General features: G+C 43.2%; 1 protein-coding gene across 1 annotated transcript; it reads left to right on the plus strand.

Moving 5' to 3' along the window:
- The first annotated feature begins 19401 nt into the window (after positions 1-19401).
- LOC309554492 (scavenger receptor cysteine-rich type 1 protein M130-like) lies at positions 19402-84881 on the plus strand. The gene is made up of 8 exons (XM_082256241.1): positions 19402-19559; positions 27286-27407; positions 56359-56503; positions 68359-68469; positions 73723-73856; positions 75577-75752; positions 82400-82665; positions 84410-84881. Exons 1-8 carry the CDS (start codon positions 19508-19510, stop codon positions 84658-84660), a joined length of 1257 nt encoding a protein of 418 aa, XP_082112367.1. The 5' UTR covers positions 19402-19507; the 3' UTR covers positions 84661-84881.
- The last annotated feature ends 59298 nt before the right edge of the window (positions 84882-144179 follow it).

The following is a 144179-nucleotide window of genomic DNA, read 5'->3' on the forward strand; positions in this document are numbered from 1 at the left end:
CAAGCGTCATTCTCCCCTGCTGCTCTTAGTCAAATCCTCGGGGGATGTGGCCGAGCCGTGCTGTGTGTATGTATGGAAGCTCACAGCCCAGCTAAGCAGCGTGCCCACACATGTGCTCCCTCAACAAACCGCTTGCTTTTGGGGCCATGCGCAGGAGAAGAAGAGCAGAAAGCTCTGCCGGGGAGGCTCCAGAAGAGGAGGTTAGAGGCCGCTCTTGAAAATACCATTGCACAGAGCAGTTAAGTTTAAACTCTGTGTATATTTTCACCAAAAAAAGGCTTTAATATCATTTCAAACTACATGTAAATCCAATCATGAAGATCTCATATAAGCACTAACACAATTTAACGTCATTTTAAAGTCATCTTCAATATTTTTAAATCTGCAGGTTTGATGCCATAAGGACATTGTGGTGTCACCTCCTTTTATGGGGGAAAAACACTCTACACATGTCTTCAGATTGTTCTCTTGCTTTGTTGCCCTGTTTGGACTCTCCCATTGCAGACTACAAACTCTTTTGCAACTGAAAACTACACAAACGTAGTCTACTTGTACACAGGTGCAGGGTTCCCTCTATCCAGTAGGTGGCACTGTGCTGTCATACAGATGGACTGAAGACTTTAGAGGAAAATGTTCCCTCAGAGACTCCGTAGGTGTCTCAAAGGTATCAGCTGGTTAATTGGACGCTGCAACTTCTGATGACCTTTGGCAGCCATCTGGTTGCGGGACATTATACACTGCTCAAAAAAATTAAAGGAACACTTTTTAATCAGAGTATAGCATAAAGTCAATTACACTCCTGTGATATTGATATTGTCAGTTAAGTACCAGACGGGTTGTTAATCAGTTCCATCTGCTTTGGTGTTAATGAAGCTACCAACAGGTGCACTAGATGGGCAACAATGAGACCTCCAAAACAGGAATGGTTTTACAGGTGGAGACCACTGACTTTTTTTTTTTTTTCCTACTCACCTTTTCTGACTGTTTTTCACTAGTTTTGCATTTGGCTAGGGTGAGTGTCACTACTGGTACCATGAGGCGATACCTGGACCCTATAGAGGTTGCACAGGCAGTCCAACTCCCCCAGGATGGCACATCAATAAATGCCATTGTCTCAAGAGCATGGAGGAGATTTCAGGAGACAGGCAGTTACTCTAGGAGAGGTGGACAGGGCCGTAGAAGGTCCTTAACCCATCAGCAGGACCGGTATCAGCTCCTTTGTGCAAGGAGGAACAGGATGAGCACTGCCAGAGCCCTACAAAATGGCCTCCAGCAGGCCACTGGTGTGAATGTCTCAGACCAAATAACCAGAAACAGACTTCATGAGGGTGGCCTGAGGGCCCGATGTCCTCTAGTGGGCCCTGTGCTCACTGCTTGGCACTGTGGAGCTTGATTGGCATTTGCCATTGAACACCAGAATTTGCAGGTCACTGGCCACTTGCACCCTGTGCTTTTATTAGATGAGAGCAGGTTCACCCTGAGCACATGTGACAGACGTGAAAGGGTCTGGGGAAGCTGTGGAGAATGTTATGCTGCCTGAAACATCATTCAGCTTGACCTGTGGTAGGTCAGTGCATGGGTCAGTAATGGTCTGGGGAGGCATATTCATGGAGGAACACACAGACCTCTACAGGCTAGACAATGGCACCCTGACTGCCATTAGGTATCAGGATGATATCCTTGGACCCACTGTCAGACCCTACGCTGGTGCAGTGGGTCCTGGGTTCCTCCTGGTGCATGACAATACCCGACCTCATGTGGTGAGAGTATGCAGCCAGTTCCTGGAGGATGAAAGAATTGATACCATTGAATGTCCCTCATGGTTGCCTGACCTAAACCCAATAGAACACCTCTGGAACATTATGTTTCGGTCCATCCGACGCCATCAGGTTGCACCTCAGTCTGTTCAGGAGCTCAGTGATGCCCTGTTCCAGAGCTAGGAGGAAATACCACAGGATATCATTCATTGTCTAATTAGGAGCATACCCCGACATTGTCAGGCATGCATACAAGACGTAGGGGCCATACAAACTACTGAGTACCATTTTGAGTTGCTGCAATGAAACTTCAGATAAATGGACTAGCCTACTGCATCATTTTTTCACTTTGATTTTCGGGGTGTCCAAGAATTCAGCCCTCTGTATGTGGATAATTTTAATTTCCATTAAACAATGTGGCATTCTTTCATTCCTAAAACATTACCCAGTCCATATCAGTATAGATATCCAGCATGAGATTTTTCCCTATTGAGATCTAATGTGTTTTCCTTTAATTTTTTTGAGCACTGTACATTCTTGTTCCTCTGTCATCTGTCTGGAGCAAGTGGTAGGACATGGACAGGGGCCCTGCTTGATAGGGGGACTGCATAGTGCATGGGCAGGTTCCTGGCGAGCAGAGTCAGCTCAGGGACAGAGGGGTCAATTCACTAATCTTTACCGCATGCGGTAAGGGTATCATATTACTCATTTGCATAAATTATTGGATGCGGTAAATAAAGTCTAATTCATTTAAAAAAAAAATGTAAAAAAATAATGATTTTGTGGTAAACAACGGTAAAAAATGTGCGGTAATCTGTCCAAGTCCAATTCACAAACGAAACAGGAACTAAAAAAAGGTGCGATATTTAACACCACACTTTTGGTCGAGGTAACCAGTGTGGTACCAGAAAGAGGAGTCTTATTCAAACCCTCAGAAAGGGGCATTCCACCCACCGAGATCCTAATTCAACCCACAGAAGACCCACAGAAAGGGGCCAAATTCCACCCACAGAACACCCATAGGAAGGGGTGCTATTCCACCCACAGAAAGGGGTGCAATACTACCCTCAGAGAGGGGTCCAATTTCCCCCACAGAGGACCCACAGAAAGTTGACTATTACACCAGCAGTGGACACATGAAAATGTGGCATTATACATCAATAGTACACAAATATATATATATTTTTTTATTATTAAATCAAAAAGGCATACGTGCAGTGCAGATTAAATGCAAACATCGGCTGAAATTTAAAATTAAAAACTTTAAATAATATATATATATATTTATATATATATATATTTTTGTAAAGTAAATGTTGTTTGCAAAAGTGCAACAATGGAGTATGTCAACCAGAACAATTACTACAACTAGAAGTGACCTCTTGAAGTGACCACTTTAATACTTTTGGTTAGATACACCATTACAGCAAGTGAAATTTGGATAGGAACAAGAAAAATAAATAAAAATGTTTAAAAAATAATATAAAAAAATATAGTCAAGTTTTCTTTAGTTTCCACAATATAAACAGGCATGAGCACAAAATTGGGCCAAAAACAGAACAATCTACCGCTTTCAACCGCTCTAGTAGGCCATATATATATATACACAAAAAGACACATTTTTATGAATGTATTGCATGATGGGTCTAGTAAAGGAGCGCAACACAGCTTAACAGCTGTTTTTAGGCAACACATGGAAAAGACAACAGCTGGGATTACCAAGCATCAGGAGACATAAATTTGAGAAGGTAGTTTAAATTTCAATTCCTCCAAACACAGATTACTCTAAAAAATGTTAGATTAAAAAAACTTTTTTTGCAAAAGAAAAATGACAAACATGTTAAAGCATAAAATGTTATTATAAGGAAAGGCCCTAAACAACCCTTAACTACTGACACATGCAATAAATTACCGCATGAGAAAATGCAGTAGTTACCGAACAATCGAAAAAAATACCGCATCCGGTATTTACCGCTAAATTCTCAGGGAACTGAACTTTCACAACTGATTTACCGCATGCGTTATTTTACCGCATTTTATTTGCCGTTATTTCGCTCTTAGTGAATTGACCTCGATGCCTGTGCCGAGGGAACTTCTGGTATTCGGACCAGCAAAGTGGGGCTCTCCTAAGCTACATCAGAGTGTCATGCTAGAATAATGCAAACCACCACCCCTCCAGCAGAAGCCATCTACTGGTAATACAGGCTCAAGCCTGGTGATACTGCACAAATACCAACTGCTATAGTGCCTTATTCCAACTATTCTATGTATTGTATAATAGCAGTGCCTGTGAAAACCGTCTTTATTCATTACCGCTAACCTATATCAAATATACAAGATAAATCACAACATCAAAGACTGGTGTGGTTTCTCCCTGATTGGGTATCAAGACTGGTGTAGTTTCTCCCTAATTGGCCCCGCCTACAAACCAATGTCACTATCCAAAAATTCACTATTAGAAATGATGTGCAGTATTTGCTAGAGTACATGCATGTAGTCCAATGGTTGCTGCTAACAGGCTGCAGAAGATTAGCAGCACTGAGATGCAACAAAGGATGAAAAAACAGTGGAAACAAGCAATCTGTCCCATATCCTTTCCTACATCTAATATTAAAGACTAGCAAAGGTGCGCTCTTTTTTTGAGGATATTACAAACAATGATAAATAGGTGCTTTAGTGATCAGCATGTGCAACAAAAAAATGCAGAAGATATGAATGGGGTCACTACACAGGGGAAACTGTTGAGGGTATAATATGGGGAAGTTGGTGCAGGAGAGGTCATGGTGAAGAGGACATGACAGAGGGCATTGTGAGCCGGAGAGGAGTGTGGAAGGTATGACATTGTGCAGGAGAGGTGTGCATGTAAGTAAGTGCATCCAAAAGGTTTGCACTATTCAAGTGAAACATATAAATCAATGTCACTGGAAGTAAGGTCACTGGTTACTGGGCTGGTTGAGGCCGGTGCAAGCTCAGTGGTTACGGCTCAGAAATGCTGCACAACTGAAGTAATATGATTATCCATAGTGCATAGAATGTAAAGAGGAACTGATGTTCATAATCAGTAGCGTAACTAGAACCATCAGGACCCTGGTGCAAGAAACCACGAAGGGCCCCCCTGACCCCCAGTCGGGGCCCTTTCCTCTGAGACCATTGGTGAAATGCTAGAGTCCGGTCATGAATGCAACCTTTTTGACTTTGGTAGTTCAGCCACTGGTGTTAGTAGTTTTTTTATTTTTGTTATTTTTTAATTATTCTTTTACAAATTTTTTAGGAGCCCCGTTGGGGGGATTTGGTGAGACATCAGGGGTCTTAATAGACCTCTGATGTTCCAACTTTGAGACAGAAAAAGTAGATTGAGGACACAGCCCTCAATCTCCTTCTCTGCAGCCTCAGATGTACAGAATGAATGAACAGGAATAGCTCTGTACAGAGCTTCCCGTTCATTCACAAACAGCGAAGCAGTTTACTATGCCTCACTTATGAATGGACAGAGTCAGTGATCGGTACAAATCGAAATCACTGACTCTAAGTTCAGAAAAGGAAGGGGCCACTCTCCATCCTGACAAATTCCCCACAGCAGCCGACAGAGGGAAGGGGGGAACCGGGTAGAGCTGTAGGGGATGAGGGGGGGGGGGTCAGGAAAGAGTACAAGGGGGCTGGAGAGCATGGGGGGGGGGGGGAGCAGCAGAAGGAAGCTGGATAGGATGAGCAGCAGGGGCAGCTACATATAGAGGAACCAATCTCCCTATTTTCCTACTGATGGCGGTGAATGCCCACTTCTCCTCTCCCTCCCGCAAGCATTCAGCAGCTGCAGGAGGAAAATTTAAAGATTGGTTCCTCTATATGCAATTGCCCCCACCGCTCCGCCTATCCAGACATACAGGGTGGTCACAGAGGGCCCCTACAGCATGGGACAGGGTTGCAATTGCGACTTCTGCGACTCCTGTAGGTACTCCCCTGACCGTAATGAACAATGGGAAGTGTTACGAAAGTTGGGCTAAGGAGTTAATTACGTATGCTTGTGGAGAAGCATCACTTTTAAGTTGGAGTGCTGCCTTAAATACTAGTCTTGCATTGTATTGCAGCCTCTACCCGCCTTTTGGAGGTACTAGCGAATGCTCTCTCTGGGTCCCCACATGGGCTGGTGAAGAGGGTATGATAGGGATTGCTAAGTGCAGGAGAGAAGTGTGGAGAGTATAATAGGAAGCAGTATGCACTGGAGAAGAGCGAATAGGGTATGACAGCAGGCAGTATGTAGAGGAGAGAAGTCTAAAGGGCACATCATTGATATGTAAGAAAGTGGAAGACTGTGACAGTGGCAGTATACGGGGGGAGAAAAATTCAAGGGTGTCACAGTATTTGCTGGAGTGGAGTATAGAGGATATGTCATGGGGCAGGCAATAAGGACAATGCATGGTATAATATCAGGCTGTATTGTATGTACAGGAGAGGAGTGCGGAGGGTATGTCATGGGGCAGTATATGCTGTAGAGAAGCAGGAAGGGGGCACAAAGTTCATCCAACCCTGATCACCGCACGTAATTGCCAGCCCTTTCGGACAGCCACGGATGGCAGCAACCGTCGCCGACCTGCCATTGAAATGTACAGGGCTGCTGAAATCAGTGAATGTAGCCTTAGGCATTTTTCATCATATGCCCCATTTGAACTGCCCATATCTGTGCCAGGTTTACTGTAGAGGGACTTAGAATTTACAGCCCATTCACACCAGCGTTTGGGCTAGAACAACCACTTGCTTGCAAAAGAATGACATTGGTGCTTTTACGCTGATCCGATCCCTGCGCATCGCACTGTTTACTTTCATTTTGCCTGTGAATTTGCAATAAGTTCTTTGGGTTTGTAAAGTCTATGTGGATGTTTGTACCAATTTAGCGCCCTGACAGATAATCAAGATCTCACAAGCTACAGAAGTTGCCTTGGTTTTGGCCCTCAGGGACAGGTTTGTACTAAACAAGAGTCAAGCCATCTAGACACAGTCATTGTTCTCTCTGGAGGTCTATTCCATGGTACACAATTATTTTATGATATAGTCCTGAGTAGTGCTGTGTACCCCATAGCAACAGACTAGAAAATACTTCAAAGCTGACAGCATTTCTGATTTCTAGTTTGCTATACACACACACACACATATATATATATATATATATATATATAAAATTTATCACTACTCCCTAGAGAGCTGCTGAGATTGGATTCCCCTGGGTTACCCATAGCAACAGTTTGTAGAAACTTGTCACTTTAACACTTGGCTCAGACAATGAACAGTCCAGGGGATTTATTTTTTTGCTGACTCACTGACTCTCACTGGAGTGGTCCCCTTCCTGGGCAGACCCCCGGCAAGCTCCCTGGTACTCACAGACACTGTTTTTCCTCAGGTTGCTCTGCCGTTCCACTGTCAGTATCCACTGGACTTCCTGGCTCAGCATCACACTTCTGGTCCACAAGGCCAACCGCCCATAACCACCTTCCTCAGCAGCAGGAGGAGAGACAGCCGTCACCCTCCTCCTGGGACCTGGCTTCCCACACAAAGACACCCTGTCACATGTGCCCGTGGCTTTTATAACATATCCCAGGATGCACCACTGTTGTGCCTACCCACTGGGAATGGGTGTGTGTCACTGGCTGGGTTTCTTCCACTTTCCAACAGGCTCCCCTATTGGATACAGTGGGGACACTCCCTCAGACCAGATGAATCACACATGGACACATGCAACAGGCCTGACTACTGATCAGACAAAGCAAACTATACTTTTCCTAGCACCTACCTAGGAGGGTGCTACATACAGTATATATATATACAGTATATACTCTCACTGGCCACTTTATTAGGTACATCTTGCTAGTACCGGGTTGGACCCCCTTTTGCCTTCAGAACTGCTTTCATTCTTAGTGACATAGATTCTACAAGGTGTTGGAAACATTTCTCAGAGATTTTGGTCCATATTGACATGATAGCCGCACACAGTTGCTGCAGATTTGTCGGCAGCACATCCATGTTCCACCACATCCCAAAGGTGCTCTATTGGATTGAGATCTGGTGACTGGGATAAATAGCTCAATCTCAGTTTTGCTGCCAGACGGCACTCCAGATGTGGGGGGCACTCTGGGCTCCCTGAGGGACAAGGAGCCTGAGGTCTTAACTACCAGTCTTAAACTTACTGCCTTTATGGATCTTTGCCAGACATGGACTGACTATAAAGACTCTGTGCTACCTCAGCTGGATTTTTTTTTACCAATCATGGACACTGCCTCTAATGGACAATAAGGACTCTTAGCTGTTATCCAGGTATGATTACCCTTTGGGCAATAAAGCACCTTGTACAGGAATTCATGTGAGAAGCTACCTGCTAAGAACTGTTTCTGTAAGTTTGCCTGTCTTCAGGAAAGTTTCCTGTTAACTGTGTAATGCTGCCAGGTCTCCCTTAAAGTGTTACTTAACCCAGGACCCTGCATTCACTATATCTTGTCTCCCACAGTACACAGAACATGGAAATGCAACTATTTTAGTAAATATAAACTGCTAAATGCCTTTTCTCATCAGCGGTATCTAGCCGTTTTGTGACTTCTATAAGTGTCTGGCTGAGCACTGGTTAAAGCTTGTAGAATAAGTTTTCATGCTCCTCTACCAGTCCTATGAGGCTGCATGACCCCTGACTTTCTGTCTGGACAGTTCTGATTGGCTCTGTGTTAATCACATGCCCCTCCTCTCCCCCCCAAAAAAAATCTTTCAGATGATGGTTTGGGGACAGTAAAAAAAGGGGAGGATCAGAGAAGACAGGATCAAACAGCCTTTTTACACAATGATAAGGATTGACCCCCTTAGGTTTAACAAGCATGCTTTACTGCATATACAGACTGATTTTACTGTTGTGGGTTTAGTAACACTTTAAATGGTACATTGCATATCCAATGAACAGGGCTTGTAACTAGTAGACTGTAGGTTAGAGTAGATACAGTATACTTTAGTCCAGCATGTATTTTGCTGTCTTAGGTAGGCCATATGTGCTAGGGACAACTGTACATGTGTCAGTAGCTTTATGCAGCCAACCAGCCAGGGAATGGGTGATTGGCTTAGGGCAGAGGCGTAACTAGAGCCTTCAGGGCCCCGATGCAAGAAACCATGAAGGGCCCCCCCAGATCCCTGGCCGGGGCCCTTCCCTTCAAGCCCAGGGCTCTTCCCACTAATCCTGCGGCTCTTTACTCTCGTTGCATGGCCTTTTATTATGGTCCCGCAGCAGGATCCTTTCACAAGTTCTGCAGTGGGCTCCCTTCCTGCAATCTTTGGGCCTCCCCACAGTGGTGCAATGCCAGGGCCCGGTCGCAAGTGTGACTTTTGCAATCCTGGAAGTTCACCCACTGGTTTGCTACTGGGCCCCCTGGAGCATGGGGCCCGGTAGCAATCGCAACCCCTGCAACCCCTGTAGTTACGCCCCTGGCTTAGGTTGAAGGCTACTCTGGTAGTGAAGGGGTACGTATTAGGGCAAAAGTTTAGACTTTAGAACCACTTTAAACTTAGAAGCAGGTATAGGGAGGCCTGCCGGATGGAAATATAACACATGATAGGAAAGAGACTAAAAGACATGCAGCTTACTATCTCTCGCTCTCTCGTATGACAAGTTGCACCTCATTAACGCCAATGGAACCGTTCTAATCGGTGCAACTCAAGTCGCTCTGACTTAGAAAAAGGTTCCTGCACGACTTTTGGTGCGACTTCAACATGGCTTGCATTGACATCTGTTAACCACTTAAGGACTGCCCCGTGTACATTTATTTTGACAGGATGGCCCTAAAGTGCAAAACTACGTACCTGTAGGTGATTTCTTCCATCGTCTCTGGGGCGCGCTTCCACTGTGATTGGAGCCAATCAACGGGTCCTGCGCCCACAATTCGCACTGGCCCCCTGCGATCGTTCGGTGTAATGACAGAATGGTGGTCTGCCTATGTAAACAAGGCAGACCCTTGTTCTGTCAGACAGGAAGAGAGAGATCTTGTGTTCCTACAAATCAGGAACACAGATGTCTCTCTTCCTGCAGTCAGTCCACCCCCCCCCCCCTCCGTTAGAAGGCACTCCCTAGGAGCACACTTAACCCTTTGATTGCCCCTGATGTTAACTCCTTCCCTGCCAGTGTAATTTTTACAGTGACAGTGCATTTTTTTTAGCGCTGATCACTGTATTAGTGTCACTGGTCACCAAAAAAGTGTCACATAGGGGTTAATTTATTTAAACCAGAGAGTGCAAAATCTGGTGCAGCTGTGCATAGAAACCAATCAGCTTCCATGTTTTTTTGTTGTTGTTGTTTAAAGCCTAATGGAGTTATCTGGACTTAGAATGCTGATTGGCTACCATGCAAGGCTACACCAGATTTTTTGCACTGTTCATTTATAGTAAATCAGCCCCAGTGTGTTACTGGATTTTAAACATAGTGTCAGATTTGTCCGCTGAAATGTCACAGGCCCGCTAAAAATCGCTGATCGCCACCTTTACTAATAAAAACAATAAAAAATATAAAAAGTCAATAAATTTATCTTATAGTTTCTAGACGCTAAAACTTTTGAGCAAACCAATCACTATACGCTTTATAACATTTTCTTTACCAAAAATATGTAGCAGAATACATATTGGCCAAAACTGGTGAAGTTGAATTTCTGCAGGGATGTCGGATTTAAAGTTGCGCAAAAGTCGCAGCAGTGTGAACCAGGGCTTATTGTAAAACAAGGAACACATATCAGGGTGGGTCTGCAGGCTTACTGCATCAGAAGTGGACAATCTGATTTAGCTTTTATAAATGAAACCTGTTGAGTAAGAACCTTAGACACTCCCCCCAGTGCTTTTCAGTAATGGGGAGGGGACGCAGGTGAGAGTGATCATACATCACCTCCCCCGGTTTGTTTCAGAAAGGTTTGAAAAAAGCTAAACACACACACACACACCTTTTCCAGCCAGTATAACCAGCTAAATTCCTGACTGGTTGGACAAGACACCTTGGGTCATATTTCATAGCTTTTCTCTTATTAAGTGTCTGTGATACACTCCAGAGTATTGCTAATGTGTTACGAGTGTAGACTTCCGTCTTCTGTTGAACACCCACACATCAATCTTTATTTTCTTTGTAATACTAAGTTGTGTTTAAAACCGTGTTGAATAGCGCTCACACTGTCACAGCCCTAGAGAAGAATAGTTTCTCATTTGCAATTAAAAAAATGAAGGACGGGGCTGAAGGAAGATAAAAGCAGAAAGAATGGATCCCAACATTTGATTGGACTTTCAGGGTAATCCCATGCACATAGTACACAAAATGATAAAAGTTATATATTTTATTACAAGAATTGTACATACAAGATGTTTTCCCTAAACACACTGGTACACAGATCTCAATGTAAACAAATTGTCCGTAAATATGCAGGGCAGTACACAGGGAAACGTCATCTCCAGGGCAGTATAGTCTTCTGCATGTTAACAGTCAGAGCCACGTTCTCAGGAGACCAAAGGGTTGTCCAATTTATCTGAACAAAAAATAGCAAAACAATAAAATACAAACAGCATAGGCAATACATTTAAACAATGAGGCACTGGAGAGGACAGCAGGGTTTATTCACAGCGGGAAAGGTGTAGAAGGGTGCAGCAACAACCCCCACCCTGGATAAGAACCAACCCCTCGGGGGTGGAAATGGGAGAGGATAGGTACCAAGGGGTCAGGCACAAAGTTATAGACAACCCTGAAGACATATATATATATATATATATATATATATATATATATATATATATATATATACAGTGCCTTGCGAAAGTATTCAACCCCCTTGAACTTTGCGACCTTTTGCCACATTTCAGGCTTCAAACATAAAGATATAAAACTGTAATTTTTTTGTGAAGAAGTGGAATGAAATTTATTGGATATTTCAAACTTTGTTTTAACAAATAAAAAACTGGGAAATTGGGCATGCAAAATTATTCAGCCCCTTTACTTTCAGTGCAGCAAACTCTCTCCAGAAGTTCAGTGAGGATCTCTGAATGATCCAATGTTGACCTAAATGACTAATGATAAATAGAATCCACCTGTGTGTAATCAAGTCTCCGTATAAATGCACCTGCACTGTGATAGTCTCAGAGGTCCGTTTAAAGCGCACAGAGCATCATGAAGAACAAGGAACACACCAGGCAGGTCCGAGATACTGTTGTGGAGAAGTTTAAAGCCTGATTTGGATACAAAAAGATTTCCCAAGCTTTAAACATCCCAAGGAGCACTGTGCAAATGATAATATTGAAATGGAAGGAGTATCAGACCACTGCAAATCTACGAAGACCGGGCCGTCCCTCTAAACTTTCAGCTCATACAAGGAGAAGACTGATCAGAGATGCAGCCAAGAGGCTCATGATCACTCTGCATGAACTGCAGAGATCTACAGCTGAGGTGGGAGACTCTGTCCATAGGACAACAATCAGTCGTATACTGCACAAATCTGGCCTTTATGGAAGAATGGCAAGAAGAAAGCCATTTCTTAAAGATATCCATAAAAAGTGTAGTTTAAAGTTTGCCACAAGCCACCTGGGAGACACACCAAACATGTGGAAGAAGGTGCTCTGGTCAGATGAAACCAAAATTGAACTTTGTGGCAACAATGCAAAATGTTATGTTTGGCGTAAAAGCAACACAGCTCATCACCCTGAACACACCATCCCCACTGTCAAACATGGTGGTGGCAGCATCATGGTTTGGGCCTGCTTTTCTTCAGCAGGGACAGGGAAGATGGTTAAAATTGATGGGAAGATGAATGGAGCCAAATACAGGACCATTCTGGAAGAAAACTTGATGGAGTCTGCAAAAGACCTGAGACTGGGACGGAGATTCGTCTTCCAACAAGACAATGATCCAAAACATGAAGCAAAATCTACAATGGAATGGTTCACAAATAAACATATCCAGGTGTTAGAATGGCCAAGTCAAAGTCCAGACCTGAATACAATCGAGAATCTGTGGAAAGAACTGAAAACTGCTGTTCACAAACGCTCTCCATCCAACCTCACTGAGCAATGGGCAAAAATGTCAGTCTCTCAATGTGCAAAACTGATAGAGACATACCCCAAGCGACTTACAGCTGTAATCGCAGCAAAAGGTGGTGCTACAAAGTATTAACTTAAGGGGGCTGAATAATTTTGCAAGCCCAATTTTTCAGTTTTTTATTTGTTAAAAAAGTTTGAAATGTCCAATAAATTTTGTTCCACTTCATGATTGTGTCCCACTTGTTGTTGATTCTTCACAAAAAATTACAGTTTTATATCTTTATGTTTGAAGCCTGAAATGTGGCAAAAGGTCGCAAAGTTCAAGGGGGCCGAATACTTTTGCAAGGCACTGTTTATTTATATATATATATATATATATATATATGTACACTAAATTACTAAAAGTATTGGGACGCCAGCCTTTACACGCACATCAACTTTAATGGCTTTCCAGTCTTAGTCTGTATGGGCTCAATATTGAGTTGACCCACCCTTTGCAGCATGTCTTTATGGACCTTGTTTGCGCACTGGTGTGCAGTCATGTTGGAACAGGAAGGGACCATCCCCAAAGTTGGGAGCATGAAATTGTCCAAAATGTTTTGGTATGCTGATGCCTGAAGAGTTCCCTTCACTGGAACTATGGGGCCAAGCCCAACCCCTGAAAGCCCCACACCAGAATCCCCCCTCCACCAAATGATTTGGACCAGTGGACAAAGCAAGGTCCATAAAGACATGGATGAGCAAGTTTGCCAGTTTGGGCGGAGGAACTTGACTGTCCTGCACAGAGTCCTGACATCAACCCGTTAGAACACCTTTGGGATGAATTAGAGTGGAGACTGCGAGCCAGGCCTTCTCATCCAACATCAGTGCCTGACCTCCCAAATGCGCCTCTGGAAGAATAGTCAAACATTCCCATAGACACACTCCTAAACCTTGTGGACAGCCCTCCCAGAAGAGTTGAAGCTGTCATAGCTGCAAAGGGTGGGCCAGCTATTTGTTGTTTCATACCATTGATACAATGGTATAATGCCTTGATATCAGTAGCCACGAGCAGGGCGACAGGAGTGTGTGTCAGAAGATCAAGTGCATCTCGAACATATGAGGACAACCGTAAAACTTGTGGCATAGAAAAGGAGTCTACATATCTACTTTTTTTTTGCATGAGTGATCCATCCCCCTACTATAGGTCTACCTGGTGGTTGGATCAAACTTTTATGATTACTGGAAGGCCATAAACTGTAGGAGTATGTGGAAATCTGGTCTTCAGGAAATCAAAAATGTCTTTATTGATCAAGCTATGGACATAAGCATCTGTGTATAATATCCTAAATTCCTATATAAAACCTTCCACACAATCCGAATGTATGGGTGTAAGAGAAGTTCAGTTGATTGGCGTGCATGTGTGTACACCAGAAGAAATGTACATATGCGCATGCGCCAAACGGCCTATTTAAGCTGAGCAATGACAGGAACACATTGTCTAGTGGTCTTTCAGCTTGTCCCTGTTTACCTGTGCCCTGATCTGCTTCCTGCCTACATGTGTTTGTCCCGGCTTGACCTCGACTCTCCCCTGGATTCCCACCTGCCTACCTGTGACCCCGGCCTGTGCTTTGACCCTCATGCTCTTGTACCTTGCTTCCTGACAGGTAACAACTCCAGCTTGTATCCTAACCTGCTCTTGTCTCAAGTTTCTGTACCCGCATTGCCCGGCTGTTGACGACCCCTTGGCTTATTTTTCGGCTACACTCTTGCCTGCTGATCCAGCATCATGGAGTTCCAGTCCCAGGTGCCCGTCTGGTGAGCCACGGCCATCGGTTTCCTGTCAAGTCTCAGCTGGTGCTACCTGCATTACTGGCCCTCGTGCCACTCAGTGTCCCACACTACTTGTCATCTCTACCAGGGGTGTTGGACAGGAGGTGCAAGAGAAGCCCCTTCTACAGCTGGATCCCTACCAGGTACTTGATAATGGGCCTATACCAGCTAGTGTTCTTCAGTACATCCAGGCACAATTCTAGTACTGGGAGTCAGTCATAATGATGACATTTTTCCCCCTTATCCGAAGGCTTTATGATCATAACGGTAGGATGCTGTAACTCAAATAGAGCATATGTTTGTGAGGCTAATAGGTTGGGGGGGGGGGGGGGGGGCTGGAGATAAAGTTAGCTGTTTAATGTCCTTCACTGTTTGGCATTAAAAGGCTCGCACATTTGGACTGGTAGATAAGTCTGGAAAATGTTGTGATTTTAAATTGAAAGAAGAAACTGGTAATGAATCTGTCTGAGAGGGAATATCTTCGACCCATGATAGTTCTAAGTCCAAAGGGCCTTCCCCGTACGAGCATTAAATCCAATAGGGCACGGAATACCTCCCTACTGAAGTGTTTAACTCGTTCAGATAATTCCTTCTCTACTTTCAGTTGTTGTCTCTCTTGGTCAAACATAAATTTAAAAGTCAGATTGCGGGGCAAATAAATAAAGCTCCTTGATAATCTCTATGGGATGGTAGGAAGGAGTTAGTCTTGCATAAGTACCTACCTTAAGCCCCCGTTCACACTAAGGCGACCTGTGAGGCGACCTGGTCGCCTCACAGGTTGCCGTAGGTCGCCTCCCATAGGGAAGCTGCGGACCCGTTCTAATAGGAGCGACACAAGTCGCTCCGACTTAGAAAAAGGGTCCGGAGCTTCTTTGGGGCGACCAGGAGGCGACCACCATAGACTTCAATGTTATGAAGTCCGTGGCGGCCGCTCCGAGGTCGCGGTGCGCTGCTCGCACCGCGACCTCGGAGGTTGCGGTGCGAAGTAGCGTCGCCCCTATGTGAACGGGGGCTTACTATAGGCATAACAAACCTGAGGATAAAACATCCTTTTTCAACCTTACACATTGTAATAACTTACTAATAAAATTTAAACAATAAATAAGGCAGTCGGACACACTGCTGGATAGAAAAGGCCGCGGCTTGTTTTATTAACTGGTACAAACTTTAAATAATCAACCAATAATATTTTTTTCAACATATTCACATAACAACCAACCCAGTCATAAACAACTCAGGTTGTACAATAATAAAATTAACCATCAATCTGTAATCATCCATCAACACTACTCCTTAAAATCACAGAAACAGAAAACGTCCCCCTCTGATACAGAGGTGACCCAACCAGTATAATATTGTAAGCCGCGACAAACCAAAGGGAGGGAGGGAGGGAGGGAGGGGAAAAAACAGGTGAGAGATTTTGAAGAGATTGAGCTGTGAGGGCTCGGACGGTCCATTAAATAGCCCCATTCCTGAGGTAACCTTCCTCCCATAGGTGGGAGAGTGTGGGCGTGGAGAGGGGCTTATTTGCTGAACTAACTAGTCTAACTAAAAACTGCCTAGTTACTCTACCTAGTCTGCCCAGCTACCACCTAAGGTGGGAAAACCTGAGCAGGGAAAGCCAGGAAAACAAGCCCTAGGGTCAACAGTTCACCTCACTGACCATAGCTGCCTAATGTACCCCCTAACCAACATGGCTGCACTAAAGCTAACCTAGCTTTATCTCACCCTTCCGCCATCCCATAAGAAAGGGGGGCTTATACTAGCCCCCCTTTTCGAATATTATCTTAGGAGGATCACAGGGACAAAAGCTGAGACCTAAATGGAGGACTGATTCTTCCGCTGGAGTAAGTTTGTAAGGGGTTAGATTAGCAATATTTTATTCTGTGTCACTGGCTCAGGAGTTGGGGGGGGGGGGGTAAGTAGGATGTAAGGGTCCATACTGTCCAGTCTCCTGGTTTCTAGTGGAGTGCCTTGTTTAAAAAAAACTTTTCAGTTTGGTTTGCTGGGTATGAGGAGTGCACCTTAGTTTCAGTCTTGCATACTGTGCCATGTACACTACAAATCCCATAGTCCATAGTCCCTAATCCATCTCAGGAGTGAGCAGGAGAAGATGGCCATGTTCCTACAAACAGTGGGGTCATGAAGAAAGAACGTAGTCACTCTCTAAGGAAGGAAGTGGGATCATAGCAGGAAAAAAAGGGAATCTGGAGATCTATTAGAGTGGTATGTTCCTATACCCCAATGTAGATTGGTATTAGTCCCTATAATATTGTAATAGAAGCCCACAGAGAGGAAAAGAGAAGGGGAGAATTAGGACTTTGCGATATCGGCACCATTAACATGGACATTTAAAGTTCATTTAAAAGTACGTCATTTTATTTGTTAATGTTCAGTCATTTAGTCTTGTCTAACTCTTTGTGACCTCATGGACTATAGCGCCAGGCTTTTCTGTCCTCCACTGCCTCCCAAAGCTTGCTTTAAGAGGAAGTAAACCCTCCTCTGCAACTTTTACCTATAGGTAAGCCTATGATAAGGCTTACCTATAGGTACTGTAAATATCTCCTAAACATGAACCGTTTAGGAGATATGTACCTTAAATGCAGCCAGTGACATCACTGGTGCATGCGCTCTGAAGGAACGGCCGCTGGTGCTGTTCCTTCAGAGCCTCTAGCTGTGACCTCTAGCTGCGAATGCGCGGGAGTGACGTAATCGCGGCTCCAGCCAATCTGATGGCCGGATGCCGCAAACCCGGAAGAAGGGCGACAGAACATGTCACCTGTGAGAAGTGCTTTAAGTGGCCAAAAAGAGGTGCTGGTACTCTATTATAGCCTATAAATTTTTTTTCGCCCCCCCCCCACCCCACATCAGGGTCCCCACAGAGCACCCCCCTTGGCCCGGGCTGGGACTCCGGAGCAGGGGGACTCACTGGTGGTGACTGGTCTGGCTCTGGAGTGGGAAAAATTCTTGGGGGGGGGGGGGCAATTGAGGGCACAGATGTCCAAAATAAGCGTACTGGTACGCTAAGGCGCACGGAGAGGTGGCGGTATGCTCAAGAGCCATATTTGGAAGTGGCGGTACTGAGTACCAGTGCATACCGGCCCACTTAAAGCTCTGCCCGTGAGAGAGGTGAGCGGTCGGCACTACGGGGCTTCGTTATAAGGTAAGTATTTTATAATGAGCTAGAATGTGATGCATCCTAGCTCATTATGTGTTTGTCTTTAAGGTGTTTTTTATTTTTCAAAAAAAATAAAAAATTCGGAGGTTTACAAGCTCTTTAACTTCATGTTCATTGCTTCCATGATGTTATCTATCCATCTTGTTTTCTGTTGTCCTCTTTCTTTTTTCCTTTTTTCCCATCATCAGAATATTTTCAAATGAGTCCTCTCTTCGCATTAGGTGGCCAAAGTATTTGAGTTTCAGCTTCAAGATTTGTCCTTCCAGTAAATATTCAAGGTTTATTTCCTGAGATTATCAGGGACAGTAAAGTACATACAACATATTTAAAAAATGTAAAGAGCTTAAATTGTATGTTATGTGAGCTGTCCCCTGTAATCTCAGGTTTTAAAGCGGAGTTCCACCCTAAAATTATACTTACCTCCATCTTCTCGCTCCGGGTCACCTGAAAAACAAATGGATAATAGCAATTTTTTTTTTTACTTACCTTGTTTAGAAGAAAATATACTTACCTTACTTCCTTCTTCCTCCCCTCGGCGGCCGCGGCGAGTCGTCACTTCCTGGCATGCAATGATTCCTGGGAGCTGAACGTCATCGCTCCCAGGAATCAATGCGCCTGCACCGGCCCCAACGTCAGTTCCGGCGCAGGCGCCGTCATACCTTGCAAAACAGCTTCTGGGCATGCTCAGAAGCTGTGCAGGGATGACGCTGCAGCCCCGGAAGTGACGGCGGGGCCGGTGCAGTGCATCGTGGGACCGAAGAAGACGGAAGAGGACACAGAAGAGGACGCGCTGGATTCAAGCCGCCCACACCTGAGATGGCAGCGCTGGACAATACATTTTCAAGGTAAGTATTTCTTCTAAAAGGTAAGTGCAACCTGGGACAGATCAGAGGCTATCCATTGTGGAATGCACTTGCCCTGACTGTCCCGGGGGTATTTTTATGTATTTTTTTTGGTTTTAGGTGGAACTCCGCTTTAAGTTGTATGTTATGTGAGCTGTCCCTTGTAATTGCAGGTTTATATTTTATTGTTGTCCTAATAAAGTGTTACACTTTTAGATTAATTTTGTATGTCAATGTTAATGGTGCCGGTATCGCAAAGTCCCAATTCTCCCCTTCTCCTTTCCCCTCTGTTGGCTTCTTTAGAGGATATGGAGATTTCGACGTGGCTGAGAGTAATAGGAGGGACTTTTTGAGTTAAGAATACAGACTTCAATGGAATTTGTTTTAAACCAGAGTATAGTGTCATTTTACGTGGGGAACGTGAGATCCTAACCCTACTCAACACTGTCACATAAAAGGAGTTTTATCTGCAGTTCCACCTTAAATAATAAAGTGCGAATAACCTCATGAACTGAATCCAGCATGACAAAAAAAAGATAAAATAAAAAAGGAAAGTGAAACCCTGGGAGGAGCAGAAGTCTCTGAACCAGTCCCTGATCAATGTGGAGGTCTAGCATGTATGGACAGAGCTGCTGCATCCCAGATACTTGTCGTAGTATGAAGCATGCTGAGAGTTGTAGTCTCACGGAAGCAGCTGAGAGAGAAGTTGTGTGTCAGAGGAACTGCTGTGTGTCTCCATGGACAGATAGTCCCCTCCTCTGTACACACAGGTACTCCCTGAGCCACTCCTGTATACATGGCCCTCCTCTCCTATACACACGTCTGTTCCTCTCCCAGCTTCTCCTCCTCCCTGGACACACAAATCCTCCCATCCTCCCCATTCTCCTGTCCCTGGCATGGAGCTGGCACTGCCCCTTTCCTGTTATTTGCTCTGCTTTTCCTGTTTTGGTGAGTTTGTTTTGCTATAAGTTTGTATCTCTTCTCTGGATCCTTCTGCAGTCTCTCCCCGTCCTAATCTCTCTACATCTCTGCTTTCCTGGAGCTTCAACTGCTACAAATCACTAACTTCAGTAGTCTCTTCCCAGGAGAATCCTAATATAGATCTTGGTGGCCATACACGCTTTGATTTTTACTATCCGATCGATGTGCGATTTGTTTAAAGCAAACGAATCTGCAAACTATTCATTAGGTGCAATCAAAATAGATCAGATTTTCTAAAAAGAACGATCGGACGCAGCGCAAAATTTTCAATCGCGTTGCATCAATCGCCAGCACATGCTTTTATTCATGAATCGTTTTTGGATCAGATTATGAGATGGCCTGATGAAAACAGAGATGCGATTGATAACTTACGATCGTATCTTCCAACTACTGACTGAAAGCCACATTCCTGTGTGTGTCATAGCGATTGAATGGGTTGTTGACTATAGATTATTTTTTTTTTTTGGGGAGAGATTGATTGGAAAATGAATCTATAATTTTTATCAAAGCATGTATGGCCACCATAGGGGATTGTTTACACAGCAAAATCCGTGTTCAGTGTGCAGTTCTGAATCTGTGTTTACATGCATTTGTAATGTATTAGCAGCATGTTTGCAGTGCGTTTGGGGCACATTAGCATTTTATTGGCATTATTATGAATTTTTTTTACAGAGTTGCATTTACATGCGTTTGCGGTTCTCATGTGTTCATACATTTCCTTGTGAAAAAACGCAAATAAAAGCACCTAAACGAGGCTCTTTAAAATACATTCATTTTTCTTGCATGTACGTCCATACTGCATTTAAAAGTGAGTTTGACTTCATCAGGTACTAGCCCCAGGTTCCTTGGGCATGGTACCAATGTTTTTATGCTGGATCTTCATGGCAGAAAGTTCCTGTGTAAAAAATGCAACTATGGCCCTTATAATGCATACATTTGCACGCATCTAGACACATAAACAGCTGCATGCTTATAAACATGTCAAATTCTTTTAGTGCCGGTTCACACTTGTGCGATTGCTATGCGAATTTACAGTGCCAGTTTACCTTGTGTTTTTCAATAGTACCAGCGCGATTGTAATGAAAATTTGATTGCGTTGATTATGTTAATTAAGCTCAGGAGGGGTGGAGCTGAGGGGAAAATTAAACAAAAAATAAGAATTTGCACATAAGAATTTGCACGTATCTGAACTGATAATGCGAGTCCAGACCGATTTACATTGATGTCTATGGAGACTAAATTCGCAACGCAACGCTGTAAACTCGCACAAGACCATTTTCATCATCGCATTATATTCGCATCTGAATCGCAACGCATAGATGTGAACGACCGTCGCGAATACAATGTATTTTGGGAATACATGCGAATCTAGACTTTTCATAACGCATCGCATTCGCAGTAAAATCGCACAAGTGTGAACCGGCACTTAGCTCCCAAAATTCTTTTTTGTGTGAAAATATTCAAATAATATTGTGCTCTAATATTGAAATAGATAATCCTGTTGCCTTTTCTTGCACATTGCTTCAAGGGATGTATGATTCACATGCGCACACATGTATATACGTATTTACGCGTACACACACAAAATACTGACCAGTAATTCAGATATATTTTTTTTATAATGGCTCTGAACATTAAACTAGTTTATTAACTGTTACGCAGCTGTGACCATGAACCCATAAGCCCATAAAAAACAAATGCCCGAATGCTGAAAAACAGTGCGTGGGATCAATAAAACGTATGTGATGCTCAGCTGCTTGGTATTAGGTCTTGTTCAAAATATTGACGCTAAACAAACGCACCTATAGTGTTAGGCCCCGTTCACACTGGGGCGATCCGACTTGCCGGGGCGACCTCATAGGTCGCGGCGCGCTGCTCGCACCGTGACCTCAGAGCGGCCGGCACGGACTTCATAACATTGAAGTCTATGCAGGTCGCTCCGGGTCGCCCCAAAGAAGCTCCGGACCCTTTTTCTAAGTCGGAGCGACTTGTGTCGCTCCTATTAGAACGGGTCCATAGCTTCTCTATGGCGAGCGACCTACGGCGACCTGTCAGGCGACCAGGTCGCCTGACAGGTCGCCCCAGTGTGAACGGGGACTTAAAACGAGTTGTTTGCCGCGTTTGGCTCACATTTACCGCGCGCAGTGGCGCGCTAAAAAAACGCTGCTCAAATGCTTTTGATTGACAAAACGCACCCCAGATGGCTATATTTTTTTTTTGACTATTGTGAGATGCTTCAACTCCTTCAAACTCCACATGAAGATTGATTTATGAAGCACAGCCCCACAAATGCTTCATGCTTCACACTATATGCTTTGATAACATGAACAGCACTGTGTGCTGATCATATTATTAATTGCAGACTGCTTTATTAGGAGTTTGAGGAGCAATAACAATGGGCCTCAAACTCCTGCTGTTAAGGCCAGTGTAAACAGGCCCTGGGGCTCATGCCCACGGGTGCAAAACATGCCGCTTTTAGATAGTACAGGTTTTTTTTTTTATATTATGGAAACACAACTATACTATAGCCTAGACACTTGGGGGTTTATTTACTTAAGCTAAAGAGGGCAAATTTAGTCACAATTCTACAGAGAAACTAATCAGCTTCCAGGTTTTATTGCTAAAGCTTAACCACTTTCCGGATATTTATATACTTTCATATATACTGCAACAGGGGGCCTGGCTACGCAAAATCACGTATATGTATGTGATTTTGTGGAGGAGATGTCGGAGCGTCGCCGTGATGGGTGTTGGGACCAGCCGATGGTTCGGCAGAATGACAGAACAGCGGTCTGCCTATGTAAACAAGGCAGACCACCACAGAGGAAGAGAGAGATCTTGTATTTCAGCTAAGCTGAAACACAGATCTCTTTTTTCCTTCAAGTGCATCTATTCCCCCTACAGTTAGAAAGCACTCCCTAGGAGCACACTTAACCCCTTGATCATCCCTGGTGTTAACCCCTTCCCTGCCAGTGTCATTTATACAGTAACAGTGCAGGGTTTTTTTTAGCATTGATCACTGTATTGGTACTGTACTGAACCCCAAAAAGTGTCATGGTTTTGTGTCAGATGCATACAATGTTGCAGTCCTGCTAAAAATCGCTGATCACCGCCATTTCTAGGAAAAAAATTAAAAAAAATAAAAAGTCCATAAATCTATCACATAGTTTGTTAAAGTTATAACTTTTGCTCAAACCAATCGAAATACACTTATTAGGATTTTTTTTTACCAAAAATATGGAGCAGAATACATGTTGGCCTAAATTGATGAAAAAAGGCGCCATTACATCACTGACTTACTGCACATGCACCCACACTGCTGTACCAGCTTGCCCAACAGGCTTTGGAACTGCCCATATTTTTCACGGTAGGTGGGCATGGTTCTGGGTGGCATGGTATTGCACAATTGTGGCCTTCTCTATAGGCCAAAGTGATAAAGCCATCCAGCTTCAGGCTTGCAGTTACTCCTTAACCTATGCCTTCATTTCTAACACCTAACGCACCGTCCCCTTTAAAGGCCCCTTTGACATCAAGTGTGTTGCGGTGCGTTACCACAAGCATGTTATTGTGCCTTATATTGCCAATTAACATGTTTTGTGGTAAGGCAGACCAGTCATATTGAATTGATTGCCAGTGCACAAAAATTGGACAAGCACCATTTTTACAATAGTACTGTAGCACTGTCCTTTAGGGTTTGCTGTATGATGACTTGTTGGGCCTCCTCTGATTACCAGCAAACAGTCACTTAGGGTACAGTTCACACATCCCTCCTTACTTCTGATGGCTCATCACTCAATAAACAGTCCAGGGGTGTTGGTTTGTAGTGTTTATTTTGGAACTTGGATGGGAGAAGGGAATAGTGGTATACTCCAACTGTAACTATTCACAATGGATAAGGACAAGCACTGCTTGAAACATACTGCCAGGGCCGGTGCTTCCACTAGGCAAACTAGGCAGCCGCCTAGGGCGCATTGCCACATAGGGGCGCAGCCAGGAGTCTGCACTCTCTCTCCATCATGAATGATTATTGTGAGCTGAGGGGAGAGGTGGCGGTAGGGGAGGAAGTAGGGACAGAGAAAGATGCCAGGTGTCTTGGGCAGTGGCGGAACTATCAGGCCCTGGCTTTCCACCACTGTTGGAGGGGCCCCAAGAGGCAGGAATGGAGCCCACCAGAGTGCTGCCTGCATGATGATCCTCTTCAGCTGGAGCTGAACGGCCTTAACCCCAGGCAGGAAGTTACTCTCTGCACTGAGCTGGTAGGCAGCCGTTCATTTCCATGGGTTGGTATTAAGCAGGGAGCGGAGAAGAGCTGAACCTGAGCCGGAGCTCGGCACTGGAGGCACCGGAAGGGTCATGCGGAGCTCTCTGACTGCTGCTTTTCCCTTCACCAGGAGCCGGTTGGAGCTGTGGTGAGCACTGTGGTCCAGGAGAGGAGCGTCCTGGGAGAAGAAATCAGCAGGATCACTGTGAAGAAGGGCAGAGTGGGGGCCACTCTCTTCATACCGCCCAGTTAGTGTCCCCAGAACAGGGGATCGGGGTCCCTGGGTGTTACATGGAGCATCACTGATATGAAAGGGAATCGGGGTCACCAGGTGTACCATGGGGAATCAGAGTCACCAGGTGTGACATGGAGGATAGGGGTCACCGGGTGTAACAGGAGCTCGGGGCACCAGGTGTGCCATGAGGAATTGGGGTCCCTGGGTGTGCCATGGGGGATTGGGGTCCCCAAGTGTGACACGGAGGAACATCAGGGTTCCCAGGTGTGACATGGAGGAACATCAGGGTCCCCAACTGTGACATGGAAAAACATCAGGGTCTAACATAGAGGAACATTGGGGTCACTGAGTATGACAGCATGACATGGAGGAACACGGGGGTCCCTGGGTGTGACATGGAGGAACATCAGGGTCCCCAACTGTGACATGGAAAAACATCAGGGTCTAACATAGAGGAACATTGGGGTCACTGAGTATGACAGCATGACATGGAGGAACACGGGGGTCCCTGGGTGTGACATGGAGGAACATCAGGGTCAGTGGGTATGACAGCATGACATGGAGGAATATTGGGGTCCAAGGGTGTGACATAGAAAAACATCAAAGTCCCTGGGTGTGACACGGAGGGACATTAGGGTCCCCGGGTGTGACATGGAGGAATATGGGGGGTCACTGGGTATGAAAGCATAACATGGAGGAACCATCGGATCAGGGTCACTGGGTATGACATAGAGGAGTTTTTAACCCCTTCCCTTTTTTTTTTTTTTGGGGGGGGGCGCAAGTAGCTGATCTTGCCTAGGGCGTAAAATAGTCTAGCACCGGCCCTGCATACTGCCACATGTATGGAAAGGCTTAGGTCTCCTTGCTCTTTTCTCTCCAGCAATAGACTTGGTAAACTACATTCTCTTCAGGACACTCACTAGCATCCCCTTTACTGACACCTGTCCACTGACTCTTCTTGATGCAGGGGTGGCCCCTCAGGTTAGGCCCCTTGACACAGATCTGTACTCACTGTATGCAGAATTAGATCCTCCAGTGTCTCCCCTTTCGGTCAGCTCCACAGGACCTCCGGTTCAGTTCCTCTCTAGCTCTTTAGGCCCTCAGATTTACTACCTGAGGCTGCATGGCACCTCTACAAAGGAGGAGGCAGCCGCCCCCTCCCTCCAGGACTCTACTATCCAGCCGAAAGACCCGGAACACATGTACCCCTGGCATTTATACAGTATCCCAGCATGCAACAAGGCACTTTCCTCTGCCAAATCACCAGGGCTGTATCAAACACCTGTGCACTCATCAGGTTTCCTCCCACTGTCCAATATGCCTTCCTATTAGACCAGTGTGAAACACTCTGCAGACAGAAGGAGTTGCACTTGAGCACATTGAGCAGACCTTATTAACAGATCCTGCTCTCTGGTATGCAGAGAATAATATAGATTTTCCTGCAATCCCTCTGTGAAGCAGACAGGATTCAAAACTATACTTTCTCACTCTAGCACCTACCTAGAAGGGTACACATCTGTGCATTGTGGTGAATTGATACACATGGGTTGAGGCTCACCACTAAGGTCCATTGGGGTGCCATTCAAAATGCATTTTACTGCAAGGTGTGTTCCAGCCTATCTCCACTTTAGAGTGGGCATTGACACTATTACTAGTCGCACACTTACCTGTCGCAGCCTTGCCATATCTTTGATGTGCAACCTACTGGCATTACACAGCTTTTTTTTTACTGTGCGATGCTGCTCCTCCTGACCATGCACACTGCAGTCGCCATGAATTCCAGTTGGAGTTTGTACTCTACTGGAACTGAAAGTCCTGTTTTGAGGCCTGAGAGTTCTAGGCTTGTGGTGTACAAAACGTAATACTGCTTTTTGCAGATTACACTGGCTGAAGGCTGGTTATAGCAAAATTACCTAATGCATACACAAACATCTAGAATGCCAAGAAAAATCCATCATCGTCTGCATGCTTCCCTTACATTGCCTGCTGGCCACAAAAATGACTTGCTCTCTGCAGTGTGCTGGTCAGGATAGGAGAAGCCATCACTGATCTTGGGATTGTCCACCAGATATTCAGGTGTGGATCATGTTATTGCTTGTTTAAAGATCACACTATGTTCAATTTTTAGTAGCTACAAGACCAAATCCAGCATCACTAGCAACAATCAAGTAGTATATGTTAAAGCTGAACCACAGACAGATATATACAATAGGAAGGGGATAAAATATGAGCAGTGGGATGGCCACAACAGGTCTTCCACTGCCAATTCAGAAGGCTGCCGCTGCAGTGGTTATCAAGGACCTGTCTGTGCTGTTTAGCAGGGTGCCTGAATCACAATAAAACAATGAATCCTTTGACAGATAAAGAGATGGAAGGAACACACCGTTTTTTACACATTCACCGAGGGTTACATTGAGTTATTAGCAAATGTTACTCATTTGTTTGCAATTGTTCTAAAGACAAGCAGGTGTCATAGTGGCCTAGCAGACTGGATCATTTGGAAAAGGTTTCCTTGTTTATGATCACTGACTGTATAATGTAATATGGGCATACATATTCAGATCAAGTTTCCAATCCAGCTTGGACTTGGTTGGAGCTAATCAAGGACATGTTCACATTGCGGCTTTTTCGGATTCTATGGTTCTGACCCTTGCCACATGTCTTGCACACACCAGGTCAAAGAGTGTGTTTTAGGGTAAATGGCTCAGTTGACACTTTGCAGTTGGGCGTTTGGGTATTGGGTGTGGTGCCCTGAAAATGGCCTTTTTGGGCAAGGCTCCCAAATTAAGAGTGGTGGAATCCTGAGCTAAACTCCATCAATAAGAACATGGCATTGGTTGTTCTTTTACATGCAACGCAGTCTGAATGATGCCTAATGCATTTGAATAAAAACCATACTGCTACAGAATGTTACATATTTGATAACTTGGTTCTTAATTGTTGACTGCTAAAATCAGAGACAGCCCATACCTGACCACCCAATTATCATCAGATTATATCTAAAAGGGTACATGCACAAAATCCAGAAAGCTAAAACATTTTATATTATCGAATATCTCAATAGGAACACCCATAGTTGTGTTCGCTATCTAATTTTTCAGCCCATATTATTTATTATAATGGCATACTGTTAGTGACTCGTTTCTTGTTTGAGTGACTGATCTGTTTTACTGTTGTCTCCAATATTTATTTAAAAGGCTTAAGTGGTGCCACAGACCTACGCAGCTCACTGGTGACTTTGCAGAATGAATCCATGGTGGAGAGTGGAGAAACATGTCAAGGAATCATCTTCGTGTTCAGCAATGATACTGGCAAACTGGTATGACTTCCAATGTTATTTTGTTTTGCTCTGTTTTGCCATCTGTGTTCCATTGGGGATTTCCTTTCACTTCCTGGCCCATGGCCAAAACAGGAAATGATAGGAAATCACTCCAAAGTGGGTCACCAGAGCTAGTGTCCCTATTGGAAGATTTCCCTCTATTACTGTTCCTGGGACAACCCAACATTTTAGATTTTCTTTGACTTGTGATGATAGCGGTTAGCATGAAAAAGTGAGATAGTGAATCTGCCTAACAAGGGCACAGACAGCAATAAAGCCCTGACAGCTGTTTAATCCCTTTCCAATCTATACAAAACTATAAAAAACAGTTTTGTCTTTAATTATACTTTAAATATTAGGTAATTAGAAGAATCATATAACTGACCTAAGACTGCAGTAGACACATCTGGACAATGGACCTCTGTCAGCAGAAAAGTGTAAAAAAGCTGAATTCTGATTGGTTGATAAGGTCAAAGCCTATAATGTCTTATTCTTTAGGTTTTATAGATAAGTGCAGTGATGTTTATTTGACTGCTCAAATAGTTATATTATTATACTTTTTATTTGTATGAACGTTTTTGTTTGCGGCTTGTCTTTGTCTGCTGATTGTAAGTCAATGCTTTGCAACCAATGCCTTGTAAGTAAACTAACCCTCATGATGGCCCATAAGTTAACTGACACTGTTCCTTCTGTAATTTACAAACAAATTTTCGACAAAATAAATTGTAATTGATTACGAAACAATATTTCACACAAAAGATTGTTCATCCAAAGAATTGGCCACAAGTCCAGTGAGTTCAAACTCTGTAACATACTGTACATTTTCATCCAATTTCCACATAGAGGAGAGCGGGATTCTGACAGATCCGTCACTGCACAGTGAGCGGAGACGGACCTGTCATCTGCCTGCTTAGCGGGGATCAACGGAGCGATCCCCACTGAGCTAGGGGAGTCAGCCGAGCAGATCTAGCCCATGAGAAAGGGGCCTTACTAGTGCGAGCAGCAGTTTGGGGCATTTATTGTTAATTGGGTGTATTTACTATTGATAATTTGTTGAGAAAGGGCTGCGCTGATTTATTTTGTTATTTTGAGTTCATCGAGTATGCCCCCTTTTTTTGGTCTGTTTTTTGTTTTTTTTATTGAGCAAGGTTTCAAAGGTGGCCTGATGTGGGTCTGCCATCAGTACCGGTACTCTCTCCAGCCCATATGAGCTGTGACCCTGGTTGTGACAACTGAAGCAGCGACAACTCCGGCATCTTTGTTTGTGGTTTTTATTGGAATTAAGGTGACGGGAGAAGGGAATGAGTGGGATACTCCTTGAGGCTTGAACTAATTACATGTGGGACTTTACTCCTGAAAAATGCCCGATGGCGCTTCCTTGACGCCAGCCGGCGCCAGCCGGCGCCAGCCAACGCTCACTAACGCTGTAAATATCCTGTAGAACACAGAAGTTCTGAATCCTCTACTATTGGTCTAGAAGATCCAGGACTGAGAACTGTAGAACTCCTGACACTGTTGTGCTGTGGAAGTCACTGAATACTGTTCCCCGCTTTCTCTAGCTTTGGGTAGTATAAAGTAAAACTCTGTATAGCTGTACTTGCAACTGACACACTCTGTACAATTCAGGGCCCAACCGCAGGCGCCCCCTTTAACTTGAACTCTTCAGGGTCCACTGACTATGTACCCCCTCTGTAGCTTTAGGGTCCTCAACCTAGGTACCCCCTCTGTAGCTTCAGGGTCCTCAACCTAGGTACCCCCTTTACAACTAGTTGGCACTGGATCCCAGAACCTCTTCGGAGTGGTCCCCTCTAACTTCGGGCAGACCCCCAGGGGCAATCCTCAGTACTCACAACTGTGTAGGCTTTCCTGGGACTGGACCCCTCTCTCTCTCCGCAGGCTCTTGGCACACCGGATCCCCCTCAGCTCAACTCAGCACGCTCTGGACACTCAGGCGACACCCCGAGACATCCACCTTCCTCAGACAGGAGGAGAGACAGCCGCACTCTCCTTCCTGGGACTCTGCTCCAGCCAAAGACATCGTGTCATGTGCCACCCCCAAACTTATACCCACTCCCAGAATCCTTTGCAGCACAATCTGCCTCCTGGGGTAGTTACAAGCCTAAATGTGTCACCTGATTGGGTTTCCTCCACCGCCCTATGAGAAGCCTCTCACAGAAGCCAGTGGGGAGACTCCCCCTTCAGCAGGCACACCTGGAAACCATGACACCCTGACTATTAAATCACAGCCCCGCTGTTAGGCAGACAAGGCCCACTATATCTTTACCTAGCACCTACCTGTAGGGTGCTACATTTATTTAACTTTTTTTTGTTTGAGTATAGATCTATGTTTGTCCCAAGCATGTTTGAAGCCATTTACTGTTGACTTCAACTACCCTTTCAGTAAAAAAATACTTTCTAAGATTTGTTTTGAACTTTCCTCCAGTTAGTTTGAGGTCATGTCCCGGTGTCACCTGAACCTTATTACCCCTTTGATGTATTTAAAGGTTTCAATCATGTCTCCCCTTTCTCTTCTTTCATCCGGACTGTACATATTAAGTTCCTGAAGTCGCTAGTGATATGTTTTATCACTCAGACCTTTCACCATTTTTGTTACCCATCTGTGGACTCGTTCTATTTTCTCAATATCTTTTTGTAATTGAGGTCTCTAGAACTGGACACATTATTTTAAATGATGTCTTACTAAATATATATATAGGGGAATCTGGACCTCCTTCCTCCTGCTGGTGATCCCACTAGTGATGCATCCAAGGATTCTATTTGCTTTTCCCGCTGCCTGGTCACACTGTTTGCTCATTTTGCAATCATCTGAAAGAAGTACCCCAAAATAATTTTCCTATGTAGTGCTGGATAACACTGTACCCCCAATGTTGTACTCTCTTAGGGGATTCTTTTTCCCTAGGTGCATTATTTTACATTTAAAACATTGAACTGCAGTCTCCACTGCTTTGACCAATCTTCCAGCAATGAAAAATCATGTTCCATTTTACAGACCCCTCCAGGGATATCAACCCGATTACACACCTTTGTATCATCAGCAAAAAGACATACCTTGCCCAACAATCCTTTAGTTCTATCACTTACATATAGATTACATAGAACAGGACCCCGTACAGAGCCTTTGTGGTACATCACTAGTTACTGGTCTCTGTTTTGAGTGAACCCCATTTACAACCACACTCTAGTATCTATCCTTTAGCAACCGCATATCCACTCAACCACCTGAGGGTTAAGTCCTAGCTTTTACAACTTTGTATTAGATCAATATGTGGAACTGTATCAAATGCCTTGCTGATATCAAGATATGCTATGTCCACAGCACCTCCCTGGTCCAAAACATTGGTAATATAGTCAAAAAAATAAATCAGATTAGTCTGACATGATCTGCCCATACAGAGTACAGGGTGTAGGGGTGTGCTATTTACAGAGTGCAGTTCCAGGGGCGTCCTATGCACAGAGTGCAGAGTTTAAGGGTGCACTATGTACAGAGTGCAGGATTTAGGGATGCTCTATGTACAGAGTGCAGGGTTTAGGATGCGCTATGTACAGAGTGCAGGGTTTAGGATGTGCTATATACAGAGTGCAGGGTCCAGAAATGCGTTACGTACAGAGTGCAGGGTTCAGGAGTGAGTTACATACAGTGTGCAGAGTTTAGGATTACGTTACATACAGAGTGCAGAGTTCAGAAATATGCTACTTACAAAATTCAGCGTTAAGGGGTGTGCTGTGTACAAAGTGCAGGGTTTAGGGGGGCTCTATGTATAGTGTGCAACCCCAACACCCCCAAAGCTTCTTCGCATCTCTACCCCTCCTCCATTCTCTCCTACCTGGCTCGGCTCTAGTATCTCCCTGTGTAGGCACCTCTAATACCTCTATGTATAGATGGCTTTACTACCTGTGTATTCGGCTCTAGTACAAGTCCCTGCGTAGACAGCTCGGCCTCACCCTGCAGGGAGATCTTTCTCTCTTTCAGATTTAAGAGATCTGCCCCCGCTGTACCCTGCTGTGAGTGCACTCAGGGATCTGTTAGATCCAGGAGACACTGAGAGCAAAGCTGTCCCTTGTAAACACAGAAGGCTTCTGTGTTTACAACTGGCAAGGGGCAGCGGGAGCAGAGGATGAGAGCCGGAAATGGCAGAATGGAGTCCCGCTACATTCCAGCTGCAAAACTGGGTGCGAGGGCCACATGACAAGACCTGGCAGGCCGGATTTCCATACATGCGTTACACTATTTCACCAAAAAGAATGGACTTTTCCATCCAAAACTAGAATGAAGATCCTATGTGTGGCCATTTATTAAAAGCCTATCCAGCTTATTTATACTGTTCTGATCTATAATTAGGAAATCCCTCTAATGTAAGATCTAATCATGGATGGATTTAAGGCAGATGCTTGTCTTGTTTACTGTCCTAAGTGGTGAGAAGGGGAACATTCCACAGACAATATTAAAGATTTTGTGGCCTGCTAATAAATAAAGAATGTAAACTAAAAAGTATTTTCTTTAGTACCAAGTAGATATAAAATCCTAGGACTAACTTACTAAAGCCCAAACTGCTTTTCATCAAGAATCCTGTTTGTCAGCTGCTTTAATTATTACATGCATTTCCTTTTATGTACTTTAGCGGTGAAAACCTCAATCACAGTCAAAACTTATTTTTTGTTCTGGACAAAGTGGAGAAGAGTTAGACTTTCTATTTTTGTTGCTGTCCTGGAATAGACAGCAACAGAATTGAAAGGGACAGGGATAGACACAGGGAGCTGCAGCTCGGCTCGGGTGCCCCCATAGCAAGCTTCTTGCTGTGGGGGCACTCGATGGGAGGGAGGGGCCAGGAGCAGGAACGAGGGTCCCGAGAAGAGGAGGATCCAGGCTGCCCTGTGCAAAACCAACTGCACAAAGCAGGTAAGTATAACAAGTTTTTTCTTTTTTTTAAACAAGACTTTACAATCACTTTAAAGTTGAAGTTTAGTAATTGCATTTTTTGCATAGTTACATTGGTCCAGCCTTGACCAATGTAAATATGTATGTCCTATACCGGGGTACCATTAAAGTGATCTCCACTAGCTTCTGGGTTCCTTGCAGAGCAGCTGCTCTACTGCATTGTGAACACAGGAGGTTGCTTGCATGCTATGGACACCATTCAGGGAATATTTTGCATTTTCTCAATGAATGCAAAGCGATCTCTGATTGGATGGGGTGGAGAGGCAGGGTGGCAATGTCACAATCTCCACCTCGTCCAATTAGAGAACACTTTGCATTTATTGAGAAAATATAACATGTTCTATAAATGTTGCCTGTGCTGAGCAGGTGACCTCCTCTGTTCAGTAAGCAGCAGGGCAGCTACTCGGCATGGGACCTGGAAGCTAGTAGAGATCACTGCAGTAGCTGTGTCTACTACAGTGATTTCCAGCTTCCACAGGGATCCCATAGGAATGGCACATACAGTACATCCAGTACTTACATTGGTAAAGATGGACCAATGTAACTAAGTAAGAACTCCAACTTTAAGCAAGTAGGCATCTTAATGAATTATTTTTGTTCTGAACAGCAACCAATAACACTCTCACTTTCATTTAGCTATATGGTGACTTACAGTACACATATAAACAAGAACCTGATTGGGATGTAAGATCAGCAATCCTTACTTTAGGCTGTTTTTTGCGTATGGTACTGTGTGATTATGTTTACATAGGAGCAACCCACTGCTATTGCTAAGGCCAAGTCTTAAAGTGGAACCTTAGTCAGAAAATTAAGTACAGTAAAACCTTGGATTGCGAGCATAATTCTTTCCGGAAACATGCTTGTAATCCAAAGCACTCTTATATCAAAGCAAATTTTCCCATAAGAAATAATGGAAACTCAGATCATTCGTTCCACAACCATTTATTCATAAGTCTTTCAGTTTATAGTCTATATACAAAGATTATAGCAATGTGATAGGTTGTGTCATAAAATGTCCATCCACAAATGGCCTCCACAAGGGGATTAGAAGCAAAATCCAGCAGGAGTATAAAAGAGAAGAGAGGTGCCTCTAAGTGTAGCAGTATGGGGACATTTAATGAAGGTTCAATATTTAGAAACTCACATGGTTGATGATTAAAGAGGCACATCTTAGTATGCAGGCATCCGGGGTAAAGCTGTGCACATAGACTATCTTCTGAACCACTGGCTCTCACCGATGTCAGTCTGCAATTGTGATTGGGAAGACTACCCTGCAGTAGATTGATCTGAAAGCGAGACTTTGGAGCGCAGCGTGGAAGGGTGTGATGAAGATTACAGTGCGGAGGATGGTCTATGTGGAAAGCTTTACCCCGGATGCCGGCATACTTAGATGTGCATGTTTTAATCATCAACCATGTGAGCTGCTAAATATTGAACCTTCATTAAATGTAACAATATTGCTACACTTAGAGGCGCCTCTCTTCTCTTTTATACCCAGTTGGGACATGATGGTATGTATATCAAGACATCGCTTGTATATCAAGTCAAATTTTTTTAAACAAATTTGCTTGTCTTGCAAAGCGCTCTCAAACCAAGTTACTCTCAAACCAAGGTTTTACTGTACTTAAAGCGGTGTTCCAGCCTCCCCCTCCATAAATTTAAAGTCAGCAGCTACACATACTGTAGCTTCTGACTTTTAATATTAGGACACTTTCCTGTCCTGGAGTCCAGCAATGTCAGCACTGCAGCTGATGTTTCATCGGTTGTAGGGTGCTGCAGCCACCATTGCCGGTAAGGGAACCCAGAAGTGAAGCCTTGCGGCTTCACGGGCAGGTCCCTACTGTGCATGCGCGAAGTGCGCTGTGCATTAGGATTGGCTCAGTGGCGGGGGAAGGAGGAGGGGGCCAAACTTCCGAAGGGCAGCGTCGCGGCCCCGTCTCCCGGAAGTGGGGAAGGGTACCTGTCAAAAACAGGTACCCTTTCCCCCCTCTCCCCTGAAAGGTGCCAAATGTGGCACTGGAGGGGGGGGGGAAGCAAATGAGTAGAAGTTCCACTTTTGGGGGGAGCTCCGCTTTAAGGATGGCCCTTTTTGCAGGTATAGCTATGTAAAACATTAAAAATAGGGGCCTATACTGCTTAAAATCCAGTAATACACTGTCTCACCTAGCTCTACACATGCCCAGTTGCTGTGTATCTTTAGGCACTGCAGAATTTGTAGAGGCTGATTTGCTGACAGCCTCAAAGCAGAATTTAAGCCGCCTATCCTTTACAGTCAATGAAGCTGCTTCTGTTTGATCTGCAACTGCCACGGTGCTGCACATGTAGCCAGTTATGGCACCAGCCATTTGATGGTTTGACATTTTGGTTGAGGACACAAGTAAATATGAGTTTATGAGTTAGCAATCCTGGCATACCAGAAATATAACTGTTTTTTGAAACTGTTAAATCAATGGGTTTAGTTCCACTTTATGATTTACAGCTGGGGCTCTGGGCTTCAGCAAATTGGCAGCCTCCAGGCAAGAACAAACAGGAGCAATGCTAAAGGCAATTTACAGCACACACTAATTCTGGTAGGAGAATTAATAATGTGGAATGTAAGTTATTTTGTGTAAAAACATTGTTTTTTTTTTTTTTATCAAGTTGCTATAGGTAAAGTTCTGCTTTAAAAAAAACTCCTGTGGATTTTATTGCAATAATGAAAACCTATGAAATAATAAAAATATAAGTTGAATCTTAATAATGCCACTCTGACAGTTGCTTGCAGTTGCAGGACATGTGCCTGCTTGCTAGTTTCCCATGCCTTATGTAATTAAAAAGGACAGGACTTAAGAATAGTGTTTTCACTACTCATATATGCGCACACACGTTGTTTGGATGTAAATAGAATTTTCCATCCTCTCTTTCACATTTGACAATTTCCTTTTTCACTTCAATTTCCTCCAGATCTTATCAGTTTAATCGTGTTAACTGCCTGCTATTTTTGGTGCCTATTATGGCTATTCTTAGCTACTTCTGGAACGTGATACAAAGAAAGGCCCCCCTCAAACTGGGTCTGTCCTTTCCACTGTTCGAACGCATAACGCGTATTACATCTGGGCTAGGCCTCCTTTACATGCATGCTCCATGTTATGACAGCATATGACTTTCAATTTCAACCTTACATTCAGCTTGTCTTGAGATCCAAGTATTCCTGTGATACTGTAAAAGTTCTCCAGGGGTACCATTGTTTATGAAACAAATCATTGCTTTCATTTTTAATGGCAAGTGTTTCTTCCATTTCGTGAATATGTCCTACTTTAACAAGCCAGTCATTAAGTGTGGGTACATTTTTCGAGTTCCATGATAATGGAATTAAGGATTTAGCTGCATTTAGGAGGTGTCGTGTCAACAAATTTTTATATTTTTTGTATGGGTATGAATTTATGTGTAAGAGGCAGCAAGCTGCATCTAGTGTCAACTTTGTCTCGGTGATACGTTTCACCCATTTCTTAATTTCCCTCCAGAATTTCTGTAGTGCTATACAGTCCCACCATAAATGAAGAAAGGTGCCAGGTTCTAGGCCACATCTCCAACAAATTTCTGAAGTATGTTTGGACCATTGATGTAATTTAATTGGAGTGTGGTACCACTGCGTCCTAATCTTGTAGGATGTCTCTTGTAGCTTAGTGCTCAGTGAGCATTTATGGGAAAAATAACATGCTTTCTCCCATTGGGCCGAGGTAAAGGAGCATCCCAAATCTTTTTCCCACAGCGCTTTATATGGGTCCCTGAAATCAGGAGGCATAGCAATTAGTCTTTTATAGGATTGAGATGTTGCTCCCTCAACTCGTTCCCCTTGGATGCAAAGCTCTTCAAAATCAGTCAGTGGTCTGGATGCTGCATCATTGAGCTTCTTACGCGTGATATAATCACGTAGTTGCAAATATGTCCAGAAATTTAAGGGCATACTTGCAGAACATTCTTGTTTTAATTCGTGGAAAGATTTAAGTGTTGTATCACGGAGACAATGTTTAATCCTGATAGGTCCTGACCTATTTTCTTGTTGCGTGGTCAGGGATTGGTTTTTAATACCAGGTTGGAAGTCAGGGTTGTTTAATAAAGGCATGATTGGGCTTGGACTTGGTGATATATTATGTTTAGTCGCAATTTTCTGAAAATTTTTTAAAGTGTTAGCTATTAGGGGATGTGACTTAATTTCCAACGGCATATTGCTGAAGCTTGTCCAGAGGAGATGATGTGGTGGAGTAGTGCTCCATCCCAATTCCATACCCACCCAGTCCTTGCTCCCAGCATGGCAATGCCAGTCCAGAACTCTTGTCAGATGTGTGGCTTGATAGTATCTGTGGAAATCCGGGAGGCCAATCCCTCCGGATAATTTTGATAGGTGTAGGAATTTGAGTCTAATCCGTGGCTTTTTGTTAGCCCAGACAAATGTTCTTTGAAGGTTAGCTAGTTTGCGGAAATAAAAGGCTGGAATCTGGACCGGGAGGGCGTGGAAAACGTAGAGGAGCCTAGGCAGTACCGTCATTTTAATTATTGAGGCTCTACCGAACCATGAGAAGGTCTTAATGTTCCATCTCTTAAGGTCATTAGCAATTTGTTTTATGAGGGGGTTAAGATTTTCTTCAACCAGGTTTTCTAGATTGGGGGTTAGTTTGATGCCCAGATATTTTAGAGCATGCGACTCCCATCTATAGGGGCAATTGTCTCTTGTGAGTTTTAGTGAATCAGGAGAAAGGGTCAAGTTTAGTGCCTCGGATTTACTATGATTGATTTTGAAATTGGACAGAAATCTGTAAAGTTTGAATTGATTGTTCAGGTTAGGAATGGATATATGTGGTTGGGAGATGAAAAATAAGAGGTCATCAGCATAGGCTGATAATTTAAACTTTCTTGTTCCCCTATGGAAACCATGAATGTCTGGTGTCATATTAATGGTTCTAATAAGCGGTTCTAATGTAATTATAAACAGAAGGGGTGAAAGTGGGCAGCCCTGTCTAGTGCCATTTTGTAGTGAAAACGGGGTAGATAGCACATTATTAACCTTTACCCTGGCTGTAGGTTTGGAGTATAGCATTTGGATCCACTGCAGCATATTGGTTCCCAATCCAATATGTCTACAGGTATGCAATAAAAAGTCCCACGCCACCCTATCAAATGCTTTTTCTGCATCTGTTGAGAGCAAAAGTCCTTCAACCGGGGAGCCCTTAATGCTGTGGATCAAATTTAGTGCTTTGGTTATACTGTCTTTTGCCTCCCTACCTTGCATGAATCCCACTTGCTCAGGGCCTATGATGTGATGAAGAAGTGGACCCAATCTTTTTGCCTGTATTTTAGTTAGGATTTTTAAATCAATGTTTAGCAAAGATATGGGTCTATAGCTTGCACATTGTGCAGGGTCCTTATCTGGTTTTGGAATTACTGATATATGGGCTCTGAGAAAGTCATTAGATGGTGTCTGGTTTCGGAGAATGGAATTTAATGCGTTGGTGAGGTACGGGGCAAGTGTGTCGGCATAAAGTTTGAAATATTGGGAACTAAACCCATCTGGACCAGGACTTTTACCGGTTTTTAAGTCTTTGATGGCAGCTAGGGTTTCATTTAGGGAGAAGTCTGTTATTGCAGATTCCGGCAATGAAGGTAAGCCGCTTTTATCAAGGTAATCTATTATTAATTGTTCCCGGGTATCTTCCAATCCCTCTGGTTTATTTTGCGGTGGTATGTGGTAAAGCTTGGAGTAGAAGTGACCAAAGCTGTCGGCCATTTTGTGTGGATCCCGTAATAGTTCGCCCTGCTGTCCTTTAATGTAATGTATGTTGTTGTCAAATTGTGCTTCATTTAAAGCTTTCGCTAGTAATTTGCCTCCTTTGTCCCCGTGTTCATAATAAATAGATCTCTTAAGAAATAAGGATCTCTTTATTTTGGCTTGCAGTATGTCATTGAGATATTTTCTCTGTTGAAGGAGTTCCTGTTCAACCTCTTTAGATATACTAAATTTGTGTTTAGTTTCCAGAGATGAAATTTTATTTACCAGATCGGTAATCAATTTTTCTCTTTCTCTCTTCTGACACGCACCATGTCTAATTAATTCACCTCTAATGACGCTTTTGTGTGCCTCCCATAGAAGCAAAGGAGAAACGTCCTCTGAGGAGTTGTCTTTAAAATAGTTATTCAGAGATTCCTGAATTTTGGTCGAAATGTCCTTTTTGACCAGTAAGGAGGAGTTTAGTCTCCATGTAAACTCTCCCTTGTGATATGAATCCATGTGCAAAGCTATAGACACTGGTGCATGATCAGAAAAAGAAATTATTCCTATTTCAGCTTTATTTAATTTTGGTATATCTCTTTGGGAGATAAAGATATGATCTATGCGTGTGTAACGCTTGTGCGGTGTCGAGTAGAAGGTGTAGTCCTTCATAGAGGGATTAAGCAATCTCCATGCGTCAACTAATGTTAGGGATTTAAGTTGCTCCTTGATTCTCTTTAGAACCCTGTATGGGATGCATGTTGTCCCAGAGGAAGTGTCTTGTAGTGGGTCTAAGGGGACATTGAAATCTCCTCCCAGTATTACACAACCCTGCGCAAACTTCTTCAATTCCTCTGTTATTAAAGTACAGAATGATATGTGCGATTTGTTAGGAAAGTAAACGTTCGCTAACGTTATGGGATTTCCGTTTAGTGTGCCCTTCAGAAAGAGATATCTTCCATCAGGGTCTACCAGTTGCTCAGACAAGCTAAATTTACAGCTTTTATGGAACAGTGTTGTAACCCCTTTAGTCTTAGCGTGGGGATTTGTGGCGTGGTATGCCACAGGAAAAAATTTGTTCTTCAATATAGGGACATGCGAACTTTTAAAATGCGTTTCCTGCGCAGGTATTGACCAAACCTGTTAAAGATAGTTTACATACAAACAAAGTCTGATCCACATAAAACAGGAAAAAAATCTGCGCTAGGTCAAGCAAAAAGAAGGAAAAGGTAAGCAGCCACTTAACAAACTATGATACCAGCTGCAAATTATCAATAAAAATAAGAACCGGCGCTAAATCCTAATTGTGCAATCATGAATAATTATATGGTAAATAATGTGGCATGAAAACAACTAAGCATGCAGTGACTAAATTATGAGCAAAGTATATGTTTGAAAAAAATCAATCATATGAAAGTGATATAATGAAATAAGTGCAAAATCCAGTGTTAGGTGAACATAGAAAAGTCCTTTTAATGAAAAAGTATTTTTTAATATTAAACAAGAGTGTCCATAAAGTGCAACAAAGTGTATAAGTAACGTTAGTGCATGAAATCCACTACCAAGCACTAACACTTAGCATACGCTTCTTACCAGAAATCATAGACCATAAATTATAATGGTCATAAAAGCACAAAATAAAACAGCATCCGAGATAGGTGGTGGCTGCTCAGCAGCAGCTCCAAATGGATCGGGAATAAATAAAATGAACAAGCATAGTGAAGCCTGCTAACATTTAAAGCGGAGTTCCGGGCACAAAATCGATGTTTTTTTTTTGTGCCCGTCCGCTAGTTCTGGATAACCTGAAAAGGAATTGGATAGTTAGGTTTTTTTTTTTTTAAAACTCACCTTGTAATTGTAGATCGTAAATACTCACCTCAGGGTACTTCCTCCCTCGGAGCCGCGGCTCACCCCGTCACTTCCTGCCTCGCGATGATTCCTGGGAGCTGAACGTCATAGCTCCCAGGAATCAATGCGACGGCACCGGCCCCGCACGTCATTTCCGGGCGATGCCGCATTCCCCTGCTAAACAGCTTCTGGGCATGCCCAGAAGCTGTTTAGGAATGCGGCGCCGCACCGGAAGTGACGAGAGGGGCCGGTGCGGCGCATTCTGGGAGAAGAAGACGCAGAAGAAGACGCAGAAGAGGACCGCGCCGGCTTCAGCTGCCCACAAGAGAGATGGAAACGCTGTGGAAGAAATTTTATAAGTAAGTATTTCTTCTAAAAGGTAAGTGCGAACCGGGACAGATCAGAGGCTAGCCATTGTGGAATGTGCTAGCCCTGACTGTCCCGGGGGTATGCTTATTGAAAAATGACATCTGTGCCCGGAACTCCGCTTTAAGTCCTTTCATTTAAAATATATAAAAAGTACCTTTGATGAGTTGTAAACAAGCACAAACAAATAAAAAAACAGCAGACTGTCAGCTCTTGAGAAAAGAACGCAGTGAGTGACGGCCAAGCAAGCGTGATGTCTTCAGTAACAGCCAATACCGGCGCGTTTCGTCATCAGTGATGTCTTCCCAGGTTTGGCCCCTGCCGGGATTGGCTGTTACTGAAGACATCATGCTTGCTTAGCTATCACTCACGGCATTCATTTCTCAATAGCTGACAGTCTGCTGGTTTTTTATTCTTTTGTGTCTGTTTACAACTCAGCGAAGGTACTTTTTATGTATTTTAAATAAAAGGACTAAAATGTTAGCAGACTTCACTATGCTTGTTCATTTTTTTTATTCCCGATCCATTTGGAGCTACTGCTGAGCAGCCACCACCTATCTCGGATGCTGTTTTATTTTGTGCTTTTATGACCGTTATAATTTATGGTCTATGCTATCTGGTAAGAAGTATATGCTAAGCGTTGGGTTGATGCTTGGTGGTGGATTTCATCAATCAATGTTACTTATACACTTTTTTGCACTTTATGGACACTCTTGTTTAATATTGAAAGGACTTTTTTTGTTGAAAGGACTTTTTTATGTTCACCTAACACTGGATTTTGCACTTATTTCATTATATCACTTTCATATGATTGATTTTTTTCAAAGATATATTTTGCTCATAATTTATTCACTGTACGTTTCGTTGGTTTTCAAGCAACATTATTTACCATATGATTATTCATGATTGCAGTATTAGGATTAAGCACTGCTTCTTATGTTTATTAAAGTCCGATCTACATCTAGTTGGCTTATTCTTTACCCATGACACCTGGTATTTCAGGAATATCCTTTTTGGCTTTGTAATGATTACACTTAGAGGAAGGGCGTTGTATCATTACAGTATGTGTTACTAAAAACAACTAATATGAATCTCTTAACCTATTGTGTACCTTGAGGCAGATATAAATGACTATAATATTGAAGGGGACCTTTGTCCTCCCTATCAACTTTATTATTTCACTTCTAACCCCCCTATTCTCAAACAGTCCGACATTCCAGGATTCTCACTTAGAATGGCCATATATTATACAATTTTCTTGTACAGTTTCCCTTTAGATTTACCTAAACCATATAATATGAGGTCAAACCTAAACACTTTCAATTTGTATACAATCAGGCAGGCCTTTGCACTACATAGTTGTAGGTAAATCTAAAGGAAACGGAACAAGAAAATTGTATAATATATGGCCCCTTTTACACAGGCGGACCATTCAGATCCACCTGTCCATTTTTTTGGCGGATCTGAACGGATGCCTCATGTATCTCTATGGGGCATCGGATGTCAGCGGAGACATGTCCGCTGAAATCCGATCCGTCAAATCTGGACAGATGGAAACCCTATTTTCCGTCCGTCCAGCGGATCGGATGAGAACGGACATCAGATTCCCCCATAGAGAACACACAGCGTGGACACAGAGCTGCCATCCGCCTGCTCAGCGGGGCATCAGCGGATCGATCCCCTGCTGAGAAAAACGGAGTCCGCCGATGGACTCCACAGTGTGAAAGGGGCCTTAGGTGAGAATGTTGTTAAAGTTGCCCACAGCCTCCTGAGATAATCAGTTCACGCATCCCAGGAGGACAAAGGGTACGTTACAGACCACTAGACATTATCAGGGGCCAACTGCAAGAACCCAGAAGAGAAAACTGGCTCCCCATTACATAAGTTAAAGCGGAGTTCCACTCATTTTTGTGTTTATTAAAAGTCAGCAGCTACAAAAAGTGTAGCTTTTTGTTCCACTGAGGCCTTCGTAGGTGTCATCAGGGACTCAGCTGCAACACTGGATGAGCTCCACAGCTATCTTTAGTGAGGGCAATGCTAATAAATAGCACTGTCCCACTGCAGTTGGTGTGCATTTGTGAAGTGGACAGGATCTCCGCTGGTTAGGGACAGTGTATTTAGTGCTAGGGAGAGGTTCCTGTCGAGGAGAGACAGAACAGGGATACTGCAACTGGCTTCATTATCTGAGGACTCTATAGAGCTGGGACAAAGATCTTTCTATTGGTCCCCTAAGTGCAGTGCAGGGCTGCTCTGCCTATTAGCCACCACTTCACTCTTTCTCCGGTAACATAAGCATTGTTAAAGTTGTTATATTCTCCGTGTTGTGAGAGACACAGGACTCTGGTCTGGAACAACGGTTGTTTATTCAGGACTCACTGTACAGCATTACAGGACAGCTCTGCATATCAATACATCTCTACATGTGTCTAAAGATGGCCACTCTGCCCCTTGACCCTTGTCATCACTCCTGGGTGGAGCCAGCCTTAAAGTGACAGTACATGTGAAACCCTTCAGGTATAACACCTTCCATCCATACCTAAAAAAAAAAACAAAAAACAAAAAAAAAAAAACAACAAAACGAGAACAGGCATAAAACAGTAACTCATAATTGTCCAATACAGTCCTCCAACTCAGGAGATTTACATGGTTTCTTCCACGTCCGGATGTGAGAACAACTTCCAGGGAAGCTCCGGGGGGAAAATGGCAGCGGATCACTTTCGGCGGGCCCGTCGAAAGTCTCGTAACCGGTCTTGCATTTGAAACCGGTCAGGAGGGCGACAGTGTCGTTGAGGACGGGCACCCAGCGACTCGGGGCTGGAGGAAGCAGGGCTGGCCGGAATGGACACCGGCGGGGCCAAGAGGGGATTCCCTAGCTCAGAGGGTGAGCAGACCTCTGGACCAGGGCTGGAGGGCTCTGTTGGAGCTGAGTTCAAAAGTTCAGAGTCTCCCCAAGCATCAGTCTCAATGCCTCCTGATCCGGTAGGAGCAGATCCTTGAGACACTGGAGGTGCAGCCGATGTCAGGGATTCGGGCAGCTGAGAACGAGAACGCAATTGGTCCACATGCCTTCTGCAAATGGAACCATCTTCCAGGCAGACCCTATACATTTTGGGTCCCAAAGTCTCTGCGACGATAGCAGGAAGCCAACGAGTGTTGGAAGCGCCATAAGATCGGGCCCATACCTTTTGCTGGGCTGTAAACCGGGGAATCTCGTCGTGTTCAACCCTCTTGTCTTGGGACTGCCGTACATGTTCCTGGACCGTTTGAGGGCGGAGCATATCCAAAACAGTCCATGGCTGCCGACCCAAAAGAAGTTCAGCTGGAGTTTTCCCAGTGGTTGCATGTGGTGTGGTTCTGTAAGCAGAAAGGAAGGAGTCCAGCTGCTGGGGTGACAGGGACTGTTGTTTACTTGTAGCCACAGTAGCTTTGAAATAGCGTTTGAAGGTCTGTACAAACCTTTCTGCTTGACCATTTGTAGCCGGGTGGTAAGGTGCGGTCAACTTGTGTTTGATGTTGTGGGCAGTCAGGAAACCCTGAAACTCCTGGCTTGTGAATTGTGCACCGTTGTCTGTGACAATTTCTCTGGGGTATCCAAACGTAGCAGCGAGATGTAACAGTATGGAAATCGTCGCCTTAGTCGTTGGCTGAGTAACAGGAACGACCTCAGGCCACTTTGAATGGGCATCAATAATGATCAAAAAGGTGTGTCCTCTGATCGGGCCTGCAAAGTCCAAGTGTAGGCGAAACCAGGGAACCGTGGGCCAAGTCCAGGGCTGGACGCACCCTCGAGGAGGGTCTCTCGCAGTTTGTGCACATCCAGCACACGCATTCACATATGTTGTGATATCGGAGTCGAGGTTTGGCCACCACACATAGCCTCGGGCCTTTTGTTTCATACGTGTGCCCCCGGGATGACCAGTATGTAGCAATTCCAGAATGTGTCTCCGGAGGGTCTGTGGAACGATCACTCGGTCTCCCCATAAAACACAGTTGCCAGACACAGTTAATTCCAGACGCCTACGGAAGTAAGGCTCATAATCCTGTGTGACAGTTGCAGGCCAACCGTACCGTACCCAGGAGAGTATTGTCTTAAGGAAGGTATCCTTGGCTGTATGGGCTGCTACTTCCCCGGAAGACAGAAAGGACAGGCTAGTGTAACGACAACTCTTGACAGGTGGAGAAGAGTCTGTTAATGTCCTTGTCAGACGGGACATGGCGTCTGCATTAGCGTTGGCATCATGGCTGCGATACTGGATTTTGTAGCTATATGCTCCCAAGAATAGGGCATAGCGTTGAAGACGGGCTGCAGTCGTCTGGGAGATGCCTTTGTCAGGGCTAAAGATCTGAAGGAGTGGTTTATGATCAGTCAGTATGGTGAATTCCCTACCATACAGGTAAAGATGAAACTTCTTAATTGCCCATATGAGCGCCAGAGCCTCTTTGTCAATGTGAGAGTAATTGCTTTCTGCTTTTGTCAAGGACCTGGAGGCGAATGCCACAGGTTTCTCTGACCCATCTGGTAAAACGTGAGATAGTACAGCCCCTAGACCATAGGGTGAGGCATCACAAGCCAAGGTGAGAGGCCTTTGGAGGTCATAGTGCACGAGCATGCGTGACGCCAACAGCTTTCGCTTAGAAACTTCAAAAGCACGTTGGCATGCAGCCGACCAGTTCCATCTGGAGTGTTTCTCCAAAAGCTTGTTTAATGGAAACAAAGTGTGTGCTAGATCCGGCAGGAATTTGTGGTAATAGTTCAGCAAGCCCAGGTATGATCGCAGCTGCTGGACGTTGGTCGGGGCTGGAGCTTTTACTAAAGCATCAACTTTGGCTTCCGTGGTGTGTATACCCTCTGCATCCACAAGGTGGCCACAAAACTCCAATTTAGGTACCATGAATTGGCATTTCGCTAAGTTCACTTTTAGACCCTGCTCTTGGAGTCTGGCCAACACAAGCTCCACGTTACGCTTGTGTTCCTGGTCCGTCAGGCCCGTGATGAGCATGTCATCTAACAGGCACTGTGTGAAAGGAATGTCCGCCAAAATCTCATCCATTTTGCGTTGCCAAATGGCTGGGGCGGAGGCTACCCCAAACACCATCCGATTGTATTCATACAGTCCCTTGTGAGTGTTGATTGTTAGAAACTTGCGGGACGAAGGGTGGACCTCAAACTGTAAATAAGCTTGCCTGAGATCAAGCTTGGTGAACTTTTGACCTCCTGCAAGAGAGGCAAAAATGTCATCTACTCTGGGTAGGGGATACTGGTCTATCTCCAGTTGAGAATTTAGTGCCATGCGGAAATCGCCACAAATGCGTAAGTCCCCATTCGCTTTCTTTACTGGTACAACTGGTGATGCCCACTCGCTGTGCTCTACCTTTGAGATGACACCTTGTTCCTCCAGCCGGCTTAGTTCAGCTTCCACACCTGCTCGGAGTGCGAAAGGTACCGTCCGAGCTTTGAAGAACCTAGGCTGGGCATTGGGTTTCAGCCTGAGTCTCACACAGTCATGCTTTATTTTTCCCAAATGGTTATCAAAGACTTGCGGGAATCGCTGTTTCAGGGACTTCACCCATCCCTCTTCATCCCCTGATGGGATGGTCACGGTGTTGCAGGGGTTAATGGCGATGTCTGGCATGCCAAAGTGAGCAATCCAGTCTCTCCCAAAAAGAGGGGGTCCCCCATGTTCTAGGATATATAATGGCATTCTCTTTGTCTGACCCTTGTAGGATACCTGTACTTTCACGTACCCCAGTGGGTGGAGTATCTGCTTTGAATATGTCTGCAGTTTGATTGGTGTTGGACGGACAGTTGTTCGGATCAGAAGTTTTCTCCATTGTTTCTGGGTGATAACTGAAACTGCTGCTCCTGTGTCTACATCCATCTTGAGTTTCTTTCCTTCCACGGTTACCTCTACAGTCATTGCTGAGGGTGCTGAATGCATATGATGTATGTCCAATCTGTGGAGCACTTCCTCATCCTCTGATTCAGATGACGATGTATATCTTCCCACCATATATGCCTTTGTCCTGGGGTTCAGAGGTTGTTTATTTCGCACCTTCTTACTACGGCAGACTCGTTTCAGATGGCCTGCCTTTCCACAATTATGACAGAGCTGATCCTTAAACCGGCAGACTTTGTGATCATGGTCTGTATTCCCACAACGGTAGCAAGCTGACGTCCTGGTTGGTGAGGTTCTATATTTACAGTTAGCTGCAGTTTGCTTGACTGCTGTTCTGAAAACTTCCTCTTTAACCTCTTCCCTTCTGCTCTGGGGGTTCAAAGCTTCTGTATCTTTCACAGCCATTTCCATCACTGAAGCTATCTCAATTGCCTTTGTAAGGGTAAGGTCTTTCTCTGTTAACAGTCTCTTTTGGCTAGACTCACTATTCAGTCCCATGACAAACTTATCCCTCAGTGCAGTTGGTAAATACTCCCCAAAAGAACAGGTTGATGCTAGTCTGCGAAGGGCGAGCACATAAGCCTTAATATCTTCACCTGGCTGCTGCTGCCGCTGATAGAACCTGAATCTTTCTGCAATCTCTAGTGGTTTAGGCTGGAAGTGATTTCCTAACAGTGTCAGGAGCTCTGCCAAAGTCTTAGTTGCTGGTTTTTCAGGGAAAAGGAGATCCCTAAGAGTGTCATATGTCCTAGCACCAACCACTGTCAGAAACACTGCTACTTGCCTGTCGCCTGGGATGGCATTTGCACAGAAATATTGTTCTAATCTTTCAATCCAAGAAATCCACGTTGTCTGTTCGCCATCAAATTCACTTAATGTCCCGATCAATGACATTTTCCTGCTGGGCTCTGTGGGTGTTTGTATTCCTGACAATCCAGAGTTTTTTTTTCTTCCTTTCCTTTCTCACACGGATAGTAACCTTGTAAATCCCATCCTCGTCGCCACTGTTATATTCTCCGTGTTGTGAGAGACACAGGACTCTGGTCTGGAACAACGGTTGTTTATTCAGGACTCACTGTACAGCATTACAGGACAGCTCTGCATATCAATACATCTCTACATGTGTCTAAAGATGGCCACTCTGCCCCTTGACCCTTGTCATCACTCCTGGGTGGAGCCAGCCTTAAAGTGACAGTACATGTGAAACCCTTCAGGTATAACAAAAGTGACACCTCAAGTGCTGGGACTGTGGTAAAGTACCGCTAACATTGCTGAGAACTGTTGCACCCGAGTCGCCATGTTATCAAGAGTCTGATGCCATATTGCCTTGGGACTGTTAAAGTGGTTGTAAACCTCTGACATAAAATATGAACAAAGAAAATCCCTCTATAGTGTGTACTTGTTCCAATCCAAGGCACTAGGTGTCATTTCTGTCTGCTGCTTCATTTCTCTAGTATCTGCATGAGTCAATTCCGATTTTTCTGACACCAAGAGGTTTACACAGCCTGTGATTGATAGCCTCAGCTCCCTTCCTGTGTGTTGTGTGAAGGGGGGGGGGTGTCCCTTCCCTCCAATCAGCTCTCAGCTCCTCTCACTGAGTGTAACTTTAGCACTTTCTTCCTGAAACTTTCCCAACAATAGTCCCTCCAGTTCACCCCCCCCCCACACACTCTTCTTCTCTGGAGGCACTTCACCTTCACATAGATGTGTGCCCCCCCCTATACACAAACATTGCAAAAGGCCAGAATCCCCCCACCCTGCACACCCCCAGTACTGAATGTTTACTAGTCAATGGGGATCACTCTCCCCTTCCCTGCCAGCCCATTTGCTTTTATTATACTGTGACTATTCCTCACCAGCCACAGTATTCCCCATGTCCATCCCTCTCCAGCCACTTGATCTTCATATATTTACCTCTCCTCCCCCTTCCCTCATGCCAGCACAAATCCTCCTCCTTTTGTATCCCTATACAGTCCAGGATCCCCCACTTCACTCCAGTTCTTCTCTACCTATCCCTCAACTCCTACCCATTCCCCTTTTTACCCCCTCTTCGTTCTGCCGGGCCGGATTGGGGGGTTAGATCAGCAGGTGCCCTTGTCGCCTGCAGTTGGTCGTCCCAGTCTAATGTTTCTCCATCACTAGTATATTGGACCTGTAATCCGAGGAGGATGGGAGTGTAGGAACCATCCTGGTTTAGAACAGGGAGAACTGGATATAGGCAGAGGAGGGTATAGGCCTTTGTTAGGCCTTCCTGGTGTACCAAGATGGCCGTCAACAGAAAGTGTACTGGGTTGGGCAGGAAGTGGAGACATGGGTTTACTAAGAGGAGAACCAGAGAAATACAGAATGGTCCAAGACCTCCGAGCAGTTAATGAAGCCACAGTATTGGAAACCCCTATTGTGCCAGATCCGCATACCTTATTATGAGGTATACTTCCAACGGCTGAGTACTTCACAGTGGTGGATCTGGCAAACGCCTTTTCCAGTGTCCCCCTTGACCCTTGTTGTCAATCCCTTTTTGCCTTCACCCTACACCTGGACTGTTGTGCCTCAAGGAGCCCAAAATTCCCCATCTCAATTTGTCAAGGCAATGACATCCATTTTAGACACATGGATCCAACTCCACCCAGAGGTTCTGCTCCTCCAATATGTAGACAATCTCTTGCTTTGTGCAGACACCCAAGAAGAGGCGTCAACTCGCTCTGAGAGCCTCCTTTGCTACTTGGCCGAACAAGGCTGCAAAGCCTCAAAACACAAGATCCAGTGGTGCAAAGGCACAGTTTTCTTTCTTGGTCACTGCATCTCGGAAGGCACACGACATCTTACCCAAGAACGAGTCACCACAATCAAGGCCATTCCAGTGCCGATGGGTCAGAGATCCCTCCATGCCTTCCTGGGACTGATCTCCTACTACCGTTCCTGGATTCCCAATGCATCCCTACTGATGTGACCCCTGTATGATGCCCTGAAGACCAATCCTTTCCTACTATTCCCAGAAGCCCTCACCAACTTTGAACTTTTGAAAGAAATTCTGTCCATGGTCCCCGCCCTCGGCCTCCCGAACTATGAGAAGCCTTTCAAGCTTGTCTCGAAGAGAGAGGGACATGCCACAGGAGTACTGGCTCGGGCCCATGGCAACAGGCTCAGACCCATTGGGTACTATTCTTGCCGCTTGGACCCCGTGGCTAGGGGTGGCCCTTCCTGTTTAAGCTGTCTTTGCTGTCCATACACTGCTGGACAAAGCTTCAGACCTCTTTTAACACACTCCCTGCTTCTTCTGGCACCGCATGACATTGTTGCCATTCTGAATCAGGTGCAACCCAAACACCTGTCACAAGCAAGACATCTCAGACTTCAATGTGCTCTACTCATCCCGGACAATGTGACCGTCCAAAGGTGTCTCACTCTCAACCTGGCCACACTTCTGCCGTTTTTTGAGGGGGGGGGGGACAAGAAGGAGAAGGTGAAGAAGACCCCTATAATACTCCAGATATGCAGATGAAGGAGGCAAGTACCACACAGGTTATGATGTGACCTCTGAATTTGAAATCCTACAAGCAGGAGCATTACAACCAACTGTATCTGCTCAGGAAGCAGAGCTTCAAACCCTCACTGCAGCATGCAAGATTGCAGAAGGAAAAAGAGTCAACATTTACACAGACTCAAGGTACGCCCTTGGAGTAGCTCATGACTTCGGTATCATCTGGAGGGCTAGAGGGTTCCTGACAGCAGCTGGAACACTGGTGAAACCTGGCCCAGCCATCAAGGATTTAATGGATGCACTATTCCTGCCTGAACAAGTTCTGTCTTGAAGGTTAAAGCACATGGCAGACTGAATTCTCAAGAAGCCAGAGGGAACCACTTGGCGGATATAGCGGCTAAGCAAGCAGCAACAAACCAGCGAAAAATGCCGAAGAGGAGAGTGAATCCCCAGTGCAGATGTCTTTGGCAGTGTATGTGCCATCTGACAGGCTATACCTAGCCTCTATGCAAGGGGCAGCTCACACAGATGAAAGGCTGGAATTATCGATAGAAGGAGTTGGAGATCTGCATCAGATGAAAGGGAACACCCGTTTACAAAAAATATATGTATCCAGCAGTCGTCCAATGGGCGCATGGACCTGGACCTCTCTCTCTAAGAACTTAATGAATTCACTGATCAGCAAATATTACTGGGCCCCAGGAATAACCACCTTAACCAGAAATTACTGCGCCTCATGTGCAGTATGTGCAAAATGCAACCCGGCGAGGACAGAAGAGGCACCGCAGAAACATTTGGGGAAACCCCTATATCCGTTCCAGAGGACACAAATTGATCATATACAGATGCCAAAAAGCGGCCAAAATGAATACGCCCTAGTGGTGGTGGATATGTTCTCTGGTTGGCCAAAAGCCTACGCAGTTACAAATATGACCACCAAGACCACGGCCAAGAAACTACTCAGTGAGATATTATGTAGATTTGGGGTCCCAGAGGTAATAGAGAGCGATCAGGGCCCAGCTTTCACAGCAACCCTTACAAAAGAGATTTAGGCAGCACTGGGAGTTCAGTTGGCTCTACAGACCCCATACCACCCTCAAAGTAGTGGGAAGGAAGAAAGGATGAATGGGACTCTAAAGAACAGGATGGTAAAGATGGCCCAATAGACTAACATGAGTTGGCCAGACAGTTTGCCCGTTGCCCTGTTCAGTGTCAGACCCCCCCCCCTGTCTCCTTATGAAATTTTGTTTGGTTTAGCCCCCAGACTTGGCTGTTACTTCCCACAGCAGTTTTCCCCTACCCCATGGTTCCCAGCCCCTTCCCCATTTTTTCAGGGGTTAAGAAAAAACCCTGAGGTGGAACATCTTATTACTGCTGCTGTTTGTGTGGGCGGGATGTGTACTGTGCCAATCCCTGCTGACCCCCTCTCCTATTCATCCAATGTGAGTGGCACAGTACACATCCCACCCACACAAGCAGCAGCAGTAATAAGATGCTCCACCTCAGGGTTCCTCCCTAAACCCTGCAAAGTGCTGAAAGAGAGCCAGAAACTCTGGAGTGGGAGGTAGAGGGGGAGTTGTCATTCCAGTTGTAGATTTAGCCCAGTGACAGGCTGCTAGAATAGTTAGGATCTGTGACAGCAGCTTCCCTGCGCAGCTCTGCTTGAGGAGACCTCTGTATTATACATTACCGCCCCTATACTGTACCCTCCTGCACCCTGAACTGTACCCTCCTGCCCCCTATACTGTACCTTCCTGCCCCCTGTACTGTGTCTGCTTACCCTCACCCTGTGCTGTGCCCTCCTGCTCCCCTCTGTACTGTACTCTCCTAATCACTGTTCTGTGCCCTCCTGTCCTCCCATACTGTACCTTACAGCCCCTCCCCCCCATACTGTGCACTCCTGCACCCCCCTGTACTGTAACCTCCTAACCACTGTACAGTGCCCTCCTGCCCCCCCCATACTGTACCTTCCTGCCCCCCTCGGTACTGTGCCCTCCTGCTGCCCCCTGTACTGTACCTTCCTAACCACTGTACTATGCCTTCCTGCCCCCCCCCCCTGTACTGTGCCCTCCTACCCCCGTACTGTTCCCCCCTGTACTGTACCCCCTAATCGCTGTATTGTGCCCTCCTGTGCACGGCACCCCCTCTCGCCCATGTACTCTACCCTCCTGTTCCCCCCAGTCATTTTGTAAGTTTTTTTGTGTTTGTGTCCCCTAATAATGATTTTCAAGTATTTTTAGTGAAAATATTGTTTTGATATATATATATATATATATATATATATATATTTTTTTTATTATTTTTAAGCCTACCTGACAGGGCCCCTTGATTTCTAACAGCAGCCCTGGGTATGCCACTGGACACAGCAGAACACATAACTGGTGCCTAATGTTAAACACTGTTGCTATAGCTGGAGGTGGACATTATCCAGACAGCTAGGAACTGTTATGTATGAACCCAGGGGGCGGTTGGTCTCACACATACAGTGCTATTGATCGCCCAGCCATCTGCTGTGTTTGGCACAGGAATTGTAGATAAGAGAAATAATTTCTAACCATGTGCAGAATTACCGCCTGTGAGATAATCGTGTCCGGCTGATTACATTTATATATTGGGCTGCCATTAAGATACAGGAACTAATTGCCAAGGTATTGCCGGAGAACACGGACAGGATATTAAATAATGATAGAAAGGAAGGTGTGGAAAGAAAAGGAATCAATTGCTGCAAATCCTGAAATGTAATTTATGCATTTACGCCATGTACACCTATTGTTTGTTCATAATAGTAGTTTTACATCCTTGAGGAAATTAAAGTGTGGGCCCACTTCATATTATTAATTGCATTTTGGCTAGATTTTTTTTGGCTAGATTTTTTTTTACCATTCAAGGAGCCCAGCTCAAGATCTATCTCTAGAACCCCAGAGAGCTAATAAGCCTTTTTAGAAGGAGAAATTGTTCAAACTCCAGGGGTTTTAAAACATAGCTCAGCCTTTGCTCGTAAGCACATCTACTTGCCCTGTGATTGGCTCCTCTTTCACAGATCAACAAATACAATCGACTAGTGTTGCATTAGTGCTAGGAATAACCTGCAAAACGAGTCCATAGTTCGTAGTCTATTCATAGTAGTGATAGAGAAAGGAAAACAAAATCCTGGACATGCCTTGCTGATCTCAACACCAGCGGGACACCGGAAGCTGAAAACAGATAAAAGAAAGAGAGAAAAAAAAAAGAAAGAGAGAGCACAGGGGCTCCTGATGCAGTTTCTTTTTAATATAGAAGTTAAACCAAAGTAATTTACAAGATCAGGCTTGTGTAATACATTGTACATATTCAGTCACAGTCCTGCTGATGGTAAAGTTTTCTTATGCTGACCCGCTGCATGGACAGTATTTGCCGACAGCTTTGGCTGCAGTGTCACACTAGTTCGCTCAGCTGACAAGCCGCTAAACTTACAGCGAGGATGGTGCACAATCCCAGTCATCCAACAGGCCTGCTCCACACACGGCACAGCATTAAAGAAGATAGGCAGCCAATTGGATGTTAGTATGGTTGCTTTGACAAATGCGTTTCGGAGGGGCAGGGCCTCCTTTTTCAAGTCCCTGGTTTTATTTCCATATTAAAAGGATACTGCAGACTTGGATTCTTGGTGTTCTAGACTTCAGATCTCTTATAAGGGTATTCTGAATGTTTCATTGATAGAGGCCAGTCTTAAAGTTCTGACCAGATGGTATTTGGTCCCCACATGCCTGGCCAGGATGTATAATATGGCTCCCGCAAAATGTTTCTGAAATTGAAAACTGAGAGGCTGTATGCCACATATATGGTGGGAATGTCCCCAACGGAGGGATTTCTGGAATAGGGTGTTTTCAATGCTCCGGAAGCTGACGGGGCTGTCCATTGACCAACAGCCCAGGCCAGTGCTACTTAATAAGTTACTGCCCAGTGGGTCCACCCACTGAAAAGTTTGGTTTACTTTGTTCTGTTAGCGGCTAAGATCACTATAGCAGGAGCATGGAAGACTCGCTCAGTGTCCTTTAGATGGTTGAGACAACATTTTGTGGATTATGATTCAAGAAAAGGTTGCTAGTATTGTTAATGACCAGCAGAATCTCTTTGAAAGAACCTGGGAACCTTGGATGACGTATCTCCATGTACCTCTCGCTCTGACTGTCGACACTGTAAGGTTTCCGGGCTCCTCCCCCTTTGCTTTGTCCCACCCTTTAACCTGGTCCCCCTTCTTTTTCGGGATACTCCCTCTGACTCCCTCTTTTTTTTTCCTTCTTTCTCTTTTCTTCTCTTTCCTTCTCTGTGATAGTTACCTGTGATTTTGTTTGTTTGTTTTTGTAAATCCTGGTGCCTATTGAGTTTGCCTATGCACAATAATATCTGCAAGATGGTGCCATTTCTGACATATACTTCTTGCTAATACAAGCTATGGTTCTGCCATATTATATGTATCCACGTTTCATTTTGGTAGTAAGTTACCCATATTAGGATTATTAGGTTGATACTATGTACTGGATGCTTGTTCTTTTGCTTTGAATACCTATACCTTGTACTACACTGGATGGCACTGCAATGCCAACTTGCTGTTGTTTCTACCTTGCTTTAACCTAAAAATAAAAACCTTTTGAAGGTAAAAAGGATTTTGCACCAGGAGCCCATGCACTCTTTTTTTTATCTGTTCTTTTTTACAGATATTGCTTCTTTGTAGCATGTGGCTTCTTTCTTCAAAAACTCAGGGAAAATAAAAAAAATATTCCTTGCAGTGGGGCTATGCCCACACTGCAAGGGTTAGTTGCTTTTTATGACTAGGTGAACAATAAAACCTTACCTACCCAGCAGCTAGACGGGTTCCTGATGTCACAAAGACCAGAGAAGGCTCCATAGCCCTGCACTGGACTTAAGGACTCCCAGGGAGAGTTCACCGGTGGATCTTGGGGGATCGCTGCCTGCTGGGAGAACAATAGTTCAGGTAAGTAAAACTGTTTCTCCTCTCCCCTAGACAAAACTATGTGGTGGGGTGCAGCCCCACTGCCAGGGATAATTCTCTATTATCATTCAGGCTTTAAGGCAAACACAGGAACTAAAGAGGTGCTGGATTCAGGTTTTCTGAGGGTCACTGTAATTATTACTGGACACACTGGCTCCATTTCGGCAATACCCTACAACACAGCAACTCCGATCAGGAACAGGGAAAGGACCCAGAGAATCCACACAGATACAATCCTATGAGAGCGCCAAGCAAATGTCCAAGAGTTCAATGTTTTAATGAAAAAATTATTTATAGCAGAACAAATCTAACACTTTTTTTCAGGGGCCAAACCTTCTCCCTCGTCATCAGGGATATGAATTTTGAATTTGCATTTGTGGACTCAGGTAAGCAAATACCATATAAATCTGCACTGTGAAGGACAGGTTAAGCCAGTATAAGTTAATGCAGCAAAGCCTTTTCAAGCACCGTTGAAATTCTTAAGCCCTGATTAAGGAAGGCATGTGTTTGCCTTTTGAAATGCGTTGGATTTTTCTGCTAGAATTTTATCATTAAAAACATTGGACTCTTGGACGGGGCTCTCTCATTGGATTGTATGTATGTGGATTCTTCATTAAGGGGCAGGTTCTGCATACATATACTGCATACATCAGTAAGGTTACTCATGCTTTTCCAGCAAGAGTGCCCAAAGGCTTAGATGCAGAAATTTACATGACTGCATGACTTGGGGCACAATTCTGCTTTAGTTTTAAATGCTTTGCAGTGAAAGTCATTGAATCTGCAGCATCTGAAGTGAAGGGAAATAAACGCATTACTGAGCACTGCTATGTACTGATTCAACTGTCAAAGTATGTCCTTTGCCTTTGCCAGTGGGAAGTTGGCATTTTTTATAGTCTGTTGAATTATAATGCATTTATAGGCAAAGTTTTTTTTTTCTTTTTTATATTTAGTACAGGATAGGTATTTCAGGGTGTTTTGCCATTTTTCTGCCATTGGGAAGATTTCCCTTTACTTCCTGTCTTATAAACAGCACAGGCAGTAAAAGGTTATCTATCCAAAAAGAGAACAATTCCTTTTTTTTAATAGATGTCCCATTTAAAGATTCCAGTAACTGTAAAATGTAAGATTTCCCATAATTTTCTGTCCTGTGGCAATGGTTATCAGGGTGGATCTCTTCAACGGGGACACAGAGCGCAATACAGTAAACACCTAGAGAACCATCCAATCCATCCAGAATCATTTTTTACACCCAATGCTGGGGTGCTCTGCTTACAGTGATACCATGTTAGAGCTCAGTTACAAGAAATGGGCAGCACAGTGGTTTCGCAGTTAGCCTTGCTTTACTAGAGTCATTGGTTAAAATTGCAACCTGGACACTAGCTGCATGGAGTTTGCATGTTCTCTCCGAACTTGTTTTTCGACAACACTGGAAAGACATTCTGGAAGGTTAAATGTCTCTTGTTTAAACTGGCTCTGTGAGATAATGACCTTAGATTGTAAGCTCCTTGAGGGCAGGGACTGATCTACACTTCCTTTTGCTGTTCTAGAATTGAAATTAGCCTCGTTTTTACTCAGGTTTTTAGTTATGGATGTAAATTATGTATAACATGTGAACTGAAAGACTGTTCATTGAAGTTTAATGATTCTGTAAATTTATACTCAGGTGTGTGATGATAAATGGAGTGTGGAGTCTCCGCTCGCTCATGTGGTGTGCAGAGAATCTGGCTGTGGGACACCAAACATAACGTGGACACTGAAGTCTGCTCCGCAGGGCTCCTTAGAAGCTCTTCAAGGATTACAGTGCACAGGTATGCTAAAAATTGACATTTTCAATTTGCATCACTAAAAAAATAAAATAAAATAATTTGTTTTTAAAGCACACCTTTGTCCAAACCATGAACCACAAAGTATAGTTATTTGTGTTTAAAGTAAAAAGAGAGAGTTAATAGATATGTGTTTTGAATTTCCATGATTATAACACAATCCATTTTAATTTGCCCTCATTCTACCATGCTGCAGCTGAATTGTACTTCTCATGTGGTCACAGTGCTCTCGATAGTGCCCCCATTAACTGATTCCACTAATGGTGATATTGGACCTCTCCTCTCCTAGTGACAATACAAGAATAGACTGAGCAATGAGAAGTGTGGGGAGGAGAACGTTTGCTGATGTCAACAATCCTGCCATATCCAGATGTGGAAAATGAGAAATTATCTCTATAACCAGTGACGGAACTACTAGGTTTGCAAAGGTCACACTAGAGACTGGGACTTGGCGTTCCGCCGCTGTGGGGGGCCCAAGGACAGCAAAATGGTGCTCGGGTTCAGGTGGGCTCGGAGGCAGGGACAGGCGCGGAGTGACATTTATAGAAAGGAGGAGGATAGCTCAGCACACAGCCCCCACATGAGATGAGAATCCTGCAGAATGCCTGCGGAGCCACACTCCGACTGGCCTGGATGAGACATCTCTCCCTCAGCTCTCCATCACAAGGAGCCCGGCCCCAGCCAAGCCGATGTCTCCATTGCAGTGCCATTTTGTTGAAGTCTGCACATATACACAGAGTGAAGTTTGTCTTCAACAATATGGTGCCCAAAACCACATCTATGGGACAAATGTTACTTGTGCTAGAGACAACAAACTACACTGAATGGGAGGGTGATATGAAGAGGGGGAGTGGGAGTGCTGGGAGGAGAAGAAAAGAGGAGAATGGATCAAAGCCAAGGTCTGACTGAGCCTCCCTTGCAGCTGAGCAATGGAGGAGGTGAGGTCAGCTCCAGACAGGCCACACAGAGTCTAAGGGGGTCACTGTGGCCACCAGAGTCTCCCCTCCATATCATAATACATCAAAGTCTGCAGGATTCCTCCAGTGCAAGGGAGAACTCTGCGGACCCTGATGTTAAGGGGAACTCAGATATAAAAGAGAACCCTGTGGACTCTGATGTAAAGGGGAACTCTGTGGACTTTGATTTAAGGAAGAACTCTGTGGACTGTGATGTAAAGGGGAACTCTGATGAAAAGGGGAACTCTGCAGACCCTAATGTAAGGGAGAACTCTGATGTAAAGGGGGAATGCTGTGGACCACAATGTAAAGGGAGACACTGCGGACCGTGATGTAAGGGTGGGGGTCAGGGGGGCCCTTTATGGTTTCTTGCAATGGGGCTTCAAAGGTTCTAGTTATGCCTTTGTCTGTAACAGAAAAAGTTTAAAGATTAATAATGTTGCCAAGCGTAATTCAATGGTGGAATCCCACTGGGTGCAGCTAATAGAGTGGATAAGCCTGTTAGAGGGGGAGATTGTTTGACTTATTTTTCTTTTAATCCAGTCCAATCCTGTCCAATAAAGAAAAAAGCAGTATATATATATAGTTACTTTAAAATGATATGATGCCTTTAGTTGTTGGGTGGGTGATTTAGGTTTTTACTACCATAGTAAAAGTTGGATACAACATTAAAGATGAATTCCAGGTTTGAGCCAGACCAGTTTAACTATGTAACAATTTCCATACCTGGAATTCAGCTGTAAAGCCCATGGCACACAGGAATGAGTTTCAGCCAATTCAGCAGGAATCAGATGAAATTTGATCTGTGTATGAGCAGCTTTACAATAATAAAACGTAATAACCTTTCTATTGTACAAGCACATTCATTTTACTTTGTGGTTCAATGTTTGGCCACAGGTTCAATCAAAGGAAAACTGGAGTAAGCAAAATTAGCCATAGGTAGAAAATGAAAGATAACCTCTGACTAGTCTGTTAAGTCCCTTTACCTTTTGCTTCCATCCTGAAAATGGCCTAAGCTAAATGTATGTAACTAAGGCCAAAAAAAAAAACAAATAAATGTGCATACCTTAGACCAAGAACATACACCTTAGCTCTGTGGTTTCAAACATAAGTGTTCTGGCGGTATTTATATTTTCATGCTTTTGCTGTGCTGGTTGAAGCTTCTACAGTGAGACACTTTTTGTCAACAGTTGAAATGCTTTTGTTTTATAATGTTTGACAGCTGTCATTGTGAATACAGTGTATGCTCATTTTATTACAGCTACTGACCACTAGAGGGAGTCTGGTGAATTACAGTTACTGACCACTAGAGGGAGTCGGGTGATTTACAGTTACTGAACACTAGACTGGAAGGAGTCTGGTGAATTACAGTTACTGACCACCAGAGGGAGTAGCTAGAATTAAACCAGGACCTGGATGTGCTTGCTGCTGCTTTGCCCTCTGGTGGTCATTTTGAAGCCTGCAGTCCAAAAGTTTGGTATTGAGCAGAACGCAGGGGATTCTTTAACCACTTCAGCTCCAGAAGGTTTTACCCCCTTCCTGACCGGGCCATTTTTTTGCGATACAGCACTGTGTTGCTTTAACTGACAATTGCGTGGTCGTGTGATGCTGTACCCAAATAATATTGATGTCCTTTTTTTCCCACAATTAGAGTTTTCTTTTGGTGGTATTTGATCATCTCTGCGGTTTTTATTTCTTGCACTATAAACAAAAAAAGTGAAAATTTTGAAAAAAGAAAACATTTTTTTTTTTTACTTTCTGCTATAAAACATTCCCAAGAAAAAAAAATATAAAAAATAAAATTTCTTTACCAGTTTTGGCCAATATGTATTCTGTTACATATTTTTGGTAAAAAAAATCCTATAAAGCATATATTGATTGGTTTGCGCAAAGTTATAGCGTCTACAAACTATGGGATAGATTTGTGGACTTTTTAACTTTTTTAATGTTTTTATTAGTAATGGCAATGATCAGCGATTTTTAACGGAACTGCGACATTGCAGCAGACAAATCTGATATTGAGTGACACTTTTTCGGAACCAGTGACACTAATACAGTGATCAGTGCTAAAAAAATGCACTGTCACTATATAAATGACACTGGCAGGGAAGAGGATAACATCAGGGGCAATCAAATGGTTAAGCGTGCTCCTAGACCTAGGGAATGCTTTCTCAAGCGGTGGGGGGGGGGGGGGGTGGTGGACTGACTGTAGGAAGAGAGACAATAACTGGCAATTGCGTGGTTGTGCATCACTGTGCCCAAATAATATTGATGTCCTTTTTTCCCCACAATTAGAGTTTTCTTTTGGTGGTATTTGATCACCTCTGCGTTTTTATTTTTGCGCTATAAACAAAAAAAAAAGCGACAATTTTGAAAAAGAAAAAAACATTATTTTTTTACTTTCTGCTATAAAACTTATTCAATAAAAAAAAATGTAAAAAATCGAATTTCTTTATTAATTTTGGCCAATTTGTATTCCGCTACATATTTTTGGTAACAAAAATCCCAAAAAGCTTATTTTGATTGGTTTGCGCAAAACTTTTAGCGTCTACAAACTATGGGATAGGTTTATGGACTTTTTATTTTTTTTATTGTTGTCACTACTAATTGCGGGGATTACCGACTTTTAGCTGGACTGTGACATTGCAGCGGACAAATCATACACTATGTGACATTTTTGGGGACCAGTGACACCAATACAGTGATCAGTGCTAAAAAAATGCACTGTCACTGTATAAATGACACTGGCAGGTAAGGGGTTAACATCAGGGGCTATCACAGGGTTAACTGGGTTCCCTGAGAGTGCTTTCTTACTGTGTGGGGGATGGACTGACTGGAGAAAGAGAAACATCTGTGGTCCTGATAAGTAGGAACACAAGATCTCTCTCTGTGGGACAGAACGGCGGTCTGCCTTGTTTACATAGGAAGACCACCAATCTGTCTCTATTACGAATGATCAGCGGGTCCCAGTGGCCATCGCGGCTGCTGAACTCGCCGATTGGCTCCTGCTGTGTCCAATCTCAGTGGGAAAATGGCTCAGGAGGCACGAGCGCGAGCCCCAGAGCCGACAATGAGAATCACGTACAGGTACGTGATTTTGCGCTTAAGGGTCTACCTGCCACAGTAAATGTACTTGGGGGGGGGGGTCCTTAAGTGGTTAAAGAGGTCACATTAGACTTTTTAAACTTTTATTTGCCTCTTTTGAATCTGTCTTTGGAACATGGGGCCGTTCTGGAGACCAGCACTGCCATTCACAAGGGATCACACAGTCTGTGACGCAGTTTGTCTATCGGCAACTGTTTGTACATACATACGGTTCAGCTCTTCAAGGCTGTATTTTACCTGCCAGGGTATTAGTACTGAAGTACTGAATTATTCACAGAGCTGAGTGATCGGGGTCTTATATAAGTTGTATGCTTTAGTGCCGGTTCACATATATGCGATGTGGGAACCCTGCAAATCCACTGCGTGTTCCCGCATCGCATTCAAATCGCAGGCATTTCACACTGCCAAATGCGAATCGCTTTGGGTGTCAATACAAAGTTAACGACACCCACAGATCAGTTCTTATATCGCAGTGCAAACTGTCAGTTCAGACATGAATCGGATCGCATAAAAAAAAAGGGTCCTGTGCGTGTTCTGTCCAAATCCAATGCAAATTCAGCCATACAATCTGTATGGCTGAATTCCCATTGCGCAGACATCGCATGTGATTTGCAGAGCAGTGCGCTCCAAATCACATGCGATGTCTGACATCACTATAGTGTGAACCGGGACTTAATGTACACTTTTTTCTTAGTCAACTTTTACTAGACTTTCTGCTCTGAAAACATGGCACATCAGTCGATGAACTCTTTTGGTCTTACCTCCTTACATTTACTGTCAATTTTCATATGAATCTGTGCTTTGCCCACACAGGTTCACTTCACTAATGACAGCAAGCAGATAACACTTAAGTTTAAAGTTGTAACTCTTTCCCGCCCACATGTGACAGCTCTGGGAGCCGCTAATCACAGCCGCTGTCATTAAAGAAAGTATTTCAAGAAAGTGAGCCACAAACTCCCCCATACACAGAATTCTGGGTGTTTTCCTCTGCACCTGGGGGCTGAACAGAGTGACAGGAGAGGTATAATCTGCTGGAGGGGCTCCTGGTAAAGCGAGCATGTTACCTTGCCGTACATGAGTAATAATTGCAGCTTTAATTGATTTAAATTCTAGCTTTTCCTTATAAGTAGTATTGTAATTTATACAGTAGATAGATATGTAAATGAACCACTAGATGGCGTGCTGGGTTTGACTTTAATGTATATGTAAAGACTAAACTTTTTAGTTTTGGATAGAGTAGGGAATGGTTAATGCTGAACTCTGGGGAAAAAATGAACAGTAAGGAAGGGGACACACAGCAAGAGTTAACTGCTCATTTGCCTGGGTGTTGATGAGTAAGGTGATATACTTACCTTATTCTGTGCTCCCTTGGCAGCTGGTGAATTCCTCTGCTGTCCAACACTCTGGAATGTGGTCAGGTCTTTGACATCCTCTCACAATGTAGGACTGCTGGTCCTGTATTGTACAGAATGACATTAAAGAGCTGCCACCAGCTGGGCAGTAATGGGAAGTGACTTTAGGGGACTGGTCACACAAAGAGGAGGAAGCCTGCAGGAGCAAGGAATAAAGTACTAATAATCCCCGAGGCAAAATGCATTACTGCTAGGATAAACCTTTTTCTTTTTCCCCTTTGGAGTTCAGCTTTAGTCCCGGTTCACATTTCTGCGATGCGGGAACGCTGTGAATATACAGCGTGTTCCTGCATCGCATCCGCACCCCTGGCAGTTCACACTGCCATATGTGATACGCTGGGGGTGTCAATTAAAGGTTAACCACACTCCGAGATCAGATCGCATATCGCAGTGTGATCTGAAAGAATCGGATCTCACTAGTGTGAACCACCATGCGATCCGCCTCTGCTGCGGACCAAAAAAAGGGTCCTGTGCGTGTGTGGCTGAATTTTTACCGCACAGAGATCGCATGTAATTTTAGGAGCAGTGCGCTCCGAATTACATGCAAACTCTGTGATCGCATTAATGTGAACTGGCACTTAAGATGCTATAATTTTTTTGTTTTGTTTTTTCTTTCTTTTTTTTTTTTTTCTGTCTGCATTCCATTCCATTTCGCTTCTTTTCCTGTCCTAGACACACAGAAGGTGAAAGCAGAAGTTAACCCTTTTGATTTAACCACTTAAGCCCCGGAAGATTTTACCCCCTTCCTGACCAGGGGGTATTTTGCGATTAGGCACTGCGTGACTTTAACAGGCAATTGCGCGGTCGTGCGACGCTGTATCTAAACGAATTTGGTGTCCTTTTTTCCCCACAAACAGAGCTTTCTTTTGGTGGTATTTGATCACCTGTGAGATTTTTTGATCATGTGCTATAAACAAAAAAAGAGCGTCAATTTTTTTCACATTTTTTTATATGAAATTCCCCCAAAAAAATGTAAAAATCAAAATTTTTTAAAATTTTCAGCCAATTTGTTTTATGCTACATATGTTTGGTAAAAAAAATCGCAAAAAGCGTATTTTGATTGGAAATCAAATATTTTTGTCATTTTTGTTGTTTTTTTTTTTTAACGCGTAATGGCGGCGATCTGCGATTTTTTTTTGCGGTACTGCGACATTGGGGCGGACAGATCGGACCCTTGACTGACATTTTTGACACTTTTGGGGTTACCAGTGACATTACTACAGTAATCAGTGCTATACATATGCACTGTTACTGTAAAAGGACACTGGTAGTGAAGGGGTTAACTTTTTTTGAGAGGGAGGGGCTGTGTGTGTCACTAGGGGCGTGATTCTTACTGTGATTGGCTGTGGCTTGAAAGTGTAGGAACAGTGATCAAAGGTCCTACATAGTAGAACCGCATGATCACTGTTCCTACACAGGGGAGAATGACAGGCGGCTTGTTTACATCAGCCGCCTGCCTTTCTCCCGCTGTCACGGACGATCGTGAGTGAGCGGCGGACATCGGGTCCGCCGCTCACACGCGCGGGGGGGTCCATGACCGCGCGGGTGCGGTAGCGCGCCTCTGGCGGCGCGCGGGAGCGGGAGCGCGCCTCCGGCGGCGCGCGCTCGCTCGCTCCCCAGAGTCTCACAGGTTGGTGATGTACCGGTACGTCACTTTGCCTGTGAGGGGCTGACCAAGTGGTTAAGATGCTATAATTTTTTTTTTTTCTGTCTGCATTCCATTCCATTTCGCTTCATTTCCTGTCCTAGACACACAGAAGGCGAAAGCAGAACTTAACCCTTTTGATTTAACTGTTTCAAAAAACAGTTATGAAAACAGTTACATTCCCGATACATGGCAGGAATGTAACAGTCAGACTGGCTGTGCTCTCAACCAAACTGTCAAATAATTAATGGCAGTTGCAGATCAAACAGAGGCCAAGATGGCAGATAGAAAACTAGTATAGAAAACTATAGGAGGGTTTAGTTTAGTTCCACTTTAAAGTGGAGTTCCACTCAAAAGTGGAACTTCCGCTTATCTGTCTCCTCCCCCCTTCCGGTGCCACATTTGGCACCTTTCAGGAGGGAGAAGGGAGCGGTACCTGGTTTTGACAGGTACCCTGCCCCCACTTCCATCGGACCTCACCGTGGTGAGGTACATCAAAGGTTCGAACCCCTACTCCTCCCTCTGCTTCCAGGACAATTGCCGAGCGCAGCGCACTTCGCGCATGCCCAGTAGGGATCCGGCCGTGAAGCCGCAAATCTTCACGGCCGGGTACCCTTACTGGCAATGGCGGCGGCAGCACCCGACAGCCAATGGAAACATTAGCTGCGGTGCTGACATCGCTGGACTCCAGGACAGGTAAGTGTCCTAATAGTAATAGTCAGCAGCTACAGTATGTGTAATTGCTGACTTTTAATTTTTGGAGGGGGGGGGGAGCGGGACTCCGCTTTAACCACCTAATGAACACCCTTTAGCAGTTTTACTACTACAAGGTGGCCACAGTGTGCAGGATCATGTATATACACGTGATCCCACACTTCCGGGCAGGGCTTTTTTTCAGTGGGAACGCGGGGGAACGCAGTTCCGGCACCTCCAGCACTGAATGTATGTAATGGCAAGGAGTGCTGGGTTGTGCTACACTGTCTATTGATGCTGGCTGCTGCGGAACCTATTCCTGCAGGAGGATTTATTTCTACTGGGGAGATCTAGTGTGGCTGCTGGGGGATCTATTGTCTCTGGAAGAGATCTTGTTTTGCAGGGGGGTCTATTGCTGCTGGGGTGGGTCTTATGTTGCTGAGGGGTCAGTTGTTGCTGGGAGGGAATCTACTTTTTAGGCAGCAGTCTATTGATGCTGGCTGCTCGGAGATCTGTTGTTGCTGCTGAGGGCCCATTGTTTCTGGCTGGATCTATTGGTGCTGGGGGATCTATTTTACTGCTTTTTTGTTATCATTAACAAATTCCATACAAATTAGTTAGTACCACAAATGTTACTTTGTTCTGTATTTTCTAAAAGGGATGGTACTGGGAGGTGGGTAGTGGGTGGAACCAAGGAACGGTTCACAGAGGTAGGTAGGGGCAGAGACAATGGGTAAGTCCAAAAGAGGGAGTTCCTGCATCTATTCTTTGAGAAAAAAAGCCCTGCTTCCAGGTAGCGAATGCGTGCTGCCGCCGGCTCGCTTCTGCTGTGTTTATGCACAGCAGGAGCCGATAAGCGGCACTGCAGACTCGATGTCTGCTGGCCTGGCACCCACAGATCTTTCGTTACAGAGGCAGAAGGTCAGTCGGCCTATGTAAACAAGGCAGATTGCCATTCTGTCAGTAGAGAAGGCACGGATCCTGTGCTCCTGCAAAGCAGGGACATGGCCTTCCTTTAGTAAAGTACCTCCCCTACAGTAGTAAAACACTGGTCAGGCACATAGTTAACCCTTTGATTGCCCCCTCATGTTAACCCCTTCCCAGGCAGTGTCAGTAGTACAGTGACAGTGCATATTTTTAGCACTGATCACTGTATTAGTGTCACTGGTTCCCAAAAAGTGTCAGTTAGTGTCCAATTTTTCTGCTGCAAAATCGCAGTCCCGCTATAAGTCACTGATCCCGGCCATTGCTAATAAATAAATAAAAAATCCATAAATACTATATAGTTACATAGTAGGTGAGGTTGAATAAAGACAACAGTCCATCCAGTTCAACCTGTGTAGGTGTGCGTGGCTGTAATCATCTCACATAGCCCTTAATGTCCTGATCCTTGAGATGTAAGTCTAAGAGTCTTTTGAAAGCCACCATACTACCCGCAGAAACCACCTCTTGTGGTAGAGAATTCCACAATCTTGTAGCCCTAACAGTAAAGAACCCTCCTCCTTGCCTGAGGTTAAAACGCTTCTCCTCTAATCGCATTGTATGTCCTCGAGTCCTCATGCAATTCCTTCGAATGAACAGTTTTTTTTTCTAAGCGGAGATCCCCATTAAGATATTTATAAATTGCTATCATGTCCCCCCTCAGACGTCTCTTCTCCAGGGAGAATAAATCGAGCGATTGCAGCCGCTCTTCATAGTTAAGGTCCTCCAATCCCCTAATTAGTTTAGTTGCCCTTCTCTGGACTCTCTCCAGCTCCAACACATCTCCCCTGAGGACTGGCGACCAGAACTGGACAGAATACTCCAGATGCGGTCGGACCAGAGTTTTATAAAGTGGAAGGATTATAGTCTTATCTCTGGAATACATCCCTTTCTTTATGCATGCTAATAATCTGCTGGCTTTGGCAGCTGCCGCTTGACATTGCATGCTGTTGCCTAATCTATCATCAACCAAGACTCCCAGATCCTTCTCCATTTTTTGATTCCCCCAAGGGTTCCCCTCCTAACGTGTATTGTGCTTTTATGTTTTTAGTCCCCAAGTGCAAAACCTTACACTTCTCTACGTTAAACCTCATTTGCCATGTCGTTGCCCACTCCGTTATTTTGTCCAGGTCATTCTGTAGGATATCTGCTTCATGCTGTGCAGTTATTGCCCTGCCCAATTTTGTGTCATCTGCAAAAACTGATAACGAACTACTGATCCCGACCTCAATGTTGTTTATGAATAAATTGAACAAGGTTGGTCCCAGGACTGAGCCTTGGGGGACCCCGCTTACTACCTCAGACCAGTCTGAGTATGCGCTGTTTATTACCACCCTTTGGACACGCCCTTTTAGCCAGTTCCGTATCCAAGAGCAAACCCTGCTGTCGATACCTGCAGACCCTATTTTATAAATTAAGCGCTTATATCCCATAGTTTGTAGATGCTGTAACTTTTGTGTAAACCAATTTAAATTACGGAGCTGAAGTGGTTAAAGGAAACCTCTCTAATGCAAAGGAAAAGACCCTCTTAAACAATCGTCATCAGGAAGATTTTGCTTTTTAACCACTTAATGTCTAGCCACGTAGACCTACATCGGCTGACTTTGCGGGGTTATACCGGGATGATGCCTCTAGCTAGAGGCATCATCCTGGTACCGTGGTTTGAAGCCGACAGTCGGCTTTCCGTCGGTAATGGCTGATGCGGCTCGGGAGCCGCTCGATCGTTACCCGGGGGGCGGGAGGGGACGTCACCCCCCCTCCCGCCGCCTTCCGTGGCTTTGCTCGGGGCTCCCGTCCCACCGGGAGCCCCGAGCACCCAGCCGGCACATCCGCCGGCTGGATGGAGTCCCGATGAATGCTGGAAACGGCATCGATCGGGTCTCCGATGACGTAACCCGGAGGCGGCGTCCATGACATCACTTCCGGGTTACTGTGCTGCAAAAGGCGGCAGATTTGAAAAACGGCTGTATGCAAAAATGCAGTTTTTGGCGTTTTGCATACAGGGAAGTGTAGTGGAGGGGTCTAGGGTCTTTTAGACCCTCGATCCCTCCATAAAGTGTACCTGTCACTACATATTGGTGTCACAAGGGATGTTTACATTGCTTGTGACAGCAATAAAAGTGATCAGATTTTTTTTTAAAAAAAAACCTGTAATAAAGTTAAAAAAAAAAGAAAAAATAAATTGGAAAAAGAAAAAAAAAAATTTAGCCGCCCCCGTCACCGTTAGCTTGCGCACAAAAAAAACGTATACGCAAGTCGAGCCGCGAATGAAATCGCTGTTCAAACCACACATGTGAGGTATCGCCGCGATCGCCAGAGCGTTGGCAATAATTTAAAAAAAAGAGCTACACTCTAACTCTAAACTGGTAACCGTTAAATAAATTTAAAGTGTCGCAGATTGAGATCTCTATTGACCGTAGTTTGTCGCCATCCCACGGGGGGGCGCAATTTTAAACCGTAACATGTTGGGTATCTATTTACTCGGTGTGACATCATCTTTCACAATATAAAAAAAATGGGCTAACTTTACTGTTTAGTATTTTTTAAATGCAGTGAAATGTGATTTTTCAAATTTTTTCCCAAAAAATTGCGTTTTAAAGACCGCTGCGCAAATACCGCATGACAAAAAATTTTGCAATGACCGACATTTTATTCTCTGGAGTCTTTGCTAAAAAAATACATATAATGTTTGTGGGTTTTAAGTAGTTTTCTAGCAAAAAATACTGATTTAAACTTGTAAACAAAAAGTGTCAAAAATAGGCTTAGTGGTAAAGTGGTTAAAAAATCTCACCGCCTAAAAATGTTTGATTTTCCTATATTTTTATATCAGAGACAATAGCCACAAGGACCAATAGTGGAGGTGATTTGCTCCAGCAGGAAGACAGACAGCAATCAAAACCTGACAGGGGCTCAAACACATTAACACAAAAATAACTGCTTTTTTAAAACATTTTTAAAACATTGACCCCAAATTAAGATCTTTGTTAAGTCGTGTACTGTTTAAAAATGTTTGTTTAACTTTGATTTTCTCATGGCTGTCTTCCACAGGAAATGAGTCCAGTGTGAGTAAATGTGAGAGTCCGGGGGAATCCGTGCAGTTCTGTGCCGCGGAGAAAATTGCTGCCATATCATGCAACCAGAACTTCACAGAGCCAAGAGGTAATGAGCATGGACACTCGTCACATTACATCACCAAGTCTTATATCATCCACACTGTATCTGATTCAGGGGAGGTCTCCTTTAAATTGGACTGCTTCACTGGAATATTATTCAACCCCATTATTCAAACCCATTACGGGGAGTACTCCTTAAAATTTGACCTTTCTGCTGTACTGTGTAAACACCAAGATCACCGCATGATTTGCGGTGATCTTGGTGTTTACACAGTCCAGCAGAAAGGTCAAATTTGTGAAGGGCCCATTCACATTTGTACTGTCTTTTAGTGTGCTAAAGCTGAATATGTTGCACATTAACGTGTTTCAAAAGGGAAGTCCATTCATTATGAATAGCAATGCACCACAATGGACTAAAAATCAGACCTGTACTATTTTTTCCAATGCGGCATGCCACAATACATGGTGGTACATTACCGGGCATTGTTGTGCACTGCAACACAGGTGCATTGGTTTATCATGGTATTTAAAATGAAGAGCAATCCAATGCAGAGGTTTAACACCAGGCTAAATAAATAAAAAAACGGATACTTTACATTTTTGATTTTTATGACCTAGAAATAGAACTCTACCGTCAGAATAGCTTGCTTTAAGATGGCGATCAGATGATCTGCTACAGATACCTTTCACTGACTCACTGTGTGATTCCAAAAAAAGAAGACTCACTGACTCTCTCATGAATCAAGAAAATAGCTGTGAAGCCATCATCTATCACACTTGTCACACTTGTCACCAGTATAAAGCACACTATTGATGGTTGGAAATTAAAACAGGTTCCAGCTTAACCACTTTAAGACCGGAAGGATTTGCCCCCTTAATGACTAGACAGTATTTTGCGATTCGGCACTGCGTTATTTTAACAAACAATTGCACGGTCGTGCAAAGCTGTACCTAAAAAAAAAAATTGATGTCCTTTTCTTCCCACAAATAGAGCTTTCTTTTGGTGGTATTTGATCACCTCTGCGATTTTTATTTTTTGCGCTATAAACAAAAAAAGAGTGGCAATTTTGAAAAAATAAAACAATATTTTTCACATTCTGCTATATGACATTCTCAAAAAAAAATTAAAAAATCTAAATGTTTTAACATTTTAGGCCAATTTGTTTTCTGCTACATATTTTTGGTAAAAAAAAAATCGCAATAAGTGTATTTTGATTGGTTTGCACAAAAGTTATTGCGTCAACTAACTACAGGAAAGATTTATGTCATTTTTATTGTTTTTTTTTTTACTAGTAATGGCGGCAATCTGCAATTTTTTTTGTAGGACTGCGACATTGCAGCGGACAGATCGGACCCCTAACTGACATTTTTTACACTTTTGGGGGGACCAGTGACATTACTACAGTAATCAGTGCTAAAAATATGCACTATTACTGTACTAATCACACTGGCAGGGAAGGGGTTAACACTGTGGGTGATCAAGGGGATAAATGTGAGCCTAGGGGAGTGATTCTAACTGTGGGGGGCGTGGCTTCTGAAATGACCATAGAGACCTGTGATCCTATATAGAAGGATCATATGAACTCTGATCATTTCAGGGAGAAGAACGTTCAGCTGTGTTTACCCCCCCCCCCCCCACAGTTAGTAAGCACATCTAGGCTTACATATAACCCCTTAATCACCCCCAGTGTTAACCCCTTGATCATCCCCAGTATTAACCCCTTCCCTGCCAGTGTAATTTATACAGTAACAGTGCATATTATTTAACACTGATTACTGAATTAATGTCACTGGTCCCCAAAAAGTGTCAATTAGTGTCAGATTTGTCCACCGCAATTTCAAAGTCCCGCTAAAAATCGCTGATCACGCATTCACTAATAAAAAAATAAATAAATAAAAAGTCCAAAAATCTATCCCATAGTTTGTAAACGCTATAATGTTTGCGCAAACCAATTAAAATCCGCTTTTTGTGATTTTTTTTTTTTACCAAAAATATGTAGCAGAATACAAATTGGCCTAAACTAATAAAACATTAGGGGGGGGCACCTCTTCCGCCGCACCGTTAGGGTGATCCCGCGGCAAATCAGCCCCTGGGACCACCCATGTCTGAAAGCGGACCGCCCGCTGTAAAAAAAAAAAAATACCGGGGTTATGGCAGCTATCTGCTGCCATAACCCCGGTATTTAGCTTTAAACAAGCGGCGTAAATAGTCGTTAGGCGGTCAGTAAGTAGTTAAGGGAATAAAACCTTCCAGGGCTGAAATGGTTAAACTTTAATGTGCTTTCATTATAGGCTCTTGATGGAATTGTGTTCTGGATTTAGAAATGGCCAGCAGTGTAGTATTAATTTTGATGTAAATGTTCGATTTAGTTTTAGTCTTATGACCAAAAAGGCCATTTTAGTTTTAGTCGTATTTTAGTCTTATGACTAAAATGCTATTTTCATTTTAGTCGTATTTTAGTCATCTGAATTGTTTTAGTTTTAGTCAACAAAAATAGTGTTAATTTAGTCAATGAAAATATTTTAGAAATTTTTAATGGTGGCGCAGTCATCAATAAAAATACTTAGTTTAACGCCTTCTCCTGAGATTTCTACTGCAAAAGCACGCTGCTTGGCCTATTAACTTTCATGGCTGGTTTATAGTCATTGGGGCCTCAAGAAATCCAAAGAAGTACATCTTCCATCATAGGAATATATTGTTTGTGTAGCACGCATGCCAAATAGCAGCTGGATGCGGCCAGATTTTCTTTCTGGAAAAAGCTCCGCATTGATGGGCGGGGTTGTACAGTGAAAAAGGCTTTGTAGTTTCCTGTATTTATAGCTCCATCCTCACTTTCAGTTCTAAGCAGCTTTCCAGTCTCTGCCAATGAAAAGCATTCTTAGAACATGGTGTTTCCACCACCATACTTTACAGTTGGGATGATGTTTTTAGAGCTATGAACAATGTTGGCTTTCTGTGGTTGTTTAGCTCAGGACAAAAATGCTATATTTTGGTCTAAGGCCAGATACACATTTGTGTACCTCCCACACTCCCTTAAAGTTGAAGTAAACCCTCCTATTGTTTTCAACCAAGGAAGCTGCCATTTTGGCCTCTGATTTTCAACTGCTGCACACGTGATCAGTTATGATACCAGACATTGGATGGTTTGACAGTTTGGTTTAAAGCACAACCAAAGTGACAGTTAACCTTTCCGGCATGCCAGGAATATGTAACTGTTTTTTTAAACTATTAAATCGATGAGTTTATCTCCACTATAAGAAAATTCCAAAGGGAATGTCATTTTTTTCAGCAATTTTCTTGTTTTAGTTGTTCTATGGATTTGTTTTCCCACCTTCGCTGTGGAGTTATACCATATATTTTTTTTTTTCATTTTTAAATAACAGTGCTCTGGAGAATGATCAAAATTTGGGATGTTTTTAATGACCCGACAGCAAATGGTGTTTTTCTAGAACTTTATTCTGGAATTTCTTGTTTTTGATTTCTAATATATTCATTTTAATAAACATTATACATTGTATATTGCATTTTGCACATTTGTCCCCATATTTGTCCCCAACACTTGCCATTTGTACAGTAGACCGCTGTTGCTACCAGGGTGCTCTGTGTTGAATCCCTAAACTTCTAAGTAGAGCGCACACACTGACACTTGGAACAAGTCAGTCTGGCAGCACAGGTTCCTGCTGCTGTCAATCACCTTGCTAGGAGGAGGGAGGAGCAGGGGAGTGGCTTGATGCTGTATGCTTCTGGACTATCTCCATGTGTGGATGTGCACTGCGTAGGAATATTCAGCTGCTGTTCAGGCCAGGAGCGTGCACGCAGAGGTGACTCCATGGGACCCTGCAAGAAGATGGAGCCACCCTTAAGCAGGAACAAGTGTAGATCCTATTTGAAACATGGGAAGATAAAGCAACTAGGGCTGTATCAAACACCTGTGCACGTATTTGTCAGGTTTCCTCCCACTGTCCAACATGCCTCCCTATTGGACCAGTGTGAAACACTCTGCAAACAGGTCGAGTTGCACCTGAGCACATTGAGCAGACCTCACTAACATATCCTGCTCTCTGGTAGGCAGATAACAATATTGATTTACCTGCAATCCCTCTGGTAAGCAGACAGGATTTAAAACTATACTCTCTCTCTAGCACCTACCTAGGAGGGTGCTACATCTAGAAAAGGGAAAGGTGTAATACCTAAAAAAGCACCATAACAATGTTTTCATAAACCCTTATTTTCCTTGGGAAAATAATCCCCCTTGGTACATCCTACTTATTACACATAAGTGTCTCATCTCGAATTCATCCCAAAGGTGTTCTATCAGGTTGAGGTCAGGACTCTGTGCAGGCAGGTCAAGTTCCTCCACCCCAAACTCACTCATCCATGTCTTTATGGACCTTGCTTTGTGCGCTGGTGTGCAGTTATGTTGGAACAGGAAGGGGCCATCCCCAAACTGTTCCCACAAAGTTGGGAGCATGAAATTGTCCAAAATTTCTTGGTATGCTGTTGCATTAAGAGTTCCCCGCACTGGAACTAATGGGCCATACACTCTATAAGATTTTCTGAAGACTTTTTCCTTCAGACTTACCAAAACCATATAATATGAGGTCAAACCTAAACACTTTCAATTTGTATGCAATCTGGCAGGCCCTTGTACTACATAGAAAAGGAAAATCTGAAGGAAATCTAACCACAAAAGTTGGATAGCGTGTATCCAGCTTTAGGGGCCAAGCTTAACCACTGAATATCAACCCCACACCAAAATCCCCCTTTCACCAAATGATTTGGACCAGTGTACAAAACAAGGTCAGTCAAGACATGGATGGGAGAGTTTGGGGTGGAGGAACTTGACTGGCCTGCACAGAGTCCTGACCTCAACCCGATAGAACACCTTTGGGATGAATTAGAGTACAGACTGCGGGCCAGGCCTTCTCTCCAACATCAGTGCCTGACCTGACAAATGTGCTTCTGGAAGAATGGTCAAACATTCCCATAGACACACTCCTAAACCTTGTGGACAGCCTTCCCAGAAGAGTTAAAGCTGTTATAACTGCAAAGGGTGGGCCAACTCAATATTGAACCCTACGGACTAAGACTGGGATACCATTAAAGTTAATGTGAGTGTAAAGGCAGGTGTCCCAATACTTTTGGTAATATAGTGTATGTCCACATATTTATCCTCAAATAGCAAAAATGTCAAATATTAAAAAGAAAAGGCATGGATGTATAATATTTTGTCTATATCCAGTATGAAAACATTTCTGCTGCCAAGAATTGAATTTCCCTCTTATATTATATATCTAGATAACAGATCATGGAGACTGTCCAGGGGCCGTTCTTCCTGTGATGGGCACATTGAGCTATTTGCAGAGGACAGATGGAGTCCTGTATGTTTTACAAGCATCAAGGGAATGGATGCTGCCTTCTTCTGTGAACAAGTAAGCGTCTCCAACACAGCAATCTTCTTTTTCTCAGCAGCAACTCACTCCGCAAAAAATAAATCAGCGGGTGAAGTCAGCCGCCCAGCAGACAGGCCAGCTGTACTGACAGTTATGTAGTCTATTCAGCTTGCCTTCACTCTGTTCCTTTAGATAGCATCAGGCTTAAGATTACAGTTTTAAGATTAGGGAGGTGCTCAGAAGCTCACCAGTCAGTGTATTGCGGTATGTTGCAGTATGCATGCCTCTCCTGACATTAATCCTCAATCAGTGCATATTAAAGATACACCACTGACCCTAGCTGAGGGCTGGATAAAATCTTGGAGCAGGCTGGATGTGGCCCATGGGCTGTAGTTTAGAGACCCCTTGTTCAAAAGAATGGGGAGAGTCAAAAGCGCCTGTCAGGTTGTTTTTGCTCTCAGGGTCTTCCTTTTGCAGTGACACCTGCACCCCCCCCCCTTTTTTTTTTTTGTTTTAATTTTACTTATGTTACTAGGATAGGAAATTAGAGTGAATATCCCAAGTGATGACCCAGGCAGCAAATAAAACAACAGACTTTCTCACTCTTACCTACTAAAAGAAAAGCTTGGATTTGGGTTTACCCTAAACAAGGTTAAAAACCCTGACAATTGTTAGCTGAAACAATAAACCAGTCAGTCTGTGAATGACATCAGTCACTAGTTAAAAATTGATCCCTTTGCAGTGCCATAACATTAGCCATTTTAGCCCTTGTGGGTGCTTTGGGGCGTGGGGGTAGAGGGGGGAAGAGGGCTCTCTTTCCCTGACATTGTCTGCCTACTAATGAAACGCGTTGGCCAGGCATTGGCTTATGACGTCATCAAGTCCGTCAGGGGTTTGGCAGCAGCTTTTTTGCATTACAATCCTGTCTCTCTATTATGTGAGTTCAATACTAATAAAAAATTATACTGGCTTTATGCAATTTTACACTGTGTTTTTTCCCTTGGTTTTCTTCATTTCCTATGCCGTGTTTGATTGACTGATCACCCTGGAGGGGCAGGGCCATCTATAATATTGATTGGACCCTGGGCAAATATATTCTTGGACCCTCCCAAATCCACTTATCAACTATTGGCCAGCAGTGCGGGCTCAAGGGGCAGCTGCTTTGGGCCCCACATCAATGACTGGGCCTAGGGCAGCTGCCCATTTTGCCCTGTGTTAAAGATGGCCGTGTGGAGGGTTATGAAGGCCTTGGTTACCACCATCCTTTTTACAGGGCACTATTTTGATCTCTTATTATCTAGAGATCCCATGTAGCTGGTAAGAGGTTTGAGTACAGTGGTGGTGAAATCCTTGGGGATTACCATGAGATTGGAGTGTGTCACTTTCCTAGGGGCGGATAGAGATTTATTTAAGGACTTTTCCTTTATATTTCATATGGGACTTCCACTCCACTCTCAATGTTTGTTTATTTGATCACAATTATTTATTCACTGTCTTTGTATGTTTACTAATTTGATCATGATATATTGAAAGGGATAATGCATCGTTTTTTTATGTTTTGATTTTAGTTATGAAATAGTTCATACTTCTTCACTTTGGGGTACCGGTAGACTTAGATCTTGCCACCAGAGCTGGGACATTCCAGCGACTGTCTTCTTTCCCTGGCTTTTTCATGTGCAGCATTTTAGCAATGTTTATATAAGGCATTGACATGATCGGCATCAAGTTGCATCATTTTCTGTCTTGTCTCACTGTGCAGATGGGGTGTACACCTCAGCAGCCCCTCTTCTCACTGCTTAACAAAGGAAAGTCACCTGTGCCTCCTATGACCATACAGTGTCCAGAGAACAAGACTGCACTCTGGGAATGTGACCATCAAGTTGATGATATGTGTGTATCCGGTCTGACCACCTACCTGCAGTGTAACCGCCCCAGGTGAGCTTTGTCTATCACTTTGTATCACTAATTACTTATGCCTCGTACACACGATCAGATAATCGGAGTCGACTCATAGCTCGCATTTTGTTGTATGATACTAATATCGATTTCAACAATGCGTACTAAACGTATGATTTTTTTTCTTACGATTCTGGAAAAGCTTCCTGGTTGCGTAGCTACCTATCGGATAGTGCAAAAAAAAAAAACAATGGCAGCCAGGCTTTTTCTGAGTTATTTTCATGTTTCTGATCACATGTGGTCTTTGTCTATCGATTTTTAGCAAACGCATACTGTACTGATTAAACGATTGTCGTTCGCTAGACTATCGTAGGACAAATGTTTTCGTGTTTGTCCCCATTTGGATTTTGCTGGACGAAATGTGGAGATCGGCTGTCGAAAGCTGTGCACTAACGATCAGATTATTCGAAAGCGATTTTTTTCGTACGATTATCTGATCGTGTGTACGAGGCATTAGACTCAGTAAATATGGACAGCCTTGAATAATAGGAATGTCTTATTCAGATTACTTTGAGTGATATTTCTTTGGCAAGATGAGACATAAAGTGTATGTAAACTCAAATTCTACAGCTTTTGTAAACTAATAATATTTTGTATTTCAAGGTTTCTTACCTGGATATCCTTGCAGCAACAGCAATTCCTGTTGCAGGCTGACAACATTGAGCCACTGTCGAAATTAGCAGCAGCGTTGTCAGCTTGCCATGTGCTCTTATTTAGTTGGCTGTGGAGCTGCCTATCAGATCTATCAGAAAGGCAGCCCAGCAACCAGCCCAAAAAAATGCACGATAGACTGACAACAATTGCTGCTAATTAAAGAGTACTGGATTGCTGTTGTCTGCCTGAAACAGGAAGTGTTTCTACTGGCAGGATCTCCAGATGAAAGGTTTTGAGACAGATTCACAAAGTACAGTTTTCTGTATACAGTAAGACATGATGCAAAATATACATCAAGAAGCAATATCAGGCAGAGCACATAATAACAAAGCAATCCCACTACCACCACCACCAACTGAGCAGGAGCATCAGAATGACCACCTGCTTAAAGGTAAGTCAGAATGCACTTCATAATCAAACTTGCTTCCCTCTATGATCCTAAATTCATTAGAATTGTACAGTATACCCTACTGACAAATCAGCACATTATTTTACCAGCATAAAGACTAATGTTTCATTTTTTTTTTTTTTTTTGATTGATCTATATGTTTTATTTATTACCCATTGTTATCATGTCCAGTACCTATTATTATTTCTTTGTTACGTGCCTGTTGTTAAGGTTTAAGGTTTGCAGCACATATTTATGGTATTTATTAATTATACAGTACATAGTAAAATTGTGTATAAATACAGTATAGTGTTAAAAAAAAAAAAAAAAAAAAATATATATATATATATATATATATATACAGTATCTCACAAAAGTGAGTACACCCCTCACATTTTTTTAAATATTTTATTATGTCTTTAAATGTGACAACACTGAAGAAATGACACTTCACTACAATGTAAAGTAGTGAGTGTACAGCTTGTATAACAGTGTACATTTTCTGTCCCCTTAAAATAACTTAACACACAGCCATTAATGTCTAAACCACTGGCAACAAACGTGAGTACACCCCTAAGTGACAATGTCCAAATTGGGCCCAATTAGCTATTTTCCCTCCCCGGTGTCATGCAACTTGTTATTGTTACAAGGTCTGGTGTGAATGGGGAGCAGGTGTGTTAAATTTGGTGTGTTATCGCTCTCACTCTCTCATACTGGTCACTGGAAGTTCAACTCATAGCAAAGAACTCCCTGAGGATCTGAAAAAAATAATTTTTGCTCTACATAAAGATGGCCTAGGCTATAAGAAGAGTGCCATGACCCTGAAACTGAGCTGCAGCACGGTGGCCAAGACCATACAGCGGTTTAACAGGACAGGTTCCACTCAGAAAAGGCCTTGCAATGGTCGACCAAAGAGCTTGTCTTTGGGAAATAGATGTATAAGTGCTACCAGCATTGCTGCAGAGGTTGAAGGGGAGGGGGGTCAGCCTGTCAGGGCTCAAACCATACACCGCACACTGCATTCAATTTGTCTGCATGGCTGTCGTCCCAGAAGGAAGCCTCTTCTAAGGATGATGCACAAGAAAACCCTCAGTTTGCTGAAGACAAGCAGACTAAGGACATGGATTACTGGAACCATGCCATGTGGTCTGATGAGAAGATAAACTTATAAAAAGTTAACTTATTTGGCTCAGATGGTGTCAAGCTTGTGTGTTGGCAACCAGGAGTACAAAGACAAGTGTGGCTTGCCTACAGTTAAGCATGGTGGTGGGAGTGTCATGGTTTGGGGCTGCATGAGTGTAGGGGGAACCATGAATGCCAACGTGTACTGTGACATACTGAAGCAGAGCATGATCCCCTCCCTTCGGACACTCAAGGTCTCTAACATCCACCAGCTCAGTGATGTCGTCATGGAGGAGTGGAAGAGGACTCCAGTGGCACCCTGTGAAGCTCTGGTGAACTCCATGCCCAAGAGGGTTAAGGCAGTGCTGGAAAACAATGGTGGCCACACAAAATAATGACACTTTGGGCCCAAATTGGACATTTTCACTTAGGGGTGTACTCACTTTTGTTGTCAGCGGTTTAGATATTAATGGCTGTGTGTTGAGTTATTTTGAGGGGACAGCAAATTTACACTGTTATACAAGCTGTACACTCACTACTTTACATTGTAGCAAAGTATCATTTCTACAGTGTTGTCACATGAAAAGATATAATAAAACATTTACAAAAATGTGAGGGGTGTACTCACTTTTGTAACATACTTTGTATATATATATATATATATATATATATATATATATATATATATATATATATATATATATATAGATAGATAGATAGATAGATAGATTGATAGATAGATACACATATGTGTAAATTAGGATACACATAAAAAAGTTGCACTATGAAACAAAAATCATTTTTTTACGTGGAGGGTTCCCTTTCCCTACCCTAACCTCTTAAACCCTATAAAGCAAAAGCGAGATCTTATGCCGCAATTGCTATAACCTCAATTTACTGAGCTATAGCAATCAATATTTGCCATTATGACTGCTATTCTCAGAAATGAAAGAGGGAAAAAAAGATAATTAAGGAAAATAACAGGTGGTTATAGCTTAGTGAATTGACTCGTATGTATAGCTATTGATTTTATCTCATACAGGAAAGGTTTATGTTATCTGTATCAATTGAAACTCTAAGCACCCTAATTTTTTATAATCTGCCCCCAATTTACAAAAGGAATTGTATTATGTTTTAGTACTTTAAAGAGGACAGCTTTTACTTTATAACATAATGTAATTGTTCCCTAATGACGTGTTCATTCTGTAGACATTGATAGAACATGAATAGACTGTAGATTTCTAAGCGATCTGTGGCTTATTATTGTAACTTTTTACTGCACATGGTTAGCTATTCATTTCAAAATGAAACTTCATCACCTTCCCTAAGCTCTGGGGCAAATTCCCTTGCAAAGTGAACAAGCTAATTGCCTTTAGTAAATTAACCCTATCAGCTTTATAGCCAAATTATAGTACTGCATTTTACCTGCAGATTGGAGTTTTTGGTAGAAGTGGGGAACATGTCATTGGAGAGAAATTGTAGTTCGCTCTACAAACATTTTTAGTGTTAAAGTGGTTGTAAACCCTTTCATATACCCAGTGAAGGGCCTCAGGTGATACACTGAGATGAAACAAATCCTCCTACATAAGACACCCCCTTTCCTGCACACAGCACACAGGAACAGAGCTGAGGCAAGTAAATCAGCTGGCCGTCCTTTCCCTGTCACCTTTTTTCTCTTGGTGTCAGGAAAACTTGTCAGAAGAGATTCATAATGATAGCAGAGGAACGAAGCAGCAGAAAGAAATGACACTTAGTGCTCCCAATTGAGACAAGTACACAATATAGAGGGATATGCTTTGTTCATATTTCATGTCTGAGGTTTACAACCACTTGAAGGACCAGTCCAATTCTGCCACTTTTTGTTTACAAGTAAAAATCTGCATTTTTTTTTTTTGCTAGAAAAACTCCCAAAAATTATATATATATATATTTTTTTTTTCAGCAGAGGTCCTAGAGAACAAAATGGCGGTCGTTGCATTTGTTCATGTCACACAGTATTTGCGCAGCAGTTTTTCACACTCAATTCTTTTGGAAAAAAAAAAAACACTTTACCAAATTTAAAAAAAGCACAATATATAACCCAATTAATTTAGTAAAATATGAAAGATGATGTTATACTGAGTAAATAGATAAGTAACATGACATGCTTTAAAATTTGGCACGCTCGTGGAATGGCGACAAACTACAGTATTTAGAAATCTCCATAGGCGACGCTTAAAAAGCATTTACAGGTTACCAGTTTAGAATTACAGAGGAGGTCTAGTGCTAAAATTCTTGCTCTTGCTCTGACGTTTGTGGCAATTCCTCACGTATGTGGTGCAAGGAGTTCTCCAAGGCCCCACAGATGAGGCTTGGCACAATTTTTGCTATATAAACTGGTGGTTTTGACATGGCCTGTTGGCTCTGAGGAAGAGGCGAAGCCTCGAAATGCGTCAGCCGTCATCCATCAAGGACAGTGGACATTTACACAGACTGCCTCTGATATTTGGATTTGATATGCTGGTTTATACCATTGTTTGTGAGTAGTTACTTTTACCTTTTACCAATAAAGCCTATATTGAGGATAATGCGCTAGGCCAGTGCGCCCTTTCTTTGTTTGCAGTACTTTTGGACTACCCCGGTCCTATAGGGCAGCAAGGCCTCAGCCATTTGGAATGCCAAATGGGAGTTGGGTGGAAGGAGCGGTCAGGGAGCTTGGGTTTTGAGCGCAGGAGAAAGGTGTCATTCATCGCAATTTTGTTTTGGGATATGTGGTGCGAACACTGTTTATATATGTGGATGTGACCTACATATGTGTGCATGAGGGGATGGGGGCACTTTAACCATTTTTTTTATTATTATTTATTTCATTAAATTTTTTTATTTTGACACTGTCCCTTTAATTTTTTTTTTTTATCACTTTTATTGCTGTCACAATAAATGTAAATATCTAGTGACAACAATAAAGCATAACAGTTCCTCTTTAAAGAGAGATCTGGGGTCAATAAGACCCCACATCTTTCCTCTACAATGGAATGCATTCGATTTAAAAACAAAACAAAAAAACAAGTAAACATTGATCCTAGTGCTTAAAAAAAAAAATGGCAATGTTTACATCTGAGGCAGAAGTGAAGTCATGATGTCACATCAGTCCCCGTAGGCCATAGAGATGAGCAGAGGCCATTTTTCCTCTTCTGGTCTCTGTGGCCAGCCACCGCCAGCACTGGATCAGTTTTTGGGCTTCCGGATCCAGCAGGTAAGACCGAGAACCACCGGAAAGCGGCACGGAGAGGCAATGGACTGTGCATCCCTTCCACCACTTCTAAAAGTGATCCAGTGGCAAATCAGCTACTCGGATCACTTTTATCAGAAAGACCGGCGCCTCAAGGGAATTTCAGTACTGGGGTTATGGCATCTAGCCACAGCCATAACCCCTGTATTTAACATTAAAATAATGATGTATTTTCCCAGTTTGGCCTGGAGTTTCCCAGCTAGGCGTTATGCATGTTTGAAAAATTGCCGTTTAATTGAATATGTAACTGCATTTTTAATGTTACACTTATTGGGATGCTTTGGCCACCCCCACCTCCCCTGCAAGTTTACAAATCATATGTTCCCCCGCCAATGAAAATTTTGGTTATGCAGCCTCCTTGGTACTCCAAACTTTTCGCTGTCAAATTTGCATACCTCCCAACTTTTTGATATGGGAATGAAGAATACCTATTAATTAAATTATGTAGGCATAGGACATACACCCCTGCCATGTTCCCTTTAAGGAGGATTATAAAAAAAAAAAGAGTAGTTACACCCACAAGTGCCTTTTCACCACTCCACTCCCTTTAGATCGGCTTTTGAATTTTACAAATGCAGCAATTTAGAAATTAGATGAAAGGATTAGCACTGGGGAACACGTTTTGAAAGGTAAAAAGTGCATTTTATGTACAGCTATAAAGATCAAGCCAAAATGAGGGACAAATGAGGAGGAAAGAGAGACAGAGGGACTTTGTTCCAAATCAGGGACAGTCCCTCCAAATCAGATATTCGATATTTGGATTCTCTCATGCATGTGCACTGCAATCTTCATTCAGACCAATAGAGAGTTTTTACTCCTAACAATGGGTGCATGCATGGAACCCAATGAAGAAGATTTTAGGAGGCTATGAGGCTTTCTGGAGTTCGCACAGTGAAGATCTCATTGGAATGGGGACAGGAAAATATAAGACTTGAGTGCTGGGAGCAGGCCAAAATAATCCCTGAAGTACAATTACACTTTAAACACTTAAAAGTAATTTTAAGCATGTGTTGGTAAAATCTGATCTGCCACAAATGGATACAGGAATGTCATTTTCACCCTCCTTTTTAGGGGGTTCAAGGTATAGTCATGTGATCTTCGTCTTGGGTTGATCATACAAATTTGGAGCTGATGTTACATTACATGATGATGTTTGGAGCTGATCTCACATTATCTCTGTATGTCTTTCAGAATGGAGGAGTCTTGGCTTGTCTGGCTCACCATATGCCTCGCTGCTGTAATGATCATCGTGTTCTGTTGGGTTCGTGTGGTCAAGTCCACAAAGTGCTGTGCTCAGTGTTTACACAAGAACATAACGTACTTGTTCTGTAAGAAACCACGATCTCGACGGGAGTTGAATTCACGCAGGAATATTTATCACAGGGAGCCCATAAGTGTCACTGTGCAGGAAGCGCATAGCCCCCCGTCTTCTCCTGGAGTCATTCAAGACCCAAATGGTAAATATCGTCCAGCTGCTTGGGGTGTGTGAAGACCAATCTTATCTATACAATTCATCTCAAAACAGACCACAATTGATACAAATAGAGCACAAGGTGTCCACTTGACCTCCGGAAGATTTACCCCCCCCCCTCCTTGATGACCAGGCCATTATGTGCAATACAGCAGTGCGTTACTTTAATTGGCAACTGCGTGGTCATGCAACGCTGTGTCCGAATAAAATTTGTCCTTTTATTCCCACAAATAGAGCTTTCTACTAGTGGTATTTGATCACCACTGCGTTTTTATTTTTAGCGACAATTTACAAAAAAAAAATAATAGTTTTTACTTTTTTCTATAAAACCTCATCAATAAATACATGTAAAAAATTACATTTCTTCATAAATTTAGGCCAATATTATTCTCGCACACATATTTTTGGTGAAAACAAAATCTCAATAAGTGTATTGGTTTGTGCAAAAGTTATAGCATTTACAAACTATGGGATTTACAGTAGGGATCGACCGATTATCGGCAAAGCCGATATGCACTTTTCCTGATATATCGGAATTGGCCCCAGAGGTTACTGATATTGCCGATATTTCGGGAAAATGCTTGTACCGGAGTGATGCCTGCAGCTAGAGGCATCACCCCGGTACTGGCGTCCATAGCCGGCGATCGGCTGTGTTGTAATGACAACCGATCCGGCTGAGAATCCGCTCGGCTGTCATTACAAGGAGCGGGAGGGGACGTCCCCCCCTCCCGCTGCCTTCCGCGGCTCGCCCCGGGTCTCCCGCCCAAACGGGAGACCCGGGCAACCAGCCTGCATGGCCCCCGAAGACCCGATCAAAGCCGCATTCGGCTCTGATCGGGATTCCATGCAAAAACCCGGACGTGATGTCATGAGTGACATCACTTCCGGGTACTGTCTGGCGCCAGATTAAAAAAAATGATAGCATTCAAAACAGCCAAACTTGGCGTTTTTGAATGCTTTTAAGTGCAGAGGAGGGGTTTGGGGACTTTTAGATCCCCAGATCCCTTCAAAAAAGTACCTGTCAAAAAAAATGTACAAAAATATCGGCCAATATCCGCCGATACCGATATGCATTGGCCAAAATATCAGTATTGGTATCGGCAACAAAAAAACGATATTGGTCGATCACTAATTTACAGCATACTGGAATTTTTTTTATAGTAGTAATGGCGGTTATCAGCGACTTATAGCGGGACTGCAATATTGTGGCAGACAATCAGACACTAACTGACATTTTTGACACTTTGTGAGAATCAGTGACACTAATACAGTGATCAGTGCAAAAAATAAGCACTGTCACTGTACTAATGACACTGGCTAGGAATGTTAGCATCAGGGGCGATCAAAGGGTTAACTGTGTGCCTAGCCAGTGTTTTTGTGTACTTTGTGAGGTGCTTTTACTAAGGGATGTGATGGATTTTCTTTACTTAAGGGAAAATCCATCACATCCCTTCTGACAGGACAGAGCTCTGCCTTGTTTACATAGGAAGAGCTATAGGGTAAAGGAGGGAGTACACTGGCAGCACAATCCCCATTACATAGGAAGAGCTCCATCCAGCCTCTCTTCCTGGCGATCGGCAGGTGCCGGCAAACAGAAAAAGCTGATTTTTTTGCAGAGTCCTTGCAGAGCCATTTAAATAATGTATTCCATGTGTAGATTTTGATGTTGTCATTTTTTGTTTTGCCAAGGAAAACAAGTTAACAAGAGATGTTCTTTGTTTGATTTACAGAAGTCAATGCCTTGCTGGCGCCTCATGGCTTCCGTCTGAACAACACCATCACCCCTCCACCTAGTTATATGCATGCTTTGAAGGTCCTGTCCCGACCTTTGGAGAACACCCAGACTCCACCCCCAAGCTACCTGGAAGCTCTGAAGATTCTTTCCCGGCCAATCTTGGTCCATGTGAATGCAGATGACTGCATAGAGGACAAGGAGGACCTGACAGTCCTAACACACAAAGATAAGGAAGAGAAATCATAGGACAATTTTTTTATTGTAAAAACTATATTTATAAACTCCAGACACCTTACACCCTTGAACTCATTCTGCTTTTGAATTTTGTAAAGTTTGCGATTCCGTATTGATCGGTCCCTAAAATGTGGACTGTTGGAGCCACATTGAAATCTGTCAAGACCAACTATAATCAGAAAATAAGCAGACAACAGCTACAAACCTGAAATAAAAGTTTCCTTTTACAAAATTATACAGAGAAGGTTGTATTCATTTTTCACAGATTAGGTTAGCTTTACATTATAAACCACCAAATACAGCTGTATATGTTTACCCTCATTATTCACTATTAACTGCTTGCCGACCGCCGCAAGTAGATTTACTGCGGCGGTCAGCCCCTACCAGGCAGAGTGACGTTAATTAACGTCACTAGCCTGGGAGGGTCTGGGGAGCGAGCGCGCGCCCGCGGAGGCGCGCCCCCGCCCCGCGCGGTCACGCACCCCCCCGCGCGTGTGACCAGCGGACCCGATGTCCGCCGGCCACTCGGCGATCGTCGGGGGAAGAGGGAGAATGTCAGGCAGCTTGTGTAAACAAGCTGCCTGTCATTCTCCTCGCTGTAAAGACACTGATTACACGGATCTAGTATGTAGATCCGTTGATCAGTGTCCTTACAGCTAGAGCCACAGCCAATCACAGTAAGAATCACGCCCCTAGGGACACACACAGCCCCTCCCTCCCAAATAAAGTTAACCCCTTCACTGCCAGTGTATTTTTACAGTAACAGTGCATATGTATAGCACTGATTACTGTAGAAATGTCACTGGTAACCCCAAAAGTGTCAAAAATGTCAGTCAAGGGTCCGATCTGTCCGCCGCAATGTCGCAGTACCGCAAAAAAAATCGCAGATCGCCGCCATTACGCGTTAAAAAAAAAAACAACAAAAATGACAAAAATCTTTCCCTTTGTTAGTAAACGCGATAACTTTTGCGCAAACCAATCAAAATACGCTTTTTGCGATTTTTTTTTACCAAACATAGGTAGGATAAAACAAATTGGCCAAAAATGTTAAAAAATTTTGATTTTTACATTTTTTTTGGGGAATTTCATATAAAAAAATGTGAAAAATATTGCTATTTTTGCAAAATTGTCGCTAATTTTTTGTTTATAGCGCGTGATCAAAAAATCGCACAGGTGATCAAATACCACCAAAAGAAAGCTCTGTTTGTGGGAAAAAAAGGACGTCAAATTCGTTTAGGTACAGCGTCGCACGACCGCGCAATTGTCCGTTAAAGTCGCGCAGTGCCAAATCGCAAAATACCCCCTGGTCTTTTAGCAGGAAAATCCTCCGGGGCTTAAGTGGTTAATCTTCAACATAAATGATATAGAGAAGTGAACAATCCAATGGGTCACGGGATCATTCATCAAGTGTCACTATGGACCCTTCACATTTTTGGGCATACAGTAACACAAGTTTTTGACATACACTATATTCTCAAAAGTATTGGGACGCCTGCCTTTAGACACACATAAACCTAGTCCATAGGGTTCAATAAAGAGTTGGCCCACCCTTTGCAGCTTTAACAGTGTCAAGTCTTCTGGAAAGGCTGTCCACAAGGTTTAGGAGTGTGTCTATGGGAATGTTTGTATTTGTGAGGTCAGGCAGTAATGTTGGACGAGAAGACCTGGCTTGCAGTCTCCACTCTAATTCATCCCAAAGGTGTTCTAATGGGTTGAGGTCAGGACTCTGTGCAGGCCAGTCAAGTTTCTCCACCCCAAACTCACTCCATGTTTTTATGGACCTTGCTTAGTGCAATGGTGTTCAGTCATGTTGAACCAGGAAGGGGCCATCCCCAAACTGTTCCCACAAAGTTGGGAGCATGAAATTGTCCAAAACGTCTTTGTATGCTGACGCCTTAAAGAGTTCCCTTCAGTGGAACTAGGGGGCCAAGTCCAACCCCTGAAAAACAACCCACACCATAATTTTCAAATGATTTGGGCCAGTGCACAAGGCGAGGTCCATAAAGACATGGATGAACGAGTTTAGGGTATGTTAATTTACCTGATAGTTGCACAGTCATGCTTTCTTTTGGTGGTATTTGATCACCTCTGCGGTTTTTATTTTTTGTGCTATAAACCAAAATAGAGCGACAATTCTGAAAAAAAAAAACATTTTTTTTTTTTACTTTTTGCTATTAAACTTATCCCAGTTTAGGCCAAAACTGTATTCTGCTACATATTTTTGGTAAAAAAAATCCCAATAAGCGTATTTTGGTTGATTTGCTCAAAAGTTATAGCGTCTACAAACTATGGGATTCTTTTTAATTTTCATTTATTGATTTACTAATAATAGCAGTGATCAGCAACTTATAGTGGGACTGCAATAGTGCAGTGGACATTCAGACACTAACTGATGCTTTTTGGGAACCAGTGACACTAATACAGTGATCAGTGCTAAAATATATGCACTGTCACTGTACTAATGGCACTAGGCTGGGAAGGGGTTAACATCAGGGGTGATCAAAGGGTTAACTGTGTGCCTGATCAGTGTTTATATGTTCTGTGGGAGGTGCTTTTACTAGGGGAAGACATGGATCCTAGTCCCTGCTTTGCAGAGACTCAGGATCCATGCCTTCCCTCCTGACAGAGAGGTAATCTGTCTTGTGTACATAGGAAGATTGCAGTTCTGTCTCTCTGGCTGATGATCGGCGCTTGCCGGCGGACATCGAGTCTGTGGTACACACTGATCGGCTCCTGCTGCACTTGCTTCTACCCAGAAGAGTCATGTATACATATGTGATCCGGTGCACAGCTACCGCCCTGTAGCTGTAAAACTGTTATAGGGCGGTCGCTAAGTGGTTAATTTACTTCTTTTGCAGAAATAAAAAAGCATTCTATTTATCTTACATGCCCCTTATCTAAGTGTCCAGCTTGTTGTATAAAAAAACTTCTCCTGGACGGCCCTTAGGACTTGAAAAATGTTAAGACATAGGAAGTAATTCACCAGTTGACCTCATTAGCACACACTCTGTACCTGCCCTCCTACACCAGGAGATTACTATTACCCATCTCTTCAGGTGCATGTTTTTCCAATGCAATTATGATCATCATTCTTACTAAATACACAGGCATACATCTTTTTTTCTACCTTACCTTCATCTTGCTAGGATCGTGCATTTGGCAGAGTGTGCAGGAGCTGAGCAATTAAATAACAGCCTATGTGGATAGAGCTATAATAATGAAAACAGGAGAAGTATGTCCTGGGTTCTGTAAAGCTCACCATACACTATACAATCTGATTGTACATTCTCCTTTAGATCTTCCATTAACTATGTAGTGCAAAGCCTGCCTAATTTAAAACAGAGTGATTGGCTAGATAGGTGTGTCCTCCTATTTTATCGTTTTGCTAAATCAAAAGGAGATCGTGCCGATATTGTACAATCAGATTAAATGGTGTATGGCCACCTTTTTAGACCTAAAATTAACCACGTAGTTACGTTTTCGGTGAAATTAATTGTTAACGGCACACAACACACATTAGCAAATACACATTTCGCCACATGAAAAAATTACAAGTGACAAATGCCGCAAAATGCACAGTAAAAAACATACAACACGCAAAAAAGGTCCCATGAGCTACTTTAACCACTTGCCGACCGACCCACGCAGATTTACTGCAGCAGGGCGGCTCGGCTGTGCATAATCGCATAGATCTACACATCTTGACACATGATTAGACACAGCGGGAGTCAGACCACGGGAGGAGCGGCGGCGACCACCGCCGGCCTCCCACGATCGTCACAGGAACTGACAGAAGACCTGCATGCCTATGTAAACAAAGCAGGCGGGTCTTCTGTCACACAGGCAGAGAGAGATCATGAGTTTCAGCTAAGCTGAAACCCCAATCTCTCTGTGCCTGTCACAGAGCCCTTCCCCCCCCCCCCTCCCACAGTCAGTAAGCACAAACAGGCATACAATTAACCCCTTGATCACTCCCAGTGTTAACCCCTTGCCTGCCAGTGTCATTTATACAGTAACAGTGCATATTATTTATCAATAAAATATATATAAACTTGGACACCCAATGTCAAGTAAAATATCTTTGCGCTTGAGGAGGAGTCAGTCTCTTAACTGCTATAATAAACAAATAATGCTGCTACTTGAACAAATAGTGGAAAATATTTGCAGATACATAAATGGAAAAGAAAGAAGCGCACTAAATCACTGTTAAATGACTCAAGATGTTGTAAGCAAACTGGCCAAGATATTGCTTGACAAACAATCAAAAAGGAAGAGTAAGATTCAGGAATAATGTCCCTTCAGTCCATGAAATCCAGGGGTGCGTGAGGTTAGTTACTGGATCACCATCCACCACCAGGTGTCACACCAAGTAATAGTAAGATTGGCAACTCACCAGAAATCAATGCTCAGGTGTTCTCACACAAGAGCAAACAGCGCAGAAGTGTTATATGGATATGGAGCCACAACCTGTTCACCACAGCTATTGCTTGTATAAACTCCCTCGGTATTGCGGTATCCAATTTTCCCAGAAAAAATGGCCTGGTCATTAAAGGGGTAAAACCTTCCGGAGCTGAAGTGGTTAACACATGTAGGGCAACCCATTGAAGTAAAAGGCTGCGTTTCTCAGGAAAAACGAGCCACAAAATGCATGCTTCCACTACGCCAAGTGTGTGTGGAGCCTTAAAGTGAAACTGGTGCGTTTACACAAGAACAATGAGGCTCCATTCACATCTGTGTGTTTCCGAACGCATGGCTAACCATACATATGGAGCCTCATTGCTCTTGTGTAAACAAACCAATTTCACTTTCAGGCCCCATTCACACCTAGCATAGTGGAAGCCCACTTTTTTTATGTGTTTTTCCCCTGAAACGCATAGGACAGCCTGTTAATTTCAGTGGGCTGTCCTCCACGGCAAAGTAACTCATGGGACATTTTGGCGCTTGCGGGTTGCACTTTTTTTACTGTGCGTTTTGCTGAATTTTTCACTTGTGTGTTTGCATCTGTGTTTGGTGTGCTGGTAACAAAAAATGGCAGCAAAAGCACAGCTAGTTAATTTAAGGTATATAAAGGTGCCAATACACTATACAATCTCCTTTAGATATACCAAAACTATATAATAGGAGGACACACCTTCTATCCAATATCTCTGTATGCAATCAGGCAGGCCCTTGTACTACATGATGATAGATCTAAAGGAGATTGTACAATCAGATTGTATAGTGTATAGTGAGCATTACAGAACCCAAAATATACTTCTCCTGTTTCCATTTTTACAGCTCTATCCACATAGGCTGTTATCAGATCGCTCAGCTCCTGCACATTCTGCCAAGTGAATAATCAATGGCTGTGTATTTAAAGAGAATGGTATTCACTGATTCCATAGAAAAAATGTGCAGCTGATAAGGGGTGGAAGTGATGTGCTGGAAAGGGGGGGGGGGGTGCAGATGCTGCAGGGTGTGTACTAATGAGGTCAACTGGTAAACTCCTTCCTGTGTCATGTCCTAAGGTCCATCCAGAAAGTAATAGAGAAGTTTGTTCATACAACCAGCTGGACACCAAGGTAAGGGGGTGTGATGATAAATAGAAGATGTTTTTTTCCCGCAAAAGAAGAACACTGAGTTCTTGAGTTTAGAATAAAAAAAAAAGGTGACCTTATTCTTTAAGATGGGGAGATTATTTGATGATGTTAATTACACTATTGTATTCCTTAGAGTATGTAGTAACAAAAATAGACTTACCCCAGGTACCTCGAGCATTTGACTTACGCATGCTTTTCAATAGGAGAAATAATGCCCCATTATTGGTGTCAGTGGGACAATTATTTCCCATCTCTGGTGTCAGTGGGAGAAATAGTACTTCATTGTTGGTATCAGTGGGAGGAAAATGCCTCATCTTTGATGTCAGTGGGAGGAATGTTGCCAAATTATTTGTGTCAGTGGGATAAATAGTGCCCCATCATTGGTGTCAGTGGGAGAATAAGTTCCCCATCTCTGGTGATAGTAGGAGGAATAGCACCCCTTCATTGGTGTCAGTTGGGGGATTAGTGCCCCATCATTAGTGTCAGTGGGAGAAATAGTGCCCCATGATTGGTTTAAGTAGGAGGAATAGTGCCCCATCATTGGTGTCAGTGAGAGGAACAGTGCCCCATCAGTGATGTCAGTGGGAAAAACAGTGCCCCATCAGTGATGTCAGTGGAAGGAACAGTGCCCCATCAGTGATGTCAGTGGGAGGAACAGTGCCCCATCAGTTATGTTAGTGGGAGGAATAGTGCCCCATCAGTGATGCAAGATGGAGGAATAGTGCCCCATCAGTGATGTAAGATGGAGGAATAGTGCCCCATCAGTGATGTAAGATGGAGGAATAGTGCCCCATTGTTGGTGTCAGTGGGAGGAATAGTGTCCCATCAGTGATGTCAGTGGGAAGAATAGTGCCCCATCAGTGATGTCAGTGGGAGGAATAGTGCCCCATCAGTGATGTCAGTGGGAGGAATAGTGCCCCGTCATTGGTGTCAGTGGGAGGAATAGTGCCCCGTCATTGGTGTCAGTGGGAGGAGTAGTTTCCCATCATTCAGCTTCGGGTGTGGCTGCTGGAAGGTTCTCTGGCTGTGTGTCTGTTGCTGCTGCAGGTGATCTGTGTAAGAGGGGAGTGAGGTGAAATCCCTCCCAGCTCTCCTGGCCCCCTTCTGGGGAAGCCATGGAGGCCAGCAGGGCCTCTCCTGCTGGAGGCTCTCAGACATCCCCTGGGCGGATGGATGGCACCCCTGCTCCTGTGCAGCCCGTGGTTGGTGATCTCTCTGCACCTGGTGAGGATGAAGATGCTGGATCCATTCGGGAGCGAGTGGTGGCCGGGATCAAAGTCCTCAATAAGGAGAGAGACAAGCTCTACAAGCTTAGAGCGGATTTAAAGCGCCTGAGAAAGCAGCGTGAAGGCTTGTTCAGCAAGAACCGTGGATCAATGAATTCAGAGGTCCAATTAGCGAAAGTCCGTGTGGATCATCAAGAAACTATCGTGGCCATGATGGAAGGCAGGGATGGTCCCTTCAGGGAGAAGTTTTGCAATGAACGGAGGTTTGCAAAGATGGAGGTGGAGGAGGAGACCCCCGGTTCTGACCCCCTTCCCCCTCAAGGTGAGGTAAGCAGCCCATTGCCATCTCAGGGCTCAGGAGGCATGTTGAAAGTTATACAGGTAATGGAGTCTCCAATGCAGGAAGATCAGCTGGTGTTTGGTGATGTGGAGGACTTACCTGAGAGTGTAAAGTATATAAAGCCCCAGCTTACAGATAAAACAGTTTTTGTGCCTTTTAGCACCTTGCCAAATGATGGGTTTCCTAATGACACTCCGGGTGATTCCCCTATGCTCAGCAATGTTGTGCCTGCTGCTGATGTCTCTAAACAGGAAAAGTTGTGTTTAAAAAATGACATTTCTGCTGAAGAACCACAAAACCCAGAAGAGCCGATTAACCCCCCTTCTGCTGAGCTTAAAACTATTTCAGTCACTGTTGAACAGGACTCTACAGCGCAGCAGCAGGAAACATCTGGTACTGCATCAGAAACAGTTATCCCTAATAACATTGCAGGCATGGTGGATCCCACCATTATATGTGGAACTGATAATGCTGCTTGTTTAGGCCAAGCTGGTAAAAATAATAATAGTAGTGTACCTGATAATGTGACATCAGTGTGGGGTCTTGGCCCTAAAAAACCTACATTTGCACAGGTGGTAAGCTGTGCTCCTGGCAATATCACCAAGCCAGGGTTACAATCAAGGAGGAGCTCTGCTTCTAATCAGGGTTTTCCCTCGCGGGCTGCCACTATGAGCACCATTGGATCTGGTATTGGATCTATGGCTTCTGCTGGGGGTCCAAGGCGGAACGTAGTCCTCCTTAAATGGGAAGGTGGTGCAGTCCCTCTAGCAAGGCGTATGGTGGTGGACCTGATCTTAGATATGGGTTTTGGGGCTAATGACCTATATGCCCTGATACATGTGGCTGGAAGCCGGGAATACACGGTTAGTTTCACCAGACCAGAGGGTCTTGACTTGTTCTGGGAACGATATATGGCTCGGTGCAGGTCAAGACCCGAATGGGAAGGTCTGGTGCCAGTGGCAGTTTCCCAAAGGTCAACAGTGAAGAAAATTACTATTGTCCTTACAAATGAGAGTGTTCCTGCTCGGGACTTAGAGGTCTGGTTGAGAAATTATGGGGATGTTTTGACCAGGCCGGATAAAATTCATGATGAGCGTGGCATCTGGACCGGGGGTTGGTCGGTAACGGTCAGGTTGGCTAGGGATGGGAATGTTGTCCGTCACCTGCCCTCCTCTGCTTTTATAGGGAGGGATAGGATGACTATTTTTTATCCCGGTCAGCCAAAACTGTGTCACCGCTGTGGAGAAAAGGGGCATTTTAGCTCCTCTTGTTCAGCACTGATCTGTTCAGTGTGTCGGGGACAGGGTCATGTGGCCAGGGACTGCACCCAGGCGATAAGGTGCAACCTGTGCCTGCGCCTTGGCCACCCCTACAGCCGATGTCCTGAAGCCTGGCATAATATGGATAGGTGATAGATGATCTGTTAAGGCTGGACAGGATGGAGGATGAGGCCCCTGTTGTACCACCCTCCTCTGCGGTGACTGACCCCCCTGGTCTTGTGCAGGATCCCTCCCTAGTCCCTGTGCCCACCCCTCCTGTATCTGTAAGTTTTCCTTCTGTGTCTGTCCCTGTGTCCCCCCAGCCTACTGTACCGGCTCCTCTTGTGTCAGAATCTGCCAAGTCTGTGCCCCCTGAGTCAGTTATTCCCGATCAGTCTTCCCTTCCTAAGTGTGACCTTAAAGAAGCCCCCCACCCACCAGGAGTGGTAGAGGGTACCAAAAAGGGTGCTGCTGCGGCTTCCTCTGTAAAGAAGTCTTCTGTGAAGACTTCAAAGAAGAAGAAGAAAACAAGAGATGAAAGCATCTCTGAATCTGACCTTCAGTACCTGGAGGAGAGAAGGAAGGTTGTGAGGCGGAAGAGACAGACGGTGAGGACGGAACAGGGACAGGATGCCTCAGTGACTGTCTCCAACCGTTCTAGGGCTTCTGCTTGGGATATCTCCTCATCTGGGGATTCTTCTGAGCAGAATTCAGAAATTGAAATGGAGTTGGAGGAGGCTTCAAGAAAGAGAGAGGCTTCTGGTGATGAGCAGCAGAGGGGAGCTAAGAAGCAATCCACCCAATAACCCAAATGGCGGTTCCCCCTCCGTTAAAAGTGGTGACAATAAATGTCGCCAGCATTAAGTCGGTAAGAGCTCGTTCTATGGCCTTATTTTTGTTCAGCCAATTAGATGCTGAAATTTTATTTTTGCAGGAGACTAGGCTCACCTCCTTGGCAGATATTCATATGGCCAAGAGAGAGTGGAGGTATGGTCCATCTTACTGGTCTCTTGCGGCCGAGCCTTACGGCGGGGTGGCGGTGTTGTTTAAAACCGGCATGGTAACTGTCCGGCGGGTTATTGAGGTGGAGATTGGGAGATGTATGGTCTTAGACGTTCTTGTGGGAGGGCAGGACCTGCGCCTAATTAATATTTATGGGCCGCACACAAAGTGGGACAGGAAATGCCTTTTTACAAGGATCAAGCCATTTCTTTTTACATCCTGGCAAGTGGTTTTTGGAGGTGACTTTAATACTGTGACTAGGCCCAAGGACAGGAAGGACTTCAATGACCGGCTGGGATATGATAGCGTTTTTTTAAATAGTATGGTTAGGGATGCTGGTCTTGTGGATGTGCACATTAAGCACCTCCCGGATGACACAGGGTTCACCTTTCATCGAGGTAATAGTCAGAGTAGGATAGATAGGTTTTTTTTGAAGGAGGCCTCTGCTTTCTCACCCCCAGTGGTGCAGGCGGTGGAGTTCTCTGATCACTGTATGCTATCTGTGGTCTTGAATGCTTCAGATTTCCCTCAGAGGGGCAAAGGCATCTGGAGATTAAATTCGACTCTCCTTGAGGAAGAACATGTTAGACAATCCTTTGAGGAATTCTTTCAGGCACAGGTGACCATCCTGGACTTTTGTAGCAGCAAGGCTGAGTGGTGGGAGCTGACCAAAAAGAGGATTGCTGGATTCTTCAGGGGCCTAGCCAATAAAAAACAGTTTAATAGATACATGACCTACCAACGTTTGCGGAGGAAGCTGGATATTCTTGTCTCGAGAGGAGGAGATCCTGGGGCAATCTCTGAAGTGAAAATCCTCCTCAGGAAGTGTCAATATGACCGGCATACCTCTTTGGTTCTGGAGCGGGACTATGGGAAATACCACTCGCCTGACCCTTACCAGAACTGCAAACAGGGTGTAGCTGTTAAGATGGTCGTTGGCCTTAAGGATAGTACAGGTTCCTTGACAAAGTCCAGGTCAGGGATCCTGGAGGTCGTGAGGTCTTTTTATGCTGAACTTCTTGGGAGGAAGGAGCTTGACCGAGACAAGATGGAAAGCTTTTTGGACTCTATTCCAGGTCTAAATGGTGGAGATGTCCCTTTGATGAATTTGACAGAAGAGATCACAGTTGAAGAGGTGACGAGGGCAATTGAACAGCTTGCCATCAAGAAGTCACCTGGACCGGATGGTCTGACGGCTGAGTTTTACAAAGCCTTTAAGTCTATTCTGGCCCCACATTTGGTAGAGATTTTTAACAGTTGTCTTGCTGAGGGGGTGCTTCCCCCTTCCATGAGACACTCAGCTGTGATTCTTCTTTCAAAAGGTAAAGATCCTTCGATGATTGAGAATTGGCGCCCCATCAGCCTTCTCAATGTCGATAGAAAGGTGCTGGCGAAGATACTTTTCTGGCGCCTATCGGCAGTAGCAGAGTCTTTGCTTTCTCGCCATCAGCACTGTTCGATCCAGGGTAGGAGCACCTTCACAGCGGTTTTAGCTGTCCGGGAGGCCTTGGAGCAGTGCAGGGCTGCAGGCTGGGGAAAGTATCTACTGGCATTGGATCAGGCAAAGGCTTTCGATCGTGTCAACCATGAGTACCTGTGGTTGCTCTTTAGTAAGTACGGTCTGCCGGGTGGTTTTGTCGATTGGTTAAAAGTTTTGTATAAGGGGGCAGAAAGCTTCCCTCTTGCTAATGGTTGGGTTGGACAGTCCTTTGAGGTTGGTTCTGGGGTGCGCCAGGGTTGTCCGCTGAGTCCCCTGCTCTATGTGTTTGCAATCGACCCCTTCATCAGGAGGCTAGAGAGCAGCATGTTGTGTGGGGTACCGGTGGGAATCCCGGGTGAGCCGCCTTTGAGGGTTGTTGCCTATGCGGATGATGTGTCAGTGATTGTCACTGGGACAGATGAAGCGGAGGAGGTGGTCTCTCTGACATCACGGTACTCTGAAGCATCAGGCTCCAAGATCAATCAGGAAAAGAGTGACGTTTTTTGGATGGGAAAGGAAGGTGAGGGGTTTGATCTCCCGGACACTTTTCCAGTGCCCCAGGAAAAAATTAAGATATTAGGCATTGAATTTGGACCTGGCGATTATGGCCTCAAAAACTGGGAAGGCAGGCTGGAAGTTGCCAATACTAAGGTGGTCAGCTGGAAGAGATGGAAGTTATCTCTGAGGGAAAGGGTTGATCTGATTAAGATTTACCTGATACCGATCTTCTTGTATGTCAGCCCTGTCTGCATCTTGCCAGTGTCTCTCTATGCTAGGATCTATAGTGTGTTCTTCCAGATGCTGTGGGGGAACAGACTGAACCCCATCAAGAGGAATGTCACCTATCTATCCAGGAGGGAGGGTGGCTTAGGTATGGTCAACCCCGTTCTTTTCTTTTCACTGCTATTTCTCAAGTTTAACATTGGTAGTATGCTTGCAGTGGAACCTCCTGGATGGGCAGGCATGTTTAGATCTTGGTTTAGGCCTTTTCTTCGACTTTGGGAAGAAGGTGGCCAAGTGAAGAATCTCAGGGGTCATCGTGGTCAGCTCCCAGCCTATGTCGCTCCGTGTCTGAAGTTGCTGCGGCAGTGGCGACTGTCGGCTGAAGATCTCAGATCCGCTCCGAGGAAAGTCCTTATGAGCTGAGTCTTGAGTGAAGTCTTTCATGACCCACTGGCCTTAAGGGATTGCCCAGGCCCAATTTTGAGGGAAGGGTTAAGATTGATTAATTTGGCTAGAGTCCCCCTTAAATTCAGGGATCTGGCCTGGTTGTGCTTCCACGGGAGGCTCTATGTTCGGGGCAATTTGAAATTCCGCAGTGGGATGGATCGTGGTTGTCCTCGGGAGGAATGTGCAGGTGAGGAGGAGACTATGGACCATTTTCTGCTTCGTTGCCCTTTTAACATAGAGGTATACAAACAGGTCGGGCGGGCCCTCTGTGTTCCTTTCCTCTCCAGGCTGGGTTATGCTGAGTGGGTGTACGGAGCATTCAATACTGGTGGGGGCTTTTGTTTGGATACACTTTTTTTAGTTAGTTTAGTAGTCCGTTATTACACATGGAACGCACGGTGTCAGGTCACCCTTCGGCGTAAAATCCTTCCTGTTCAGGTGGTGGTGTGTGACATTCTGCATGAGGTGGGGAAGATTCGGGCGCTTGAGAGAGACAAGTGGGGTCAGAGGGCTTGGCTGAAGGCGTGGAGGGGTTTCAAGCCTCCCTGACTGCCAGGAGTCTCTTTCCCGGGTGTGGCCTTCTGTCTCTTATCACCCTAGATTTTTTCTTAATGCTCAGTTTTTGATAAATGGCTGCATACATAGATGATGGGTTGTGCCTCTTAGGCCCTCTCTGCTGCTTTATGTAAATAGTTTTCTAAGAATGTTGGAAGTGGATTATGTATATATTGTATATATTCTGCACATGGATGTGAATTCCTTTGTTTTTTTTTGTTGGAATATTGTACTATAGTTCTGTTTTTTACTTTTGTATAAAATATGTTGCTTGATTCTTTTCAATAAAAGATCAATAGTGCCCCGTCATTGGTGTCAGTGGGAGAAATAGCCCCAAGGGTCATGTAAAGGCAAGCAAAGGGCCACATCCGGCCTGCAGGCTGCAGATTAGAGACCCCTGGCCTAAATTGAGCCAAATTAAAAAAAAAAAAATCAGCACAAAGGACATAACTTGCAGTCATTGTGTCCCTTGTGCTGATGTTTCTTCTTTTAGTTGAAATTCCCCTCCATCCCTGCCACCACAATATTCTGGTGTGGTGGGGGTTACTACAACTAAGCGGCTGCCACACACTCATTAAAGTGATTGTAAAGTCTCATTTAAAAAAACAAACAAACATGTTAACCTTACCTCCTCTGTGCAGTTGGTTTTGCACAGAGCAGCCTCAATCCTCCTCTTCTTGGGTCCCTCGTTGCTGCTCCTGGCCCCTCCCTCTTATCAAGTGCCCCCACAGCAAGCAGCTTGCTGGTGTCCTGTCGGTGTCACAGTTTCTCCCTCATCACATCCGTCACAGCTTCTTCCTCATCACATCCCTCTTTACATCCGGAGGAAGCCCCGCCCCGCTTCCGCCGGATGTGATGAGGGAGAAGCTGTGACGCCGACAGGACACCGGGAAGTGCCAGGAGCCACTGACACAGCCAGGACCCAGGGCTGTCTACACCTCTCTTGCCTCCCCTGCAGGGGATCGGATGACTTGCTGTAAAGCCTGCTTTCCTATCACTCATGTGAGTGCATTACATTTTATGCCAATTAAGGATTATTTTAATACTACACTCAGGTGGCGCTGCTCTGTTCTCTCTTTTTTATTTGTCTACCATGCACAGAGTCCCCTCCTAACTCTGATAGAGCCGGCGGCCACACAGCCATCCATCTCTACATAGACTCTACTCCATGGACTTATCTACTCCATGTATCATTATTGTGTTTTTTATTATTATTATTTATCATTTTTTGATTCTCTATATCTGTTTTTATATTGATTTTTTACATTTGTTTTTATAATTTTCCCCTCACACTGTGGGTTTAATAGCGCTGGTCCAGCATCTGTTATATATTTCTTTATACTAGCCATGAATCTTGTGGGGGCGTGGCTTGGCGCGCAGCGCGGATGGCTGCCTGATACCCGAGCTCCGGACTCACAGCGGCCCTGCAAACGTTCTACGGCACCGTATATATTAAATTTTGCGGAATTATGGGCAGAATAGTGAAGGCAAGCTCCCAGGCCAAAAATTTGAAGAATCTCAAGGCTCCCCAGGGGAAGATCATTGCTGATATCTACAAGACACAAGCGCTCACCAGGAGACATACAGTGGGCAGCAAGATGGCGAGGAGGCCGGCCTCTGATGAAGAGGAGATCGACAATGATTCCATCTCTGCTTCTGAGGACAATGTAAGTGATGCTTCACCCAGAGACAGACAGCTAACATTTAATGACATGATGGCCATAGCTGCGGACATAAAGGGCTCCTTCGCAGTCGCCATAACGGATCTAAAAGCAGACATCGCCAGATTAACTGACCAGATGGCGGGGGTGGAGAAGGCGGGCAAAAACAGGGACAAAGCGATTAAAAGACTAGAAGAAGTTGCCAGCACTCATTCAGGGCACTTAATCGCTATGAATAGACATTTGGAGGACTTGGACAATCGTGGCAGAAGAAATAATATAAGATTAAGAGGTCTGCCCGAGTCAGTGGAGGGGGGAGATATCAGATCGGCTCTCACATCCATTTTTAATAATCTATTGGACAGACCCGCAGAGTCACCCATTGAGATGGATAGAGCACACAGGGCTCTTAGACAGAGGGCCCCCGGACTCAATGCCCCCAAGAGATGTGATCTGTTGCTTAACCAGCCACACACTTAAAGAGGAGATTTTGGCTAAGGCTAGGCAAAATGATCAAATCCTCTTCAATGAGGCCCCAATTCTCCTTTTCCAAGATCTCTCTCCAATTACTTTGAAAAACAGGAGAGCACTGCGACCCCTGCTGGAGGTTTTGAAGGAAAGACACATCGTTTATAAATGGAAATACCCATTTGCACTTCAAGCCACCTTCCAAGGGAAAAACTATCTTCTGAGAACCCCTGATGATATACCCTCCTTCTGTACAAATCTGCACATGGATTGTATCAACCTACCAGATTGGTATGCAGAATTTCTTCTGCCAGCAGCTCCAGTTGCACATCATGTTTATGACAGCTCTCCCTCAACATCTTCTCACAGATCTCCTTATCCCAAGGGGAATAACAAAAAGAAAAACAAGAATCCGCAAGCTCCCTTTGCTTCACCGCCCAAAACTCCCAGAACAAGGGACGAGAAGTTTTGAGCAGTTCTGATAGTGTACATGCTTGATTCCCCTCTGCAGTTTGTCGCCATAGTTGGCCCGGTTGGCTCCTTATGGGCTCATATTATTGCCCAAACTTGGCTTATGTTGTCCGGGGATCTGGAGTTTGACATCGTTACTGAAGAGCATCAGCCTAGTGACTTCCTCTAACGGTACATTAAAAATAGGCTACACCTGTTTAATCCCATATTGCAAGGGTTTGTAAATCCTGAGATTCTTATTTGACAATGCTTTTTTCTCACTACAAGGTGTCACTGGCGCACTGACTGTATCTCCAGAGCTGACTGCTCACAGATGAACACTATATTGTACGCACACTTAGGAGGCATCTATTTCTTTCTTTTTTTGTTCATATGCTATAAAGGGAAAGGAGGTTGAAATGCCGCTATTGACATATAAAATATATATACAATTAATGTTTGTCTGTTCAACCTAGAGCGTTTATTTCTCCCCTGGTCCCTGAACTGAGAATACTTTGAGACAGATTGAGGCGTATCCAATGGTAACGCATGTCCATCCTCACTCTGGTAAGCCTCTCTCCCGATATTTAGCAGGTATCTTTGCAAAAGATCTCTCATGTTTTCACCTATTAAGTCATTTGGAACTCTCTCAGAATAGCTCTGACAGGACTCACAGACTGCCTCCTCACCTTTTCTCAGGATTTAATGCGCGTACTGCATTCAGATACTTACGTTAACATGGCAGCATTGGGATCATTACTGTATCTAGACTAATGTGATGAGATGCATCCATATGTGGGATTTCGGTAAATGTTCTTGGGCCAGCTATGTTGAACTCCTACCCAGGACAGCAGGCCTGATTTTGTGACAAGCTGCGCATATTTTGTTTATTCCCTGTCTTCACGAGTTGTTTATGTTCTAAAGTTCTAGCCGTAGAACTATTTCATGCACTTCTTAGTTAGCTTTATATAAAGAAGCCGCTTCCTGTGGGTCGGGGTATACCTTGATCGACGGGAACTTCCGGTTCCTCGGGTCCCGAGGCGCTGCGTTTCTTCCAGCGCTCCTACCAGGCTTTCATTGTGCACTTTGTTATTTTGTGATAACTGATTAACCTTAATAGCCTAATTATTGGTTGATTCAGAGACGTTCTCTGGTCAACGTGTCATTATTTTGTCTGTTCTTCTTTCTTCTTCTCTCTTTCATTCTACTACTTCTCTTTGTCTTTTGCTCTCCCACCTCCCCTATCCACCCCTGAGACCTCAAAATGGCTTTTTCCCACTTAGGTAAAGATCCCCTGATTGTCTCTTTCAACGCTAACGGGCTTAATATCCCTGAGAAAAGGAGGAGACTGTTAGGGGAACTAAGAAAAAGCAAAACGCATATCGCTTTTATTCAAGAAACGCATTTCAAAGGTGACCTCATCCCTAAATTGACTGACAAACACTTCACTAAAGTTTACGCAGTCTCCAATGCTTTGGCAAAAACCAAGGGGGTGGCCATTCTACTTAGCAAGAAATCAGCTTTTACCGTAAACAAAATTCTAGCGGACCCAGAGGGGAGATTTATCTTCTTAGCAGGGTCTTTAAATGGTCGCCCCTTGACACTTGCAAACGTGTATTTTCCGAACAAAGCTCAGGTAACCTTCTGCTCAAAACTAATTGATGAACTAAAAAGCTTTGCTACTGGCTGTATTATTCTAGGAGGGGACTTCAATGTACCCCTTGAACCGTTACGAGACACATCCTCAGGCAAAACGAGCATAGCCTATAAAAAACTCAAAAAAATCAAGGATAAGCTGAGATCCCTTAATCTGGTGGACGCCTGGCGTGCATTACACCCACTTGAAAATGATTACACCCATTACTCTGCCCCACACAACAAGTACTCGAGAATAGACATTTTCTTGATCTCGCAAAGAGATCTACCAGATCTCGTTGAGGCTAAAATAGGTCACATCGCATTTTCAGACCATGCACCTATTTCGATCACGATAAATTCAGACACCCTTTGCAAACCAACTTTCAATTGGAGACTGAATCCCTCACTTTTACTCGATCCAAATATCAAAGAAGACATTGTTAAAACCATTGAACACTACTTTAAGGAAAATTCCTCCCCCGAAGTGTCACCTATGACTATTTGGGAAGCTCACAAGAGTGTCGTTAGGGGAGAATTTATCAAATATGGAACGTGGAAAAAAAAAGAAAAAGAGAGGTTGGTGGGTGATTTGGTCTCCAAAATTTCTAAACTGGAAGCGCAACATAAAATCTCACTTGCCCACTCTTTATTTGAAGAACTATCTGAAACCAGGAAAACCCTGACAGAGTTATTAAATAACAAAACAAAAAGATCAATTTATTTCAATAGGGCAATCTACTATGAACACGGTGACAAAAGTGGTAAATTCCTCGCTCGTGCCCTTAAAGACGTCCAAGCAGCTTCACACATTCCCTTCATGAGAGACAAGCAGAACAATAGGATTCATGACCCGAGATTCATTGCAGAATCTTTCCGTTCTTTTTATGAGAGCCTTTACAATCTCCCACCACAAACTCGTCCCCCCGATTTATTCGGGTCGAGAGACACACTGATTACTCAATACCTGGTAGATAGTGGACTCCCGCGCCTCTCAGAATCAGATATTGCCAGAATGGAGGAAGACATCTCCCTTGAGGAGATTCAACAAGCAATCTCTTCCTTAAAATGTGGTAAAAGTCCAGGCCCGGATGGTCTAACATCCCAATACTATAAAACATTACATCAGATACTGGCCATTCCCCTGACTGAGGCTTTGAACGCCCTTTCTAAAGAATCTAAACCATCTACTGAATTTTTATCAGCTCACATAACGGTCATTGCAAAAAAGGATAAAGATCCGACGCTCTGTGCCAATTATAGGCCTATCTCTTTGCTCAACCTTGATGTAAAGCTTATGGCCAAGGTACTAGCAAACAGACTTAGACCTCTCTTACATCATATAATAGGACCCGAACAGGTAGGATTTATGCCAGGCCGGGAAGCACGCGACAATATTATCAAATCTCTTAACCTGTTGCATGAAGCTAAAAGTAATGACTTGCAAGGTATGATCCTATCCACTGATGCAGAGAAGGCTTTTGATAGGGTGGCATGGGATTATCTCCTTGCCAACTGTCGACATTTGGGCCTTGGCGACAACATGATGGGTTGGATTGGGGCTCTATACACAAACCCAACCGCTAAAGTAAAGGTAAACAACATATTTTCCACCCCCCTCCACCTCAAAAACGGGACGAGACAAGGCTGCCCCCTGTCACCGATCTTATTCATTCTAGCCCTGGAACCTCTGATCAGACATGTAAATGCCAACTCAGATATTCATGGTTTTCTGGTTAAAGATAGAGAATTTAAGATTTCTGCCTACGCAGATGACCTTTTATTCTACATTACTCAGCCCCACATCTCAATACCTAACCTAAATCTCCAATTTCAAAAATTTAGATTTTTATCCAATTTCAAAGTAAATCACTCTAGATGTTTCGTTACCAGATAATATCAAAGCACTCACAAAAGAAAATTGTCCATATAAATGGGAATCGAAATCATTGAAGTATCTAGGCATACATCTTACTTCTAAAATTGAGAGGATATATGAAACCAATTTCACGCCATTATTGTCTTCTATAAATAAGGATCTTAGAAACTGGAACTCTAAGAACTTCTCCTGGTTCGGGAGGGCCGCGATTCTAAAAATGGTAATACTTCCACGATTATTATATCTCTTTCATGCGCTACCGATCAAAATACCGAACAGCTTTTTTAGAAAATTAAGTGCTATCAAAAGAAACTTTTTATGGGCAATGAAAAGGCCAAGAGTCAAATTACAGACTCTACAGAGACCAAAATCCCAAGGAGGTATAGGCCTACCGAATTTTTATAGATATTATCAAGCGACTCATGTCACTAGAGTCATAGACTGGCATTGCCACTCTCAACAAAAAGACTAGGTGGAACTAGAAAAAGGCTGTTCGAGATTTCATGCCCACAATTTAATTTGGTCTAACCCTTGCAACTATCCGACGGAAATTAAACAACATCCTCTAATCTCCACCACACTTAATATTTTCAATCGTTTTTCACCCAACCATCACCTAATAACTAAGTACGGGAACATGACTTCCATTTCCAATAACCCTGATTTTGTCCCTGGCTTGGACTTCAGATCGCAAGTCACGGATTCACCACAGTTAGGGGTACAATTACGTATCAAAGACTGCCTGAAACGCTCTAGATTTCTATCACTGGACAACTTTAATAGCCTAAAACCTAAGGGCTACACTATTTCTCGCTGGAATTATGTACAATTACATGATTTCATCAGAAACTCAAAATATAAATACCAACTAGACTCCCCTCTGACCCCCCTAGAAGAGACCTGCGTCAACCAAAGACCTTGCTCCAAAACCTCGTCGATGGCATATAAATGGCTTTCTCAGACTATGAGCACCATACCTGATAAACATAAATCAATCTGGGAAAAAGATCTAAACTGCAACATATCTGACAAGATGTGGGAGAAAGCTTGTGTCTTCACTCACAAATGCTCGCTGAGCACAAAAGTTCAGGAGACATCGTTTAAAATTTTGACGCAGTGGTACATTACCCCAGTACAACTTAAATCTTGGTCTCCGCAGGTCTCTGATAGGTGTTGGAGGTGCCTAAAGGATAAAGGAACCTTTTTGCATCTATGGTGGTCTTGCCCTGCTTTACAAAAATTTTGGAATGAGGTGATTCACCTTATAAGATTCATTACCAACTCTACTTTGACAATGGATGCTGCTTGTTGTCTCCTACATTTACACAACCTATCTTATAGGAGCTATAAACAAGCTCTTTCTAGACACTTGCTTAACGCAGCTAAAGCGGTTATCCCCCTACATTGGAACTCACAGTCAAATCCCTCTACTAAGGAGTGGTTGGACAGAATTAAAACCTTTTATGAAATGGAAGAGATCCTAGCAATTAAGAAAGAAAACGATATTAGCTTTCACAAAACCTGGCGCCCTTGGACAGAATTCACCCTATCAAATACATATAAAAATCTTATCTCTCATTAAAACTGGTTCACGCCCCATTTTTCTTAAAAACTTTCTAGAGCTGACAGATGATCCCAAAGCGACGATACACTGATAGCTTTTAATGGTCTCATCCCTTTCACCCCCCCCCCCTCTCCTCACCCCTCCTTTCCCCCCTTTTTTTCTGGCTCAATCTCTCTTTTGCTTTACTTTATCTTTCTCTTTTTTTCTTTTCTTTTTTCTAACACTCTCGACGGCCTCATGCCGTAGTTGCGAGCTTAGACCCGCAACACATGGTTAATGCCTAATCCTACAGTCATACCATGAAAAACAGTTACACTTCAAGTTGGTCCTTCATGACTCTTTTGAATGTATGATGTAACCTTGCAAGACTATGTTATGCATGTTCCTGTTTTTATTTTTTTGCTTCAATTTGTACTATGTTTACAGCATACGTTTGCTTAAATATTCTCAATAAAGCTTTTTATTGAAAAAAAAAAAAAAAAAAAAGAATCTTGTGTGCTGGTTACTTTCTGTGCTTTCGGCCCGTGCTGACTGTTATCACTTAGCATTGTTCCCAGTTATCATTTTATGCTACAGAACACCTCCCCCTTATGTTTTGGAGAGGGGGAGGTTTTATTCTATTCTAAAACACATTCTGTTCTACACTGACAATGCTGTTCCTCTATAGCAGAGGTCTCCAAACTTTCTAAACAAAGGGCCAGTTTACTGTCCTTCAGACTTTTGGGCACCGGACTGTGGTCAGCGGGAATTTACATTTCTTCTGGCATCAGTGGGAGTAAACAGTGCCCCATCTTTGGAATCAGGGGGAGGAATAGTACCCCATTGTTGGAGTCAGTGGGAGAAAGTGGCAGAAATGATGCCCCATCGTAGGTGTCAGTGGGCAGAAAAGTGTCTCATATCAGTGGGATGAATAGTGCCCCAAGGGCTAGATTAAAGTGATTGTAAAGGAAAAATGTGTATTTAAAAAAAAATGTAAAAAGTTTTAGTGACAGTAAAAAAAAAAAGAGTCAGAAATTCTCTAAAAGACCACTGATGCCTCATTAAAGAGAACCCGTCTTAACAATGTATCACATAGGGGACTTTTTTTATTTTTTTTTTTAACCGCTTGCCGCCCGCCCGCCGTCATATGACGGCGGAGCAGAGCGACCATTATCCTGGGCCGCCGTCATATGACGGCGGCACTTTAAGCAGGGCAGGCGCGCGATCGCTTGCGCGCCGCCCTGCACTGCCGGTGTCGGGGTGTCCCCGGGACACCCCCCGTCACCGGCAGGGGGGAAACAGCCAATGGGCGTGGCTGTTTCCCACGTGATCGGCTGTGTTCCAATGACACAGCCGATCACAATGAAGGCGCCCACCAGATGACCGCGCATGCGCGATCGGGAGCGCGCAGCGCGGTCGTGTCGGTGGCACTGTGTTCCGTAGGAACACAGCTGTCACCGGCGGTAGTAAACAGTCACTGACAGTGACTGTTTACTATGTGATCGGCTGTGAATCCATTCACAGCCGATCACAAAATGTAAACAAAGAGCAGTAACTCACTGTTATTAGCTCTTCTCTCCTCATACAGTTTCCAGTATGAGGGGAGAAGAGCTAGAAATAGTGAGTTACTGCTCTGTACACATGTCACAAAGTAAAAGTCACACTAATAAAGGTCCCCACACAGTCCTCAGCCCCCCCCAATGTCACCTGTCACCCAACAGTCACCTCATCAGTGCCCAGAAATTGACACCCATAACGTTCACATGTGAGCGCAGCGATCGCGGGCAGAATCACTGTGATTCTGCCCGCGATCCGGAAATCATTGCAAATCGCGGGACGCCTGTGCGTTGCCCCTGATTTGCAATAGCACCCCAAACGCTGTGCGATGTTGCCGCCATTTCCGCCTGCCGAATCGCGGTAACATCGCGCAAACATCGCATGACGCCCAAAAAAGGTACAAGAGTTTCTTTGGGGCGTCATGCGTTGTTTGCGCGATGTTACCGCGATTCGGCAGGCGGAAATGGCGGCAACATCGCACAGCGTTTGGGGTGCTATTGCAAATCACGGGCAACGCACAGGCGCCCCGCAATTTGCAATGATTTCTGGATCACGGGCAGAATCGCAGTGATTCTGCCCGTGATCGATACGCTCACATGTGAACATAGCCTAAAGTTCACCGGTCACCAGAGACTGCCATCAGTGCCGCCTTGCACCATCGCCCGTCACCTGTCACCCATCAGTGACCATCGCCCGTCACCTGTCACCCCATCAATCACCGTCACCTGTCACCCAATCAGTCATCGTCACCTGTCACCCCATCAGTCATCGTCACTTGACACCCCATCAGTGATCGTCACTTGTCACCCCATCAATCATCGTCACATGTCACCCTGTCAGTGACTGTCATCTGTCACCCCATCAATCATCGTCATCTGTCACCCCATCAATCATCATCACCTGTCACCTCATCAATCATCGTCACCTGTCACCCCATCAATCATCGTCACCTGTCACCTCATCAATCATCATCACCTGTCACCTCATCAATCATCGTCACCTGTCACCCCATCAGTCATCGTCACCTGTCACCCCATCAGTCATCGTCACCTGTTTGCCATATACATGCAATCACTTACTGACCGTCTAACAATATGCGTCGGCCATTAAAAGCTAAATACTGGGGTTATGGCAGCAGATAACCCCCATAACCCCAGTATTTTTTGAAACGGCGGGCGGTCGGCTATCAGATAAGGGTGGTCCCAGTGGCGGATTCGCCGCGGAATTACCCTTACGGTGCAGGGGAAGAGGTGCCCCCCCCCTCCTGCCGCGTCCCAGACGTTTTCCCAGCTTACCGGACCCGCCGGCAGCGGGGAAAACTATCCGGTCCCGGATCCTCAGAGACAGGAAGTCGAGTGAGGGCAAGATGGCCCTCACTCAACTCTATGGTCTTGGAGGACCGGAGCTACGTCAAAAGACGTTGCCTAGCAACCGGTTTAAAGGACCGCTTTTTTTTTTTGCTTTTTTTTTTTCCTCTTTCAACAATTTTTTTTTTTTTTTCTTTTTTAGTGTAGTTGTGAGGTGTGAGGTCTTTTTGACCCCAGATCTCACAATAAAGAGGACCTGTCATGCCTATTTCTATTACAAGGGATGTTTACATTCCTTGTAATATGAATAAAAATGATCAAAACATTTTTTTTTTTTAAACTGTGTAAAAATAAAAAAATAATAAATAAAATAAATAGGAAAAAAAAAAAATTAAAGCGCCCTGTCCCCGTTAGCTCGCGCGCAGAAGCAAACGCATACGCAAGTCCTGCCCACATATGTAAACGGTGTTCAAACCATACATGTGAGGTATCGCCGCGATCGTTAGAGCGAGTGCAATAATTTGAGCCCTAGACCTCCTCTGTAACTTTAAGCTAGTAACCTGCAGAAATTTTTAAAATGTTGCCTATGGGGATTTTTAAGTACCAATGTTTGGCGCCATTCTGTGAGCATGCGCAATTTTGAAGCATGACATGTTGGGTATCTAATTACTCGGCGTAACATTATCTTTCACATTATGGAAAAAAATTGGGCTAAATTTACTGTTTTCTTATTTTTTAGTTCAAAAAAGTGAATTTTTTTCAAAAAAATCGCATTTGGAAGACTGCTGCGCAAATATGGTGTGATAAAAAATATAGCAACGATCTCCATTTTATTCTCTAGGGTCTCTGCTAAAAAAAAATATATAATGTTTGGGGGTTCAAAGTAGTTTTCTAGCAAAAAAAATGATTTTAGCTTGTAAACACCAAGTGTCAAAAATAGGCCCAGTCTTAAAGTGGATAAATGGACAACTTTGTGTAAAGCGCTACTTGGATGTGAGGCCTATGTATGTGGCCAGGCTGTGAAAAAGTGTTACACATGTGGTATCGCCATACTCAGGAGGAATAGCAGAATGTATTTTGGGGTGCAAGTTTTGCTATGTACATGCTATGTGTTAGAAATATTGCATAAATGGACAGCTTTGTGTAAAAAAAAATGTGTTTTCATTTTCTTTCCACATTTTCCAAAAACTTGTGGAAAAAAATGACATATTCAAAAGACTCATTATGCCTCAAAAATTATACGTTGGGCTGTTTGCTTTCCAAAATGGGGTCATTTTATGGGGGTTTCCATTGTCCTGGTGCTCCAGGGCCTTCAAAAGTGCGATAGGTTGTCAGGAAATGATATGTGTAATTTGTGCTCCTAGAATGCCGGACGCTGCTACTCGGATGTTAGGCCTCTGTATGTGGCCAGGCTGTGAAAAAGTCTCACACATGTGGTATCGCCATACTCAGGAGGAGTAATAGAATGTGTTTTGGGGTGTAGTTGCAAGTATACATGTGCTGTGTGAGAGAAATAACCTGTTAATACGGCAATTTGTAAAAAAAAATAAATAAAAAAAAATAAATCTTCATTTTGCAAAGCATTGTGGGAAAAAATGACAACTTCAAAAAACTCATCATGCCCCTTATTAAATACCTTGGAATGTCTACTTTCCAAAAAGGGGTCATTTGGGGGGTATTTGTACTTTCCTGACCTTTTAGTGTCTCAAGAAATGAGATAGGCCTTCAGTACATCAGGTGTGATCAAGTGTGATCAATTTTCAATGAATAGCACCATAACTTGTGGACTCTATAACTTTCACAAAGACCAAATAATATACACTTATTTGGGTTTTTTTTTACCAAAGATAAGTAGCAGTATAAATTTTGGCCAAAATTTGTGAAGAAAAATTACTAATTTGCAAAATTTTATGACAGAAACAAAGAAAAATGCGTTTTTTCACGATATTTTCAGTCTTTTTTTATTTATAGCACAAAAAATAAAAAACCCAGTATTGATCAAATACCATCAAAAGAAAGCTCTATTTGTGTGAAAAAAAGGACACAATTTTTGTATGGGTACAGTGTTGCATGACTGAGTAATTCTCAGTCAAAGTGTGAGAGCGCTGAAAGCTGAAAATCGGTCTGGGCAGGAAGGGGGTGAAAGTGCACTGTAGGCAAGTGGTTAAAGTCAAAAAGCAAAGTTACACCCAATTGCTTCAAAACTCCCCCCCCCCCCAACTTTTTAGTCGGCCCAGGCCTACATATGTTCACACATGAATGTAAACGCACCCATCAGGGGCATCTATGTAAGAAAATGTCCCTTAAGATACACATGTTACATATCCCCTTGCACGCTGGAATGAGAGCAATAATTCTAGCCCCGCTATTCAAAGTTATTGCTAAACTGAGGACCTGTAGGGACTTTTATTATATGGAAAATTATATGTGTCCTAAAATTAACTTTAGTGTATTTTTTAGAGAAATGTGACATAAAAGATTGGAACTTTCACCATTGTATTCTCCAGGATCTCTGCTTTCAGAAAATGGTTTATATAATGTTTGGGGGTTTAAAGTGGTTGTAAAGGTAGAAAGTGCTGTGCAGATCACAGGTGATGTCTGTTTACAGATTGTATGGCTGAACTTGCATCGCATTCACACCAAAATGGTGCAGGACCCTTTTTTTGGTCTGCACTGGAATCGGATTGCATGAGTGTTCACACCCATACAATCTGATTCCTGCACAATTTAGCAGTTCGCACTGCGATCTGTGTACCGATCTGGGGATGTCATTAACTTTGTATTGACACCCACAGTGATTTGAATAGGGCAGTGTGAACTGCCTCCCAGAGACATGCGATACGTGAACTCGCACTGGAATCGTGCTGGTTCGATATGTATGTATGTATATGTAAACCCAACCTTAAGGTAAAAAGCAATCTGTGTTCAGCTCCTCCCCAAGCCTGAGCCTAATCTCAATCCAGGGCTGTTCCTGAGAGTAGTGCCACTCTCTCTTCTCTCCCTCTCCTCACTGGACATGGGGCAGCAGTGGGAACCATTGGCTCCTGCTGTTGTCAATCACAGCCTGTGAGGGGAGAGCACAGTCACTGAGCGTGCCTGTCTGACAGGCGCAGTGGCTGTGAAGAGATCTCAGTAACACTGAACTTAATTTTACCCGGATTTACTTTATTGAACAGCACTTAGGCCAGAGTGCAGACACTCTGACCTCAGGGCCACACTTATGTGAGTGCCAACTGAGACAGCTGGCTCCATTTGCCTTATTGTAGGAATGTTAAACTTCCCACCTTGCAATGTTATCCAGCCCTCACTCCAGTAGTGTCCACCATCACCTAACCCCTATTCCAGCAATGTCAGCCAGTCCCCCAACACTATTGCCTGACCCCCTTCTGCAATGTCAGCCAGCCCTCCAATTACAATGCACCCCTCCCTCCTAAAATGTAAGGCAGCAATCCCCCCACTATCACCCACACTTCCCAACACTGGACTATCAACCAAACCCCCTTCCTTCCTGGAGCCTGCACCCACTCTTCTCAGACCACCCACCAATCGCACATCCTCTTTTCTCTCAGCATCAACCACATTACACTTCCACTGCTTTTAGAATTCACCATGTCGGCAGCTCTCATTTTGTCAGCATCCAGTACACCAGTAGTCTTCCTTCTCTCACCACCCACTATGCTTGCAACTCCCTCCTTACACCATCCACCACTTCACATCCACCTTCTATCAGCACCCACTATGCCTGCAGCTGTACTTCTCTCACCACCCACTGTGCCTGCAACCCCTCTTTTCTTATGAACCCCTGCGTCACACTTGCCTTCTCTCAGCACCCACCATGCCTGCAGTTATACTTCTCTCACCACTCACTATGCCTACAGCCCTCCTTCTCTGCCCAACCACCACATCTGACCCACCTTCTCTCAGCATCCTTGTGTCTGTAGTTATATGTTTCTCACTACTCACAGCTCCTGCACCCTGTAAGATAAACCTGATTCCCAGCACCAGAAAAACAGTGCAGGCCTATGCTCATGTTCATGTTTATGTTCATGTGCATTGCACACATGTTGATATTTGGAAATGAAGCGTTAAAAATACTATTCCAGTTCACATTTCTGCACAAGAATGCACAAGTACACATGCACGTGTGCAAAGCAATTAGTGTGCAGTGTGCACCCTTGGCGCCCGGTGGCCTATTTGAACCGGTCTGTCAATATGAGCAGTTGCTCAATGGTCTTCTTATTGTTCCCCTGTACCTGAGACCTGATCTACTGTACCTGCTTATCTGTGTATGACCCAGCTTGCCCTTGTACTCTGCTTCTGCTCCTGTCTCAACTCTATTCACCTGATTACTCTGACCCTAGCCTGTTTACTGGACTTGTCTTAGATTCTCTACTGCTTTGCCTGGCTGACACTGACCTTGGCCTGCCTCCTGAACTTGCCCTGTCTGACAATTTGGTCCCTTGCTGCTGGTTGTTGCCGATTACTTCCTGTGTTCTGGTCCTGATTCTGTCTTCTGCTCTGGTGCCAAACTGCTCCTGCATTCTGTTCCAAGAAGTGCGGCTACCAGCTCTACCCACTTACAGAGTGGATCTCACCAACCAGCTACTCTGGCACTCCTGCCACTGCTTGCCCTTACACTCTCTGTCTCCACCTTTAGGTGTGTTGGGCAGGAAGTGCAAGAGAGGCCTCCACAACAATCCAGCCATCACCAGGTACGCGATACACCCCCTTTGTCTGAAGACACCATGCATGCAATCCCCTTTTACCTCCAACTGCTCTCTACACACCTCTCAATTCACAACCATGTCTGCGCCCCCCAGTATCCCTGAACCCCCCTCCACTTTTCAATGCCCTCACCCCATGCCTCACAAGCCTCCTCTACATGAATCACTCCTGCCTATAGGATGCAGAATAAACCTCTATATAAAACACTTTCATATGCTGTTCATATGGTGCTGTAGACCTCTGTATCAAAAACTTTTGTGTGTTTATGGTGTGGTAGACTTCTATATGAAACACTCCTTTCTATGCAGTGCATTCGATCTCTGTATGAACCACTCCTATCCATACAGTGCAGTACATCTCTACAGGAAACACTCTTGTCCATATGGTGCAGATCTGTATGAAACACTTCTGGCCATATTGTACAATAAATCTTTATATGAAACATTCCTGGCCATATGGTGCAGTATATCTCTGTATGAAAAGCTGCTATCCTTATGTTGCTGTAGACCCCTATATGAAACACTCCTGGCCATATGGTGCTGTTGTTCTCTATGTGAAACATTCCTGATCATATTGTGCAGTAGATCTTTACATGAATCACTCCTGTTCATTCAGTGCAGTAGATCTCTATATGAAACACTGCTATCCAATTGTTTCTGTAGAACCCTATTTGAAACACTCCTGGCCATGTGGTGCTGCTGCTGATCTCTATATGAAACACTCCTGATCATATTGTGCAGTAGATCTTTACATGAATCACTCATGTCCATTCAGTGCAGTAGATCTCTATATAAAACACTCCTATCCTTATGGTGCAGAAGGTCTATATGAAACACCCCTGGCCATAAGGAGCAGTAGATCTCTACATGAAAAACTTCTGTCCATATGGTGTTGTAGACCCATTTACAGTACGAAACACTCCTGCCCATATCGTACAGTGGATCTCTATATGAAACACTCCTGGCCATATGGTGCTAAAGGCCTTCATATGAAACACTCCTGCCCATATAGTACAGTGGAAGTCTATATGAAACACTCCTGCCCATATTGTACAGGGGATCTTAATATGAAACACTACTGGTGCTTTAGATCTCTATATGAAACACTTCTGTCCATATGGTGTTGTAGACCCCTTTATGAAACACTCCTATCCATAAGGTACTGTAGACCCCTGTATGAAACAATGGTGATCAACGTGCGTGATTTTTTTACCTATGGACTCCCAAACAAGAAAGCATCTTTTTTTTATTACATCTTATCGTCTTTGCATTTGTATTGTCTAGGATTATTGTTATTCTTTGGAGAAGATCCCAAATGTTTCACAACAGAACATTCTATATCTGAGAACTTTCCTTTATTTATCTAGCATTGGTGATATTTCCAGCTTTAGGGTATGATTTTACAAGCTGCTCTGTAGAGTTCTACACAAAGTCTAATTGTTATCCTTGTTAAACAAATAACCTGTGTGCATCTCTGAAGTCTGCGGGTACACCGTGTGGACTGGATTTTGGCAAAATTGTCCTCCAAGTACAAAGAACAAGTCATACAGCTAGACTTTAAGAATAAACAAGTGGTGGCTGTGTGGTTTTACATCTTACTGGCTTTAAAAGAGAAGTATGGGAATCCGTTTTTTTTTTTAAATCATACTTACCTAACTGGATGCAGCATCAGTCTGATGCTCCATCTGTCCCCCACCAGCTCTAACACTGGGAACCGAGTGATCTAACACTGCCAATCGCTCAGTTCTGACAGCTCCCTGAGCATAGAGCTGCTAACTCTCTGCTCTCCCCTCTCCTTGCTCACTGAAGTGCTGGGCTATGGAGGAGGGCGGGAGCAGCCTGCTCAGGTTCTCAGCGGCTCGCCAGGCATGTGGGTGGATCCCAACTTTATTGTGGCAATCTAGCCTAAGCCTGGACCTGCTCTGTGACCTCAGCAGAAAGCAAACTTTAGCCCGCTGTCTGCTGAAAATGGGTCATAGGAGTACAAACCATCTGTACTTCTTTGTTCCACAGGAGAAGTACAGCCAAGCGAGCTTTGGCTGTACTTCTCCTTTAAATCAATAAGAATTATGAACATTCAAATATTGTGCTTGGGTCAAATATCTGTTAGCAAAGAATGGTGTTAAATCAGAACCCCAGATAAACAGCTACAGTAGGTATAGAATCACTCCCTTTAAAATAATCACATTTTGTCGCTTTGCAGCCTGGAGTGAAGACAGACACAGTTTTTGTTTTATCCAGCTGTATTTACTTAGTGCAACTTATAACATCCAAGTCAAAAATATAACACCAACATGTCAGATTTTTTTTTAAAAAAAATTCAAAAACAGAATCACTGAGTTGGAAAAGGAGTCACTCTCTTGTGTCAGTATTTTGTTGAACCACCTTTTGCTTTAATACAGCCTTTAGTCTGTTGGGATAGGTCTCTACTAACTTTGCATAGCCATACTTTGCATTATTTGCCCACTCTTCTTTGTAGAACTGCTCATGTTCAGTTAAATTTGATGGTGACCCTTTGAGGACTGCAGTCTTCAAGTCATTCCACAGATTTTCAATGGGGTTTAAGTCTGGGCTCTGACTAGGCCATGTAAAGACATTCACCTTTTTCTCTTTCAACCACTGTGTGGTCATTTTTTTGTGTGCTTTGGGTCATTGTCATGTTGGAAGGCAATCCTTCTTTTCACTGACTTTCTGGCAGAGGGCAGCAGATTTTACTTAAAGCGGAGTTCCACTCTAAAATTATACTTACCTCCATGTTCTCGCTCCGGGTCACCTGAAAAACAAATGGATATTCGCAATTTTTTTTTTTTTTTTTTACTTACCTGGTTTAGAAGAAAATATACTTACCTTACTTCCTCTTCCTCCCCTCGGCGGCCACGGCGATTCGTCACTTCCTGGCTTGCATTGATTCCTGGGAGCTGAACGTCATCGCTCCCAGGAATCAATGCGCCTGCACCGGCCCCGACGTCAGTTCCGGTGCAGGCGCCGTCATACCTTGCTAAACAGCTTCTGGGCATGCCCAGAAGCTGTGCAGGGATGACGCTGCGGCACCGGAAGTGACGGCAGGGACGGTGCAGTGCATCGTGGGACCAAAGAAGACGGAAGAGGACACAGAAGAGGATCGAGCTGGCTTCAAGCTGCCCACACCTGAGATGGCAGCGCTGGACAAAACATTTTCAAGGTAAGTATTTCTTCTAAAAGGTAAGTGCAACCCAGGACAGATCAGAGGCTAGCCATTGTGGAATGTACTAGCCCTGACTGTCCCGTTGGTATTTTTATTAAAAAAAAATTTCCCAGGGTGGAACTCCGCTTTAAGAATTTGACAGTATTTTGCCCCATCCATTTTTCCTTCTATCCTGACAAGTGCTCCAGTGCCTGCTGCAGAGAAACAACCCCATAACAGGTTATTACCACCTCCATGCTTTACTGCAGGAATGGTGTTATTTGGATGGTGAGTTGTATTGGGTTTCTGCCAGACATATTGTGTTTGGTGTTGAGACCAAATAATTCTATATTAGTCTCATCTGACCATAACACATTTTTCCATGTGACCTCACAATCTTCAAGGTGCATTTTGGCAAGGTGCCTTTCTTGAGGAGTGACTTTTTCTTGCAATCCTCCCATACAAGCCACATTTGTGGAGAATTTTTGATATTGTTGCACACAATGACCACTCTTTGTCATAAATTCCTGTAACTGCTTCAGAAATGCTATAGGCCTCTTGGTAGCCCCTCTTACTAGTTTCCTCCTGGCTCTTTCATCCAATTTGGAGCTACGTCCTGATCCAGAGAGGATCTGTGTTGTACCAAATACCTTCCACTTCTTAATAATAGACTTCACAGTGCTTCTAGGCATTGATGAAGCCTTCGACATGTTTTTTTTTGTATCCATCTCCTGACTTGTGCCTGTCCAGAACTTTATACCAAAGGTATTTTGTCAGTACATTGCCACCCATAGTTGATTGTTTGCTTCGGTTGCACTACTAGGGACTGAAATGCTCCAGGAAAGCCCTTTTCATGCTGAGCTAATCAAAATGACCACAGCTGATCACAGTTGAAAATCAAATGGCTTTGTCTGCCATTGAGAAGGTGATTACCTACACCTGGTCCTTTTTAGGAGGGGGGTAATCCTTTTTCCAACTCAGTGATTCTGTTTTTGGATTTCTTTTAGAGACATATCCCAACAGACTAAAGGCTTTAATTAAAGCAAAGGGGGGTTCAACAAAATAATGACACAAGGGGGTTATCCTTTTTCCAACTTAGTGATTCTGTTTTTAAATAAAAAAAACAAATTCTCACATGCTGCTGTTATGTCTTTCACTTGGATGTTATAAGATGCACTGAGAAAACACAGCTGGATAAAACAAAAAACGTATGTTTTCATTTCAGGCTGCAAAGCAACAAAATGTGATTATTTTATTAGTGGGTGATTCCTTTCTATACCCACTGTACATACACCATTTGAATACATCTTTCATTATTATTTCAGCTGGTAAAGGTTTGTAGTTCTGCTCTTTCAGTCTTGTGATTTATTCACCCCTGGGAGACATCATCACTAGGCAAGTATTTTTGCTTTACTAAGTATCAATCACTTATGTTTTGCGCTGCTGGTTTTCTTTCACATTTTAGTGTGTTTAAAAAAATATATATATATATATATATATATATATATATATATATATATATATATTTTTTTTTTTAAACTAAAGTGGTTGTTACCACAGCAATGGAATTCACTGCCAGTCCTAGCCCCTCTATTTTATCTAGGCATACCACACTGTATACATGTTTTATTAAAACGAAGCTTGTAAATACCTTTTACAGCTATCTTTAGGCCGGTTACGTGACTCCCAGCAAGTCTACTACTCCGATCCCCAGGCTACAGCGGGAGGGGTCGAGAACTCCCTCTGACATCAGCCGGGGAGGTTACATGGCCGCTCAGCTCCTCTTGCTGTAGCTCTGGATCGGAGAAGGAGACCGGCTGGGAGTGACGTGACCGGCCTAAAGATAGCTGTAAAAAGGTATTTACAAGCTTTGTTTTAATAAAACACTTATACATTGTGGTAGGCCTAGATATATTAGAGGGGCTGGCAGTGACAATTTGTAATATTTTATTTTCTACTAATAGCGGCAGGAGGGGGGACGGAGATAGGGACACAGAGCTGACAGGCATAGAGGGAGGGGGTAAGGGGGACAGTGGAGAGGTGCGGATGACAGAGGCTTGTAAACTGACCACGGGGTACAGGGCTCAGCAGCCATAATTATCGTGGTCGGCACACAGAGGGGGACACAGGAAGTGGCAGGATCAGCCAGGTTTTTTTTACAGTTAGGGAGGGGCAGATTAGATAGCACAAGCGCTGTGCTGTTTAATCTGCTTTAAGAGAACAGGATCTCTCTCTTTTTTTCTTTTAGGGTAACAAACACCTTAACTAAGATTTAACTCTAAATGAGCCCTAGTTAGTTTTTATTAACATCTCCCCCTTTTTTTTTTCCTATTTATATAACATTTTTACATTTACATTCATTCATGTTTGTAGCACTAAATTGAAAAAAAAAAATGCTTTGTACCGGAAACATGATTCTAAAAGACAAAAACATAATTTTAAAATTCTAAAATTTTAAGTTAACCCTAATTCGTTTTCATTAACCATAAAATATATAGTCATACTTTTATTTTAATATGTTTATTCCCTACCCTTTTTGACCATTTGTATATATACAATTTAAAGGTGTTCTAGTTTTTCTGGCAATGAATGAACGTGTTTGGAGGGGGGGGGGGGGGGGGGGTGAACGTAGCATCCTCGCCTTGGGTGCTAGAGGTCCTTGTCCCGACACTGTGTAGGAACACATTGTAATATTGCTTGGGGTCAAACACCCTATAATATTTAGACAAAGAACCTGTTTGCTTATCAGGTCATAATTTACAAAGAATCCCAACTGCTTTCTTCAGGATCCATTTCCCTACACATATACTGTGTGCTTCTATAGCTGCTCTCCTAATATCCATAATGTCTCCACTGGTGATGTTCATCCTACTGGTCATAGATGAGTTTATCATTTTGTTTCGTATGTATAAAATAAACAGTAAACTAATTCCTAGTGTGTCGTGGTCTAGGGAGAGGACACCAGAGCAAGTTTTGACTATACCGTTGCCAACCACATTGGATTGTTTGCCCTTCCTCTAAGCTTCATACGTCAACCCTCTCAGCCATGTACTTCTGTAATTGCCATGAAATCTACACAACTCTATGTAAATTTATAGGAATACTTTACTGGCAAACTGGTGTCCACAAAATACTGCCTTATAGTACATCACAACATAAAAACTATTTTAAATATGCTCATAAATGGGCACAATATACTCTCAAATGATAGATATTTAAATGACAGAAACATTGCCACTGCTTTCAAAAACATACAAAGAAAGTCCATGTACCCTCATAGGTGACCTCTGTTCAAGTAGAAGAGCTGTTTGTTTTCATAGAGAAATTTCACATTTAAGAATAAGAGAAAGAAGACACGAGCTAGGTTGAAAACTCAACACCACATCCCCATTATGTATAGAGAAAAAAAAAAAGAAAACGAAAAAACAAAGGTATTTGTGGAAATGGGACTTTAAATGTGTTGAAACCCTCTCACAGAATGATTATCAACACACAAATATTTAGCTAAAAAGGTTCTTTATTACAAAATTAGTTAAAAGGTAATGTTGGGGATATATGTACCCCTAAAAACATGAAGAACTTATATAACCTATATTGCACCCAAAACACCCCTAAAGATAGCAGTCATATATACATATATACAACATATAGATGGTGAGATCTATTCAGCAAATAATCAAGTAGTACATCAAAATGTCACACAAGGGAAAGATAACTCGTCCCAATGCGTTTTGCCTTGTCTGCTGCTTCAGAGGCTTAGGGGGTGCGGTTAGAGAAGGTTACTAGGAAGAAAAAGAAAAAGAAAAGAGAAAAAAACCATTCATAATATACATCCAATACACATGATAAATACTTGATCATATTTGCTGTTACCTAGAAACTGCACATATTTAACTATAACTTACAGTGAGTATAAAGTAGAAGTAGTCTCAGGAGTGAGTACACTATTTATCTCCCGATGTAGCCGAACGCAGGACAGGTAGACGACCATGTACTCTTATAGGTGCCCTCTGTTCAAATAGAAGAACTGTTTGTTTCCAAACAGGAGCAAATGTAATATGTATACCACCGATATACTTTGGCAAATGGAGTATCCAGTAATTTCTATTTTTTTTCTCTTTGTGTGGGTGTGTGAATGAAGAGCCCTTCACTTTCTCATGCTTGAATGAGCTCTTCTGTCCTGGACCTAAAAGTGTAGTTATTTCAGTCAATCACTTTGTAAAAAGTAAAGGCACGCTATGAGTTAAGTCCAAGGAGCTGCATGCCATCTCCTGGGCTTATCTCTATTATTTCATTTGACAGGTTTATTGCTCTGCTGAGAGACACTTCAGGGATCTGAGAGGAGAGAAACATACAAAGCAGCTATGCATGCATCTCCCGTTTGCTGCCCATTCACAGAAGTCTTTGTATTTTGTGAATATGTTCACATAATACCAAAGCATCTGTGACTGGTTGGGAGGAGGGGAGGGGTGGGCACAGCAGTTCCAGTGACTCTCCTGTTCAAGATGCAGAGCTCAGAAGGGTCAGTGTCACTCTTCTGGAACTACAGCGATAGCTGTCTTCCGGGAGTATTATAAAGCTGTCAGATATAAATAACAAAGCTAAGCCCAGGAGGTGTCATGCACCTCGCTGGACTTAAATCGTAGTGAGCCTTCATGTTTTTTACAAAGGAGCTGAATTCCTTGAATTCAGCTTTAATGTCCCTAAGTCAGATCTGATTAACATATCCGTAACTGACCTCCCTTTCCTGAATGATTGGAAGGGGGGAAAGGATAATTATCCTTTAACCATTTGCAATGTTTTTTGATAATGTTAAAATGTGATGTGAAGCTCAATGAAACTGGGAAGAAAGGATTTTCTTACCTTTATATCCCTGTGATCTAAAAATAAATTGTGTGAATATACACTCACTTTATCCAGTCTAAATCCAAAATGTGCAAACCAAATTTCTCTTTCTCTCTCTATATATATATCTATACAGTATATACAGTATGTATATACATATGTTAATCTACATTTGACTGCTTGATTAAAGAACATATTTACACAATTCATTTTATTAAATCATTTATATTTTCTGAAGTACATATTCATTTCTTATACAGTTTAATGTTTTTACCAATCTGACAGGTAAATAATTATATAATAATAACATGTGGACAAAAAAAAACAATGAGTGAATACATTGCAAATATATTGCACAACCCCCAAAAAAGTCCAAATGAAAAAGTCCAAATGAGTGGTGAGTGAAGCCAACAATAGGTGAACTTGTGACAAATATCTTCCACTGCAGTGGACCACCACCACACCATTCATTTCTGCTTACCAGATAGCAGATGTAAAATAGCCAAAAGTTAATGAAAGAAGATGTCCTGCAATACGGCCATCAGGAAGACTCTAAATATTGGTAACACGGGTCAAATCCAGACAAGCCACCTCAGATGTGGCCCAGATGGATCGTCACAATTACACCTCTATGCGACCATATACAGTAGCTCCCGAATGGCCCCATATAAAAGAAAAAGGATGGCTCCATAGCGTAAAACAGTTGATTTATTGTATAAAACAACAGAGTTATGCCTCGTATACACGCATCGATTATGGACAACCGACTCCGACTTTTCGGCCGAAAAAAATCTGGTGTGCAGGCTATAAAATTTTTGTTGGCCGTCAACACAACGGCCGATTTTCCGTCAGTCAGTACAGATTTCGGCAGACAAAAATCTGATGAGCAAGACCGGGCATGCTCAGAGAAGAAAAAACACACGGAAAGTAAACCAGCACATGACATCACTTCTGAAGTAGATTTTTGTTGGCCGAGAAAATTCATGTGCAGTCTAGGCACATTCCAACCAACAAAACACCACTCTGGACAAAAGTCGGACGATCGGTCGGCCGATAATCGTTGCGTGTGTACGAGGCATAACACTTACGAAATGCAGAATAAGCAGCGCATGTAATCAATCAAAAAGCCAGCCAGCTAAAACGCTTTGCCCATTCCTTCCGGAGTAGATAAATCACGTATCCCAGGAAGACGTCATCTATGACGAAAACACGTTGAATCGGCGTGCTGACGTCACCTCAACGTCAGTACTGTAGTAATGTCACTGGTTCCCCCAAAAGTGTGAAACTTTTTCAGTTAACGGGTCCAATCTGTCTGCTGCAATGTTGCAGTCCCGCTAAAAATTGCAGGTCGCCGCCATTACTAGTAAAAAATAAATAAATAAATAAAATAAATCTTTCCCCTAGATTGTAGACGCAATAACTTTTGCGCAAATCAATCAACATTCGCTTATTGGGATTGTTTTTAGGGATGATCGAACGGTTCGGGTCGACCATCGGTTCGACCCGAACATTGACTGTTCGAAATTCGGCCGAATTCCGAACATTTTGCGGAAAAAGTTCGGAATTCGGCAACCAGAACCAACCAAAATGCAATGGGACAGGAACTGGGCTTTAAAAGCCAGTGATTGGACGAGAAACATCAGTAAAAGCCAATTGAGGTGGCAGGAGGAGGCTAGGAATGTGATTGGAGTGACTAGGGGGTCCAGAGGCCAATCAGTAGTGAATACGCCCCCCAGTATATAACATAGCCCCGCCAAATCTCTAGCACTGTAATACAGGGGCTGCGGAAGAGAGTGGAAGCATTTCTGTTACTCCTGCTGCAAAAGTGTCATTTAGCAATTATTAGTGTGAGGAAAGGGATATCTAGTGTAGTTAGGGTACTATATACCACTATAGTTAGATTCAATAATCTAGTTTCTGTAGGGAAAGTGTTAAGTGTCAGGGTGACCGTAGTGTAGTGTAGGGTGAACTGACTCTGACTGCTATGCCAGGGTGACAGAACTCATCCATGTCAGGATGACCGCCATAAGAAAAAGATCATTTTTCTTCGAATTTTTAGTAGAGCAGGGATGGGGCTCCGCTCCTTGTATGCCAGGGTGACCGAATTCATCCATGTCAGGGTGACCGCCATAAGAAAAAGATTGTTTGTCTTAGAATTGCAGTAGAGCAGGGATGTGTCTCCGCTCCTGTCACACCTGGGCGTTTTTGTTTCAGGCGTTTATTGGGCTTTTTTGTGGACATCTTTGGAGGCAGGCATGACATCTGAACTTCTGTGTAGGGGTATATATACACACACACATATATGTATATACATACACATACACACATATAGGTGTGAAAGTAACGGAACCCCATCCATGCGCTAATGAAATTATTTGCAGGGATGTGGCTCCGCTCCTATCACACCTATATGTGTGTATGTGTATATATACATATATGTGTGTGAATTATATATATATACATATAATTCTAAGAAAAATTATCTTTTTTTTCTGGTTCTGGACATGCTACAGAGCTGAAACTTCACAGGTACACCTTTTAGACCCCCCCAGACACTAAATCCAAAGAAATCTCATTTTTCTTTTCAATAATTTTTTCAATAATTGGCTCTCTATCAAAAACGACAATTTTTAAGAACTTTTTTTTGTGTGATTAATAGTCCCTGGGGCATGACCCAGAACCCTAGGCACTTTTTAGGGGCACGACTACAGTATTTACTGCGGCAGTCAGCCTCTTCTGGGCAAAGTGACGTAGGGGTACGTCACTCGCCCACGAGCCAATTTACCACAAACTATTATACCAAGCCCTTCACAATCATTTTAAATTTGTGAGAGTCCCATTACTTAATAACAGCCTATGGGTGCACTGAACAATTAATTCTACACTGTTAGAAGGGCACTGACTGCACTTTTCCTATGCTCCCCCCCAGGACAATATATAAATTATTTTTATTGCATTTTAAATCAAGAAAAAAAAAAGACTAATACAAAAGAAAGACCATAACAATACATAACATGTAAAAACATATGGAGTATATCTGAAATAAGCATAGGGAAAGAAGAGAAGAAAAAGAAACAAAAACAACCATATACCCCACAGTGTTCATATAATTCCCAGACCTTTTCTTCTGCGAATCTTAATCTTTTTAAAAGATGATTATCTTTACCAACCTACTCCTCAGGTTGGGTCAAGTCCTCCCCAGGACCCACACCCGCATTCGGTTAAATATGATTTACAGATTGAAGAAGAACCTCTGGTTTTACACCTGGAGAGGAATGAGTAAGTGACACATTGGAGCACTTGGAGGGAAGAATGATGGGGGAGGTTGAAATGCTGCAAACCCTTTAATTTCCCCTCTTTACATCCCTCAGGGAACTGATAGCTGATAATTATTCGGAGACGAGGTATGACCAGGATGACAATCCGATAGTGAAAAGCCCTAAGGAGAACATAAAGGTAAAGTCACATTCTTTCTTGATGATGAGGGGACAAATATTATTTCTATGTTCTTTTACAGCTGACTTACTACATTCTCTACTCCATGATACATGGGGTTTTATTTTATATTACAACAATTTAGAGCATGCAAACTGCATTGGGGAGTTGTCTGGAGGCAGCGTGGACCTGAGGCCATATAACTTTCTGAGCTATCTAATCTCTCTGTTTTGTGTCATAGTGTTGTAAAGTGTATGTAAACCCTAACAATGAACTTCTCATACTTGGTCGATTTTGGTCTGTTAAACGTACCATTGGAAGCATTTTGTTATATCTGTTTAATAAATGATGTTTAAAAAATTGATGATCCCATCAGAAGTTCAGAGCAGTCCTGTGTCTTGTTCTCCCTACCTGTGTTATCTTAAATAGGCTGTTTAGCCCTCTTGGTTCTTTTCTTAGGACTATAAGTCAGTTAGGGGTTTATTTACTAAAACTAAAGAGGGCAAAATTATTCACAATTCTGCAAAGAAACCAATCAGCTTCCAAACTCAGCTTGTTTTATTAGGCTTTAGCAATAAAACCTGGAAGCTGATTGGTTTCTCTGCAGAATTGTGACTAATTTTGCCCTCTCTAGCTCTAGTAAATAAACCCCTTAGTGTTAATGCTTTTCAGAAGAAGGGAGTGGGAGTGGTTTGGTTTAGCAAACGAAACTAGTCAGGGCTGACACCACTCCGTCAAAAAAAAAAAAACTGCACAAAAATATTGTCAGCTCACAATAACATTTCTGGCAGAGCAACAGGTAAAGTTCTGTACTAGAAGGGTCTTTAACCACTTTACGACTGCTGCAGCAGGCAGCCGTTCCTGCGCAAACCGCTGTCGCACGCAGGTAGCTAGGGGGCGAGCATGCGCCGCTGCCAACACGCTCCTGCCCCCGCTCGTCAGCGGGGAAGCCGATGCCTGTGTCAGGCGCTCCGATTGCTGCCTGATACCCACGATCATTCCCCGCTGAGAGAGAAGAACGGTCAGCTGTTGAAAACACAGCTGACCATTCTTCTCCCTGAAGTGATCATAGAGCCCATGCGATCCTTCAATATAGGACCACATGTCTCTATGGTCATTTCAGAAGCCACACCCACCCACAGTTAGAATCACTCCCCTAGGCTCACATTTAACCCCTTGATCACCCACAGGGTTAACCCCTTCTCTGCCAGTGTCATTATTACAGTAACAGTGCATATTTTTAGCACTGTTACTGTAATAATGATTACTGATCCCCCCAAAAGTGTCAAAAATGTCAGATAGAGGTCCGATCTGTCTGCCACAATGTCACAGTCCTGCATTAAATCGCAGATCGCCGCCATTACTAGTAAAAAAAAAAAAAACAATAAAAATGACATAAATCTTTCCCGTAGTTAGTAGACGCGATAACCTTTGTGCAAACCAATCAAAATACGCTTATTGCGATTTTTTTTCTTTACCAAAAATATGTAGCAAAAAACAAATTGGCCTAAAATATAAAAAAAATTTGATTTTTTTTTTTTTTTTGGGAATGTTATATAGCAGAATGTAAAAAATATTTTTTTTTTTTTTTCAGAATTGTTGCTCTTTTTTTGTTTATAGCGCAAAAAATAAAAATCGCAGAGGTGATCTAATACCACCAAAAGAAAGCTCTATTTGTGGGAAAAAAAGGACATCATTTTTATTTAGGTACAGTGTCGCACGACTGCGCAATTGTCCTTTAAAATAACGCAGTGCCGAATCACAAAATATGGCCGGGTCATTAAGGGGGCAAATCCTTCTGGTGCAGAAGTAAATAAAGGGATAAAACACGCACAAATGTGCCTTTTTGGAAGATATGTAATACATGTGTTTTGCCTTCATATACACTTTAGGTGACACTTGTTGCCTAATGTTGTGATTGTCATTGTTCAGCTTTGCGAAAGTGGAAAGGATGTTTGCATTGTAACCCAGCAGGTTACTGTTTTTATTTTACCTGATTTAATGGCCAACGTCAAAATGCTCTGATATCCTTTAGGCCCCTTTCACACAGTCCGTCCGGCGGACGGACTCCGTTATCTCAGCGGGGGATCGATCGGAGACACAGCTGTCAGGTCCCCATGCATCTCTATGGGGGAATCGGATGGAAACGGACCATCTCCGCTAACATCCGATGCCCCATAGACATGCATGGGGTGACACAGACATATTATCAGTATAAAGGGGTAATTCACCTTTTCCAAAAAAAAAAATTAAAAGGTGAACTAACACCATGCAACCCTTCCCAGCTTCTTGTCCCCACTGTATTTAACTCAATAAGTGATGAATAGTCAGTGTCCATGTAGCTAGTGCAATGGTCTAGGGATTTGAAATCCTCTCTTATTTTTGCAGGTCTTCCAGGACAGATCACAGTGATTCTGATTGGCCAGTTCCTGCACAGAAATCGCTTAGATCTGTCCTGGAAGTGCTGCATAGGGAAAAAGAAAAAAAGAGTCTGTATTTCAAATCCTCAATCAACTGCACTGGCTGTGTGGGCACTGCCACTGACAGCTCATCACCCATCACCGAGGTAAGAACTGCATAGACTGGGGGAGTAAGGAGGGTGTACCAAGTTAGTTCACTTTTTTATTTTTTCTGAAAAAGGTGAACTAACCTTAAATTTAGGGTTATATACTGTAAGCAGGTATCCAAAGTAACAGGAATGCGAGCAACAATTCTTGCAATTGCCCACTAGGTGGTGATACAACATAATGATATGGTACAGGCAAAGAGTTGCTGGCAAACAAACTATATGAATATGAACTATTGCTGTCTGTGTCCCAGTTTGTAAGATTCACCCTCTCTATTTGTCCTATTTACCATTATCACTAAAACTGAAAGAATATCCCAAATTTTGGATTATCACCAGAACAGAAATAGAGGGGAAATCTTTCAATGGGGACACTAGTTCTGGTGACCCTGGTGGCAATCAGGGAATCTGTCACTTTGGAGGGATTTTCACTCACTTCCTGTTTTGGCTGTGGGACAGGAGGTGAAGGGAAATCTTCCCTAGGTGGAAAGAAAATCTGACAAGGGTATATAACCTTCCCTTACTCTATCCAAAAAAAAAAGTTTTACCCTTAGGGGTCATGCACGCTGCAGCTAAAAAAAAAAAAATAAAAAATAAAGCAATAAAGCTGCTTTTACAGGCATTTGAGCTTTTATTTCTCTGCCTAAAAAAGCTTGAAGAAGCTTGTGCTTTTTGTGCTCTTTTTCACATTTTTATTGAGCTTCTTTGAGCATTTTTGAGCAAAAGCTTTTTTTTTTTTTCCACAAACCCTTCCCTAAGCTCATTTTCTCTTGTTTGTATGCATTTTTTTAGCTTCTTTGAGCTCTTTTGTGCTTTTTTTGTGTGTGTTTGGGCACTTAGGTGTCTTTTCTGCTGGAAAGCTCCTCTCAAAAACACAAGTTCGGTGAGGTTTTTTTTCTGCCTGTAAGAGCATATGACTATAAACTCCTGAAAAAGCCAGAGTGTGCATGGATACATTGGCTAACATGGAGGGAAGTTTCCAGGCAGAAAAAATGAGAGCTCAAAAGCTTGCAGGAGCAGCTTCTTTGAGCTTCTTTGAGATGCAGTGTGCTTGAGCCCTCAATTTTACTCCTAGGCAAACTCTTGCTGTGTTCTGGAAAGGAATACAATCTTTCTCCTGCTAGGGGGCCAGTTGGAGACAACATTGGCCAGCTGACAACAAGATCCCGAAGCAGACTCTATGCAAGTACTGCTGTGGAAGTCTTTGGCGAAGCAGTTCAGCTGTGAGCAGTGCCATTCCACTTAAAATAATATTAAAAACATAACCTGTCTTGACAGTATCCACCAATGTGACTGGGGCTTAGGTTAGTGTTGCATGTTCCTATGTCCTTTGGTGCCTGTCCACAAATTCTGACATGGGGGGGGGGGCACTGTACCTGGTCGTAGCTAGCTGGCTCAGTCACAGGCTCTCAATTAGGCACAGCCCCAATGAGTAAAGGAAGGCGAGAGAAGGTACAATTTATATTCCATATCCCATGAGCAGGTCCAGGAGTCCCATGGGCGTGTCCAGGAGTCCAGGGGATAATCAGAGCTTGGGAGATTGTGTGTAACAGAGTTAAACAGCCCTGTTCCTGCCACTGACGAAGGCCGGCAAAAGGATACATCACTACACTCCACCCCATTTGAACTTGAGGTCCCTGGCAGGTAGGCAGTCTAGGCAAATTCTCCTATGTGAAATGTTCAGGGGCATTCCCAAGGTCAGAGTTCTGGGAGCATTTCAGCAGCTGTGTCTCAGCCCCATCCTCAGAAACCTAAGATGAGGCAGACTTCTGCTTGTCACGCGCATCAGTAACTAGTGGTTAAGGGGGTACTTCCTTAGGACCAAGACCCTGAGCTGCATACAAGGAGCTTGGGTCCTTCTCTACAGCATGCTGGTAGGACTCTTTTCCACACAGGCTGTGGCAGCTTTGTAACGATAACAAATTGTAAGGGACCTATTCAGATCTATTTAGTCCTTTATGATGTATTACCATGTGTTTGTTTAAGGCAGCACAACAACATAAATTAGCCAGCAACACACCAAAATTGCTAGAAAAGTAATAGGCCAGGAGCTGAGGCGCAGCCTGGGCAGAGGGCCTACATGACTGGGATTTGGACATACAGGCTAAAAAGAGCTAAGGGGTTAAGTAGGTGAAGGTATATATAAATATAGGACTTACCTTATTGGTGGAGGCCAGGGTGAGGCAGGGTGTGGTCTCAGGGGGTCTTCTGGGGGGACGTGCTGCTTGGGGCTTCATTCCAGCAAAAGGACATCGCAAGGAAAGATTCTCCCACCCTCCCGCCCTGTTGTGTCTTCATGTTCGGGTTAGGGTTTTTCTTTGGTACTGGTATGCTAGTGCGGGTAGTGTCAGGGCAGCGGGCAGAGGTCGCTGGGTTTTTGAAGGCAGGGGATGGTTACGCTCTTTGGAGAGCAAGGGTCTGGGCCCATCTTCGGTATGGGTGTACCTGCCCTAATAAGTGGTGGATTTAATATTGAAGTGTTGTAAGCTGGCTGTATCGGTTGGAGGAGTTATAAACGTTTGTCCCCCGAGTTGGTGTAATTGCGGCTGGGGGCCTCTGGTGACACAAATGGGGTGTCAGATGCAGCCTGTTGGTCATTTAAGGGTGGCTTCAAAAATCTTAAGACCTATTGGAAGAGCAGGTAGATATATCAGGCTGGTTATGTATGTTATGTTTTCAAAAAGAATGTGATATGGTGTAATGAAGAAAGTGGTGAAATATGTTTTGTTAATAAAGAGGCTGCTTTGGCCATTTTAAACCCAAATAAAGAGGTGTGAAGTCATTTATTGGGGAACAGGGAAGGTATGAGGTGGTGGTTGGGTAGGATTTGGCAGCCGTCATGGTAAATGCCTAATTTTTTCCAACACAGCACACCTTAGCACACAATGGTTTGTTACAGTGTGTTGTTCTGCAAAGCATGTATGTTGGAGCTACGTTGCCTAATGTGCACAAAATGTGTTACTGCATGTTGTGGTAATGCTTGTACATTACCACCATACACCACAACAGATGGGCCTGGATGGGCTGTAAGACTTTGCACACCTTTTTGTTTTGATGCACCTGGAATGTATTTAGCTAATTTAAACAGATTTTCAATTTCTAAACCAGATGATAGATGTAGTCCTTTAAAGTATTGTGGGCATCTTTCCTCCAATCACAGAGATAATGAGAATAGCTCCAGCCTGGACATCATTTTGAAAATTTGTACGTTTTGTCCAAACCTCTTCATCTGATAACCTTCATTTTAAAACAGTAGGCTTTACTCCAAGGCATCTGGATGATCTAGCTTATCAGGAATGCTCTTGTCTTTGGTCATGTCTCATCAAAATTAGGAAAGTTAGAATTTCTTGATCCAGATCTTCACTATGGACAGTGACAGAATTTGTACACATGCCCAGATAGAGATCATTAGCTCTTACATACTTGTGTTTGGATTACAGGAATACAGACTTTGAGGGTCCTATAGTTGGACTGGGACATTTCAGGACTAAATGCAGTAAAGACTATTCTGCAGGAATCAACCAGGTGAGATCTATTCTGTAGCCTGAAATAGAACTGGTCACAATTATGATATTTCAATAATTTGAACATTCAGTCTTAAAATAATTTAATTTTATTCCAAAACAATATTTTTCAAACATATATTGATTTTGAAGGTTTGTATATGAACTGATTTGAAGCAGTTGGCAGACAAAGATGGGGAGAGGGGAATAAACCTTCCATATGTAAATCTGCACATTTATAATAAGTTAAGACTAAATGTTTAAATTCTTGCATTAACCCAGTCATGTCTATTTTTCTTTAAGTTGACCATTGATTGTATTGGTTAGTGAAAGTCTGCTGTCATTTGAGGGATCTAAAATACTATTTTTTACTTACGTTATCTCCTGGACCTCAGCCTGTCTGATTGCCGCAAGTTAGGAAACAAATGAAATGACCCAGTACTAAAGATTCTCCAGAATCCATGAAATTGTTTTAGTGTAAGTTACTAAACAACAGTCATATCTAAAGCACTTTAACACAATTAGCTAATTTATAGGGTCTTATAAGTAAGTGCTTCAATGTGAAATGCGTTAAAATGCTTTTGAGGGGCTGTTTAGTATCGATTTAGTCTTGAAAAAGAAAATTATTTTTGTTTACCTGCAAAGTAAATGCATAATGTGTTAGTTTGCAATGCATACTAGCACGTTATGTGACACTTACCTGCAAATCTTCACCCGTCTTCCTTCCGGTTCTGCGGACTCCGGCTGTGCTAATTACCGGAGCCGTGTGACGTCACTCCCCCCGCATGCGTGGGAGCCACCGGTCACAGCACAGGGCTCTGATGAAACAGCATGGGTGGCTGTTCCTTCAGAACGCATGTGCCGATGACGTCATCGGCTGCGTGCAATGTACATATCTCCTATATGGTGCAAGTTTAGGAGATATTTACAATACCTATAGGTAAGCCTTATCATAGGCTTCTATAGGTACAAACAGTACCCAGGGGTTTAAACCACTTTAACCACTTCCCGCCCGCCCTATTACAAAAGGACGGCGGGAATGTGGTTGTGTTATCCTGACCGGACGTCATATGACGGCGGCAGGATAACACAGCTCTGGGCGCCCCCCGGGGGCGCGCAGAGCGGCGATCGGTGATGCGAGGTGTCAGTCTGACACCCTGCACCTCCGATCTCGGTAAAGAGCCTCTGACGGAGGCTCTTTACCATGTGATCAGCCGTGTCCAATCACGGCTGGTCACATAGTAAAACAGGAACAGCCGTTGATCGGCTTTCCTTAGTTCGTGCCTGACAGGCACGAGTAAAGGAGCGCCGATCGGCGGCTCCCCTGACAGGGGGGGGGGGTCGGCACTGGTAATCAGATCATTGATTACCAGTGCAGACCCTCGGGGGGGGGGATGCCACTAGAACCACCAGGGATGCCCACTATGACCCCAGGGATGCCCACTATGACCCCAGGGATGCCCACTATGGCCACCAGGGATGGCAATCAGGGCTCAGGGAGCCCTCCATTGCCCTCCCCATCAGTGATGCCCACCAGTGTCCTCCCTATCAGTGCTGCCCACAAGTGCCCATCATTGCCATCCTTTAGTGTCGCCCACCACTGCCCATTATTGCCCACCAGTGCCGCCTATCAGTGCCCATTAGTGCCCATCAGTGCCGCCCGTCAGTGGCGATCAGTGCCGCCCATCAGTGCCCATCAGTGCCCACCAGTGCTGCCGATCAGTGCCCATTAGTGCCCGTCAGTGCCACCTATCAGTGCCCATCAGTGCCGCCTATCAGTGCCCATCAATGCCGCCTATCAGTGCCCAGCAGTGCCGCCTATCAGTGCCAACCAATGCTGCATATCAGTGCTACCTATCAGTGCCACATATCAGTGCCTATCAGTGCCGCCTATCAGTGCCGTCTATCAGTGCCGCCTATCAGTGCCACCCCATCAGTGCCACCCCATCAGTGCCACCCCATCATTGCCTCATCATCAGTGCCTGTCAGTGCAGTCTCATCAGTGCTCATCGGTGCAGGAAAAAAACGTATTTATTTACAAAATTGTATAACATAAACAAAAAAATTTTTTTTTTTTTTCAAACTTTTCTGTCTTTTTTTATTTGTCTAGCAAAAAGTAAAAATCGCACCAGTGATCAAATACCACCAAAAGAAAGCTCTATTTGTGGGGGGAAAATGATATAAATTTGGTGTAAGTACAGTGTTGCATGACCGCGCAATTGTCATTCAAAATGCAACAGCGCTAAAAGGGGAAAATTGGCCTGGGCGGGAAGGGAGGGAAGTGCCCTGTATTAAAGTGGTTAAACCAAATTCCATGTTAATTGTCTTACCCACCCACCCCATCCTTCCCTCCCCACCATTCTATGCAGCATTCTCCTATACAGTGAGGAAAATAATTATTTCATCCTCTGCAGATTTTGTAAGTTTGCCCAATTACAAATGAATGAAGGGTGTATAATTTTTTTCATCATAGGTGTATTTTAAATGATAGAAACCAAAAATCCAGAAAAAAAAAACAAATGCTATAAATTGAGTTGCAGTTTAGTGAGCAAAATAAGTATTTGATCCCCAAGCAAAACATGATTTAGTACTTGGTGGAGAAAACCTTGTGGCAAGCACAGAGGTAAGATGTTTCTTGTAGTTAGTGACCAGTTTTGCACACATCTCAGAAGGGATTTTGGTCCACTCTTTTTTACAGATCCTCTCTAAATTCTTAAGGTTTCTTGGCTGTCGCTTGGCAACTTGAAGTTTCAGCTTTCAGGATTAAGGTCTGGAGCCTGGCTAGGCCACTCCATGATCTTATTGTGCTTCTTCCTGAGCCACTCCTTTGTTGCCTTGGTGGTATGTTTTGGGTCATTGTCATGCTTAAAGCGGAGGTCCACCCAAAAGCTCATTTGCTTCCTCCATTTTTACAGGTACCCTTCCCCACTTCCGGGAGACAGCGCCGTCCCTCGGACGTTTGGCCTCCTCCTCCTTCCCCTGGGGCCGAGCCAATCCGAATGTGCAGCGCGCTTCGTGCATGCGCAGTAGGGGTCCACCCGTGAAGCCGCAAGGTTTCACTGCCGGGTTTGCTGACCAGCAATGGCGGAGGCAGCACCCGACAGCTGATGGAAACATTGGACAGGTAAGTGTTCTAATATTAAAAGTCAGCAGCTACAGTATGTGTAGCTGCTGACTTTTCTTTTTTTTTTTGGGGGGGGGGGGCAGAACTCTGCGGAGCTCCACTTTAAAGACCCATCCATGATCCATCCTCAGTGTTATAGCTGAGGGAAGAAGGTTCTCATCCAAGATTTTACAATACATAGCCCCATCCATTGGCCCCTTAATGTGGCAAAATTAGTCTGTACCTTTAATAGAAAAACAGCCCCGAAGCATAATGTTTCTACCTCTGTGCTTGACTGTAGGGATGGTGTTCTTAGGGTCATAGTCAGCATTTTTCTTCCTCCAAACAAACTGAAACAAAGAGAGGCAGGAAACTACATCTTAACTGTGAAGTTCCACTAGGAAGAACATTCCATGTACAAGCACACTACCACCTAGTGGTATAACCATTATTCAACAGTTTAAATACTGTATGAGAATGGTTGGCGTATCTATGTCTGTATAAACAACATGCTAACATTAAGGAGATTTGTTCTGTGATTTTTTTTCTGTTTTGGTGAATGCTCTGGATTACACTATAATGTTTAGGCTCTACATATTGATGTGCTATATTCTTAAGAAACAGATCATTTTGGGAAATCAAGTTAGTAATTAGAGTCCTAGAAATATGCAGTGTTGGGGGTAACTAGTTACAAAGTAACTGATTACAGTAACTACATTACTTTTTTTGGTAACAAAGTAAAGTAACTAGTTACAATACTAATATTGGTAACTACACTACTTTACTAGGCTATAGGAGGTAACTACACTACTTTACTAGACTATAGGAACGTGCTTTCCTGCTTTACCCAAGCCGTGCGATACAATCGTTATTTCGAAGAATAGAGAGGGATGAAGTTTATGACTTTTTGTTGCACTTTATGTTTTATTCAGTTTTTTCAGGTTTGGTTCTCATGTTTCCCAAAGCCTGTGTTTATACAATAAACTCTATGCAGAAAGAGTGTCATGTATCTTCTTCTACACGGTCAATTAAGAAAGAGGAGAGTAAAGTAATAAGTAGTGAAGTTATTTTTCAAATGCAGTAACTAGTAAAGTAATCTCGTTACAATTTACAGAAGTAACTAGTAACTAGTTACATTTTTTGAGTAACTACCCCAACACTGGAAATATGTTACATGGATACAGGGTCCCAGCATAAAAAAAATATTTTCCATGCACCTATGTAATTTACTTGTCTGCTATCTGTGAATAATTTACCAGTAATACCAGTGGGGATGTGACGTTTGTAATGTAATGGTAATATTTAATAAATCCTGTTGGTAGTTTTTCTTTTTTTTAAATGTATCTAAGCTCAAAAACAAAAATATAATATATTGTAGATTACCATTGTTTAGATGTGGTGGGTTCCCTTCAGTTTTTCCAGGCTTTTTTCCCACTTATGTTTACTTGTTGACCCTGCCAGCAACACACTTCTTGTACTGGGTTGAAAAAACAAAATTAATTTACTGCGTCTATGTAGGTTTAGTGTTGTCATCCAAGGCTGTGCCTCTGATTTGGACTATAAACACCTCCCTTCTCTTCATCTACATTACAGGAGAGGCAGTGTTCGGTTAAACACAGAAGATAGCTGGAAAGAGTGATAACATAGTTGGAGATTTCAATTCGATGCACCAGATGTTACAAGGATACTGGAATTCTATCTCTATTGACAGGCTTTTTCTGTATGCTTAGAAAACACACTTAGCCCTAAAAAAGAAAATGAATGCAGCCACCATGTTTAAGGATTGGTAAGCTGCCATATATTACAGTTTTGTTCTTGGGTTTTTTTATGCACAAAATGTAATAACAGATACAGATGGCAACCAGGCAGATTTTTTGTTACTGTATTAAAATGAGGAAGAAAGTCAAATCTGATATAGGTGCTGCTGATCATTGCACATACTGGTTGCATTTTAAATGATACCTGTAAAAAGGAAATGCATCATTTTTAAATGTTTACTTTTATGGAAATTTAAAATAACTATGTCGAGCAAAAAAAAAAAAAAAAAAAAAGACATTGTTCACCTGTGTATATATATATATATATATATATATATATATATATATATATATATATATTTTTTTTTTTTAAACTTAAGCTGACCAATAACATTTTTCTATTTTCTCACAACCCTAAAGTATATGGCCTGGAGCTGAGCTGAGTGAAACTAGGAAGAGGGCCAGCACGACTGGGGCCTGCAGAAGAGGCGGAGTATCGTATCAGTGGGGTGATATAAAATGATGCATTCGGCTTACCAGATTGAAGAGTTCAAGGCAGAGGGTGTGTCCTGTAGTGGGTAGAGAGGAGGGGGGATCGTGTCAGAGCTTAGTCGGAGCTCATCACAGCATCAGACAGTTTTCTCCCACCCTCCCTCCCTTGTTTGTTTTGGTTTGGGGGAGCCTCCTACTGTCTCAAGGTGCTGGGGTATTTGTTAGTGTTTTTTTCGGTTCTTATGTTGTTAGCTTGCCATTCAATTTCTTGGTCCTTTTATTTTCTTGTTGTAGCAGCAGGCAGGGGTCTATTGGGTCTTTGAAGGCGGTGCTGGTTAAATAATTGTGGTTTAGGCCCATCTGAGGTATAAATGTCCCTTCCTAACAATACGGTGGTAACATCGGGGTATTAATTTGGTTGTATCTGGTCGTACCTAAGTAGTTAACTGTCCCTGAGCAGGTGTAGTTGCGAATGGGGGCCTTTGATTGGGTGGCAGATACAGATATGTATAGTAACTAAGTAGAACTACTTCACTACTGTACTTAAGTACCGAAAGGCAGTGTCATCTTAAGAGCATTAAAGGCCCCCGGGCAATGCCGTGCACTGGGGCCCTGCCTACACAATCACCCACAAGAATAAAAATGCATATTATCGATAAGGCGATATTTATTGGTACAGCAGTACCAGGCTAATGATGGCTCCCAAGTTTGGCGTCTGGGTTTGGTGAACACACACAGGGACGGGAGTCCGGCTCGACTGCCCTCTGTGTGCCTGTTCCCGTGGAGGTGGACAGGCATTCCTGCAGTTGTAACTACCCCCTCAACGGCCCAAGGGGCCTAACAGCAACGCAGGGCTGACAGGCACTTGCAACCTGCTAAGTTCGGCGGTGGGATGCACACGGGAGTCGGGACCAATGCTTGGCTGGGGCTGGGTTACTGGGCAGGTGGGGCCCCCTGGGCAAGTGGGGCCCCCGGGCAACTGCCCAGCATGCCCATTCGGTAAGATGGCCCTGCCGAAAGGCGGTATCTGTACTTTCCTGGAGTATAATATTTTTCTCCTGCTTCCACTTTTACTTCACTACGTTTTTTCGATGATTTCAATACTTCTACTCCGATATTTTTTTTTTGTGCTGCATAGTTACTCGTTACAATTATAAAAATTACCACTGCCAGAACAGTAGATGGCAGGTTTCATGAAGTTCAAAAAAATGTGTATAATGTCATGTGTAAATCAGCGCATACTAAAATAAATGCTACTGTATGTATAAATAAAATGGTCTACATATCTGCTGTTAAGGGGAAAGAGAACCTCCCCCAACCAAGGAGAGTCACAAGCGTACATAGACCTTTTTTCTGGTAAGAGGCTGATTTTGCTTTTTTCACTGGAAGTTGAGAGCACAGGTTTTGCAGTTTTGTTTCACTGGAAGAGTCTATTTGGATATTATTTTGCACTTACCTTCATCCGCTGGGTAAGGGGGAAATCCACAAGGTGGTGGGAGTCTGTACCTATTATTTGGAATAGCACCTGTTTGATTCCTGCACCTTTGAAAATATATTCATCTTGTTTTATCACATATATATGGTATTATGGCATTATATATATGGACTTTTTTATTGACTTTGATTTCATACACTCCTCCTTTATTTAATTATTGGAATATATTGTTGTATATCACATTGGTTTATATATGATTTTGCGCACCAATAAGCTGTGGAGAAAAAAAACATGCAGGGAAGAGAAGGAGGGATGCTTTAAAGGGGAAAGGGAGGGACATACTTTATCTGTTTTTGTTTATAAAAAGTTACAGCCAAAGGAATTGTGATTGTCCTAAAGGTAAATAATTTTAAATAATAAAAAACAATATGATGTTCAAACTTTTGACTTCTTTCTTTAATAACTACATAACACAGTACTTATACTTTTACTTTCAGTACTTGAGTAGCAAAATTAAAAAAAAAAAAACTACTTGCAATACTTAAGTACAAAAAATGTTGAATACTTTAGTACTTCTACTTAAGTCACTTTTTGATAGAGCACTTCCACTTCTACTCAAGTCACTTTTTGATCGAGCACTTGTACTTTTACTCAAGTATGGGTTTTGAGTACTTTATACAAGTGTGGGCAGATACAACCAGTTAATCGTGAGTATATAGGCCTTCAAAGACCTTAGACCGGGCATAAGCTGAGGTTGGTTTATTTAGTATGCATTAATTGTATTATATGCATTAAACTTGTTTTCTTGTGAATGTTGTATTTAATGGTTTGTAATAAAAAGGCTGCTATGGCCATTCAACTCCAAATAAAATGTGTCGTCTGGTCATTTTGGAAGGGGAGATGGGGAAAGTGTTTAATGTTTTATAGATATTCTGCAGGTCCCTCTGTCATGCAAAAGTGCAGGCGTGAATACCATGTTGGGATTTGTAGTTCAAAAATATCTTCTTCTGAACATGTGCTTGGTGTTTATTGACTTTTGCTATACATGTCTATAACTATCTCCAGTCTTTGTCCACTCGCTTCCTGTGTCTAGTTCTCTCTGACATTTCCTTCTCGCCTAAGGATCACAAAAGTTCACCAATTACTGTTGCAGCCACTATAGTCCAACAGGTTGGCCACAACCTGGGAATGATTCATGATAACATGAGCTGTCCATGTTCCACAAAGTCTTGCCTCATGTCGCCAGTTATCAGGTATGATCAGAAATGTAAAGCTGAACTAAGCCATTATAAAATACACCGTTTTCTGCATCTAATATATTCATAAATAAATTGTTAGATGTATCCTTAATGCGTCCCTGTCACCAATCTAAAAATTAGGTTACCTGTAAATACTTTTTTTGTAAATTTCTGTTTATTGATTTTTAACAAGAAAAAGACAGAACATAACATAAACGCCACGCAAGGCGAACACAAAAACAAAAAAAAAACAACAAAAAACAGCTGACAACAGGCCAGCATTCCCTGTAAATACTTACCTCTTCTGCTGCTCGTACCACTGACGTTTGTTGAGAAGTCTTCATTTTCAGGAATTTTTTTGCCATCACTAGTTCTTCCCACTGACAGTACACTGTGTCAATGCCCTTTAGAGACTTGGGGAAGGAAGGGTGAAATTGGTAGCCAATCTGGTGTGCTGTGTCCTGGCGAGGAGCAAGCTGACAGGAGTAGAAAAATTAGTGAGTAGAGAGATGGCCTCATCAGTCTGCTGCTGGTCCTTTGCTCTCCATTCACAGGTTGGGAACATGGTGTTAACATCACTGTATTATTACTCCTTGATGTTCCCTTTAAGATTGCAAATCTCCACTTTTTGAGTTACTTTCCACTTTGGAGACATTACAATGTTGACCTGAAACATAACAAGGGAAGAGATAAAGAAATATACTCAAGGAATGAAGTTAGCTGTTCAAGGAGATGGATAGATAGTGATCATCTCTAGTTACTAAGTAGTTTTTAGTGCATTTTGAAATAAGACATTTGAAACAGAATTTGCAGTGGGGAAAAGCATTAATGGTAAAATGTTTATTAACTCTTTTATTAGTACTTATTTCTCCACAGAGGAGACATATAGATAAGCCCAATGGAAAAACCCCAGAACCGAACAGATCACTGCCTAATGTAAGGCATGGAAATGATACAATGTATATCTGAAGCATGTGATGAATAGGTAGTCAGGTTTTTTTTATGATACCTATTACATACATACAAAAATATATTGTATGAAGATTAGGAAAACAGAGAAAGCAACGAGAATTGATTATAATAAGCTGAAATCAGGCACACGTTAAAAAAATTAATAGCATACACAGCATCACTATCAAAAACATTGTAATACACATGCAGTGATTAAAAAAAAAAAAAAAAAACATGAAGTAATTAAAGCGGAGTTCCACTCAGTTTTGTATTTATTAAAAGTCAGCACCTACAAAAACTTTAAAACTAAGTTCCACTCAGTTTTGTGTTTATTAAAAGTCAGCAGCTACAAAAAGTGTAACTGCTGACTTTTAATATACACACACTCACCTGTCCCACGGTCCAGCGATGCGGCCACCCAAAGCCTCGCTTCTCTCCCTCTGCTCACCACGGCACCGGCATTGCAAGTGTGGGCTTGTGGCTGGGACAGTTTGCGGCTTCACAGCCAGGTGCTCACTGCACATGCGCGAGCGGCTCAGCGCCTCCCGTTTGGTCGGGCAATTTTCTGGGAGAGGAGAACTTTGGCTCAAATTGAAGTGGGAGCAGGCATATTTGGGAGGGAGGAGTTCTTAAAGTGGAACTTCCCCTTTTGGGTGGAGCTCTGATTTAAGAAGCAATGAAAAAAAAAATTGCAAGTTGTTGCCTATACAATTTATGTAAGAAAAAGACTGGTGTGATGTGGAGTGTGGAAAGCAATTGCTTGTCCCTAATGTGTGTAGTGCACATGGGACCCAAGGGGAAGGGGGCCCACTGTGCACTCACTGCATGCATTGGGGAATTTCCTTCTTTTACTCCGCTTCTTTCAGTTATTTCTTCATGCTCCCCTCACCATCCTGGCATCCAGTAGGTTTACTCTAATGCTAATACACACTCTATTGCTGTCACACCCAGCTTCCTTCTTTCAGCTGTTACTGCTACCTTTAGCCACACTTCTTTTTCTCCTTCCTTCATGCTCTTTGTTGCCCCCCCCCCCAAATAAGGTTATTTAGTTGCATTTATACAACTCATGTCATTGTCAAACGCTTTATTCGCCATCCCTTCAGCCTGCCTTTTCTCTCTCTCTCATCACACCACAAATTGATGATAGTCCTTTCCTTCCACCTTTTCACCTCCATGACACCACACTCCACTTCTGACATTTATATTCAGCTCCTCTTACAGTCTATTTGCAAACGCCTCTCTCTCTCACCCAGATTTCATTTTTTTCTTCTAACTTCACTTTCAAAGCTTCCAGCTTCGTAATGGCACCCCCACAAATCTGGCACCCTTTTAGTCATTTAAATCAGTTATGCTCTGGTTTGGCAGCTTTTTCTGCTTATGGGTACCTTCTCTGTTTCATATCTCTGAAATAGTAAGTTAAATTTCCCTTACTTGGCTAGTTTTCACTTTAGTTATATTTTGTTTCTAAAAAAAAATTTTTTTTTAATAACATTTGAAAAACAATTCTGTAGAATGCGGAATGCTGTCGGGATAGGTAGCAATCTATGTTTGCACTTGGCTGGAGAGGCGCTGCTCACATGTACCTATTCACATGAGCAGTTACATCTAGTCCGCTCTTCTGGTTAGACCCTGAACCCAAATACTTAGAGGTAGGTAAAAATGCTGTTCACTTTGCAGGAGAATTCTCACTTTATAATGGAGTTTTCTCGTAGCTTAGTGAATGTATTGAAAATTCACTTCGCAAAGAATACCAAATCATGTGCAAGAAAATTTTAAATCAAAGTTTTACCTGCACATGATTAGATGATGGAATTCAGCAGAGCTTTCACCTAATTCACTAAGTTAAGAAAAAATCCCCTTGTAAAGTGAAACACCTTGTATTTTAGTAAACCAACACCATAGAGTCCAGGGAAGTGGGATCAGGGTGTATGCACACTGGACACTGCAAAGCAATCAGTGTGTCTGTGCCCATAGCTCAGGATGTGTTGCCTCCAGATCCATGAGATTGATGGATCTGGACGCAGGACCACAAAGACCAGTGTTTTCTTTTCTGGAGGTAGGAAGATTTTGCACATAGGCACGCTATATTCACAAAATGCCCCTGGTGGCAAAACAAGAAAGGAATAAGGACACATGTAAAATGGTAAAATGACTGAGTGAAAAGTAAGAGTAATGATATTTGTATGTGTAAAAAGAGAATGGTAAAAAAAACATGCAGGTGGAAGAAAAGTGAAAAGAATGAGAAAAAGAAAAGAAGAGCCCTCCAAAAAGAAAGAGGTATGAAATCTGGGAGCTTAGTGTAGAAAAAATTGGGATTTTTTATTTTTTTTAATGCATAAAGGTATCGTTACTCTTACATTTCACTCAGACATTTTACAATTTTACATGTGTCCTTATTCCTTTCTTGTGTTGCCTTTCCAGTGTGTAGAGATGAATGGACAGTATGGGTCTTTGTATGCATTTTCTACATTTTAGTAATAAAAAAATGTTCTAAATTTATTTTTCAAATTTTTTTATTCACGTATTTCAATTTGGCAATCTAACCGGCTAACTGGTAAGCTAGTTGAAATACATATAGCTTTTATTGTGATTAGCATAGATCTGTGAGAGCTTCTTTAATACTCACAGTGTACGCACAGTTTTATCTGTGTATTGATGTGCTAATGTAAGCACAGCTCCTCCAAACAGCCATTCCATAGTATTAGTTGGGGAAAGGAGAGTGGCATTTTTCAAGTGGGGTGCTTCAAAATTAGGAAGTGCTTATATCATGATGCAATGACATTAGTGCTTAGGGCAAGTAGATAACAACTCACCAAGCGCATTACCAAGCTGTGGCAGTGACCGGCCTTCATTACATGAAATTACTGTGGAAGAGTGCTTCCAGAACTTAAGTGAATGCAGTTTTTGATACAGGCCAACTGTAATGACTGAAAGAAGAACATGGTCACACACCACCATGGAATCCAATGAAGAAAAGATCTTTATTCACATAAGTGGTACAACGTACAGCAGGGTAGGACAGTAGACGTGTTTCACACGACTGCTACATGCTTGTTCACTACTATTGAACAAGCATGTAGCAGTCGTGTGAAACGTGTCTGCTGTCCTTCCCTGCTGTACCATTTTCTTTTTTCATGCTTCTCCTGGTGGTGAGTCGAGGTTCAGCACCCACCTTGAATTGTGGACTTTGACTAGCCTGAGCGGTGTTATCTCTCTTCATTGTTCAACTGTAATGACTTACAATCGGGCTCAGGATTCCAGGTAAGAAGGCACTTTTCCTTCATATTATACAGTTCTTACCCTGGAGCTCAGCTTTAGCTGCTTTGCTGAAAAAGCCTTTTGCAGAGCTTAATTGTGAAAGTTCAAATTACCCAACCAAATGTGGCTGGTTCATTAATGAAATCCACACTCAGTCTTTCCACAAGAAAAGGAAGCTACACTTAATATAAAAGGCTTCAGTCCAGTTTATGTAAACTCACCATAGCAGAGAAAATTCCAACTGATATGTGCAAGCTCTAATGCGCTTCACTCAAATCGGAGCTTACTCATGGGTTATGTATACTTTCCAAAATGAATGTTGACTTTCTAAAGTGAAAGATCACTTAGCTTGACAAATATGCTGAAGCTGCTTTTATGTCAATCATCCAATCATGTGCAAACAAATTGTCTTGCTGTTTTAAATTCCCATTGCACATGAAGTAAAACACAGCTTCGCTTTTTTTTACTAAGCTAAGTTAACATCCACTTTGCTAACAGAGAACTCTTAATTTCTTCATTAAATCAACCTGAGTGACTCGTCATTATTCCTGCCTGCTCTTTGCAACTCATACAAATGCTCAATTGGAGAGATACAGTCTGAAAGCAAATAGCTTCTGCTGTGGTCTCTATTTAGAAAACTCATACCCCCAAGGCTTGTAACACCAGTGTCATAGGTGCACCCTACACATGTTTATTTGCTTATATAAAAACTGAATTCATTATTAAAAAAAAAAACAGTTTAAAAACTTTAACACTTTAATTAAAAAAAAAAAAAAGAAAAAAAAGAAAAGCAAACCCAGAATTGTTATGGTTTCCTTTAGGGTAGGTATGATCATGTTGGGGAGGAATATCTTTAGTGAATTACTCTCAATGCCCAATCTGAATTTTGGGTTCATACTACAGGCGGCCCCTGGGTTACAAACAAGATAAGGACTGTAGATTTGTTCTTAAGTCAAATTTGTTTGTAAGTCAGAACAGGTACATTTCTTAAGTTTAGCTCCAGCCAAAAGAATACTTTTTACGTTTTTTGGATAGAATAGGGAAGGGTTAACACCCCTGTACCATTTGTTTTGCTGTCTCTACCTCTGTTCAGAAGATTTCACCTCACTTTCTGTCCCTTTGACAACTGGATTTTGAAAATGTTGAGGTGTTGTGGAAACAAGGATTGGTGATAAAGCTTCAGTGGAGACACCTTTTTCCCATGAGAATTCTTACAGGAGTGAAATTCCCTTCCTAGGGCTAGATTTCTCCTCACTTCCTGTTGTCTCCCTCCATTTGTAAGTAGGAGTCATTTGTAAGTCTAATGTTTGTAACCCGGGGACCACCTGTACAATATTAGTTTCTGCTACCTTCTCACTGAGTTATTAACTGTTTTTCTTTACACTCACCCCTTATAGTTCTCCCACCCCCCCCGATAAGTTTAGTCAATGCAGCATGAACCAGTTTAACCTCCCTGGCAGTATGATTCTTTCGGATTTTAGGTGCTGAAAGCGGTACCATTATTTTGCATGTAATTCTTAAGAATGAGCAGCCCAAACCAACTATTTACATATGATTTTTTTTACTGTGCGTCCTTCTTTATAACATCTCGGGTATGATAAAGTTTGAAATACAAAATCATAAATTATAATATAATAAAAAACTATAAATAAGTTTAAGTATGTATGTATGTATATATATATATATATATATATATATATATATATATATATATATACATATTATATATATATATATATATATATATATATATACACATATGTATGTATATATATATATATATACATAAAAAGTACAGTAAAACTGCAGGAAAGGGCACTGGGGGGCAATCTAATGTGAATTTATTTTATTTTGAATTGTATCAGTGTGTTTGGTGTGTTTTACATTTGAATTTGCCGCCAGTTCCACCCCCTGCGAACGCCACGTCGCAGGAGACGGAAGCCGGGGCAC

The sequence above is a fragment of the Pelophylax lessonae genome, assembly GCF_965119305.1.
Source record: "Pelophylax lessonae genome assembly, chromosome: 4".
NCBI classification, from domain to species: domain Eukaryota; kingdom Metazoa; phylum Chordata; class Amphibia; order Anura; family Ranidae; genus Pelophylax; species Pelophylax lessonae.

Excerpts from the sequence above, each read along its gene's own strand:
- LOC309554492 (XM_082256241.1), top strand. The coding sequence starts at position 19,508 with ATGGAGCTGGCACTGCCCCTTTCCTGTTATTTGCTCTGCTTTTCCTGT. Across the intron at positions 19,560-27,285 it reads GCTCTGCTTTTCCTGTTTTG|GCTTAAGTGGTGCCACAGAC; the intron begins GTGAGTTTGTTT and ends TTTATTTAAAAG. Across the intron at positions 27,408-56,358 it reads GCAATGATACTGGCAAACTG|GTGTGTGATGATAAATGGAG; the intron begins GTATGACTTCCA and ends ATTTATACTCAG.